Source organism: Moschus berezovskii, chromosome 8 (assembly GCF_049115385.1).
Source record: "Moschus berezovskii isolate FMDL1 chromosome 8, NW_MosBer_1.0, whole genome shotgun sequence".
In the NCBI taxonomy this organism is placed as follows: Eukaryota; Metazoa; Chordata; class Mammalia; order Artiodactyla; family Moschidae; genus Moschus; species Moschus berezovskii.
This window is the reverse complement of record NC_142467.1, coordinates 81815484-81947473: the sequence shown is the minus strand read 5'-3', so window position 1 is coordinate 81947473 and position 131990 is coordinate 81815484. Positions and strand designations below refer to the sequence as shown.

Sequence of the window (131990 nt, the reverse complement as noted above, 5' to 3'; positions counted from 1 at the left end):
AGGCTACACTCATCTCAGAGTCTACCGGGCTGCAGGAGCCACTGACAAAGTGGTTCACTCACATGCCTTGAAAGTTAACGTTAATTGTTGGCAGGAGGCCTCAGCTCCTGGCCACTCGGACCTCTCCCTAGTGACAGAGGCTTTCTCCAAAGAAAAAAATCTGAAAGAGCTCAGGGTGAAGACTACATCTACCCTAAGAATTTGCACTTCATCATTTCTGCAATATCCTGCTGCTTACAAAGGTTAGCCTATTCAGTGTAGGAGGGACTATATAATGGCTTGAGTCTCAGGTGGCAAGAATTAATTGGGGCTCTTGTGGAGGTTAGCTGCCATGTAACTGTGAGCAGAGAAAAGAATTCTATCATGTTATGGATTAAAATATTTTGGTGTACTTGCACTATGAATATTATGTTGTACTTATTAGGATTTCTGGGTTAAGGTAATGAATTAAACATACATAATTAACTTCACTGCTTCTTCTAGCCCCAGTAAAGCTAAAAGGAATTTCTCCTTAAAAAAATAAATAAAGATAGGAAAAGCAGAAGAGGGAACTACAAAAAGATTTTTATAAACTAGAACGCAGATGAATGAGAAGCAACCATTCTGGTAAACAAGAAAAAGCCAAATTTAAGCCAGTGGTGAGAAAGCGGAAAATCAACCTGATTTACACAGGACAATACCCAAAAGGCTCAGTGAGAGGGGACAGAGAAGATACACCTCATCTAGAATGGGAACTAGGTTGGCTCGAAGGAAGACTGAGTGAAAGTTGAGTGGGAAGATACTTCAATCCCCTCTTCCACATTGGCATAATTCCAGAGGATATTTCCTGGAGAGAGAGAGTAAAAAAGAGAGTCTTTACATTGGAAAATGACTTGCCCACCTGAGGGCGTGGGAATTTTCATCAAAAAATAGTTGAGGCCTGGGGGCACGTGATCATACACATGTTGAATGAAGAGTATTAAAACCTCATAGAGGCTGGCAGCTATACCTTTACCTTCCAGGCAAGAAAGTGGAAGATATTCTCTGGGAAATATGATGAGCCCAAGAGAAGAAAACTCTAGAAACACCAACATTGAAAATTCCCTACAAACACCCCAATGAGGTCACTCTTCAGTGATTTTCAGATTTGATAGGTGTGGCCAACATGGCAGAGTAGGAAGAGCTTGAGCTCAGCTCCTCCCACAGGCACACATAAAACTAAAGACTATTTACAAGAAATTATTGATTAGAATGATCTGAAGATAGTGGAGAAGACCTTCCACAGCTAAAAGTATAAAGACAGACCCACAACGAGACCTTGTAGAGGGGGCAGAGTGTTGCTTCAGTCAAGACCCACCTTCCTGGAGTAGCAACAACACAAATGGAAGGATCATTACAACTGGAGAGGTTCTCCCCTAGGAGTGAGGGGTGCAAGCCCCACACCAGGCCTCCCAGCCTGGAGATCCTACACTGGGAAGACAGGTACTCAGAACACTGGCTACAAAGACCAGTGGGGCTTACGTATGGGAGCCACAGGGCTGTGGGAAACACAGACCCTCCTTAAAGAGCACATGCAAGTTCTCACACGCTCCAAGTCCCAGCACAGAGGTAACGATCTGAAAGGAGGCTTAGACACTCCTCCTGATTTTGGAGGACCTGATACACAGTACCATTCTGGGGAGCTCATTTCTACCACGGGGGCACTGATGTTGGCAAGCACCATTTTGGAATCTTCCCTCTAGCCTACCAACACCAGGGGCTTACCCACCCAGGAGCAGGTCAACACCAGTCCTAAGCAGTCAGCCCCACTGGGACACAGCCCTACCCAACAACAGGCTGGCGGCCTTCATATGAGGCAGGACCTGATAGCCAGCTAGATCGGGTGCGTAACATACAGTTTTTGTCAGTTATACCTGAATAAACCTGGAAAAACATTTTTCATTTGACAGAGCTTCCAATCAGCTTCAGTTCCCACTGCTAATCTTGAGAAGATATCCAAAAACTAACAAATATCTGAAGAAAGCAGCTAACAAGCAAGAGAGATAAAAACAAAAAATTAATTTTGAGGAAACAGAAACAAGGAGGAAAAAAGAAACTTTAAAAAATGAAACTAATATCCTCAGAGAGATACAGGAAGACATTGCATCTGTGAAATAAGAAGCTACTCAAATCCAATTAGAAAATGAGGGTAAACTCACAAAGTAGAACAAAGTGACAGATGCAAAATAAGAAAATAAACATCATCAGTCGAGAACACCCAATATCCAAATAATGAGTCTTCCAGAAAGAGAAGAGAGAATATAGAAGGGAGGAAATCATGAGCGAAATAACTCAAGAAAATGCCCAGAACTGAATTTTGTGTTTCCAGATTGAAAGCACTCACACAGGATGAAAACAGATGTATACTACAGCAAATCTGCATGAGATTTAGAACACTGAAGGAAAAGAATGACATCTTACATTCTGGAAAGGGGTAGGGGTGAAGGGACAATTCATATACAAAAGATCTGAAAGCAGAATGGCTTTGGAATTCTCAACAGCAACACTGCAAGTTAAAGACAAGGAAGCAATGTCTTCAGAATTCTAGAGAAAATGATTTCCAATGTATGGCCACTTAAATTATGAAGGATGAAGGCAAAATAAAGTCTCAAAAGTAAGTTTCTATGCATCATTTTCAAGAACTGTATATCTACCCAAATGAAGGAATATATCAAGAAAGAGGAATATGAGTTATAGAGAATAGGAAACCAGGGGGATAAGCAAAGGGAATCTTTAGGATCCTCTGTACAACAGGCAAAGAAAGATAGCCAGTACAGACCAAAGCAGTCTGACTCAAGAGGTGGACACTGTGAGAGCTGTTTTCATAATACTTTCTGCCGTACCTTCTTTTTAACTGAAGGAACTACAGGAGAACATGCTATTCCAACACAAGGGAATAAATCAAGAAGGAGGAAAGCATGAACCCAGGATATAGGAAATGGATCCCAAGAGAAAGGTACAGGCAATTCCAAAGTTCGGGTCAAATCCAGAGATACAACATGCTCAGAGAGCATCAGTTTAGAGAAAACCGAAATCCTCAGGAGAGTAAGCCCTAGGGAAAGCAATTGGAATGGTTGAATTACTTGATCCGAGTGGTCTTGTGGGAAATGTACTGTAGGAAGACGTGGAAAAAACTGTCAATAGATTAAAAAAAAAAAAAAGCACCAGTCAAAAAAAATAAAAAACAAAAACAAGATATGTTCTACATCAAGAAAAACAACAACCAAAAAACCCTGTAAAGTCATTGAAGAAAAGGAAAGTCTAAGAAACCGTTACAACCAAGAGTAACAGGAGACATGACAACTAAATGTAATGTGCTATCTTGCATGAAATCTTAGAAAAAAGACATTAGGCAAAAACAAAGGCAATCTGAATAAACTATGGTCTCCAATTAATAATGGGCTTCTCAGGTGGCTCAGGGGTAAAGAATTGCCTGCCAATGCAAGAGACGCAGGAGACGGGTTCTATCCCTGGGTTGGGAAGATTCCCTGGAGGAAATGTAACCCACTCCAGTATTCTTGCCTGCAAAACCCAATGAACTGAGGAGCCTGGAGGATACAGGCCATGGGGTCTCATAGTTGGACACGACAGCATGCATACACACTAGTTAATAGTAATATAACTATATTGGTTCATTATTTGTAACAAATGTACTGCACTAACATGTTGATAATGAGAAGCAAGGTATACAGTATATAACTCTATGTGTACTACCTTCAGTTTTTCATAGTTATATACTGTATACCTTGCTTCTCATTATCAACATGTTAGTGCAGTACATTTGCTACAAATAATGAACCAATATAGTTATATTACTATTAACTGGAAAAGAGTCTGATGCTAGGAGGGATTGGGGGTGGGAGGGGACGGGGACGACAGAGAATAAGATGGCTGGATGGCATCACCGACTCGATGGACATGAGTTTGACTGAACTCTGGGAGTTGGTGATGGACAGGGAGGCCTGGCGTGCTGTGATTCATGGGGTCGGCAAAGAGTCGGACACGACTGAGCGACTGAACTGAACTGAGCATTGTTCTAAAAGTTTTTTTTTCTTTTTAAGGAAGACAATCATGACTAAATATATGAAAACTTTCAGCAATGAACAATATTTGTAAGGCATTAAAAATGAAAATACTGAATACTGATTTAACCGAAAACTTTAACTGCACTGGAAGTGGGAGATGTTTATGAAGCAGATGGATGGTAGTGTAAAAGAAAAACTCTCATTTGCCATAAAAAAGATGTGGATGATGCCTAAAACTGATGATTCAAATGACAGCAGGATATGCATTCTACTTAGAAATGTGAAGGTATTTAAATGGCAGAAGAAACAGCTTAGAAAGAGGTTATCTTTGAGGAAAAGGACCAGGGAAATCGCGGTTTGTGGGGCAGAGAACCACTGTGTTTTATTAGTGTTTCCGATGCTAGTTTTCAGACTGTGTACATGGAGTGATTTGAAAGTCAATTTTTATCTGCTGACATGCAAAAAGCTTTCACTACTTTAGCAAACCAAAAAGTAAATTTGAAGAACCCACAGAAATACCCTTTGTCACACTATGACCTCTATGCAGCTGTCATATTGAAGTTATTCTTTTAAAAATGTGGCAATACACTAATTAATGTCATTTCTTAAATGTAGGTTTCCTCCTTTGACTGCTTTCTTGACTCCTGTTTCCTCTTACCAGAAAAATCCTTTCACCTCGTCATAGCTACATTCCCTAATCTGTGCCTGTCACCTCACTTACCTTCATCTTTTTGGTCTTTTAAATAATTCAAAATCCCTCCCCTCTTGGCTTTCTTACATACACCAACAATTCCTAATCTTGAATAAATCAAACTTTGTCTTGCTTTCTCCAGGCTGAAAAAAACGGATACTTTGGTTGACTTCACTTTAAATTCATGATTTCCAAACTTACTTGAAAGTGGGTACTCATCCATAGCTCTGACTCTTCTCGATTTCTGTTTTCTAGACATCTACCACTTTCCTGTGGCTCCCCGTTTTCTTTGACTTTTCTGCTGGTATTCCCTGATGATGGTTTTCTATTTCACTGAGAAAATAAAAGCTTTCAGGCATTATTTCCAAATAACAGAAATGCCTTCTTTCCCTTCCTTTTTGTCCAGAGGAAGAAACTTTTTTTTTTTTTTTCCTGAGGCTCTTTGCACTTACCTGACTTATTCACCTCCATTCTTCCCTTAGATGTTACTTGTATGTGATATTTTGTCCTCAGCAGGCTGAGTCACATTTGTTCTCTGAGAAGGCATTCATTAATAATCATGGTTTTAAGGAACAGAGCATGTTCACATTCTAACTTGATGACACATCTAGTCCTGACTTATGTTTTCAACTATTTTCATCTTCGATGCAAAAAGGTACATCAGAAACATGGTGGGTGGGGTGGTGGGTGGGAGAGGGATGGATTGGGAGCTTGAGGTTAGCAGATGCAAACTATTACATGCAGAATGGATAAACAGTCCTACTGATGTACAGCACAGGGAACTGTATCAATATCCTGTGATAAACTATGATGGAAGCAATGTAACATGTCTAGTACTCTCTCACACTATCCCAGTTATTCAAAGCAGAAGTAGCCTAAGTCATCAAAGCCAGAAGTCAGGGCATCATTCTAGACAACCTTCTTGTTCTTCCCTGATAATCAATCCATTACTCCAGTGCCTGACACAGCAGAGACCAGGCAAATACGAGTGAGTGAATAAGTGATGCTGACCTCTTCTTATCATCCCCCTAACTATCTCCCTTTTGGCTACCACTGCAGTGTCATGCCCTCACCACCAGTTGTCTGTATGATTACTGTTCCATCAATTGCTGTCAAGATCTTTTTATTTTCCCTTTTTTCTTCCATTGATTACTACTTCCCTTAATCTACAACATATTCAAGGTTCTTCTATGTGTTTCTGAGTGGAAACAAACTTTCCCTAAGCAATTACCCCATTTCTCTCTCATCCTTCTTTCATTTGTCCCCAAGCTTCTTTAAAAGTCTCTGGTTTCCTGACAAGACTCATTTAACTTGTCATCTTTGGAGTGAGGGTAGATCTAAGCTTTTGCTGGCTGAAAAAAACAAAACAAAACAAAAAAGCAGATTTTGTCTGCAAGCCTTCTTCCCCTTCATCCCTGATCCTCAGCCTCAGGGCTCTAAGAGCAGATCTTAGGGACAGATTGTTCTGAGAAGGACCCCGTTGGGTAAGCCCATTTAGATCCTAGTCAAGTGTATACCCATTGTTTTATTTTTTATTTATTTTTTTATTCAGCGTGCAGGTTCTATCCCAGGCTAATTTATACACTTCTGGAAGAAACGGCCTCTTAAATCCACAGAGTGTTGAGGTGGGGAGCCCCCAACCACGTCAGATTCGTTTCACATATGATAATATACATGTTTCAATCCATTCTCCCAAATCATCCCACCCTCGCCCTCTCCCACTGAGTCCAAAAGACTGCTCCACACATCCAAGTCTCTGCTGTTGTCTCGTATACAGGGTTATCGTTATCCTCTTGCTATATTCCATATATGTGTGTGAATATACTGTATTGGTGTTTTTGTTTCTGGCTTACTTCGCTTTGTATAATAGGTGAAAAGACAGCCTTCAGAATGGGAGAAAATAATAGCAAATGAAGCAACTGATAAAGGATTAATCTCAAAAATATACAAGCAACTCCTGCAGCTCAATTCCAGAAAAATAAACGACCCAATCAAAAAATGGGACAAAGAACTAAACAGACATTTCTCCAAAGAAGACATACAGATGGCTAACAAACACATGAAAAGATGCTCAACATCACTCAAAATCAGAGAAATGCAAATCAAAATCACGCCAGTCAGAATGGCTGCTATCCAAAAGTCTACAAACAATAAATGCTGGAGAGGGTGTGGAGAAAAGGGAACCCTCTTACACTGTTGGTGGGAATGCAAACTAGTACAGCGACTATGGAGAACAGTGTGGAGATTCCTTTAAAAACTGGAAATAGAACTGCCATACGACCCAGCAATCCCACTCCTGGGCATACACACAGAGGAAACCAGAATTGAAAGAGACACATGTACTCCAATGTTCATCGCAGCACTGTTTATAACAGCCAGGACATGGAAGCAACCTAGATGTCCATCCGCAGACGAATGGATAAGAAAGCTGTGGTACATTTACACAATGGAGTACTACTCAGCGATTAAAAAGAATACATTTGAATTAGTTCTAAGGAGGTGGACGGAACTGGAGCCTACTATACACCCATTGTTTTAAAGAAGCAGTAAAGACTGGCATGGAACAACAGACTGGTTCCAAATAGGAAAAGGAGTACGTCAAGGCTGTATATTGTCACCTTGCTTATTTAACTTATATGCAGAGTACATCATGAGGAACGCTGGGCTGGAAGCAGCACAAGCTGGAATCAAGATTGCTGGGAGAAATATCAATAATCTCAGATATGCAGATGACACTACCCTTATGGCAGAAAGTGAAAAACTCAAAAGCCTCTTGATGAAAGTGAAAGAGGAGAGTGAAAAGGTTGGCTTGAAGCTCAACATTCAGAAAACAAAGATCATGGCCTCTGGTCCTATCACTTCATGGGAAATAGATGGAAAAACAGTGGAAACAGTGTCAGACTTTATTTTTTTGGGTTCCAAAATCACTGAGGATGCTGATTGCAGCCATGAAATTAAAAGACGCTTACTCCTTGGAAGGAAAGTTATGACCAACCTTGATAATATATTAAAAAGCAGAGACATTACTTTGCCAACAAAGGTCCGTCTAGTCAAGGCTATGGTTTTTCCCGTGGTCATGTATGGATGTGAGAGTTGGACTGTGAAGAAAGCTGATCGCCGAAGAATCGATGCTTTTGAACTGTGGTGTTGGAGAAGACTCTTGAGAGTCCCTTGTACTGCAAGGAGATCCAACCAGTCCATTCTAAAGGAGATCAATCCTGGGTGTTCATTGGAAGGACTGATGCTAAAGCTGAAACTGCAATACTTTGGCCACCTCATGCGACGAGTTGACTCACTGGAAAAGACTCTGATGCTGGGAAAGGTTGGGGGTGGGAGGAGAAGGGGACGACAGAGAATGAGATGGCTGGATGGCATCACTGACTCTGTGGACATGAGTTTGAGTGAACTCCGGAAGTTGGTGATGGACAGGGAGGCCTGGCGTGCTGTGGTTCATGGGGTCGTGGAGAGTTGGACACGACTGAGCGACTGAACTGAACTGAACTGAAAGACTGGCAAAATAATTAAAATGCAGGTTATTTTGTTCAGACTGAGATTAAATATTCAGTAAACATTTATTGGATGAATAACAGCTAATATTTATTAAGTACATGCTATTGATGAGAAAGTCACATCAATTACCTTAACCCCCTGAAGGAGCAGGTACCCCTGAACAGGTACTATTATTAGTTTCCATTTTACAAATAAGGAAACTTTTTAAGTTTTAGAGAAAAATAACTTTCTCTAGGTCAATGACGTGAGACGCCGGCTTCAGTGGCGCAGACGCGAGACGCCGGCTCAGGTGGCGCAACCGACCAGGCGCAGAAGCGTGGCCGAGAGGAGCTACCCCACGTCCAAGGTAAGTTACAGCGGCTGCGCTTTGCTGGAGCAGCTGTGATGATATTCCACTACCAAGGTAAGAACAACCCAAATAAGATGGTAGGTATTGCGAGGGGGTATCAGCGGGCAGACACACTGAAATCATAATCACAGAAAACTAGTTGATCTGATCACATGGATCACAGCCCTAACTCAGTGAAACTAAGCCATGCTGTGTGGGGCCACCCAAGACAGCCAGGTCATGGTGGAGAGGTCTGACAGAATGTGGTCCACTGGAGAAGGGAATGGCAAACCACTTCAGTATACTTGCCTTGAGAACCCCATGAACAGTATCAAAAGGCAAAATGATAGGATACTGAATGAGGATTCCCCAGGTCGGTAGGTGCCTAGTATGATACTGGAGATTAGTGGAGAAATAACTCCAGAAAGAATGAAGGGATGGAGCCAAAGCAAAACCAATACCCAGTTGTGGATGTGACTGGTGATAGAAGCAAGGTCTGATGCTGTAAAGAGCAATATTGCATAGGAACCTGGAATTTTAGGTCCATGAATCAAGGCAAATTGGAAGTGGTCAAACAGGAGATGACAAGAGTGAACGTAGACATTCTAGGAATCAGTGAACTAAAATGGACTGGAATGGGTGAATTTAACTCAGATGACCATTATATCTACTACTGTGGGCAGGAATCCCTTAGAAGAAATGGAGTAGCCATCATGGTAAACAAGAGTCTGAAATGCAGTACCTGGATGCAATCTTAAAAATGACAATGATTTCTGTTCGTTTCCAAGGCAAACCATTCAATATTACAGTAATCCAGGCCTAGGCCCCAACCAGTAACGCTGAAGAAGCCGAAGTTGAATGGTTCTATGAAGACCTACAAGACCTTTTAGAACTAACACCCAAAAAAGATGTCCTTTTCATTATAGGGGACTGGAATGCAAAAGTAGGAAGTCAAGAAACACCTGGAGTAACAGGCAAATTTGGCCTTGGAGCACGAAATGAAGCAGGGAAAGGCTAATAGAGTTTTGCCAAGAGAACGCACTGGTCATAGCAAACACCCTCTTCCAACAACACGAGAGAAGACTCTACACATGGACATCACCAGATGGTCAACACCGAAATCAGATTGATTATATTCTTTGCAGCCAAAGATGGAGAAGTCCTATACAGTCAGCAAAAAAAAAAGATTGGGAGCTGACTGTAGCTCAGATCATGAACTCCTTATTGCCAAATTCAGACTGAAATTGAAGAAAGTAGGGAAAACCACTAGACCATTCAGATATGACCTAAATCAAATCCCTTATGATTATACAGTGGAAGTAAGAAACAGACTTAAGGGACTAGATCTGATAGAGTGCCTGATGAACTCTGGATGGAGGTTCGTGACATTGTACAGGAGACAGGGACCAAGACCATCCCCATGGAAAAGAAATGCAAAAAAGCAAAATGGCTGTCTGAGGAGGCCTTACAAATAGCTGTGAAAAGAAGAGAAGCGAAAAGCAAAGGAGAAAAGGAAAGATACAAGCATCTGAATGCAGAGTTCCAAAGAATAGCAAGGAGAGAGAAGAAAGCCTTCCTCAGCGATCAATGCAAAGAAATAGAGGAAAACAACAGAATAGGAAAAACAAGAGATCTCTTCAAGAAAATTAGAGATATCAAGGGAATATTTTATGCAAAGATGGGCTTGATAGAGGACAGAAATGGTATGGACCTAACAGAAGCAGAAGATATTAAGAAGAGGGGGCAAGAATACACCAAAGAACTGTACAAAAAAGATCTTCACGACCAAGGTAATCACGATGGCGAGATCACTCACCGGGAGCCAGACATCTTGGAATGTGAAGTCAAGTGGGCCTTTGAAAGCATCACTATGAATAAAGCTAGTGGAGGTGATGGAATTCCAGTTGAGCTATTTCAAATCCTGAAAGAGATGCTGTAAGTGCTGCACTCAATATGCCAGCAAATTTGGAAAACTCAGCAGTGGCCACAGAACTGGAAAAGGGTCTTCATTCCAATCCCAAAGAAAAGGTTCTTTATTCCAATCCCAAAGAAAGGCAATGCCAAAGAATGTTCAAACTACTGCACAATCGCACTCATCTCACACGCTAGTAAAATCATGCTCAAAATTCTCCAAGCCAGGCTTCAGCAATATGTGAACCATGAACTTCCAGATGTTCAAGCAGGTTTTAGAAAAGGCAGAGGCACCAGAGATCAAATTGCCAACATTCGCTGGATCATGGAGAAAGCAAGAGTTCCAGAAAAACATCTATTTCTGCTTCATTGACTATGCCAAAGCCTTTGACTGTGTGGATCACAATAAACTGTGGAAAATTCTGAAAGAGATAGGAATACCAGACCACCTGACCTGCCTCTTGAGAAACCTGTATGCAGGTCAGGAAGCAACAGTTAGAACTGGACATGGAACAACAGACTGGTTCCAAATAGGAAAAGGAGTACTCAAGGTTGTACATTGTCACCCTGCTTATTTAACTTATATGCAGAGTACATCATGAGGAACGCTGGGCTGGAAGAAGCACAAACTGGAATCAAGATTGCCAGGAGAAATATCAATAACCTCAGATATGCAGATGACACCACCCTTATGGCAGAAAGAGAAGAGGAACTAAAAAGCCTCTTGATAAAGTGAAAGAGGAGAGTGAAAAGGTTTGCTTGAAGCTCAACATTCAGAAAACAAAGATCATGGCATCTGGTCCCATCACTTCATGGGAAATAGATGGAAAAACAGTGTCAGACTTTATTTTTTTGGGTCCCAAAATCACTGCAGATGCTGACTGCAGCCAGGAAATTAAAAGACGCTTACTCCTGGGAAGGAAAGTTATGACCAACCTAGACAGCATAGTAAAAAGCAGAGACATTACTTTGCCAACAAAGGTCCGTCTAGTCAAGGCTATGGTTTTTCCCGTGGTCATGTATGGATGTGAGAGTTGGACTGTGAAGAAAGCTGATCGCTGAAGAATTGATGCTTTTGAAGTGTGGTGCTGGAGAAGACTCTTGAGAGTCCTTTGGACTTCAAGGAGATCCAATCAGTCCATTCTAAAGGAGATCAATCTGGGTGTTCATTGGAAGGACTGATGCTAAAGCTGAAACTCCAATACTTTGGCCACCTCATGCGAAGAGTTGACTCACTGGAAAAGACTGATGCCGGGAGGAATTGGGGGCAGGAGGAGACAGGGACAACAGAGAATGAGATGGCTAGACAGCATCACCGACTCGATGGACGTGAGTCTGAGTGAACCCTGGGAGTTGGTGTTGGACAGGGAGGCCTGGTGTGCTGTGATTCATGGGGTCGCAAGGAGTCGGACATGACTGAGTGACTGAACTGAACTGAAGTTAATGATGTAGATTCTTAAACCAGGGCTCAAACAGGCACGCTGGATGCATAATTGTATTTCTCATCACCCCATTACACTCCCTTGATTGTACCATACTAGGTTCTAGAAGACATAAAAAGAACACAGTTGTTGCTCAAGCAGCATACAGACTACTCAAAGTAGAAAGACTGCTATAATGCAAGGTAAACATCAGTAAAGACAATCTGAAAGGTGCAAAATGTTACCAGAGTCCTGCTAAGAGATCCAGAAGTTCTTTGCTTCCTTCTAGTTAGAAGACTAAAAAGCATATATGGAGGACGTGGACTTCTTAAAAGACTGAATAGGATTTAATGAGTTGTTGGTAAAGGGGAAAAAGTTAACTTAGACAAGGCAACATCAACAGCATTGCCCCATAAAAGGATAGTGCATTCTCACAAGACTGGGGCATCATTTGATTAAAGCAAAAGGTGGGTGAAAGCACGGAGTAAGATCAAGACAGGAAAAGTGGTTTGAAACCAGGTTCTGGATAATTTGGACTTTATCAAGGTCACAAGATCTTGTGAGGAGAATGAGAAGAAATGACAAGGGAACAGATTTTAGAAATAGAATCAACTCAAACTGGTCTTGGCAAAAAAAAAAATCTCAGCTATGTAAATTAAAACATAAGCATTTTGTGTCTCAGTTGCAAGAAGATAAGAAGCACTTTTAAATGAAATTCAGCAGCAAGGGTTGGTTAAAACGCCTCCTCTCATGCAACCACATGCACACTCATGTCCACACACACGTCTACACACACTTATACACACATGTACTGAGAGCCACCTGAAATAGAGATCTAGGAAATAAATATAGGTTAAAATCAAGATAACTCAAGACTTGATTATGGAAGCAGCAAGAAGGAATTTATTGTTCAGTTTTGTTAGATTCTGTCTGATTTTAGTTTTATTAAACAGTTACATATATAAATTTAAAATAGAATTTTTTTCCTCAAAGCAGTCCCTTAAATCAGTTTAATCCCATTAACTGATGTTAATTAAAAAAAAAATTCTGTGCATTAACAAGCGGGCAGCTTCACCTTAATTGTCTTTAATTACAAAGTTTCCATTTGGCTCAGTTTATTAAGAAAAATACTTAAAATTATTCAATTTCTTGAGAATTAAAGTATGTGACAAGAGGAAGGAAGATGAGGATTTTTAATTTCTTCATGTGCATTAAAAGATCAGATAGCAAGTCACAACTTTCCTGTTTTGTACCATTTTCTATTCTTGGCCACTTCTGAAGTAACAGTTTGAAGAAATAAATTCTTTGTGTACCAAAGGACTATCTAGAATTCTATGTTAATGATTAGAAGAAGAATCGCTAATGTATCTCTTTCCATACATTTTCAAGGAAGAATGCTTACCTTCAAAAGATTTACGAAAAATCAGTTCAATTATAATGATTTAGATTCTGGGTTTGCTTATCTGTAAAATAAGGAAGTTATACTAGAGTTTCTAATTTTCCATCAGGAAATAAAGTGCTACCACTTACTGAGTGGTATGAGTGCTCACTACTTGCAAAGCACTGTGCCACAAACTCTTATACCTGAATTGTATTTGATTTTGAGAGCAACACCAACAAGTCCCTTTTATTTAGCTTTTAACACTTCACTGGATTTGGAGTGGTAAACAAAAAAGTCGCTGTTGGACGTAACTCTCCTTTTCCAGTTCCATGCAATTATCTAAATCTGAACTGTCCAGAGTCACAGCCACCAGCCACATGTGACAACCGATCACTTTACATGTGGCTAGTCTGAATGCATATACAAAGTTTGAAATACATAGGGGATATCGAACACTTAGTACAAAAAACAGAATGTAAAACATCACAGTAATTTTAAATATACTGGATTGCATGCTAAAATATTTTAGAGCTACTCAGTTAAAAATTAACTTTACCTGTTTCATTTACCCTTTAAAATATGGGTATAGAAAACTGAAAATTATGTATGTGGCTCACACTGTATTTCTATTGGTCTGTAACACTAAGGACCTCATCCACAGATCACTGTGACCTCTCCCAATGGCCTTGATTACAAAGGTGGAGTAATCAACAATTTTGATACCACTGGCCAATCGTTTATCTTCATTATTACTTGAAACCATATCCTTCACTGTGAGGATTAGAAATGAAACCTGTTTGATTCTGGATTTTATTCTTTTTTTCAATACTTTGAAACAGATTATATCACAGATATGATAACATACACATTTCCTGCCAGTGGATATGGAAATGCATCCAAAGATCTCAAGTCGGTGACTGCGCTTCCTTTTCACAGCTGTTGTCTTCCCTCCTACCAGCCACCTTCCTTCCTCTAGAACAGGATGACGCCTGCTCCTTCTACACCTCATAGTTAGTCACATGACTGCCCATGCAGGGAGCCATAACAAGAAAGTGAAGTAGACATTTGGCTTTATAACTAGTCACATGCTATAGGACAGAAAAACGAAAATCTCTATAACTTCCTTAGACATCAAGAAGTATTTTTTTTTAAAGGATTATAATCTTCCGTTTTTACTCATCTGACTTCCCTCCTTTAAAGAAACCTGATTTGTTAAGAGACTGACTTTATATTTAAAAGCCACTTATGAAACAATCTACACAAGAAATTCGTAAAACTTTGCTATATCTGAATAATAAAAAGGTTAGACAGCCAACAATGAAACAAGGGTATGAGATTAATATAAATATATATATATGTATATGTATAAAAAAGAAGATGGATAGTTGAAATTACTCATCAAAAATACAATAAAAAACTTATCTTATGTTTTAGAAATTATATTTTTATACATATTTATTTTGGTTTAGCCTTGCTTTTACTTTATTCATAGAAGGTGATTTTGATTAGAATTTGACTCTCTAATAGAATAATATTTATGCTAAAGCTTGGTATACAACATATTTTAAAGTAGAAAGGCACTTTAGGAGTCAGTTTTATACCCTTGTTTTATAGATGGGTCACACAGCTGCTGAGTGATAAAAGACTGAATACAAATATGTTGACTCCAAGCTCAGTTTGTTCCACTGTATTATGCTGCTTGAGTCCTTCTTTAACTTTTATCTGGTTAAAGAAAAAAACAATTAAACTCGTATGTTTATAACTAAAAGATTATATTAACTGTACTATTAATGCTCTTGCTGTTCTATTTACTTGGATTAAAAGTATTTTAGTAAGAGGAGTAAGAGATGTGAAGACTGATGGCTAAAGATGAATGTAGTGCTGAAGAAATTAAATCCTGTATCAGAGGCTCACATAATTTATTTGAAATTTCCAATACTCTCTTTATCTTTTAATAAAAAGACTGTTAAGGGGAATGAAATCTGGAATGGACTCAGGTCTGTTACTCTCTTCAGCTTAAGTCTGAAAATATTTATTATTTTATTTGGTGGTCCTGAAGGTTGTTATAAATATATCACAGCAGAATTGAAGATTTCTGCTTGAATAACTAAGTTACTATCCTATGTGCAAACCGAATCTTCGGAAGTAACAAAACTATATACCTAATACTAAAACATCATTATAGTGAAACTGTTCCCAGTAAGCCTATATTTTGCTCAATATTAACGAGACAACAAGATAGGATCTGTTATATATTAATATGAATTACTCATTTCTTAAAAATATCTAAGTCGCCTCCAAGAGAAGCAACAACAGAAGATTGTACTATTTCCGATTCAGTTTCTCCTTGTTCTTAAGATGGCAAACATTATTTTGCATCGTCCAGGATTTTTTTTTCTGTTCAATTCATCAAGTCTTTATTATTAACCTGTAAGTGTCAGGTATTCTTCTAGGTTCCAGGATTATAAATATGAACAATACCTACAGGAGGCTAAAAATTTCAACTAAAATAAGTGGAAGCAAACATAGCCTGAGGATACTCTGCTATGTTAACTGTGTCCAGTAAGCTGTTAGAAAAGACTCAGTTACACATACATCTTACCCTTCCAGAAGGGAGATACAATTGTTAAGCCTGAGAAGAGGAGCATCTTTAAGAAAAGTCTGATGCTAGTCACAACTTAGATTTTCATCAACATTAAGGATTATATAACTGCCATGTAAACATGATACAAAAATAGGTGAGATGGTTGCCAAAGACAAATTTCACTTTACTTCAAATTTTCTTTGTACTATCATTGGCTATTCCTCAAACCACTGGGTATTTCAGCACAGCACTTTTCTCTGTCAATGATGACCACAGATGATCTTTTAGCTTAAAACAAAAAACAAAGGCAAGGTAAGGAATAAATTAAATATATGCAAAGTCTTAGACTTTGAAGATAATAGAAGATGAGCAAAATCCATAGGACCTGTAACAGAAACAGATAAATATTTTTTTAATTGTTAAATTGGGCACTTATAATAGGAAAGGATAAAAAACAAGCAAAGACAACTATTTACTCCTTTACTCAAGACAAAAGCATCAAAGTTGAACCAAGAGATAAATGTTCTTTGGTTTACGATGATTTTGCAAAAACAAAACTTAATTAACCTTCATTTAGTGACTTAGTAATGAAAGAGTTCAGCTTTTTTGGTCAGTTAAAAAATTAATGATCACAGCATCACCTAAATACATCTAAAAGTTTTCTTTGTATTAAAATGCTTCAGAAGATCTCTAATATGTTTACATACCCAAATAATTTGTTACTAATACTTCACAAGGAATATCATTTTATTACTGTAATCACAAAATCATAATTTCTGTACAGGAATGTATAAGTGAACATTAATCAATGCATTGATAATTCACTTCATAAAGAGGGTGAACACACTACAGAACATACTGTAAAGAAAAAATATTGTAAAATTTTCTGGCCTTGCAGTGCACTTTTTAGTGCAAGTATTTAAGACACAATAGTGTTCAATTCAGCAAAGTATTGCAGAATGTCATGCCACAGTCCACTTAATTCAAAGAGGGTCAGGACATGCAGCTTGTAATAAAATGTCAGAATATATATTTATAAAAAAACCACATGTAATTCATAAAATATATAGTGGTTTATTTAGATGGTTTTTAATGATTTCACTATGGAATTCTGCATAACTGGAACAAGCATCCAAGATCTTCTTAACAGGAATAATCTTCTTGCTAGGCAATGGCTTTGGCCTCAGGTAGGAATGCCTCCCAGTATTTTATCAGCTGTGGATGATAATAAAAGATAGTCTTATAATCTGTCATATATAATATATCCCATGAAGCATTAAAAAAATCTAGCTAAAAATAAATAACATTTACTGAAGTCTGATTCTTAAACGGACCATCTAAATTCCCTTATACGGCTTGTCAATATAGTTTATAAATTATTTAAAAATATTGACTATTCATGGCTAATCTCAATTTTTGTAATAAAAAACACCTAAAAATTTAAGATTCATTTATGCAAAATTGTATATATAAAAAGTTTTGCTAGTATAAACTATATAAGATTACCTTAAATAATAAAACTGCAATAGCTTTTCCAATATAAAGTGATAACATTTCCTAATTCAGAGAATATTCACATTTTATGTTATTGCCAGCCAAAAAGAATGATAAAGAAGGAAGAAAAGAAAACATCCAAGCAAGAAAGGGAAAAAGAGACTAGAAAGAATTAGCTGTTGGTCTTTCCTGTATAGTCCAGAAAATAGTACAGATTGACATAAAAAGTAACATGAAGTTTGAAACAATTCTTTTAAAAACAAGCTTATATAACCTAATTTTTCTATTTAAAAAAATCTGACTTTATGAACTAAGTACTTAAAATATTAAAAAAAAATTGAAGCTACAATGTCATCACCTAATTTAATCTATTATATAGTTTTAAAAGAACTGGGGGAAGAAATCCTTCTGTCCGTCTGATATTAATAATTTGATATATTACTCAAAGTTACATTAAAATACAAAGGGAAAAAAAACCTCTATTATCTTGTTACAGATTTTTCTTTAATATAACGAAAACCCATGGTTTTCTCTATTTAAGGAGACAAATGCCACTTGTGGTATATACAATCAACATGAAACCCACACAAACTAAAGCAAAAATCAAAACAGTATTTTTTAAAAAACCTTCAAAATTTAGTTTTTAGTTTAAGTTCTAGCTGGTATGAAAGAGAACTTACTATAAGAATGTATTTAAACAGCTGTGATCAATAGAGAAATAAAACTTGGAAGACAGAAGAAAGGAAAAAACAGTACAGCATGTTTCTCAAAAGTCTAAAATTGAGAAACCTATCTCTCTCCTAGGGGTTAGGAGTAGAGGCAAAAAGAACTTCAAAGTGAAAGTGTTAAGTTGCTCAGTCACGCCCCACTCTTTGCGACCCCATGGTCTGTCCATGCAATTCTCCAGGGGAATGGATTGCCATTTCCTTCTCCAGGGGATCTTCCCGACTCAGGAATTGAACCTGGATCTCCTGCATTGCAGATTGTTTACCACCTGAGCTACCAGGGAAGCCTCAAAAAGGACTTGAGGATTTCCAGTTACTTTTACTATACCATTTTATTTTCCCTTTGCTAGCTTTGGTTTTTTCTACTCCATTTATTGCTTCTCAAGTTTAAAAGCTCATTTCATTGGTTATCATCTTTAAAATAAAAAAGTATATCCAAAACAAGTTCTAGAAGTTTGTAAGTTATAAAAAAAATTTACCTTACCTGTTGCTGTGTTTGTACTAATGATTCTAAGTACTTGATAATAACAGTTTTAAAATCTTTCACTCGTTCTTTCTGTTAAAATATAATAAATGGGGAAAAAAGCTCCATTAGTACAAAACTAACTTTGATTTTACCACAGTATCACAGCAAAATGTGACCACATCGTTAAGAAGAGTGTAAAATTATTATACTTGCCTCAAATCTTCCCACTTCTTTTCGAATTGTTTTAGAGATCTGTTCAAAATCTCTTTCTCCTTGTTGTACTTTTGCCTCCCACTGACAAAAACAAAAGGTACAAATTTTTAAATCTTGCCTGGGAAGAATCATTAGAACTAGCTGTCATGACCACTCATTTAATTTATAACACAATGCCTAAAAATCCTGAAAGCTCACCATTGGCAAGACCCAGTTTGGCATCACTCAAACTTGTATCTAACCTTCCAGTAGTGGAAGTGCATTATCAGCTTAATTTCCATTAATATTTTACTGTCAGATATACTCAAGATCAGGATATTATAGTGCTTAATGAATTATAATCTCCACATCTTAATTTAGATGAAAAGATTTCAAATATAAAGTTCACCATTAAATAATTCAGCAGTCCTAAGAGTATAATCCTCTCATTTCTTTATACAGCTATAAATTATTTCAAAATATATCAATAATATTTGCCTAATTTCAAGAATACATGTTCATCACAATTTATATGCCCATGGAAATAATTAGAAAAAGTATATGACATACATTTAGAAAACATTTTTGTAATGGTGTAATGTCCAGATTTTTTTAAAAAATTATGCAATTATGGTCTACTGAAGAGCTATTAGTAAACATTAAACTCACTACAGAAACAATGAATGTTGTGATTAGTGACCAATGGAACAGCTAAAAATAAAATAAATAAAGATTTAAGCAATGGAATGATATTTTCCCACTATGTAACCGAAACATTGGTACATACTCTTCAAAGAGCAGGTACATTTACTTTAAGTAATATAAAGGTTGTCCTACCTCTTCAATTTCCTTATTGAAGCATGGCAAAAGAAGTGTATAAATTATAATAAACTTATACAAATTTACTAAAATACCATATATAATACATATATATGGGGGATAATATATAAGTAATTATCTGAAATCAAATTATCTCAAAACAAAGGTTAATTTAAATGTTTTCCTTGTATGCTTCTTTATCCATTCCATAATTATATGAAAGTAACAAAGGCTGCTGGATATTTTTACGATGATCAAAATGTTAAAAGTAATTCTAAAACAGTTTATAAATTATGAAAAGAATTGCTAAGTGTTGAATGGTTCAGAAAAAAATTTATGAAAAACTATGCATATATGAATGACTTATGGAAAACTTGGGTAAAAGAGATAAATAAAAACATTTTGTATTAATCACCTCTCTTATTTCATTTTTAGCTTGCTGTATTTTATCTGGTTTGTTAGCAACCATCATTTTTGCTTCAGTTTCACGTTTTTTGAGCAAAGTAATTTGGGCATCTTCCCATTTCTGCCAGCATTTCACTCGATGGTCAAATACACCCTATAAGTGAACAACATAATAATTATTAACTGGGAGCTAATACTGAAATTCTTTCAAAATACCAGAAGTGCTACATACTGAAAACAATAAAACCAAGTATTTATATTATATTCTTTATACTAAGACACTGAAAATAAACATGCTAATATCAAAGGAAGTAGCTTTCCATACTGATTTACATAAAAACCCACCCATAACTGAATGAAATATACAAAATCCATTTCACTAGCCTTTAGGGTTTAAAATGTGGCCTATAACAAGGTTTCTAACAGAGCTTTATGCTTTGAAGAAAGACCTTTTAATAGGGAAATGCTGGTATCATATCTACAATTGAAAGTTTTCCCACTAAAATATCAAAAGCAGATTTAAGTTTTGGAAATATTCAGAAATTGAAAATAGTAAACTGGAAAAGCTGTAAGATAACAAAGTAAAGTAAAAATGTGGTGGAAGAGATTATCAATAGCAAATAAAAGCCAAACAATTTAAAGGTATAACAAAATGGGGGATGGGGGAAAGAGAGAGAGTCTTACACAAGATGAAAAGGGCAAATGGATGGACGTATCTAGTATGCAGAACCTAATGAAGAAATAGACAAAAAAAAAAGAACAGAAAAATACAACCAACTCCATGACTTCTTTCAAGGGGTTTGGCAGAGCAAGAACAAGTTAATAGAAATAAGACAGTAATTAGAAATTTCTTTAAAAAAACAGAAAACAAAAAACTGATGGACGGGATGGAATACAACAGTAATCCCTTTTCTAACTCGATGTTGAGGATATATTCATATTTTTTTAGTATTTATTAATTGAATAAATGAATCAAGCATTAATAAGTGAAACAGTTATTTTCATTTATTCCAACTAAAGTGTTCTGGATCAAGAAACAGTAAATGTTCTTATAAGAACTTGATGAAGAAGAAAGCACCTAGATTGTATATTTTCAAAATGTAGGCTTTGAAAAAAAATCAAATTTGGATTTAGATACTAGTTTTGTCACTTAAAACTTTGGGTAAATTCATTTAATTTCTATAATCCACAGTTCTCTCAAATATAAAAGAGGAAAATGAGATCTAGATTTATGCACTGGAAATAAAATGAAAAAAGTGTATAACATGCACAGTGACTTAACCTACCGGATGTTTAATAATTAGAAGATACTATTACGGCTTACATGTAAGTAACATACACACATAAATGTAGTTGATTAACTAGATTTCTACTAGAAGTGCACATAATAACAACTTAGTAGGAAAAAATAATTGGACTGTATTCAGAAAAATACTAGTTCTGTATTTGTATATTATAAAAATGTGGGCAATAATATTAAAAATTCCAAGTCAACAGATAGTTCTTAAAGACAATACACATTTTAATTAACCAGGACAAGAGACATCCTAGACAAACTGGTAAGTTAAAAAAAACACTCTATCTATAGGCATTGAAATCCATTTTACTAGATTTGTCATCTCATATCATTTCTCTTCTCTCAGTAGGGAGTCTTAGTGTCCTCTTTGCTTTCCTTGTTTAAAAGACCATATTTGCCTTGAAACATTTCTCACTATGAATTAATTTTGCTTCAGCCAAATGAAAGTGGGCCAAAATCACAAAAGTAACAAATCTAACACAAATACATTCCAAAAGTCACTATAATTTCAAAGAAGCAATCCCTGTGCCTCACCATATACACAAAATTTAAAAGTAATTTAAGATTTTTAGGCCTAGTTTTCCTTTAAACGGACAGAGCCGTATCAGTTCTTTATTTATAAATTCCTCTGTTCAATAACTAAATTTATTATTTAAAATATTTACCAATACAGGGCAGAAGCGAACTAAAAAGACCTTTAATTTTAATATTTGCTTAAGTTCTTAACATATATCAATGGGCCTTTTCAATGACATACTAACTGAAACTAATTTGGTCTCTGCCCAGTTTATTTCATAATATTCCAGAACCATCACATGTTTACTGTGGTACAGATACAGGAACCATGATAAAGGCAAAACGATCGAAGTCTGATTATGTTATAAAAAAAAATTAATCTTAACTCCATAAAAATTAACTTTTTCTTCATTTGTATTTCCACCCTTGTAACACTAGAATATAAAAAGAAAATCAGAACCACACTTAATCTTCCAAAAATGTGATCTTAAAAATCAAATTATTGTTGAGGTTTGACAGAAAACAACAAAATTCTGTAAAGTAATTATCCTTCAATAAAAAAATATATTAAAAAAAATCAAATTATAACTTAATGTATGCCTCTGCATGGCAAGATACTAATCTACTCTGGTACAACCAGTTTCATCTGTAAGGGGGAAACATTTAGATTGGTGATTCCCTTTAGACTCCACACCCCTGGCGATTTTGTGGTACCTATCTGTATGGAAGTTAGTCTAAGTTAGATAAGGTTGCAGTTGTGGAGCACTTTTCCTAGCCAACCAGGAAATTTGAGGCTGTAATTTTAATTTTTTCTCATTGTAATTTAATTAATACCATATTCTAATTCAGTGAATCCAAAAATATGTGGCCCAGATTCCTGGAGTCCTGAAAGAATGTTGATTATACAAGCAATGAAGATGCTAAACTCCTTGGGGAATCCATCTATTGGTTTTTTAAAAACTTACATTTTATATATTTTATACATTTACCTTCAGAGTAAGAATTCCTTATAAAGAATTCTAGTGCTGAAAACACTGAAAACTACTACCTCAATTCCTGACCCTACTCTAGAGGTTCACAGGAGGCCAACATATGAGAATGTATGTAACGAGTTTACCATTTAATACATGTCAGTTAACAGTACTATCCAAAATGTGGGGTCTCAGATATCAGAGGCTGTACAAAAGAGGAAAACAGGAATTTTCTGGCTTCAAGGCCAGAACTGGGGAGTATCTTGAGCAGATGAACTTTTATCTTTTTCTTTAAGACCCCAATTTCTCTTGTTCTCAGCACCCTCACTTTAAGCTAGTTCTCAAAGTACTTTAGCTTCAAAATTACCATCATTTTGAAAAATACTCTCCATATGGATAGAACAAAGGGCTAAGTAGTATTAAACAGCTATTAGAAATCAGTAAGACAAAAAAATAAAAGAAAATGGGCAAAGGACATAAACAGTTCATAGGAAAAAGAAATGCAAAAGGCTTACCATTTGTAAAAATGCTTTCATTAACAATAACTAAAGAAATTAAAACTTATACCTCTTTAGAGAGTAACATGGCAGTGTCCATGGATATTTAAAATTCATATATCCACTGGTCAAGTAATTCTACTTCTAGGGATTTTATGCCCAAAGAGTTATTATCAAAATACTTAATATTTAATATTAGACTGATCAAATAATTCAAGGTCTATCTATATGCTAAATGATAGAATATGATTAACCATTTAAAAGATTACAACATATATTTACATAAACTGATAAAAAGATCTCTTAAAAATGGAGTGGGTAAAAAAAACAGGCAAAGAACTGTGCATATAGTATGCTCCTTTTTGAAGAAGGAAGAGATGAATGGAGAAAAAAAGGTGGTTGAGAAAAAGAGATAGAAAGAAGGAAAAAAAAGAAAATTAGTTTCATACACTGCTGCTGCTAAGTCACTTTGGTCGTGTCCGACTCTGTGTGACCCCATAGATGGAAGCCCACCAGGCTCCCCCATCCCTGGGATTCTCCAGGCAAGAACACTGGAGTGGGTTGCCATTTCCTTCTCCATGCATGGCTAATTCTGTAAAGACACCTCACAGTATCTGAGGGAAGAGAGATTAGAGGTCTTAGGTAGAAAAGAAATTTACCTTTTAGGGCTGCTAGAATTATTCTATGCATGTATTACTTATTCAAATACAAATGAATTAGTCTAAATTTAAAAACAAAAAATAAAGACCATAAAAATTACCAAAAAAATTATGTCATTCATAATTTCTCACCTCCTTTATGAAATTGAGTGGGGCTAGATTTCAGTAGAAAATCAATCTGAAACAGCTTAATGCATCTTAACGTATAACTTGACCACAGACCGTATTAATTTAGTATTTCCCAAAGGGTGTTCCGTATATGTGCAAGGACATTAAATGTAAAAGAGACTTCTTCTTCATATGAATTTGGCAGCCTCTGAATTAAACAAAGCTAAATGTTTATTTCATTTTTTTACTACTGGATAGTCCTGAGCTTTTTAAATGTACACTGAATCCACAAGACAGGGATATCACAAACAAATCAAAGACTTATTTGACTGTGGTACATTTTTCGGTGTCAGTGTTCTGTAGGAAACATTCTGGGATGTGAATATAACTGTAACTTCATGAGATGCAAAAATACAGTAAGAAGGTATAGGCAGTATGAGAAAAGCTGGTTTTGAAGGATGAGCATCCATCACACAGGAAGACGAACACTGAGAGGGAGTCTTCTCTCAGGTTAGCTCTTCTCAGCATGTACTACCTCTCAGACAGTGCCAAGTGTCCCTTTTTGAACCCACAGGTTTTTTTCTGGAGGTGTTATTCTTTTTAACAACAGCTCTCATGCTAGTGGGAGTTTTGGAATGAAGTGAAAGTAGGTGGCAGAGAAACAGGAACCATGATCTATAAACTGGATTTCTGTGTATCACAAGTTGCCTATTTAAAATGAAGTATACTCTGATAACTATCTATATGAACATCTTTAAATAACTGAAAATAAAAATTAACCACCAGGAATATAAAGAGTGACATCTAAGAGTAAATACAAACAAAATTGGTAATTTAGCGAAACCTAAACCTAAGAAGGAACCTCTATGAAGTGCTAAGAACCCTCTAGCAATAACTGTCATTAGCCTGAGAATAGAATTATCTAAAAGATGCAATGCATCCATGTTCTGATTATAGTGAATATCAATTTGATCAGACTTAAGCTGAAAAAATTCTGTGTAAGAAAGCAAGGAACAAGGTTGCATTAACTTTCTAGATGTCTGAATTCAAAGTAAACTTCCAGTTCCCCTTATCCGTGAAAACTAATGTTCATAACAATACTTCAAAGACACTGTAAGATCTTAAAAAGTATAGTCCAAAACATGTAACAGACAAAATAACAGTTCAATTATCTGAATATTGGAGATATCTGTAAAAGACTAATTGTTATTAGTTAACAGGATTACTTTCTCAATTATTCAGAAACTTAAGACTGCTCATCCTCAAACATTACAACTTGAAAACACAGTTCTTTCCTTAATCTAGTCCCATGTCATCTATAAATACATGACCACTCAAAATGTTTTCTGATAGTCTAAATTCATGCTAAAGTCACCGTTAAATATTTTCATGCAACAGTCAGTCAGTTCTGGTTTTGTCTGATTTACTATAACTTTACTAATGAGAACAGTCCAGTGGGTAGTTTCAGCTCAAGCTATTAAGAGCAAACTAATGTGATCAGTTAGTTGCAAACTTCTATATGTAAAATATGTAAGTAAGTATGTACTGGTTTTACCGTACTTGGCATCCTTGGATCCCTTAAAAAACATCAATTCTGTCTATGGTATTAAGTCATGGGGAACAGAATATTAAGTTATGAATAATCATCTTGAAATCATTTTATACATACTAGTATAGCATTTAATTTACATATTTAAATGCATGCCTAATAGGAAACCATATTCTTCTTATAAGCAAAACAGTGAAGTATGAAAAATTCAAGGAAGATTACAAAATAAGGCTTACTTTCACTGCAGCAATAAGACGAATGTAGTCACTAAGTAGTTCTGAAAACATATAAAAGTCAGCAAAAGCTTGTTCTTGATGTAACTGGTCTATCTTCTCCTCAACCTCTGCAAGCTGAGACAAAGCTCTAGATAGAGCAGTATGATCTTCAGAATTACCTAACATGGCAGCACTTTTAGCAAAGGCAGCTGTGTTGGCTGAAAGTTCTGAAATAGAAAAGCATTCACTTTTAGTGCTCACTAGTGATGTTCCTAAATATTGCATTGATATTTTACACTCTCTTTAAATTTTATCTATTTACAAGCTGCTCAAATATTTTAAAATAACACTGTAAAGCAATATGCTCCAATTAAAAAATAAAAAAATATTTAAAAATAATAACATGAAAAAAAGTCATTAACATGCCTTGGGCATATAAATGTCAACTGTTCAGAGCTCTACTGAAAATTCAGAAGTACACTGCCTATACTCCTAGGTATAAACGATGTTTAAAAATTTAATATAATACCCTCCCTTCCCATTCTCCTAAGTGCTTCTCTGTCTACTTCTAAAAAAAGACAAAAAACTAAATGTTCTTATATGGAAAGCACTGGGAACGCTCACAACTGATTTGTATTACATTATCTGGCCTTTAAACATGTATTTATCATTGAAAATAACAATTTTTATGAGGTTATTATTTAGCACACAGGAAGAAAACAAGGCAAAACTGTATATATAATTCACATAAATCTTATTCTTTTTTTTGTGTGTGCAACACCAATGCTTAGTGAAATATTAGGAATTTTTGAATGTGATCATTTTAAACACATAAAACAGGAAAACAGATGTCAAGAACTAATGATTACTTTGCCTGGATTTGCTCTGTTGCTCTGCATTTCGTAAAGTTCTCTTAAAGAACCATAAAATGCTCCCTAAGAGAGAATATAAATAGCAAAAACTGTTATAAACCACTTTCAATAAGAAATATATTAGTAGATTTTTGTAATTACGTTTTTTTTGCAATGTATTACCGATAATGGCACTTACAAGTAATAAATTATTTACTAAGTGGTTTAGAAAGTGTTCTAGAAAGATAATCACTTACTAAGTGTTTCAGAAAGGTAGTTCTAGAAGTCATGTATTCTTTAAAAATAAAATAAAACCAAAAACACCTCACAATGGAATAAAAAATTAGAACTCAATTTTTTAAATGAATTTTAAACACTCCCCTTTCTGGGTTTTTAAATACTGTGGTTGAAAAATAAAGCAAATGCTTCACAGTTCTTTAGGAAATACAGGCACAAAACTACATTTTAAAGACAAATTTCAAATATCAATTTTTGAATTTCATTCTTTATTAAGAGTTACCAATAAGACATCTTCATTCATTCTGTATATGCTTAACAAAGAGTTAATTATCAAGCAGTTTTAGTCTAAGATTCAAAATCTACTTTTACAAACCTAAGATTTTTTTCCTTCTAAACTAGAAGATTAAAGTACAACAAAAATATTAAGCAACAAAGTTGAAACAGAAAACATCCTCTTAAAACTATTCATTTCACAACTTTAAAATAATCATTTTTAATAAAATTTAATAAAATATCTGAATTAACTTACAGTGTTAAACATATAAATAACAAGACAAACAAACCTTTTCTATGACAGACCAAGGCTTCAACACTGGCATGAAGTTTCCTAAGTTGCTGATCCAGATTTTCAAATTGCTGCTGCTTTTCTTCAAACCACTAAGAAAAAAATGAAAAATGGGGCTAATTTAGCCAGAACAAACCAGTGTAAATTAGGTTACCAATAGCAAGCTACATTCCTTGTTTTAAAGCAACGAATTAACCATGTATAACCACGGTGGTCAACTGATGTGCTGAGAACTACACTCAATAAACAAATTAATATCCTATTTTCTACTTGTACAGCTTTAAAATGCAATTGTTGGGCTCATTAATTCATCTCATTATTCAAGTCGAAAAATCAGCTCTTACTGCATCCGATTCATTCATCTTGATTGTCATTTTGTTGACAGCGTCGGCAGCCTTGTTCACCATCCTCAATATTCCTGCTCCACTCAGAGCCTGAGTATTAACTGCTCTAGGCAGCTGGAATTGAATGACAAATAAGGGCAAACAAACCGGTTAAAAGCCTAGAGGTTTAACTGGCCACAAAAGGGACTGCCCCCACATAACACCCCCGAAAAAAGAAGAGAAGAAAAAAAAAGGAGGTTGTATTTTCTTCACCCTCATACATTTCAATAGTGAGATCTAATTTCTCAAATACACTACTTGTACATTCTCAAAGGAAAACCTAAAAAATAGACTTTCCATTTGTTTTTCTTCTGCACGTTTACATTTAGATGGAACAACACTCTGTTTGTCAAAATATATTAAGAAATTGCCAAGTACCTTAACACTGGCCACCTGTTTGCTAGCAGATATAAACTGTTTAAAAGGAAAAAAGGAGAAAATCTTGAGAAAAATCTCCTTATGCTTAGTCAGGGCTGTGCAATTTGGAATTTTTTTTTTAAACAATTCTGGAGTTCAAGTAGATTAAAAAAAAATCTCATACGGTAACAATTAGAGGATAAAATGTGCCAAATATAAAGATCAGCATGGTTATAATTAAAGTTCTTTCAAATCACACATTTCCATTTCAAAACCTTAATAACGCTATTAGAATGTAGACATACAAACCCACATTCAACTATCTCTAAAATGAGGTCTGAATAAACTTATTTCAACACAATGCCTAAGCAATAACTTAGGGTATTCAGAATTAGACTATTTGTAAGCTATTCTTTTAAATCTGGCTTTAATATATTTCAAGAAAGGGAATAATCATACTACAACTATTGATACAAAGAAGATATTTTGCTATGAATTAATTAAAGCACTAAGAAAAAAAACACAACACATTGTTTTATTCCATTTATTAACGCAGCTGTTTACTGAACACCTATACTTATATAAATTACTACAATGATAGTCATAAATGAGAACATTTACATATAAAAATTTAAAGTATAAATAGTACCTCCGAACTTTCTAAGAACTGCCTTAAATCAGGATCCTGTAGTAAAGTTGGATGCTTTACTGTTCTTTGAAGATACCTAGATTTAACAATAAAATGCTCCTTTATTTATCAGTAGCATCTTATTTTAAATCTTATTTCAACAAAAGAATATTTAAAAATTTTAAAAAGGTGACTTGTTTGCTTCCTATCAGTTTGCTTTCACTTTAATTATGTAGAATTTTACAGTAATTTAATAATTTAAAAGCTTTGCATTCATCTTTTGAAAATTAATAATTATGTAAAAAGAGGCATGGTTGGGGTGTAGGGGTAGGAATGGAGAGAGGCTAAATTACTTACCAAACTTCTCACTGCAAAATATTAGAGTTAGGGTACACATGTAAGTTTGTCAAACAACTCTATCCTTTAGCAGGTCAGAATGTCCCCAGTCATTATTACATATATTCTAGTAATATATATAATACTAATTAGCCCAAACTATTTTTTTTAATTGCCATCATTACCAAAATGGAGAACAGCCTACCAATTTTCCCCTCCTTGGCAGTAGATTTAAATTATCAAATCAGTTTTGATCCTCATTTGACAAGGACTAAATTTTTTTTCAGTATTTCGATTTCCAAGGTTTTGCTATTTTTGATGTTTTCCTTATACAACATCACATAAAATAAAAAGTAAAGAGAAACATCACTATTAAATCACTATCAGCTTACTTTAGTAATTTTCCTTTACGAGAAAAGGTCAAACCCTGACATTCACAATAAATTACCAATCCTTCTTTCATAAGAAAAAAAATTCTACTATTTGAATCACTGCTACTTATCTAATCCCATTTTTAAAAAATTGCTCTTTCCCCAGATTAATAATCACATGCAGTTATGTTTCAATTATAATAATCTGCCTAACAGTTAACATGCCTTTATTCTATTTATGCAGAACAGATTATAAAATATGTCTAAGAGTTTCTGGGAAAAAAAAAAGTTCAAACGTTAACTTCTGTTTTTATATATTTAAATAAAATACTTACCATATTAAACTTCATTTTAAGTCATCAGCTCACGTAAGAGGTCATTATAATAGAAGTGGTTATTTAATAGATATGTACAATATAATCTACACTGTGGTTTTAAAAATATTTATTTGCTGCTTAGCTTATGAAACTAAAAAAAAGTACAGTAGGAACACTAATGCTGTAAGTTTGAGAAATGTTGATATTTTTCCACTGGAATTTTACTTAAACAATTTTAACACTGAAGTTTTCCAGTACTACTCTAGCTGAGTTATTAAGGTGTTTAGGACTGTGTACTGTTTAAAAGCAGTTTGCATAAGTTGTTCATCTGAGTGCACACAACAGCTGGTAAATAGCAAGCACTTAAGACATTCATAAAATGAACAAGCAAGGAAGACAAAACATCCAGTACACAACGTTTAAGAAAAATTGCAGTACTTCAAACCTAAATGGAGATAGCTAATACTACTTATATTCTAAAATAACTTTTTAAAGTGAGTTCTAGTGAGAAATTTTGAGGGAGTTCTATTAAGTGAGAATACTAGTCTCATGTAATAGTCCAAGAAAAAGAATGTTTCTATAACCAAGAAAGTCTGAAATATTCCTTTAAGATTCATAGTGAATAGCAGCATATTAAATGCTGTGAGAAGTACTGCAGGAAAAAGATCTGGTTTAACTTTGTTAAAGTCTACATTAATAAACCTCAACTGACAGTAGATTTCTTTTTTTCACCTTAAAACATACTAGCATTTTGAGGAATCAATGCTAAAAAATTATGTTCTAGAAAAAGACAATAAAATTCCTAAGAGTTACATGGAAATAAAGAGTAATTAACCACTTTAAAGGTATTAAACTTACATAATGTTAAAATTAAGAAAAGAAACAAAAAACGGATTTTTAATTGATTAACTATTTGTAACTGTACACCGATTCAGAATTAAGGTCAGAGAAGGTTATAGATACGTAGAAGAAAGATAAAAAACAAAAACAAATGTAGGAAGAACACACTGAAAATACAATGGAAAGAGGTATTGGGGAGAAGAACAAACACTGGAGGAAGACATAACTGAAAGACGCTTGGAACTGATGAAAAGTAAGCACCAGACTCTGCAAGAAGTGGTCAGCAGTTGGTTCTGAAGGTTTGTGCTAAGGAAAGGTTATCAGTAAATTTACAATTACTAGGGGCTTTCAACTGCTTCCCTGGTGGCTGAGATGGTAAAGAATCTACCTGCAATGCAGGAGACCTGGGTTTGATGCCTGGGTCTGGAAGATCCCGGGGAGGAGGAAATGGCAACCCACTCCAGCATTCTTGCCTAGACAATTCCATGGACAGAGGAGCCTGGAGGGCTATAGTCCATGGGGTTGCTTTCAAATTTCTACTTACTTACCAAAACAAAATAAAGCAGGTTACACAAAATGCTTGATAGAAACAGAGTTAAAGATGTTTCTCTTGCTTTAGACTCAAACATGTGCTAACAGAGAGAGACCAAGAAGGCAAAAAGAACCTGGGTCTCTGATGACATTCATTTGTTCATTCAACAAACATATCCTGAGCATTTACTACACATCAGTTACTGTTCTGAGTACTCAGAATGGATCAATGAACAAAAGAGAACAAGATTCCTTTCCTACTGAAGCCCATATTAGAAAAAGAAGACAGACAACAAATCATCATAAAAATTATGTAGTATAAGGTAAGATGGCAAATGCTGTGGAGAAATGAAAGGACAAGTAAATGGGATCTGTGAAAGTGAAAGTTGCTCAGTCCTGTCTGACTCTTTGTGACCCCATGGACTATACAGTCCATGGAATTCTCCAGGCCAGAATACTGGAGTGGGTAGCCTATCCCTTCTCCAGGGGATCTTCCCCACCCAGGAATCGAACAGGGGTCTCCTGCATGGCAGGCAGATTCTTTACCAACTGAGCTACTAGGGAAGCCCAATGAGATCAGTGGTTGAAGTCAATTTAAATAGAATAGGTCAGAAAAGGTGATACCTGAATGCCTGAATTTTAAACAGGTAATGGAATTAGCCATGCGGATACCCCAGGAGCAAAAGCTTTATAGGCAGTGCCACAGAGGGTAGGGGAGTGAAAACCCAGGTGAGAAAATGCCTGGGATCTTTGAGGAGCAGCAAAAAGGTGAGTGTGGCCTAGAGCAAAGTGATTGAGGAAGATACGAGATCAAGTATGCAACAAAGTGAGCAGTGCATGTCATGGACGATTTTATAGTTCATTATAAGGATTATGGCTTTTACTGAGTGAAATTAGGTGCGTGTATGAGTGGGGATGATTCATGTTTTAAACGGATGACACTGGTGGTTATATTTAAAAAAAAGAGTAGAGGTACGAGGATGGATACAGGGAGATCAACGTGGAGTCTACTGAGGTTAATTCAGACATTTCAACTAGTAGTGAACAGATGAAAACACTGTTGTCCGGATATCAAAAGGAAACAGGATTTCCTGATGAATTTGATAACATTAAACATCTGCCTACCTCCAAACCTTCTGATATGAGTGGGTTAATCAATCTACACTAACTGCTGAGGCTTTGCAGGTACTTATTATGATACACTTACATTTTTAGAGAAAAGGAACAATGAATTTAGGTTAAATAACTGGTCCAAGACCTCACAGATAGTGTGCAGTGCATAATGGAGTGCAGGTTTCAACAGAGAAAGGGTTCTAAAACCCTATACACTACTTCATGCTACATTTCTCAGTTCATATTTACAGAAGTGTATTCTTTCTACAAAACAAACTCAATATGCTCGTAAGGTAACACATGAAGCACTCATAAGAAAATCAAGTGAGCTATCTTTAGGATACTTAGGAGACGTAGTTTCTGCTTACTGAGTGTGCCACAGGAGGAATGTTTGGGTTCTTAACCACTCCCTTTCTATTCTCATATTTTAATACCAGATATTAATCCTTTTGCTCAAGACAGTCATCTGGATTCTCAAAGTTCAACAAATAACTATGGAAATGACTACTAGAGCATGTACGAAGAAATACATCCTTGACCTGCCAAATCCGACTAGGTTGTGTATCCCACAGAAATGCCTAAATGTTTAAATTTTAAGAAATGCCGCAGAAAACTCACAATAAAAATCATTCCACTTCCTCTGCTTCTGTACCTTTACACCTGTTTTTCTTTAGTTATCTTTTCTAATGTAGAATGAACTCATAATATGCTTTATCACTACTGCAAATTCTACTAAGGTACTGATAGTATTTAACAAATTAATATTTACTAGTAAAGAAACTATCTTCACAAATACACTAAGTCAAGCTTCAATACTTCCTTGAAACTCTCCTCAGTGTTACATAGTGAATGAAGGTACGGTTTAAGTACTATGCAATGCATTCAAGTTAAAAGAAAAGGTGAGTGGAGAATCAAATATGTCCTTGGTACAATAAATCTTCATTAAGTTTCTTATCAAGGATGTCATCCAAAATATTTCAAATTTACTCACAGAAAAACAGGACTGGAAAGGCTTCTCAAAAGGTCATGGTTATACTTTCAGGAAGAACTAAGTGAAATCAAGGCAGTACATTATCTTTATTCTTAAACATACTCAGTCTATGACTTCTTTCACAACAGAATCAATTCTAATGCCTAAATTAAACTTCTATTGATGCAATTTAAATCTTTTTTCCAGAGTGACTGCTAGTCTCACAGATATAATCTCCTCTTTTAAGTCTTCTCTAACGTAAGATTTTAAGTTGCACACTAGCTTTTCTTATTATGAATTGTTCAAACCTGACTTTACTGTGGCATTTTCTTAAAATTGAAATAGTTTATTACTAAAATCCAGAAATATGTTGTCTCAAAAGAGTTTTAAAAACTAATTTATACCTAGTGGATATATATGCTATTTCCTAAAAACTGTCCTTATCTACTCTAACCACTAATTTTAAGCCAAGAGAGAAAATAAAACAAATAAGCAAATTTGATTAAAATTAAAAACAACAACAAAGAAAACTATGAAAGTAGCAAGTATTTTAAATCTAGGTAATTACCAACTATAAGTTGAACTTTATGATAGTTTTGAACTTGTTTTCTCACATTTTCAGCATAGAAAGGAAGAAATGTTAAGATTCTGGGAGTAGATTCCTCCCATCCATTTCTCTTCAAGTTGGCCACAATGAACACAAGTCTTCAAAGCCATAGGAAATGTGTCAGGTCAAGAAGTATAAAAGACGGTATAGCTATATATCTATCAGCCTTTAACTATACAGTCAGTTCAAGAACTGACTAACACTTTTGTACTCTCAAGTCACAATCAACTATAAAGAACTAAAGGAGGGAGCACAAATCTAATTTTTCATTGCATTTAATAATATTTCAATATCACTAACTATTCAAAAGAAAAATTAATGTAGATGAAAACAAGTATCACTCTGAGAATTAATAGAAATGGAACAAGAATACAGTACCATATTTTTTAATGAACCAATTTTCTTTAAAAAAGTTTATAGCACTCTTAAGAATAACAGAATTTTCATACTTAATAATATACTTGTGCCACTTAGTGGAATCAGACTTATATTACTGAAGTAAAAACATAAGAGTAATAAACATAGCTGATTAGAATTACCTTTCAAGAGCTGCTCTCCGTTTTTCTACAAATTCTGTGGATGATGAATCTTCTTTACCCACCTTGACCTTGGTCATGCCTTTGAAAAAATTGAATGTGATTCATGATTTTCTACTACTGAGAAACATTCTTTTAAAATAATTTCTGCATAATTTGGCTTCCCTGGTGGCTTAGAGATGGTAAAGAATCTACCTGCAATGCAGGAGACCCAGGTTCAATCCCTAGGCTGGGAAGGTCCCCTAGAGAAGGGAATGGCTACCCATGCCAGTATTCTTGTCTGGAGAATTCCATGGAAAGAGGAGTCTGGAAGGCTACACAGCTCATGGGTTCACAGAGTCAGACACAACTGAGTAATTAACACTTTCACTTTCTGAATAATTTAAAATATATTTGAACTTGACAAAAAAGTGCCAAAAATTATAACTAGTATCATATGTTTGACAGATTAATATATATGCTTGGCAAGTACTTTTAATGTAAACTATAAAAGAGTTTGGAATCCTTATTTTGCTTGATATATATTATACTCCTGGTAAATTAAAATGTGTTTGCATTGCAACATGCATCAGTTCAGTTCAGTTCAGTCGCTCAGTCGTGTCTGATTCTTTGCGACCCTATGAATCACAGCACGCCAGGCCTCCCTGTCCTCACCAACTCCCATAATGGAGTTCAAATTCATGAGTTTAAGCTTACTTGATATTTTTATCTCTTACAAGCAATAATTAAGTCTTTTACTTTTGGTACTAGAAAAATAAGTGTAATCTGTGAATGTGCTAAGTATTTCCTCTGCCACAGATTTTAAGAACATGACTTGTTTATTTATCGTATCTGGCCTTGTAACAGGTGAAATAATGAGCTCTTTCACAGAACCTCTTTGAATTTAAAAAATAAAGTCATGTGCAAATTTTTTCTTAGTTAATGTACTCATTTTTAAAAACTGATGGACAACATGAAATTTTAAAAATGACTACTTTTCTACTTGATTATCTGCCAAGAACTTTACAGAACAACTTGTTATCCACCTTTAATAATTGCTCAGACTTTACGCACACATTTAGAGGAAACTAACTTGACTTTATCTTTTATTTAACTACATTTATTTTTCCTGCTAATCTCTTTACTTATATCTTTTTTTAAGCTGCATTTTATATGGTTGCCTCAAATTCTTCCAATCTTTTCAATCCTTTTAATCTAATAATTGATGGAAGGTTGAAGATTATTAGTGGAAAATATTAGTTTGAAACACAATAAACTTGCCATGAAAACTGAGTTTTTAAATTTTTTTCCCTCCGGCTCAGTGTTTAAAGACTAGTGTATCTAGTCACCAAAATGAGAAAAAATATTTTGCTTTTCCTCTTTTGATATATTAAAGACAGTTGTACAACTTAAAGCTAAGAAAAAAGGATATTAATAATAAATAATTTATGATAAATGAAACAAGTTCACTACACAGATAATGGGAGGCCAAAGGATACCACTGCAACAGCTTAGAGAAATAAAATTATTAACTAGACTAGCAGTTTGCAAAGCATGGTTAGAATATCTAGAAGCATTCTGAGTCCTTTTTGAGGAGTGGCAGGGGATGTGTACAAAAATCTATCTTCATAATACAACATGCTATTTTTTTTATATTTTTTACTCTCATTCTTTCACGGGAACTCAGTGGAGCTTTCCTAAAGTTATATGAAGTGTTGTATTACAAAACATAGAGTGCAGAAGCAGATGTGAAAATAAAGCTATTTTCTGTGAAGCCAGAAACTAAAGAGATTTTGCAAAATTGTAAAAAACAAAAAAGGCAAGCCATTCTTATCATTATTTTTTTTGTCTTACAAAAATAATTCTTCACAAAAACCTTGTTAATAAAGGTTATGAGTTTATTATTTTTAAGTCAATTAATAAACACAATTTAAAAATTCTCACATGTAAGTATTAAGAGATATAGCTCCAAAAGCAAAAGCTCTTTAAGGCCCTTCAATAAATCTGAATACACAAGGGGTCTTGAGACCAAAAAGCTGAAGAACTATACTAGATCTTCGAATTTTAAAAAAGAGGAAGAATATAAAAATGCTTTTGACCATATCAAGGTTTCAAAATCATAAATGATACAGATAAAGCTGCTTTTCAAATCAAATGTTTAAAGAGGTAAAAACAGTAACTTAGAATAAAACTTATTTCAAATATATTTCAGAATAACAATCTAATGGATATAAAAAATTGATTTAAATAAAAACCTATGACTGGGAAATTGGTTCAAGATGATGGAGAAGGAGGATGTGCACTCAACTTCTCCTGAGAGAACACCAAAAATCCATGACTGAAAAGAAAGAGTGGAAAAAATACTACAAAATTTTAATGGTGGGACAATAGAGGTTTTCCTCTTTTGTAATATTCTGCATATTCTTAACTAAGTAAGGCTTTATTACCTGTAAAAGTGAAATGTTTTTAGATGTTAAATTGAGTTATGTAATATTAGTAGCTCCTGTGTGAACAAGGCTAGATCAAATCTTTTTGTACAATGTATAGCTGAGCATGGAACATCTCCAAGTCCTCAGAAAAATGTTAATATGCTAATAATATTAAATATTCTCTAAATGTTACTCAGTAATAAGGTACTCTAATAACCCTAAAAGGGTTTTTAATTGCTTTCATCTTGCTAAATTCCAACTTGATATTTAACATCATATTGTAAATAAAAATACTTAGGTATCAGAAAATAAAATTTTTAGCTATATACTCTTCAGTTGACAAATGACTATCACAGAGAATATTTAAATTCAGTATCTCTTAAGACATTGATATGTCATGATAGTGAGTGATCATGGAATACACATATCCATACAATTAAAATTGAACTAGTACCAGTAACAAAAATCAATTTTTAAAGATTCATACTTACCTACTATACTCTTTTCTGGAGCTGGTGGCACAATATAACCGACATGTAAATACTTGCTTGCTAACTTGCTATGCAAACCGAGAAAGTCACTAAATCTTCTTTTAACTGAAAATTCACTTTTACTGAACATGGAAAGAGAAGTCTACAAGTGAAGAAGAGGTATTTCAAATTTTGAATACAGAACAATTATTTAAAAATTAATGTAAGGCATAATTGTGAATAAGCATACACACACACACACACAGAGGTCTATAATTGCAAAAAAAAAAAGTAGAGTAGCTAACGAATGTGAAACTAATATTTCTAACAACTGAAAAAACCCCAAATCATAGTTGTTGCTGTTTTTTCTTTTTTACAGAAGACACCTGCTTTATTCTACACTTAACTCATCTCACCAACTCTACCTATATTTACGCTAATGATTCTTACCTCTGATCTTTACCTCTAGCCTAGATCTCCACTGAGCTTCAGTCTGACACATTGTCCAAGGGAAAACCTCCATTTAAATTGCACTGCCACCTCAATTTCACCATATTTTCCCCTGCTGGAAAAGTGAAGGGAACTTCTCTGTATTGTTTACTATTATATTCTAGCTTTTGAAAGACCTTCTGACTCCAAGATATATAAATAAGTATCTGTTTAATGAATTAACAAATTTCACTCCATATTATGTTCCTCCCTTTGTACTGCCTTTGCTCCAGGATCATTCCAACAACCAGAGTTCCTCTAGACAAAGACTCAGGTTTCCCTCCTTCCTCACTTCTTACATCCAAGCTCTACTGATCACACCTCCTATATAACTCAAGAAACCATTTTCTTCACTCATCCCCAGAACCAACTTAGTATCAAGTATCCTTAGTATCAAGTATCACTTCTCACAGTAGGACTGCTGCAGACCCCCTGTCTTTAAGATTTGAAGGTCTACAATCCCTTTAAGAATTGCAACTGCCTCAACTAGACATCCTGACCTTTCTTTTTATTTTGGCCGCACTGTGCAGCACGTGGAATCTTAGTTCCCTGACAAGGGATTGAACTCATACACTCCTCAGCAGTGGAAGCACAGAGTCTTAACTAGTGGACCACCAGGGAAGTTCCCTGACACTTTTATCCTCCCAATCCAAACTGAGTCAGAGAGAGCTTTCTAGAACAAAAATCTCATTGTATCACACTCTTGTCTGAACTTCAATGGTTCTCTATCATCATACAGTTCCTAATTTGGCTGTTCATAATAAAGGCAGGCTTACTGCCAAACAATTTAATCTGGCACCACTTCCGGCAGGTCCTAGAAAACACAATGCTTTCTTATTTCTGGCTTTTACACAAGCAAATCCCTTTGCCCCCTCTCTCACCCGCAACACTCCTACTTTGCCTAGATTAGACCCCTTCCTGAACAGAACACTCTACCTACCAAGCCACTCACGACTCACTGTGACTATTTACATGCAACTTTTACTGGATGATAACCTTGTAAAGACAGTGATCGCGTACACTTTAATCACTGGAGTATCCTCATACTACACAGTGAGTGCTCAGTATTTTTTAGAGGAGCAAAAGGCTTACCTTTGTTGTTACTCTATAAGCCATGTAAGCATTCATGCCATCACCTATAAGAAAAGCCAAGCTATTAAAAATCATAGGCTTAACACACAAGGTAACTATGTGAGGTAATATATTGACTGTGGTAATCATTTCATAAAATATTAAGCTATCACATTATGATAACTGTGATGTGTGTACATCCTAAATACACACAATTTTCATTTGTCAATTATTTCTCAATAAAGCTGGGGGAAAAAAACAAACCACCAAGCTGCTACAAGTTTAAAAATTAGAAGCACCATTTTAATATTGTAACAATGCATGTAGTTAAGAAAAACAGCACATTAACAACCAAGTTAATTATCAAAAAGAATCAAGTACAAAATATAATAAATGTTGACTCACCGACTTTCTCTGGATCTGATACACCAATTTCTATATCAAAAACATCTCCATTTGCTTCTTCTTCAATCTAGAAAAAGTTTTTTTGGTATTAAAGATTCCAATTTGTATTATTGTCATAATACTAATAATTTTTACCATCTATCTTTTATTAGGATCACGTGAACAATTTGAGAGTCACTCAGCACTCCATTTCTGAAAATCAATAAAAGCTTTTACATTTCCCGTCTATGGGAAAAAAACACACATACACACAAAGACAATAGGAAAAGGATGATTGGGAGAAGTAACAGAAAATCTTGTGTTCCTCTAACTACTCAGATGTAAGAAAACTTCTGGAGGAATACTGTGGAATATTTTTGTTCAATCTTCAGATGCAGATTATGAAAATAATTCCTTAATTATTTTTAATATTACTATTTTTCAAAGCTATATCTCTCCTTTTTAAAACCAGTTAGTAGCCATTACTTTTGCCAGTAGAATCCTACATACTTGCAGAAATTATTATAAAAAACTTGAGCATCATGATTTCTCTAATTACCTAGTAAACACACGTTCTTCCAGAAGCCAATAAAAGCACTGCAAAGCTCACTGAGAAAAGAAGTAGGAAAAATGATAAACCTATGAGACTACAGAGAAGCACTTTTTATGCCATTATAAGTAAGCAATCCCTATTAACAGTAGTTCTGAGGGAAAGGTTTGTTATTATCAAGAAGAAAACACAGGAACTGTTAAATTTTTCAAAATTTAAAAGCAATATTAATATTCTAAGACTTCAGAAAAGCATGTTTTTCTAATGACAATTTCTTTCAAAGTTGCCCTACTGCACAGATTTTTGAAAAGTAAGCCTTATCTGAACTGTAACCATACATAAAATATACAAATCCTGGGCAAAAAGCTCAGTAACAAAAGTAGACACATCTCTGTAACCAGAACTGAGATCAAGAAAAAACGACATCATTGCACCCTAGAAGGCTCTCATGCTTCCTCTCCACTCACAACACATCCCCTGCTCTGCCCACACATCAGTCGCTCAGTCCTGTCTGACTCTTTGCGACCACATGAACTGTGGCCGGCCAGGTGCCTAAGTCCATGGAACTATTACGCTAAGATCACAAAGGACAAACTGCCTGACTTGCAGAGGAAAGTGACGTATTCAAGTTATTTGATTAAAAAGTGTGGGGATAAATTCAGAAGCCAAATCACCCAACCTCTTTAGTTTAGTGTTCTTTTTAGAAATGTCTAAAAGGCTTTGATTACAAATGATGGACAGGAGAGAAATGCTGGGTGGGGAACAAAAAAAAAAGTATTATTTACATATTACTTTAGAATATAAACATTTTTCCATACCTCATCCCTGGATCTATCAAAGATCACAGGAGCAGACATACTCTTTGATTCAATTCTGGGAGCAATGAGTGTTGTGGGGGTCACAGGTGTGACTGCAGGAGAAGGTTCTGAGGAGAGCATAGGTTCCCTTTCTGGACTGTCCAGAGAAACTTCTTCTGTAGCTTCTAGATACAAATTAAACAAGTTAGTTGAGGATATTGGTAACAAGTAGAGCAGGCAACAAATTATGAAACATTTTTATATGACCCATAATATCAAAATATTATTTTAAAGTAATTGTTGTAAATAACTTATGAATCCTTCCTTAGTGGTTTATTTAAAACTTTAAAACCAACAGTGACTTTGTTGATTTTAGGAAGAATTCCAGTAAGTCAACATAGTGATCTATACTAGTGGTAGGGATAAAGCTAGTAGGAAAGCAATGATGTGAATAATTCCACATTCATTTGTGTTTGGATCTATAATATATCTAATACTTGTGGTAACCGCCCTTCCAAAATCTTGTATTCAAGCTAACATTGTGATTCTTTTATACACATGAACACAAACTTTACAGCGGAAAGCTGCTCAGAACTATCCCAACTGGCATTAAAAATTTGTTATGGAAAGTCCACAAAGTTAGTAATCTAAAGCAATTAACTGCTAAAGATTACTGGATATTAGCTGAATACACAAATTACACAAAGCAATAGGTGTTTAGGTTTTCAATTAAAGTGCTTGTTCACTTGAAAAATCTAAAACTAAATATATTTAAAAACAAACAAATCAATAAATTGAGTGTCTAAAAGCTATGTAACATTGTGCTAAATGCAATGAAGAAACACAAAAAAATGTAAAGTATCATACCTGCCCTCAGGGAGTTTATAATCTAGTTGGGAAAACAAGACATAAGCATGTGGAATGTTAAATAATAAAAGACAAATAATAGCCAAGAGAACAATATAAAGAGCATAACAAAATGTTTAACTGCTATATGAACTATAAAACAAACTATAATTTGAGTTAAAATGGGCCAGAATAATCTAGGTTGGGGAAAATAGGGAATATTTTATGAAACTGAATTGAAAAGATCTGAATGGATTTAGAGAAAAAATGAGGGAAGCATTCCACAAAAATGAAACACAGTTGACCCTTGAACAACATGGGTGTTAGGGCCACCAACCCTCTACACAGTCAAAACTCTGAGTACAATTTATATTTGGGCTTTCCATACACATGGCTCCTCTGTTTTAGAGGTTCTACATTCCTGGATTCAATCAACCTCCGAACAAGCTGTACTGTAGTATTAACTAATTTTAAAAAATGCTTATTAGTGGACCTGAGCATTTCAAACCCATATTGTTCAGGAATCAATCATAACTGAGTAAGTTAAAAGCAAAGCCAGAAAAGTAAAACTTATAATCAGTGGCCAACATAAAAACCACAGTTTTGCTGGTTTATAGAACTGATACCAAGAAAAGGCAGGCAGGACTGTAAATGAAACAGGATTAGATCAGTGGTTTCTAACCTGAGGTTCTTAGATTCCTCAAAGTTTGAGAAGGTAGTAACAATAGACAGTGAGCCATTTTAATACCTCAAAAAGTATATCAGTAATAACATATATGTTATTTACTTGAAGCGGTAAGATACCTCTTGAATTTTTAAGGCATTAAAAATGTCTACCTCTTTGAATTAAGAGCTACAAACTACTATGCATAAAATAAATAATCTACAAGGATATACTGTACATCACAGGGAATACAGCCCACATTTAAAAACTATAAATGGAGTATAAACGTAACAAACTGTAAGTCACTCTACTGTGCACCTGAAACTTATACTGTGTATCAACTATACCTCAATAAAAAAATAAGTCAAAGTTTTTCTTTTTTTACAGAAAAAGGTCCCATATATACTGAGTATAAAGATTAACATTTCCTTAAAAGAGACACTTTGAAGGTTAAGTGTAAGTTGATTATGTCAATGTCAGCTATAACATTTCACTCATAGCAAAGACACCTGAGAATTTTTCAAACAAAGGAATACTTGTTAAACTTTGGATTTGGTATAATCTGCTGAAAAGCTTAAGTGAAATACACTAACTAGCCTGGCAGAAACAAGTTCTAAAAGTCTACGACAATTTCAACACTGGCAACTTGCTCACCCTCACTTATTCCTCTAGGACAGTTTCCTAACATCTGTTCAGTGAAGCTCAGCGCAGGATGGTACTGATGGTGGAAAGGGGCTCTCTATTACCCATGTTTGGTGAACATCCTGTAAGTAAGCTAATAACAGTAACAAAAGTCATGCTTGAACCTTTTCTGATGCCACTTCTGACATAATAGTATTTGAAATGCTACCCAAAGTATATTGGCATACATACCAATTACAATCTAATCTCATTATAGTTTTAAAACCAGAATGGCTAAGTCACTAGAGCAATACCTATAGTTTCTTCTTTTATACAGGTCTTAGGAAACCTAATGATGTCATTATGAAATGTAGCTGAGTTTAAGATAAAAGATAAAGCATAAAAAGTGTCTGCAGATAACAAAAGAAACAGGTGACTATTTTTATTACTTCATCTCTGTTTCTCCTTAAAAATAAACAAAAGCACTGACATTGACCATGGATCAATCACTATGTTTAGCATACTCTGCACTAGGTACACTAACACAAAAAAGATTTTTCTAGTTGAGCTTCGTGGGCAAATATCACTGCACAGCCCTGATGTGGCAAACTGTTTGATAAGCAGGGCACACTGTAAACAAGAAAACCATCTTTCCTATGCATACATACAGAGTTCTGCTTTTAGAGTTTCAGCACACTCATTAACATAGAATTCTGAGACTTAAAAACTCTTTAATAAAATGGATAATTCAAGTGTTCTATGTATGACCCTCTACTATTAGAGGAATAACCACAATTTTAGATTAGCAGCTACTTTTCTCATCTTTCAGGTTAAAACATAAATGCCATGAAGAAACTTCTAAGGATCTCCTGGGGAAAAGTCAATGAAAGAAAAGAAAAAGGAGTATTACAATTTTGGTTAACTGTCATTATACTCTAAGTTGTTAGGTAGTGACAGAAAAGCGGGGGGAGGCTGGGAAAATGATTATTGAAGACAATTTTAATTTTCTGACATGAATTCATAAAAACATGAATTCATCTGCAGTGAAAACTTTTCATACATTAAACAGGAAATTCTATGGACCTCTGTCATAGAGGACTGTATTTTTAAATATACTTGTATTAAAAAAATACAGGATGGTTTCAATATTCAACTACTATAAAAGCTTAAGGAGGATACATTACCAAGTTTCAACTCAAAGAAAGCCAGTTTAGATAAATTAAGTTCTTAAACACACAAAGATTTACTATTGCAATTATTTGTGCCATTAATTCTAAGGAAGATGCTACTTTTTAATATCCAAACATTAATTTGTATCTAAGTTTTAATCTTAAAGAAGATAACTGTTTTGAAGAGGGTCCAATTTTTGAAAGGTAGAAACAGACTACACCAAATCCTGCCCCCATATCAAAAATAAATTCCTGAAGCATCAATTTATTCACTTAAAATGGAATCAAAATGGAACCCATCGTAAATACTGAAACATTTTATTGAAACAGATTTCAAACATATATAGATTATAAATAAAGTAATTCTTAAGTTCAGAGTTTAATTTTGCTTTGTGAAAAATTGTTAAGTAGTAAGAAAGAGTATAATCATTGCTATTTCTCAAAGTCTGAATGCCACAACCATTAATTTGTGTCCAAGTACTGCTCGAAATAATCAAATTATTAGTGTGACTTATTTCCAAACGCTTAAAACCAGAAAGGATCACATTCGTGCTTTTTGCAGCAGTCTTTATTTTTCACAAAGCAACTAAAATTTCCTATCCTCCTAAGTTGTTAACAAGAGAAGCCATCAATAATACTTCACAGAAAATGTTAGTTTTAAGAGAATATTTTCTGATAGGATATATGCTACAATTGACAATTACTTAAAAAAAAATAAAGGTATTTAAAATTACCTGCAAAAAGATCTTCTCTGTCATCATCTAGCACAACTTCTGCAGGTTTTGGACCATTGGAGTTTGTACTAATATCTTCTGCAAGAAAGCTAGCTGGATCCGGAGATGATGGACTTGACTGTGAAAAAAATAATTGATAATGGATTGCCATGTTTGTCTGCTATAACTATGTCTCCAGATACTACAGAAACAGAACACGCGCCTGATAAGCAGAGGAGAAAGAGTAAAAACAGGTATTTACAGTTCCTCCTCTAAGGGGAAGAAATCCTCACCTTCCTTCTTAACAAGAAGTTACTTAGGGTTTAAAACAGAAAATCTTTTCCAGTCACCCAGTCAGATACACTAATCTGTCAAGTTTAGTTATAATTAACAAAAAAAAATTTTAATGTTTTAATATCATATAATAGTATATAATATCATATAATAGTAAAAATCGGACCTTGCAAATATGTTGCATGAATAAGAAGTTCAAATTAATACTTTAAGAAAAAGGTTTAGCAGTAGTTGACTTAAGACTACAATTATTCTAATATTTCTGTATTTTCAAACTAAAAAATTTCCAATTATTTACATTTCAACTAAGCTAAAGGAATATTTTTGTTATTTCTGAAAGAAAAATCAGCAAAATGGAATCAACACTGTAAAGCTTTTAGATTTATCAGTTTTCTTATAATAAAGTAAAACCAGTACTTAAAAAAAACACATAACACAAAAAGGAAGTTGTATATATCAAAAGTGCACAGCTATATATTTTCAAAACCCAACACACCTGTGTAATCAGCACCCCGATCAAGAAAGAGAACATTATCAAATCGAAAAGCTCCATTCATGTTCCCTCCCATTCTTTACCCTCTCCCAACCTAGGCTTCCACCAACAAGGATTAGTTTTTCCTGTTTTTGCTCTTCACAGAACTAGAATCATCCAAAACACATTTTTTTTTCTGTTTTTTGACCTTAATGCTATGTATACAACTCTTTTATATTGGTGCATGTAATAATAGAACACTCATCTTTGTTGATGTAAATATTCCACTGTGTAAATACACAACTGATCCATTCTGCTGTTGACGAGCATCTAGGTTTTCAAATTTCATTACCGGTTTTTACCACTACCAGTAGCGCTGTATGAACTGTCCAGCACATATATCTTTTAGCAAACAGTGACCAAATTTCTGTTTGGTATGTACCTAGGAGTGGAATACCTGAATCACAGGACAGGTAAATGTTCTGCTTTAGAAGATATCACTAAAAATCTTCTAAGCAGTTATATAACTTACACTCTCCCCAGTAATACAGGACTTCCCTGCAGCTCAACGGTAAAGAATCTGCCTGCAATACAGGAGACCAGGGTTCGATCCCTGGGTCAGGAAGATCCTCTGGAGAAGGGAATGGCAATGCACTCCAGTATTCTTGCTTGTAGAATCCAATGGAAAGAGAAAGCCAGCGGGCTACAGTCCATGGGGTTAGAGTTGGACACGACCGCGTGACTAACACACACACACCCGTAATATACAGAACTTCCAGCTTCTTCATATCCTTGTCAACACTTAAATATTTTCATGCTTTCACTTAAGCTATTATGGAGAGTATAGAGTACACCTTACTGTGATCTGAATTGGCATTTTCCTGATGAGTAGTGACGGTGAGCAGTTTTTCAAATGTTTAAGACATTTGGATATCTTCTTTTGTGAAGGGTCTCTTCAAGTATTTTCTCTATTTTTCTATTGTTCTTATTGATTTGCAGGAGTTGTTTACATAGTCTAGATACAATTTCTAGATATGTATCACATATGTATGGAGAAAAAAATCTTCTCCCAGTTTGTACTGTTGCCTTTCCACTTACTTAATGGTACATATTAATGACTAAAATTATTAATTCAGTTCAGTTGCTCAGTCGTGTCCGACTCTTTGCGAGCCCATGAACCACAGCATGCCAGGCCTCCCTGTCCATCACCAACTCCTGGAGTCCACCCAAACTCATGCCCATTGAGTCAATGATGCCATCCAACTATCTCATCCTCTGTCGTCCCCTTTTCCTCCCACCCTCAATTGTTCCCAGCATCAGGGTCTTTACAAATGAGTCAGCTCTTCGCATCAGGTGGCCAAAGTATTGGAGTTTCAGCTTCAGCATCAGTCCTACCAATGAACACCCAGGACTGATCTCCTTTAGGACGGACTGGTTGTATCTCCCTGCAGTCCAAGGGACTCTCAAGAGTCTTCTAACACCACAGTTCCAAAGCATCAATTCTTTGGTGCTCAGCTTTCTTTATAGTCCAACTCTCACATCCATACATGACCACGGGAAAATCCATAGCCTTGACTAGACAGACTTTTGTTGACAAAGTAATGTCTCTACTTTTTAACATGCTGCCTAGGTTGGTCATAACTTTCCTTCCAAGGAGTAAGCGTCTTTTTTTTTTTTTAAATTTTATGGCTGCAATCATCATCCGCAGTGATTTTGGAGCCCCCCAAAATAAAGTCTGACTGTGTTTCCACTGTTTCCCCAACTATTTGCCATGAAGTGATGGGACCTGATGCCAAGATCTTAGTTTTCTGAATGCTGCACTTTAAGACAACTTTTTCACTCTCCTCTTTCACTTTCATCAAGAGGCTCTTTAGTTCTTCTTCACTTTCTGCCATAAGTTATTAATTAGTAAGGGTAAATTATCAATTTAAGTCCATTTCTAATTGATAAGATTTGTCTAATCAGTTTTTTTGAGTAAACTATCCCTTATGGCATAAGGACATTTCTTTACAGCTTTTAAAAACAGTTTAAATTCCTTATGGGAAAATTTTAAAAAGCAGTTTTCTTTTCTCTCAGGAGCTCATTATCATGTCCAAACTCTCACAAAGGTAGGCGTCTACTCACCTTAGCATGTTTTTCTTGAAGGAACTTAAATAAGTTTTCCTATAAGCTTTTTCCAGAAGATGTTCCTGACAACCTCCTCTCTAATTGAGTATGGTTAGGTGAGTGGTATATATGCTTCCAATGCATATCTGTTTGGAGAAGGCGATGGCACCCCACTCCAGAACTCTTGCCTGGAAAATTCCATGGGTGGAGGAGCCTGGTAGGCTGCAGTCCATGGGGTCGCAAAGAGTCGGACACGACTGAGCGACTTCCCTTTCACTTTTCACTTTCATTCATTGGAGAAGGAAATGGCAACCCACTCCAGTGTTCTTTGCCTGGAGAATCCCAGGGACGGGGGAGCCTGGGGGGGCTGCCATCTATGGGGTCGCATAGAGTTGGACACGACTGAAGCGACTTAGCAGCAGCAGCAGCATATCTGTTTCTTTTGTCATAAAACTCTGTATGGAAACAAGAATGTCTTATTTTATTTTTTTTTACCAGGTTCCTGGCAGTAAACACTCAATGACTACCTGTTAACGCAACTCTAAGAAAATAACTATGAATATGTGTAAGATATGGCAGTAAGTCTGTCAACCAGACTGTCTACAATAAAGTCTGAAATACCCTTAAGTACATATTCATAAAAATGCAGCAGAGTGGCTCTAACACCCATTCATGGAAATACAGAAGAATTGCTGCAATTTGAGGAATAGCTAAAAAAAATCTACCCCTAACATTACATTTAATGAAAAACTAAGAGCTTTCTCACTTAGAGCAAGAACAAGGCAAGGATGTCTGCTGTCATTACTGCTTGTCAACATTACACTACAAGTCCAAGCTAATGCAATAAAGACAAAAAATGAAATAAAATCCAGAAGAACTGACAAAAAAGGCTTCCAGAACTAATAAACAATTATAGCAAAGTTGCAGGATACCTACAGAAGCTAATTACTTCCATATACCATCAACAAATAGAATGTGAAATTTAAAAAGAAAAAAATACCATTTACATCAGCACCCAAAACAACTAAAGACTTAGGAAGAAATCTAACAAAACATGCACAAAATCCCTATAAGGAAAACTAAAAAACTCTAATGAACAAAATTAAAGAAGAGCTAAATAAATGGAGAGATATTCCATATTCATGAATAGGAAGACTCAATACTGTCAAGATGTCAGTTCTTCCTGACTTTGATCCACATGTTCAATGCAATACCAATCAAAAATCCAGCAAGCTAACTTGTGGTTACCTATAGAATGATGATAAAGTTTACAGGGAGAAGCAAAAAACCCAGAAGAGACAGTACATTACTGAAGGAGAAGAATATAGTGGGAGGACTGCGGCTACCTGACTTTGAGACTGACCATAAGGCTACAATAACTTACACAGTATGGTACAGGGAAAAGAATGAATAGACCAGTGGAACAGAATAGAGAACCTAGAAACAGATTCACTCAATATAAGCAAGTCCTTCATGGACAGCAGTCTTGTGGCAAAGGGGCTTGTGTAACTCAATGACACTATGAGCCATGCCATGCAGGGCCACCCAAGAAGGACAGGTCACAGTGGAGAGTTCTGACAAAACATGGTCCACTGGAGAAGGGAATGGCAAACCATTCCAATATTCTTGTCTTGAGAACTCTGTGGACATTATAAAAAGTCAAAAAGATACGACACTGGAAGATGAGCCCTTCGGTTCAGAGGGTGTCATATGCTACTGGGGAAGAGCGGAGAAATAGCTCCAAAAAGAAGGAAGAGGCTGGGCCAAAGTGGAAACAATGCTCAGTTGTGGGTGTATCTGGTGTTGAAAGGAAAGTCTGATGCTGTAAAGAACAATAAAGTATAGGACCTGGAATGTTAAGTACATGAATTAAGGTGAACTAGACATGGTCAAACATGAGACGGCAAGAGTGAACATTGACAACTTAGAAACCAGTGAACTAAAATGGATGGGGATGGGTGAATTTAATTCAGATGACCATCATGTTTACTTCGGTGGGCAAGAATCCCTTAGAAGAAATGGAGTAGCCCTCATTATCAAGAAAAGAGTCTGAAATGCAGTACTTGGGTACAATCTCAATGACAGAATGATCTGTTTCCAAGGCAAACCACTGAACATCACAGTAATTCAAGTCTATGCCCCAACCTCTAATGCTGAAGAAGCTGAACGGTTCTATAAAGACCTACAAGAACTTCTAGAACTAACACCAAAGAGTCATACCTTTTTCATCATAGGGGATTGGAATGCAAAAGTAGGAAGTCAAGAGATACCTGGAATTAAGAGGCAAGTTCGGTCTTGAGTACAAAATGAAAAAGGGCAAAGGCTAACAGAGTTTTGTCAAGACAGCACACCTGTCATAGCAAATGCCCTCTTCCAAAAACAGAAGTGACAACTCTAGACAAGGACATCACCAGAGGGTCAATACTGAAATCAGTCTGATTATAATCTTTGCAGCTGAAGATGAAGAAGCTCTCTACAGTCAGCAAAAACAAGACCTGGAGCTGACTGTGGCTCAGATCATGAGTTCCGTATTGCAAAATTCAGACTTTTATCAAAGAAAGTAGGGAAAATCACTAGGGAGTTTAGGCACAATCTTAATTAAACCCTTTTGATTGTACAGTGGAGGTGACGAATAATTCAAGGGATTCGATCTGATACACAGAGTGCCTGAAAAACTATGAATGGAGGTCAATAACTCTACATAGAAACTAGTGACCAAAAACCAGCCGAAAGAAAAAGAAATACAAGAAGGCAAAGTGGTTGTCTAAGGAGACTTTACAAATAGCAGAGGAAAGAAGAGAAGTGAAAGGCAAGGGAAAAAGGGAACGATATAACCAACTGAATGCAGACTTCCACAGATAGCAAGGAGAGATAAGAAAGCCTTTATAAGTGAACAATGCAAAGTACTCGAGGAAAGCAACAGAATGGAAGAGACGAGATCTCTTTAAGAAAACTGGAGATATCAAGGGAACATTCCATGCAAGGATGGGAAGGACAAAGGGCAGAAATGGTAAGGACCTAACAGAAGCAGAAGAGATTAAGAAGACACGGCAAGAATACACAGAAGAACTGTAGGAAAAAAGTCTTAATGACTCAGATAACCACAATGGTGTGGTCACTCACAGAGAGCCAGAAATGGAGTGTGAACTCAAGTGGGCCTTAGGAAGCATTCGGTTCAGTTGCTTAGTCATGTATAACTTTTTTGTGACCCCATGGACTGCAGCACGCCAGGCTTCCTTATCTATGACCAACTCCCAGAGCTTACTCAAACTCATCTCCATTGAGTCGGTGATGCCATCCAACCATCTCATCCTCTGTTGTTCCCTTCTCCTCCTGCCTTCAATCTTTCCAAGCATCAGGGTCTTTTCAAATGAGTCAGTTCTCATCAGGTGGCCAAAGTATTGGAGTTTCAGCTTCAGCATCAGTCCTTCCAATGAATATTCAGGACTGATTTCCTCTATCACGAACTGATTGGATGTCCTTATAGTCCACAGGACTCTCAAGAGTCTTTTCCAACACCACAGTTCAAAAGCATCAATTCTTTGGTGTTCAGCTTTCTTAATAGTCCAACTCTCACATCCATACATGACCACGGGTAAAACCATAGCTGACTAGATGGATCTTTGATGGCAAAGTAATGTCTCTGTTTTTTAATATGCTGTCTAGGTTGGTCGTAACTTTCCTTCCAAGGAGCAAGCATCTTTAATTTCAAGGCTGCAGTCACCATCTTGCAGTGATTTTGGAGCCTCCAAAAATAAAGTCTGTCACTGTTTCCATTATTTTCCCATCTATTTGCCATTAAATGATGGGACCAGAGGCCATTATCTTTGTTTTCTGAATGCTGAGCTTCAAGCCAACCTTTTCACTCTCCTCTTTCACTTTCATCAAGAGGCTATTTAGTTCTTCGCTTTCTGCCATAAGGGTGGTGTCATCTGCATATCTGAGGTTATTGATATTTCTCCCGGCAATCTTGATTCCAGCTTGTGATTCTTCCAGCCCAGCGTTCCTCATGATGTACTCTGCATATAAGTTGAATAAGCAGGGTGATAATATACAGCCTTGAAGTACTCCTTTCCTGATTTGGAATCAATCTGTTATTCCATGTCCAGTTCTAACAGTTGCCTCTTGACCTAAATACAGATTTCTCAGAAGGCAGGTCAGGTAGTCTGGTATTCCCATCTCTTTAGGAATTTTCAGTTTGCTGTGATCCACACAGTCAAAGGCTTTGGTGAAGTCAATAAAGCAAAAATAGAAGTTTTTCTGGAACTCTCTTGCTTTTTCGATGATCCAGCGGATGTTGGCCATTTGACCTCTGGTTCCTCTGCCCCTTCTAAAACTAGCTTGAATATCTGGAAGTTCACGGTTCACATACTTTTGAAGCTTGGCTTGGAGAATTTTGGGCATTACTTTGCTAGCATGAGATGAGTGCATTGTGCAGGTAGTTTGAGCATTCCTTGGCATTACCCTTCTTTGGGGGTGGGAATGAAAACTGACCTTTTCCAGTCTTGTGGCCACTGCTGAGTTTTCCAAATTTGCTGGCATATTGAGTGCAGCATTTTCACAGAATCATCTTTTAGGATTTGAAACAGTTCAACTGGAATTCCACCACCTCCACTAGCTTTGTTCGTAGTGATGCTTCCTAAGGCCCACTTGAATTCACATTCCAGGATGTCTGGCTCTAGGTGAGTGATCACACCATCATGGTTATCTGGGTCCTGAAGATCTTTTTTGTACAGTTCTTCTGTGTATTCTTGCCACCTCTTAATATCGTCTGCTTCTGTTACATCCATACCATTTCTGTCCTTTATTGTGCCCATCTTTGCATGAAATGTTCCCTTTGTATCTCTGATTTTCTTGAAGAGATCTCTGCTGCTGCTACTGCTGCTAAGTCACTTCAGTTGTGTCCGACTCTTTAAGACCTCATCAACGGCAGCCCACCAGGCTCCCCAGTCCCTGGGGTTCTCCAGGCAAGAACACTGGAGTGGGTTGCCATTCTCTAGTCTTTCCCATTCTGTTGTTTTCTTCTATTTCTTTGCACTGATCACTGAGGAAGGCTTTCTTATCTCTCCTCAATATCCTTTGGAACTGAATTCAAATGGGTATATCTTTCCTTTCCTCCTTTGTCTTTAGCTTCTCTTCTTTTCTCAGCTATTTGTAAGGCCTCCTCAGACAACCATTTTGTTGTTTTGAATTTCTTTTTCTTGGGGATGGTCTTGATCACTGCCTTCTGTACAATGTCACAAACCTCTGTCCATAGTTCTTCAGGCACTCTAACAGATCTAATCCCTTGAATCTATTTGTCACTTCCACTGTATACTTGTAAGGGATTTTATTTAGGTCATACCTGAATGGTCTAGTGGTTTTCCCTACTTTCTTCAATTTAAGTCTGAATTTGGCAATAAGCAGTTCACGACACGAGCCACAGTCAGCTCCCAGTCTTGTTTTTGCTTCTTGTATAGAGCTTCTCCATCTTTGGCTGCAAAGAATATAATCAATCTAATTTCTGTACTGACCTGGTAATGTCCATGTGTAGAGTCTTCTCTTATGTTGTTGGAAGAGGGTGTTTGCTATGACCAGTGTGTTCTCTTGGCAAAACTCTGTTAGCCTTTGGCCTGCTTTGTTTTGGACTCCAAGGCCAAATCTTCCTGTTACTCCAGGTATCTCTTGACTTCCTACTTTTGCATTCCAGTCCCCTATAATGAAAAGGACATCTTTTTTGGGTGTTAGTTCTAGAAGGTCTTATAGGTTTTCATAGAACTGTTCAACTTTAGCTTCTTCAGCATACTGGCTGGGGCACAGATTTGTATTACTGTGATATTGAAAGGAAGCGTTACTACTATGAAAGTTAGTGGAGATGATGGAATTCTAGTTGAGCTACTTAAAATCCTGAAGGATAATGCTGTTAAAGTGCTGCACTCCATATGCCAGTAAATTTGGAAAACAAAGCAGTGGCCACAGGACTGGAAAAAGTCAGTTTTCATTTCAATCTCAAAGAAGATCAATGCCAAACAATGTTCAAACTACCACCCAATTGGGCTCATTTCACATGCTAGCAAGGTAATGCTCAAAATCCTTCAAGCTGGGCTTCAGCATTTCATGAACCAAGAAATTCCAGATGTATAAGCTGTATGTACAAAAGGCAGAGGAACCAGACATCAAATTAGCAACATTCACTGTCTCACAGAGAAAGCATGGCAATTCCAGAAGAACATCTACTTTGGCTTCATTGACTATGCCAAAGTGTTTGACTGTGTGGATCACACAACAAATTGTGGAAAATTGTTAAAGAAATGGGAATACCAGACCACCTTAACTGTCTCCTGAGAAGCCTATACGCGAGTCAGGAGCTGCAGTTAGAACTAGACATGGAACAACAAATTAGTTCAAAATTGGAAAAGGAGTGCATCAAGGCTGTATATTGTCACCTTGCTTATTTAACTTATATACAGAGTACATTATGTGAAATGCTGGGCTGGAAGAAGCACAAGCTGGAATCAAGATTGATAGGAGAAATATCAACAACCTCAGATATGCTGATGGTACCACTCTTGTCAGAGAGCGAAAAGAAATTAAAGAGCCTCTGGAAGAGGGTTAAAGGGGAGAGTGAAAAGGCTGGCTTAAAACTCAACATGTAAAAAACTAAGATCATGGCGTTTGGCCCCATCACTTCATGGCAAATAGAAAGGGAAAAAGTGGAAAAAGTGACAGTTTATTTTCTCAGCCTCCAAAATCACTGTGGATGGTGATTGCAGCCAAAAAGTTAAAAGACACTTGCTCCTTGGAAGGAAAGCTATGACATATATAGACAGCATATTAAACAGCACAGACATCACTTTGCTGACAAAGATCCATATAGTCAATGCTACGGTTTTCCAGTAGTAATGTACAGATGTGAGAGCTGGGCAATAAATAACACTGAGCATCAAACAATTGATGTTTTTGAGTTGTGGTGTTGAAGACGACTATTGAGAGTCCTTTGGACTGCAAGGAGATCAAATCACTCAGTTCTAAAGGAAATCAACCCTGATCATACACTGAATGGACTAATGGTCATTCGACTCATTGGAAAAGACCCTGATGCTGGGAAAGACTGACGGTAGGAGGAGAAAGGGGCAAGAGAGCATGAGATGGTTGGATGGCAACACCAACTCAATGGACGGGAGTTTGAACAAACTCTGGAAGATAGTGAAGAACACAGAAGCGTGGCATATTGCAGTCTATGAGATTGCAAAGAGCCAGACATGACTTAGTGACTGAAAAACAACAAAATAGCCAAACGATTCTCAACAAATGAGCAAAGGCAACACAATGTGGAAAAATTAATCTCTTCAACAAACAGTGCTGCAACAACTGAAAATCTCCATGTAAGAAAAGCATCTAGAAACAGACCTTACAGCCGTCACAAAAACCAACTGAAATGGGATCACTGACCTAAAGATCGGAGAAGGCAATGGCAAACCACTCCAGTACTCTTGCCTAGAAAATTCCATGGACGGAGGAGCCTGGTAGGCTGCAGTCCATGGGGTCGCTACAAGTCAGACATGACTGAGCAACTTCACTTTCACTTTTCACTTTCACACATTGGAGAAGGAAACGCCAACCCACTCCAGTGTTCTTGCCTGGAGAATCCCAGGGACGGGGGATCCTGGTGGGCTTCCGTCTATGGGGTCGCACAGAGTCGGACACGACTGAAGTGACTTAGCAGCAGCAGCAGCAGCAAAAGATAACTCAAGAGTAAATCTAGATGACCTCATGTTTCATAATAAGTTTTTAGATACAACAGAGGCACAATCCATGAAAAAAACATTCAATAAGACAGACTTCACTAAAATTAAAATAAAAACTACTCTGCAAACAACTATGTCAAGAAAATGGAAAAACAAGCTGCAGATTGGGAGAAAATATTTTCAAAAGACACAGCTGATAAAGCCTTGTTATCCAAAGTATACAAAGAACTCTTAAAACTCAACAATTAGAAAATGAACAACCCAATTTAATAATAGGCCAAAGACCTTAACAGATACTTCACCAAAAATAAACACATGGCAGATAACCATATGAAAAGATGTCCCACATCATATGTTATCAGAGAAATGCAAATTAAAACAACAGTGAGACACACTATACCTCATAGTGGATTCACTCCAGATACCTATTAAAGTGATCAAAATTTTGAACACTGATACCACCAGATGCTGATAAGGATGTGAAGCAACAGGAACTCTCATTCACTGCTGCTGGGAGTGCAAAGTGGTACAACCACTATGGAAGACCATTTTGGCAGTACATTTGTAAGATAAGCATACTCTTATGTGTTCCAGCAACTGTGATCTTTAGTAGTCATCCAGGGGAGTTGAAAACTTATACCCACACAAAAACACGCACATAATGTTAACAGCAGCTTTAAAAGTAAGTGCTAAAATTTGGAAGCATGAAGATGTTCTTCAGCAGGTGACTGGGTAAGCAAACTACAGTACATCCAGACAAAGGAGTATTATTCAGACCAAAAGGAAATGAAGCATCTAACCATGAAAAGACATAGAGGAAACTTAAATGTGAAAGAAGGCAGTCTGAAAGACCTACATATTATATATTTACAACTATATTGCACTGTTGAAAAGGCAAAACTATGGAGATAGTAAAGACTAGTGGATTGGAGGAAGTGTGGGATGAACAAGCAGAGCAGAGAGGAATTTCAGGACAGTGAAACTACTCTGTAATATATTATAACAGTGGACACATGTCATTATACATTTGCCCGAATCCAGAGAATGTACAACACCAAGGGTGAACCCTAATGTAAACTATGGATTTTGGATGATTGTGATTTGTCAGTGTAGTTTTACCAACTGCAACAAAGGTACCACTATGGTGGAGGATATTGATAATGAAGAATGCATGTGTAGGCACATTATATGGGAAATCTCTATACTTTCCACTCAATTTTGCTATGAACTTAGAACTGCTCTAAAAGGTAAAGTCTATTTTTCAAAAGACATAGCAGCAGAGTGGCATATTCGAATATGCCACTCTATAAAAGAAATAGTTACCTATGAGTACGATCAAATTTCCTGACAGTACTCATGAAAATAAATGCTGCTGGGCTTCCCTGGGGTCTCCAGGATAAAGAATCTATCTGCCAATGCAGGCAATGGCACCCCACTCCAGTATTCTTGCCTGGGAAATCCCATGGACGGAGGAGCCTGGTAGGCTACAGTCCATGGGGTCGCTAAGAGTCGGACACAACTGAGCGACTTCACTTTCACTTTTCACTTTCATGCCCTGGAGAAGGAAATGGCAACCCACTCCAGTGTTCTTGCCTGGAGAATCCCACGGACGGGGGAGCCTGGTGGGCTGCCGTCTATGGGGTCGCAAAGAGTCGGACATGACTGAAGCGACTTAGCAGTAGCAGCAGCAGCCAATGGAGGAGACATGGGTTCAGTCCCTGATCCAGGAAGATCCCATATGCCGCATGCAACTAACGCTGTGCACCAAAACTATTGAGCCTGTGCTCTAGAGTCTAGGAGCAGCAGTTACTGAGCCCACGTGCCACAACTAATGAAGCCTGCGTGCCCTAGAGCCCATGAATGCCCAGCACAGTAATAAACAAAAATTATAAACAAAAGAATAAACACATACTCTTTAAAAACCAATCGATACACAAATAAATATTGCTTTTTGCAGCTGGTCCTCTCTTTGTGGGAGTCCCAACAGATTCAATCAACTGCAGATTGAAAACATTTTTTTAAATTCCAGAAAGATTCAATAAAATGGATCTTGCCACACACCAGCTTGTGGCTCAGCTGGTAAAGACCCTGCCTGCAATGTGGGAGACCTGGGTTTGATCCCTTGGTTGGCAAGATCCCCTGGAGAAGAGAAAGGCTAAGTATTCTGGCCTGGAGAATTCCACAGACTGTACAGTCCATGGGGCCGCAAAGAGTCAGACACGACTGAGCAATCTTCAAGGATTTCCTGATAGCTCAGTTGGTAAAGAATCTGCCTGCAATGCAGGAGACCCCGATTTACTTCCTGGGTCGGAAAGATCCTCTGGAGAAGGGATAGGCTACCCACTCCAGTATTCTTGGGCTTCCCTGGTGGCTCAGCTGGTAAAGAATCCACGTACAATGGGGGAGACCTGGATTCGATCTCTGGGTTGGGAAAATCCCCTGGAGAAGGGAAGGGTTACCCACTCCAGTATTCTGGCCTGGAGAATTCCATGGACTGTATAGTCCATGGGGTCATAAAGAGTCAGACACTGGTGAGCAACTTTCACTTCAGCAACCAATTGCACAGCTGTTGCCGCTGATGCTAAGTCACATCAGTCATGTCCAACTCTGAGCGACCCCATAGATGGCAGCCCACCAGGCTCCCGTCCCTGGCATTCTCCAGGCAAGAATACTGGAGTGGGCTGCCATTGCATTTACATTGTATTTACTATTTATAAGCATTTACCAAACTACCACACTATTGCACTCATCTCACACGCTAGTAAAGTCATGCTCAAAATTCTCCAAGCCAGGCTTCAGCAATACGTGAACCATTAACTTCCAGATGTTCAAGCTGGTTTTAGAAAAGGCAGAGGAACCAGAGATCAAATTGCCAACATCTGCTGGATCAAGGAAAAAGCAAGAGAGTTCCAGAAAAACATCTATTTCTGCTTTATTGACTATGCCAAAGCCTTTGACTGTGTGGATCACAATAAACGGTGGAAAATTCTGAAAGAGATGGGAATACCAGACCACCTGACCTGCCTCCTGAGAAACCTGTATGGAGGTCAGGAAGCAACAGTTAGAACTAGACATTTAACAACAGACTGGTTCCAAATAGGAAAAGGAGTACGTCAAGGTTGCATAGTGGCACCCTGCTTATTTAACTTACATGCAGAGTACATCATGAGGAACACTGGGCTGGAAGAAGCACAAGCTGAAATCAAGATTGCCGGGAGAAATATCAATAACCTCAGATATGCAGATGACACCACCCTTATGGCAGAAAGTGAAGAGGAACTCAAAAGCCTCTTGATGAAAGGGAAGGAGGAGAGTGAAAAAGTTGGTTTGAAGCTCAACATTCAGAAAACGAAGATCATGGCATCTGGTCCCATCACTTCATGGGAAATAGCTGAGGAAACAGTGGAAACAGTGTCAGACTTTATTTTTTTGGGCTCCAAAATCACTGCAGATGCTGATTTCAGCCATGAAATTAAAAGATGCTTACTCCTTGCAAGGAAAATTATGACCAACCTAGATAGCATATTAAAAAGCAGAGACATTACTTTGCCAACAAAGGTCCGTCTAGTCAAGGCTATGGTTTTTCCCGTGGTCATGTTACAGATGTGAGAGTTGGACTGTGAAGAAAGCTGAACGCCGAAGAACTGATGCTTTTGAACTGTGGTGCTGGAGAAGACTCTTGAGAGTCCCTTGTACTGCAAGGAGATCCAACCAGTCCATTCTAAAGGAGATCAGTCCTGGGTGTTCATTGGAAGGACTGATGCTGAAGCTGAAACTCCAATACTTTGGCCACCTCATGCGATGAGCTGACTCACTGGAAAAGACTCTGCTGCTGGGAGGGATTGGGGGCAGGAGAAGGGGACGACAGAGAATGAGATGGCTGGATGGCATCACTGACTCGATGGACATGAGTTTGAGTGAACTCCGGGAGTTGGTGATGGACAGGGAGGCCTGGAGTGCTGTGATTCATGGGGTCGCAGAGTCGGACATGATTGAGCGACTGAACTGAACTGAAGCATTTACACTGACATAGGTATTACAAGAAATTCTGAGATGATTTTAAAGTATATGGGAGGATGTGTATTGGTTATATGGAACACTATGCCACTTTAAATAAGAGACTTCCTAAAGGGATTTTGGTGTCTGTAGTGTGTCCTTAAACCAATGCCATATGGATACTGAGGGAGATTATACTTGCTTTGAATAAGAAACAGGCATTAAGGACCTATATATAATAGACCTGTGCACTCAACTTATTAACAGATTTTTATTTTTAAAATGTCAAAATTTCCTGGGGATCAAAAGTTCTGGATTTTAGTTCTGCCTGCACACTAACTTGTCTATGGTTACATAAATTTCCTTGCTATTGTTTTTCAGTCACTAAGTCGTGTCCAACTCTTTGCAACCCCACGAACTACAGCACACCAGGCCACCCTGTCTTTCACTATCTCCCAGAATTTGTTCAAACTCATGAGAAGTACATCAGATTTGCTATAATGGTGCTTTTTTCCGCCATTTTTTTGACTACCCACTTCACTCTTTTACAATTTCTAAACCTAGAGTCATCTAACTTGATTTCACTTTGCACTTCTTAACTTTGCAAAACACCAAAATTTGTAAAAATTACATGTAATCTTAAAAATAGTCAATTTCAACTCAAGGCTATTATTTAGTGCTTGTGTAAAAGGAGATCAATCCTGGGTGTTCAATGGAAGGACTGATGCTACAGCTGAAACTCCAATACTTTGGCCACCTCATGTGACGAGTTGACTCACTGGAAAAGACTCTGATGCTGGGAAGGATTGGGGGTGGGAGGAGAAGGGGACGACAGAGAATGAGATGGCTGGATGGCATCACCGACTTGATGGACATGAGTTTGAGTGAACTCCGAGAGTTGGTGACAGACAGGGAGGCCTGGCGTGCTGTGATTCATGGGGTCGCAAAGAATGGGACATGACTGAGTGACTGAACTGAACTGAACTGAGTGACCCTGTGATCAAATCTCAAGAGAAAAGACAATCAACAGATCCTAACCCCAAAACAGTCAGATATTGTAATATTAGCCAAGAAAACTTTTACAAGGTTTCGAGCTATGCTACATGAAGTGAATGAAAAGCTATATTTGAAGTGAATGAAAAGATGAATGTTTGCAGCAAAGAAATAGAACCTACCAGAAAAAAAAAAAGAGAGAAAAGAAAAAAAAGGAAAACTCCAGAACTAAAATCAAAGTATCTAAAAAAGTTCACATACTGGGTTCAATAAAAGAATGAAGAGGACACAGAAAAGTTGTCAGTGAACTTGAAAATAAATCCATATGAAGTATCAAATCTGAATAATCATAGGAAAAAAAGTTGAAAAAAATGAACAAGACCTCAGACATCTGCGAGATATTAGAAGGTCTAACATTTATGTCACTGAAGTCACTGGAGAGATGAAAATTTTCTGCAGAAATATATACAGAAAAAAACTGTTGAAAATTCCTGAAGCTGAAGGATATAAATGTATAGGAGCAAACTTCAAAGAGAATAAAACCAGAGAAAACTATGACTACAACGTATTATCACATCGTTAAAAATAAAACTATTAGGGGAAAAAAACGAAAGTCATGAGAGGAAAAAACCCACCATTTTCACAGGGACATACCAATTTTAATGACTGTAGATTTCTCATCAGAAATCCTAAAACAGTCTAAGAACAGTTTCTAAGTGATGGAAAAAAAACTTTCTACTCAAAGATCTATAAACAGAAAAAAATATCTTTCAGGAATAAAGGTAAAATAGTTTTCAGATGAAGTACAAATAAGATAATTTATCATCAATAGACCTGGTCTAAAAAAAAAATGCTAAAAGAAATTCTTTAAGCTTAAGAAAAATTATACAAAAGGAACAATGAAAGAAGGAAACAACAGAAATGCTAAATATCTGAATAACAAAAACTACTTTTTCCATCTTCAAGTCGTTAAAATAGATACGACAATTCAAAGTAAAAACTGTAATACAGGATACAGTTATAACACATGCAGACTATTAATAACCTATGATGTCCTCTTATCATAAAGGTTCTTCATACTATGCTAATATCTTGGAGATTCATAGTTCTTTGACATCAAAGTCACAGAGGAAGAAAAACTAGAATGTTTATGTAACAGAAAGGACTCTTTCATATCATAGATTAGTGCCTGGGAGTGGAGAACAAGATGGGAATGGTGTGGACCATGAAGAACTCCAGTGATGGCTGAGGTGGCAGCAGTCACCCACTGTGGGAGGCTACGAGGTATGCACTTTATATCAGTGCCCATCCATCAGCAACACAGTGCCCTGCTCCTCTGCTCACTGAGCAGTCACTCAGAAAATGCTCTCAGGACTCACTCACCTCTGCCTCTGCCTCTCCATGTCTCTCTTAGTTTCCAAGTGGGTGCAGGAAGAGCTATTCTCAACCGGACAGAAAGGAGTGTGGAGAGAGTGGCCACAGAATGAGGAAGTGATGGTGGAAGAGCAGTGTGACCGCTTCTGGGTGAGCAGAATTATCCAAGACAGGTGACTCAATGCAGGCATTGAGGACTCATAGCTAACCTCTTTCCCCCCAAAAGATTAGGTCTGTTTAATACCCAGTATAATAAAGACAAGGCTTCCCTGGTGGCTTGGTGGGAAAGAATCCATCTGCAATGCAGGAGCTGCACATTTGATCCCTAGGTTGGGAAGATCCCTTGGAGAAGGAAATGGCAACCGACTGCAGTATTCTTGCCTTGGAAACCCCATGGACAGTGGAGTCTAGCAGGCTACAGTCCGCTGGGGTCATAAAAAAGTCAGACATAGCTTGGCAACTAAATAACAACAATAAAGATAGTGTATTTTCTAGAGCAAAGAACAGGCAGACATTGTCAATTATAAATGATTTAGGTTCTGTAAACTCAAGTTTCTCAGCTATGACACAAACCAAAGGCTGATGCAACGCTGGTCTGGGCCCCTCTGTTTTGTCATGCTGGAAAGAGAAGGGCAAGGGAAAGCGTCACAAAGACACTCATGCTGTTTGCGATGCGCTGAGTATAAAATCCTTTATTATGTCAACTTCTAGCAGCCATAAAAGAAATTAATCTGTCAGATTACCAGGGAAGTAAAATTTACCTTTTACAGTTCTTAAAAAGAAAAAGTCAGTCATCTTGAAAATAAGTCTTAGGAAATATTCAATCTGAGTAATAGAGAAGGAAAAAGAAATGAAGAAAATGAACAAAATTCTAAGGATCTGTGAAACAATATAAAAAAGTTTAACAATCACATTACTGAAGCCCCCAAAAAGAGCAGCACAGAAAATTTTTTCAAGAAGTTATGGCTAATTCTCCAAATCTGGTGAAAGTGAAAGTGAAGTCACTCAATCGTATCTGACTCTCTGCAACCCCATGAACTGCAGCCTACCAGGGTCCTCTGTCCATGGGATTTTCCAGGCAAGAATACTGGAGTGGGTTACCATTTCCTTCTCCGGGGTATCTTCCCAACCCAGGGATGAAACACCGGGTCTCCGGCATTACGGGCAGACACTTTACCATCTGAGCCACCAGGGAAGCCCAAGACATTAATTTACAGATCCAGCAACATGAGGACTCCAAACAGGACTACTTCAGAAGATGCAGTCTCATCATTAAAAATGGCTGAAACCTAAACATTAAAAAACTAAAAACTTGAAACAGCTAAGGAAAAACAAACAAAAATTACACTTACAGAAACAGAAGAACTGAATATTTCTCATCAGAAATCAGAGACCAAAAACAGTAGCACAAAATCTTTAAAGTGCTGAAAGAAGTGCCAATGCAGAATTCTATATCCAGCAAAAACACCCTTCAGGAATGACGGTGCAATAAAGTTATTCTCAGATTAAAGAAAATTATAGGAATCTGCCATCACTAGATCAGCTTTTTTATAAAAAAGTGCTAAGTTTTTTTGGCCTGAAGATACATGATACAAAAAATGTAAATACACAGTTATAATATAGAGGTGGCCAGACTGTGTATAAAAGTAACAATTCACAACAATACGCTGCCTACAAAGTCCTACTTTAAAGATATAAATAAGTTAAAACTGAAAGAATGGAAAAAACATGCTATGCTACCAAAGAAAAGCTGGAGTGTTACATTAACAGTAAATAAGCTTAAGAATACCATCAGCAGTAAAGAGGGGTTTGTTGTTGTTGTTTAGTCGCTAAAGGCTCCGCTGTCCGTGATATTTCCTGCAGCAAGAATACTAGAGTGGGTTGCCATTTCCTTCTCCAGGGGATCTTCCCAACCCAGTGATTGAACCCGTGTCTCCTGCTTGGCAGGTGTATTCTTTACCTCTGAGCCACCTGTGAAGCCCAATAAAGGAGCGGTATCATATGATAAAAGGATCAATGTACCAAGAAATTGCAATAATACTAAATTGCAGTAATTGATACAATAAATACATATAATAAGAGAAGATAGAGAAGACCTGGAAAATACTATCAGTCAACTGGACTTTTAGAGAATACTTCAACAGTAACATCAGACTATATATGTTTTTCAAGTACACACAGACTATTCTCTATAAGAGGACACATTCCGGGCCATCAGACAAACCATAAAAAAACTGAAATCATAAAACATTCTCTGACAATAATCAAATAAACAGCTATCAGTACAGAAAGCTATCTAGAAAATCCTCAAATTTTGGAAATTAACACTTCTAAATAACCTGTAAGTAAAAAAAAGAATGTCACAAGGGAAACTAGAAAACAGTTTAAACTGAATGAAGACAAAAACAATATTAAAATTTGTGGGAGACAGCTAAAGCAGTGCTTCAGAGAAATACATAACTAAACACTAGTACTCAAAAAAGCCTTTTATCAATAATCAAAGCTTTTATTTGACAAAACAGAAAAGCAAACCAAACAGCAAGCAGAAGACATTAATAAAATTAAAAAAGAAAACAAAAAACAGAAATCAAGAAACCAAAAACTGATTCTTTGAAAAAGAAAAAAATCCCAATGACAAAACTTTAACAAGATTAAAACAAAACAAAAAAAAGTAAACAAAGAGATGGCATAAATTACCAATATAAGGAATAGAAAGGGAGGGGCATCACCCATAGACTCCATGGATACGGTAGTAAGTATGGAGTATTACGAAAAACTTCTGCCCATAAATTTCACAACTTACACTGAAAGGACAAATTCCTTTAAAGTCATATACCACCAAAGTTCATCAAGAAGAAATAATCAGAGACACTGAATTTGTAGTTAAAAATCTTCTAACAAACAAAACTCTATGTTCAAATAATTTCACTAGCAAGTTCTGCCAACAATTAAGGCAAACATAAGACTAATTCCACACAAAGTCTTCAAGAATACAAAAGAGGAGAAAACACTCTCCAATTCATTTAATGAGGTAAGCATTTCTGATACCCCAAATCAGACATTACAAGTAAAATAAAACAACACCCAAGTATCTGTCACAAACACGGACACTACAGCAACAAAACACTAGCAAACTGAGTGCAGCAATATATAAAAAAAGATAGATGCATTATGACTGTGTGGGACTTGAAGGAATTCAAGGTTTAATCAACATTGGAAAATCAATCAATACCACTTTATCAATAAACTAAAGAAGAGAATCACATGAATATATTAGGTGCAGAAAAAGCATTTGCCAAAATCAATATCCATTCATAGATACAAAACTCAGAACACTAGGAATAGAAGGGAAATTCTTTAACCCAATAAAAGCCATCTACCAAAACAATACTCTAGAAAGAAAAAAATGAGCATTTTCCTCCTATGAGCATGAATAGGGAAAAGATACCCACAATCACCACTTCTATTTAATATTACACTGGTGGATTCAGCCAGTGCATTAAGGCAGGAAAAAGACATAAAGATTGGAAAGAAATAAAACTCATATCACAGACAACATGACTGTCTACATAGAACATTTCAGACTCTAAAACTCTACTAGAACTAGTATCTAGCAACAGTTGCAGAAAACAGAGAAAATGTGCCATTAAGGAGTGAATATAAAAGATATAAAAGCACCAAAAAGCCATAAAATAGGTATAAAGTAATAAAATGTGCACTAGATCTGTATGCTGAAAAGTTGAAACATGAATGAAAAAAACCAAGGCAGACCTAAAAGAAAAAAGAGAGAGAGAGAAATAGTATACTTACGGCTTAAAGGCTCTCAATAGTATTAATATGCTAATTCTCCCCCAAACTAATCAATTGGGTTCATCGTTATCTCAACTAAAACCTCAGCAGGAATTTCTGATAGAAATCAATAAATAGATTCAAGAGTTGGACACGACTGAGCGACTGAACCGAACTGAAAGTTATATGGGCAGGCAAAAGAATAAGAATAGTCAAAAAACAATTTTGAAAAGAACAAAGTCACTGGATTCACACTACTTGATTTCAAGACTCAGTTAATCAAGACAACATACAACTGGCAGAAAGACAGTCAAAAGACCAACTACACAGAATCCAGAAATAGACCCACACATAAATGTTCTATTGATTTTTTGATACAGTCAAAGAAAACTCAAGGAAGAATTTTTTTTTTAAGTCCAGCTTCTTTCAGTTCAGTTCAGTCGCTCAGTCGTGTCCGACTCTTTGCGACCCCATGAATCACAGCACGCCAGGCCTCCCTGTCCATCACCAACTCCTGGAGTTCACTCAAACTCATGTCCATCGAGTCGGTGATGCCATCCAGCCATCTCATTCTCTGTCGTCCCCATCTCCTCCCACCCCCAATCCCTCCCAGCATCAGACTCTTTTCCAGTGAGTCAACTCGTCGCATGAGGTGGCCAAAGTATTGTAGTTTCAGCTTTAGCATCAGTCCTTCCAATGAACACCCAGGATTGATCTCCTCTAGAATGGACTGGTTGGATCTCCTTGCAGTCCAAGGGACTCGCAAGAGTCTTCTCCAACACCACAGTTCAAAAGCATCGATTCTTCAGCGATCAGCTTTCTTCACAGTCCAACTCTCACATCCATACATGACCACGGGAAAAACCATAGCCTTGACTAGATGGACCTTGGTTGGCAAAGTAATGTCTCTGCTTTTTAATATGCTATCTAGGTTGGTCATAACTTTCCTTCCAAGGAGTAAGCATCTTTTAATTTCCTGGCTGCAATCAGCATCTGCAGTGATTTTGGAGCCCAAAAAAATAAAGTCTGACACTGTTTCCCCATCTATTTCCCATGAAGTGATGGGACCAGATGCCATGATCTTCGTTTTCTGAATGTTGAGCTTCAAGCCAACCTTTTCACTCTCCTCTTTCACTTTCATCAAGAGGCTTTTGAGTTCCTCTTCACTTTCTGCCATAAGGGTTGTGTCATCTGCATATCTGAGGTTATTGATATTTCTCCCAACAATCTTGATTCCAGCTTATGCTTCTTCCAGCCCAGCGTTCCTCATGATGTACTCTGCATATAAGTCAAATAAGCAGGGTGACAACATACAACCTTGACGTACTCCTTTTCCTATTTGGAACCAGTCCATTGTTCCATGTCCAATTCTAACTGTTGCTTCCTGACCTGCATACAGGTTTCTCAAGAGGCAGGTCAGGTGGTCTGGTATTCCCATCTCTTTCAGAATGTTCCAGTTTATTGTGATCCACAAGTCAAAGGCTTTGGTATAGTCAATGAAGCAGAAATAGATGTTTTTCTGGAACTCTCTTGCTTTCTCCATGATCCAGCGGATGTTGGCTATTTGATCTCTGGTTCCTCTGCCTTTTCTAAAACCTGCTTGAACATCTGGAAGTTCACGGTTCACATATTGCTGAAGCCTGTCTTGGAGAATTTTAAGCATGACTTTACTAGCATGTGAGATGAGTGCAATTGTGCGGTAGTTTGAGCATTCTTTGGCATTCCCTTTCTTTGGGATTGGAATGAAGACTGACCTTTTCCCAGAGCCCAACTTTACCTTAATACAAATCTTAAATCTACTGATGCTGTTTCATGTACTGAGAAATACAGTCAACTAACAGGATTTATAGAGCATTCTGCTTAATATCAAACTAAATATATTCTTTTCAAGTACACACATAATGTTTACCACAAAAGACCATATTCTGAGCCATAAAGCAAACTGTAACATGACTATCTTTCAATAATTGAAATGAGATTTTATATGCAAAAAAATGAACCTCAATTCATAAGCAAATTAACTCAAAATCAATCAAGTCTAAATATAAATAAGCTAAAACTTTAAAACTTACAGAATAAACATAGGAAAAACTTTTGTGACTTTGGGCAATGTTACCCAAGGATTTCATATGCAACATATAAGGCATTATCAATCAAAAAAGGATAAAACAAGCCAGACTGGGAAAAAAAATATCTACAAAACATATCTGATGAAGCATTTGTATTTAGAACACATGAAAAAACTCTCAAAACTCAATAAGGAAACCTAGGAAAATGATATGAAAGAACACTAAAGACAACTCTCAGATGGTGAATACGGAGGCAAAAAAGTACTCACCGTCATTAATCATTAGGGAATGTATAGTAAAATTACAATGAGATAACACTACATATCTCTCAGAGTGATTAAAAAGCAGTGATATGCTGGTATATATTTAGCAATCAGGTCTTTGCAAAAGACGACCCTGAATTTTAGCTTTCACTGATTTCTGTGGCATAAACAATTCTCTCTGTGGCCAATTACTCCTTACTGAAAATGGAGCTAGTAAGACACTTTACACCACACAGATACAATAAACACATTAATTCAGAACCACAGAAACTAGTAAAACACAGTAAAGAAATAAACAAGTGACAAGTTGTAAATATTTACTGACTTTTAAAATATAATTTATGTTTATGTAACTTTTAACAATGGTTGTTTACTAACCAGCTTACAAAATTCCTGAAAACTTAACGATCAGTTCTTTCAAGCCAGCATAAGTCAGACATGCGGATCACAACAAACTGTGGAAAACTCTTAAAAAGATGGGAATACCAGACCACCTTACCCATCTCCTGAGAAACCTGTATGCAGGTGAAGAGGCAACAGTTAGAACTGGACATGGAAAAACAGACTGGTTCCAAATTGGAAAAGAAGTACATCAAGTCTGTATACTGCCACCCTGCTTATTTAACTTACATGCAGAGTACATCATCTGAAATGCTGGGTTGGGTGACTCACAAGCTGTAATCAAGATTGCTGGGAGAAATAGCAACAATCTCAGATATGCAGATGATACCACTTTAATAGCAGAAAGTGAAGAGGAACTAGACAGCCTCTTGATGAAGGTGAAACAGGAGACTGAAAAAGCTGGCTTAAAACTCAACATTCAAAAAACAAAAATAATGGGATCAGTACCATCAGCTGATGGCAAATAGATGGGGAAAAAGTGGAAACAGTGACAATTTATTTTCTTGGGCTCCAAAATCACTGCAGATGGTGACTACAGCCATTAAATTAAAAGATGCCTCCATGTTCCTTGGAAGAAAAGCTATGACAAACCTAGACAGTATATTAAAAAGCAGAGACATCACTTTGCCGACAGAGACATCACTTTGAAATACAGTCAAAGCTACAGTTTTTCCAGTAGTCGTGTACAGATGTGACAGTTGGACCAAAAAGAAGGTTGAGTGCCAAAGAACTGATGCTTTTGAACTGTGGTGCTGGGAGACTCTCAAGAATCCCTCTGACAGCAAGAAGATCAAACCAGTCAATCCTAAAAGAAATCAACCCTGAATACTCATTGGAAGGACTGATGCTGAAGCTGAAACGCCAAAACTCTGGTCACGTGGTGCGAAGAGCGGACACACTGGAAAAGATCCTGATGTTGGGAAAAACTGAGGGCAAGAGAAAGGGGACGAAAGAGGATGAGATGGTTGGATGGCATCAATGACTCAATGGACATGTGTTTGGGCAAACTCCGGGAGATGGTGAAGGACAAGGAAGCCTAGTGTGCTGCAGTCCATGTGGTTTTAAAGAGTTGGACAAGACTTAGCAACTGAACAACAAACAAAGCATGCCACTGCCTGAAACAACTGATACTAACAAATAGTGACAAGGATGTGGAACAACTGAATTCTCAACCTTTGAAGGGACTTTCCTGGTGGACCAGTGGCTAAGATTCAAGCTGCTAATGCAGGGGACCCATGTTTGATCTCTGATCTGGGAACTAGATACCATATGCTGCAACTAACAGTTTGCATGTCATATTAAAGATCCCGCATGCTACAACAAAGATCGAAGATCCTAAGCACCTCAACTGAGACTCACTGCAGCCAAATAAATATTTTTTAAAAATGGCTCGAAACACCATTGAAAACTGTCTCTTTTTCTTCTTTCTCAGAATGTTTTATAATGTTATTCGATTTCAGAGATAAAATGAATGAAAACCTGACCAGATACTAAAACAGGCAAAACCACCTGCACCTAAGGTTCCTTCAGGCAATACTTCAGGATTCAAACACTCAATACATATATACAAAGCTCTCTAAGTAGGAATAAGATTTCAATATTAAAGCAACTTTTATGATGGGAGGAACATACCATTGCATGCTTCTGTCTTTAAGAATCATGCTTTTATCAGTTTTTTAAAAAATAATTTTATTTATTTATTTTTGGCTGTGCTGAGTCTTCCCTGCCATGCAGGCTTTTCTCCTGTTGCTGTGCTTGGCTTCTCTCATTGCAGAGCACAGGTTCTAGGGCACCTGTGCTTCAGCAGCTGTGGCATATGGGCTCAATAGCTGTGGCACATAGGATTAGTTGCTCCAGAGCATATCATGATTTTGTTTTAGTAAAACCATATATTATTAGTTCTCAGATTGGAGAACTCTATCTTAATGGACATGGTCTTGAGTTATATTGAGCTGGCCAAAAAGTTCACTCACTTTTTTCAAATGAACATTTTGGCCAACCCAATATTACTACTACAGATACCTATTATAATTTGAGTGATATTATTAAAGAGCCATCAACCTGCAAGACTAAAAGTAAATAACTTCATCTCCCTTTGCCTTATCCCCCACCCCAAACATTTCTGGCAGAAAGTTTGGCAGTTTCTTAGAAAGTTAAACATGTATTTACCACAAAACCAGCCATCCTACTTCTAAGTATTGTCCCAAAGGAGAAGAAAACTGTGTTCATACAAATATCTGTACATATATGTTTATGTCATCTCTATTTATTAATGTCCCAAAACTGTAAACAACAGAAACGTTCAACAACAAAAAACTGTGATGCATAATACAATGAAATACTAGATTCAGCAATAAAAATGAATAATTTTTGATACATGCAACATCCATAAATATCAGATACTTTGAAGTGAAGTCACTCAGTTGTGTCCGACTCTTTGTGACCCTGTGGACTGTAGCCCACCAGGCTCCCTCGCCCATGGGATTCTCCAGGCAAGAATACTGGAGTGGGTTGCCATTTCCTTCTCCAGGGGATCTTCCTGACCCAGGAATCGAACCCAGGTCTCCCACATTGAAGGAGACACTTTAACCTCTGAGCCACCAAGGAAGCCTTCAGATACTTTAGGTTAAGTTAAAGAAGCCTCATTCAGAAAATTTCACACAGTTTTATTTGTACAAAATATGATTCCATTTATATGAAATTCTGGAAAAGACAAAACTATAGGCAAATACAGATCAGTGAGTGCCAGAGGCTGGGAGTGGGTGGAATTAACTACATGAGAGAATTTTTAGAAGGTGATAGAAATGTCATGTATCTTCAATGAGGTGGTAGTGAACTTGACTCAGGTCAATTTTATCACAACTAAAAAATATCATCACAGGGAAAAAACACAAGAGTTCAATTTTATAGAAGAGTGGGCATTCGAAAATTAACATTAAAGACAAATTTTAGGAGTTCCCTGGTCGGCCAATAGTTAGGACTCCATGTTTTCACTGCCAAGGGCCTGGGTTCAATCCCTGGTCGGGGAACTAAGATCCTACAAGCCACGTAGCATGGCAAAGGAAAAAAAAAGAAAAAAAATTATTTCAGGGAAAAAAATGAAAAAAATTGAGCTCCTCTGCCTCAAGCAACTACAGAGTAACATTTTTTTTATAGGCACTAAAAGTAGTTCAGTCCTTATATTTAATAGTTTCCAGGGCAAGTGGTCAACTAGTTATACCCTGTCATAAATCTCTTTCTAGTATTTCCCATGCAGTGGTCTTTAAATACCTGGTCACAAAATGTCTTTCCTCTGAAACAGGTAATTCATAATGAAATTAAAAAAAAAAATTAAAGATGGATGCCAACCTAAAGATTAGAAGACAGAATTAAGAAAACAAGATACACGCTTCTACTACCTGTTGTGTTGAAACAATAGACACTAAACTTCAGTTCTTTACCAAAAGACTTGAGTCTTTCTCTACTTACTCTCTGTTGATGTCATCTGCTTTTCAAGGTTTCAAAAACCACTTCTACACAGTTAAGTCACTCCAGGTTTCTATACTGTCTCTGCTGTTGTTCTTTGCTATGTCGTGTCTTCCTCTTTGTGACCCCACGGACTGAAGTGATAGTGGCAGTCCTTCTGGAGTTCGCTCAAATTCATGTCCACAGAGTCAGTAATGCTATCCAACCAGCTCATCCTCACAGTGCATGGTGCTATTTCTGTACCATGTACATATCTCAGTTACACACATTATCACCCGGCATTGCAGGTGTTTTTCCACAAAGCTGTGTTTATTATTCTGACTCCTGTTCATTCATATACTCCATGAGGACAAGGACTAGATTTCCACAGTTCAACTTAGTGTCACCATTCAATAAACTGTATTGAATCTATATCTCTACTCCATCCAGGATTTCTAGCTGTCTGATAGTCTCTTCATTGATGTAACTTATTCCCAAATGAAATTCCCCGAGACAGTCAAAGCGTTAAGATCGCCATCTTTTAATCTTGTTATTGCATCATCTTCCTTCTCTGAAAGGAGATGATAGTGGGAGTACAAAGATTAACTAGATATCAGCAGATCTTTGAGGCAAGAAAATTGCACTATTCCTCTTGAGGTCTTTAACTTTAGACTTAAAATAACCTCCAGCTCATCAACCTACCAGTGATACCGCCTACAAATTTATCCCCCAAACTGCCAGAATATTAAGCTTCCAAGGCAATCATATTCAGTTCAGTTCAGTTCAGTCGCTCAGTCATGTCCGACTCTCCGCGACCCCATGAATCACAGCACGCCAGGCCTCCCTGTCCATCACCAACTCCCGGAGTTCACTCAAACTCATATCCATCGAGTCAGTGATGCCATCCAGCCATCTCATTCTCCATCGTCCCCTTCTCCTCCCGCCCCCAACCTTTCCCAGCATCAGAGTCTTTTCCAGTGAGTCAACTCGTCGCATGAGGTGGCCAAAGTATTGCAGTTTCAGCTTTAGCATCAGTCCCTCCAATGAACATCCAGGATTGATCTCCCTTAGAATGGACTGGTTGGATCTCCTTGCAGTATAAGGGACTTCTCAAGAGTCTTCTCCAACACCACAGTTCAAAAGCATCGATTCTTCGGCGATCAGCCTTCTTCACAGTCCCCTGAAAATCTTGTAGGGCTCTCATGCACCTATGTAACAAATTTCAAAGCTCTGCATAGCCTCACCACATAAACCTGTAACATCCTATACAAAGCCACTCAAAATTATTTATGGTTCCTTAGAATATGGACTGAACCGAAAGTGACATTTGCTGTTTTCCCACATTGAAAATTTCATTCCACCCTTTAAAGTCTCTCTTAATTATTACCATCTCAGTGGCTGTTCCTAGCCAGTAGAAACATTTATGTTCATCTACAAAGTGTCAGGAATGCTGATAGGAGTTAACAATCTCCCCCAGTTCACTGGTACTTTCAGTGAAAACTGGTGTGTTTTCAGAACATTGTCACAATCTCTTGGTTCTGAGTTTTCTATACTTCTCTTTCTTCTTCACCAGAGATTTTCTTGCCTCAAAGATCTGCTGATATCTAGTTAATCTTTGCACTCCCACTATCATCTAAAAAGTACAGCAGAGAGTAAACAGTCAAGTATTTACTGAAATCAACCAAGTACAGCAGTATCTTCTGAGCAGGCATGGGGTTACATGGTGGGGAAGGAATTCTAAGACCTGTGAACCTCCCATTTGGAAATTTCATTTGAAATATTCTATAAACTCTATCACGTGACAATGTTAGGGAAACTGTGGTACTCAGCTTAACTTCAGTTGACCTTAAGACAAGAGGCTAGTACAAGAACCAAGTGTAAACATCTATAGTCAACCAATTTTCAGAAAGTGTCAAGACCATTCAATGGACAAACAGTCTTTGCAACAAATGGTGCTGTGACAACTGGACTGCCACAAGCAAAAAAAAAAAAAGTTTCTCTTATACCATATACAAATGTTAACTCAAAACAAATCAAAACTAAAACTATAAAAGTCTTAGAGGAAACCTCTATGATCTTGAATTCGGCAGGGGATTCTTACATATGATGCTGAAAGCATGAGCAACAAAATAAAAAGTAGATGAACTGAACTTCATCAAATTTTTTAAAACTCTGTGCTACAGAGGACACCATTAAGAAATGAAAAGACAATTCATGGAATGGGAGAACATTTGCAAATCATGTATCTGACAAAGAACTTGTATATCTAGAATACACAAAAAAATTCTTATAAATAAAAAGACAACCCAACTACAAAATGAGCAAAGGCTCTGAACAGATACTTCTTCATAATGTACAAATGCCCAACAAGAACATGAAAAGAAAATACAACCTTTAAGAAAGTCTTAAAATAGTCTTAAGTCTCAAGAAAGACTTAACTTAATCTTTAAGAAAATATAATCAATCTTACTGCTGATGTATATATGTTCTGGTATACAGATGTCATTTTTGTTGTCACAGCACTACAGTGAAATACACAAACAAAAACTTAAATTCATAAAAAAAGAAAATATAATCAAAACCATACTAAGATACCATTTCTCAAGCATTATGATGGATAGATTAAAAAAGTCAAATAACAAGTATTGGTGAGGATGTGGAAAAAGTGGTTCCTTCATACATGGCCGGTGGGAATGTAAAATGGTGTGGACATTTTGAGAAATTACTCCAGCAATTTCTCAACTGATTAAAAGCAGAGTCACCATATGATCTAGCAGTAATAATACGCAAAATGTGGAAACAATGCAAATGTCCAACAAATGACAAAATGGATAAACAAAATATGGTATAGCCACACAAGGGAATGTTATTCGGGCATGAAAAGGAATACATACATAGACTCTGAAAACATCAGGTTAAGTGAAAAAAGTCAGTCACAAAAGACCACATATTACACGATTTCATTCATATGAGGTCCAGAATAGGGAATACATAGATAGAAAGTAAATTAGGAGTTGTCTAAGGTTGAGGGCAGATGGGTTTAGGGAATGGGGATGGGGTGATAGTTAAAGGGTACAGGGTTTCTTTCTGAGGTGATAAAAATGTTGCAACATCTGTGAATACCAAAGTCCACAAAACTGTACATATTACATGGGTGAACTGTATGGTCTATGAACTAAAAAATGAACAACACTACAAATCAACTATTAATTTACTCCAACAAAAATTAAAAAAAGAAAAAAAAAAAGGGAACAGGGCTTCCCTGGTGGCTCAGTGGATAAGAATCACCTGCCAATGCAGGAGACATGGGTTCAATCCCTGATCCAGGAAGATTCCACATGCTGTGGAGCAACTAAGCCTGTGTGCCATAACCATGAGACCTGTGCTCGAGAGCCTGGGAGCCGCAACTACTGAAGCCCGCGCATGGAGAAATTACTACCTAGAGAGGAGCCCCTGCTTCTCACAACTAGAGAATGCCCTCGCATAGCAACAAAGGTATGCAATACATAAACTTCCTGACTTTTCAAAGGTATAGCCTTACTACTTCATGCTACTTTAGGGCAAGCACCTCTTAACCTTGGACTATATCATTTTTTTTTTAAGGCAGCACTGCAAAACCATCTAAAGCCTCTCAGGTACCAAAAAAGAACAAGCTTTTGCCAGATTTTTTTCCCTTCTCATTTATTTCCCAGCCCTTCACCACTTTGTTTCATAGTCACAACAGAAACATACAACTAGATGTTTCAAATATGCTTTAACTACTGAACATGGCTTTATGGGCTTTATGTGACTGTTCTTCATTTTGAAAAGAAAGGATTTTAATACTGCAATTAATATATACTCACAGCATACATATACACTAAGTTGTACAGTCATTACAAGGTTAACAATTATGATAGTGAAGCTGTGTATAATTTAATTTTTACTTATATGGATTTCAATTGATTTTTTTACTCTCAATGCCCTCAAAAGAGAAATGTTCCTACGTGAACATTTTTAAAACTCTTTTTAAAAAATAGATGTTAATTTTTATGTCTATTATAATTTATAGCTTCGGTAATAACTATTCAAAGCAGATGACCTGCATCAGAATCACCTGGAGCTTTGCAGCTCATCCTTGTCTATGGACTAGAAGCAATGTCACAATGAGAGTTTGTTAAAGATGCAGAACACTGGCTTATCCCAGCCCTACAGAATCAAAATTTGCACTTTTAACAAGATCTCCAGGTAACTAACTTACGAAGTTTGAAAAGCAATGATAGAGAACACTCAGAAAACATCCAGATTCTAGTGAGGCAAAGGTATCTGCATTTTAAACAAGAATCTTATAGTTTCTCCTCCACACTTAAGTTTGAGAAGCACTATTCTATTCAAAAAAGTGACATGCTGAAAAAATATTCCTTTAGAGCAGCTTTGGTATACTACTAAGTACTGCTATGTAGCCTTCCCAAAATAGCTTGAAAAGCAAAAAATAATAATAATTCCGAATTTATAAGCCTCACAGTTATACTACTTTAAAGTATCCTGAATCTCATGAAATAAAGGGTTTAGATGAATAATCAAAACCAACTTTTTAGAAAGCTTTCATAATGCACTAACCACAATACATTTATTCATACTCAGAACTCTATAGACTTTAACTGGGGGGGGGGGGGGGGAAACACACAACCTTATTAAACAGTCCCATCCAAATGTGAAACAGAAACTGTAGTTCCTTTAACTCAACTTTAAAAAGACCTCAATTAAACAGAATGCTTAGTGTTCACAATATTCTAGTTTACACTATGTTAAGTTTATTTTGACCCTTCTTGGTGGAAAATCTTTGTAGCCCCACAGGGAATCCAGGTCTTACAATCCTGCATAGACATTACCTTTCAAAACATGTTAAATAGCTGTAAAGTATAAAGGACTACCGGAGAAGGCAATGGCAAGCCACTCCAGTACTATTGCCTAGAAAATCCCATGGATGGAGGAGCCTGGTAGGCTGCAGTCCGTGGGGTCGCTAAGGGTCGGACACGACTGAGCGACTTCACTTTCACTTTCCACTTTCACACACTGGAGAAGGAAATGGCAACCCACTCCAGTGTTCTTGCCTGGAGAATCCCAGGGATAGGGGGAGCCTGATGGGCTGCCGTCTATGGGGTCACACAGAGTCGGACACGACTGAAGTGACTTAGCAGCAGCAGCAGCATAAAGGACTACAAGGACACTACCCCCAAAAGGTAATTTGCTGTGCAAGATAATTTTTATTAAATCTTAGGAGACGCTGGTTTTGACAATTCATTCAACAAATATTTGCAAAATGCAAATGTTCATAATTTTGTGAGGACCACAAAGATGATCAAGGTACTACCCCTAGCCCCAAGAAGCCTATAAGGAGAGGTGAGGTTTGGCCAGGAACATGCATATACAATTGGCAGAATACACTCAGTACTGAAAACGGTCAGGGAAGTTAGCAGTTCCACGTAACTGAAAGCTAAATAAAGGATATTCTACAATAATTTTCAATTAATTTGGTGCAGAGTGGATCAAGCTAAGGAAGCTTATAAAAAAAAGCACTTTATAAGGAAGTACAGTCTAAGGTAAACAATTCTTTGGGAAATTTGCTTATATTTTAATACACATACACACACTTAAAGTTCGGCTATCAGGTGTGTGTGCTCTCATCAAAGGCAAAGCAACTGAAACATGAACTACATTCAGGAGGCCCAATACAGCTAAGTTCATAGAGGGCGTTTCCTTTGACAAAAACAGGAACACGTAGCTTCAGAGATCGCTGATCTTGCGAGAAAAGAGGAAAAAGAAGTGAGGATCTGTTATTTCTCCCCTGGTAACTTAAAAAAAAAAACCTCTGCCACTGCCTAGCAGTTTCCTGGACTACTCCCTCCCTTCAACTTTGTATTTTATAAACACTATGATCCTTAAAAGACTTAGAAACTAAAGACAAGCAAAACAGGCCAAATTAATTTACCTATTTAACAGTCTAAAACAGAGGTGTCTCCCTCAAGGGGAACTAGCAGTCCTTGAAGGTTCAGGACCGGGAAAAGTGCATCCACACGGTGCCTCCAGCGCCCCGGCCACTCAGCGCGCTCTCTTCACTGCTCTCCCTTTTCAGAGGCACACCCTCCCTTGGGAAGCGAAAAGCAAGCACCTCTTGAAAGAGGCTGCGGAGGTTGCCCGGCAGCGCGAGGAGGTGTGCTGAGACCCAAGGCAAGACCTTCAGAGCTCTGGAAGAAGAGGCGCAAGTGACACCGAGGAGGGCCAGCTGAGCGGGGACAGGACTCGATGCTCTGTCCGGTCCCGGCCCTCAGGGGCTCAGGTCGGCCCCCGGCCCCGCAGTCCGCTCTCCTAAGCAGGCCTGGCCGCCCAGGCCAACTCCAGCCCAATGACAGGTCCGCGAGGTGGGGCCCGTGTCACAGGTGTCGCCCCAACCAGGTCCTCGCAAACCTGGGGGTGGGGGGGTGGGGGGGACGCGGAGGGTCAAGTCGAGGCAGGGCAAGCACCAAAAGGTGAGACGCGCGGCAGCAGCGGGGCGCAGCACCCATGGCGACGCGGTCTCACCTCTAGGGTGGAGACAGTGCTGGTGAACAGGTCCTCTCCGTCCTCCAGCTCTTCAAAGTCGCTGGGTTTCCCGTCCCCTAGCGGAGGAGGCTCCCTCTCGGCCGCCATCTTCGCTCGCCCAGACGACTGCGCGAGCGGGACCTCGCGGACCCGTCACGTGAGCACGCACGGCTAGGCTAGCGCGCCGGCCGCCGGGCTGCCCCTCCTCCCCGGCCCGCCGCGCGCGGCCCCGCCCCGCGGCGCGCGGCCCCGCCCCCGGCCTCGAGCAGGCGTCAGTCCCGAGCGCGCTGCGCTCGCCCCGCCCCTTTGCCTGGCCTTCCACCCCCGCGTCTGGTCCCGGCTACGTTTTACCGCCCACTTGCTCTGCTGACTGTTGTGGAAGAATCTTGGCGTTCTATGACCGTGTCCCCTTCTTAGCGGGACTAGGCCAAACGACTCTTGCTGTCGTTACCAGTTTTACATCTTCTTTAGAAAGTGGAAGAGCCTGGGGACCAATCTTTGGGTTTGGGTTATGCACAAACTGAGTTTTAAATCTTCTTTAGGAAGTGGAAGAGCCTTGGGTTTGTGTTATGCACAGACTGAGGGCAAGATTGAGGATTGGCAGGAGAGAGAGACATCTCTCTTAGATCTGTGGGCTGTCCTGTAGAACTTTCTGACATGATGGAAATGTTCTGTCTTAGTACTGTCCACCAGGGCTTCCCTCGTGGCTCAGCGGTAAAAGAATCCGCATGCAATGTAGGTGTAGTAGGTTCTATCCCTGGGTGGAGAAGATTCCCTGGAGAAGGAAATGGCAACCCATTCCAATATTCTTGCCTGGGAAATCCCATGGACGAAGGAGCCTGGCGGCCTTCAGTCCATGTGGTTGCAAGAGTTGGACACAACGTAACGACTAAACCACCACTGCCACTGTCCACTAGAGTAACCGATGGGCATTGCAGATAGCAACCTGAGGTTAGTATTTTGCTGGAGAAGAAACCTTCACAGGGATTCTTTACAAATTAAGCATATAGAAGCTTTCAGCCCTCAATGGCCAGGGAGTGTTAGAAGTCCTGGGTTTTACTAGCTATGAACAAGACTTACGTAGCATCACTGTAATTATTATTATCTTTTGAAGTGCATTGAGCAGAAGGTTTTTCTAGTCGCTAGGATTTCTTCCACCCCTATTTCTTAATTTTTATGATCACTGTCAAGAAGCATCAACCCAAACCACAACTAATTTAAATAAGTATATCAAGGTCCAAATGTTGCTTGGGTGAGCTGGATGCATGGGCCAGTTGTCACTGCCATGCCACATCATCACCACTGCCGCCGGCCTGTCTGGAATAATCAGCTGTTGAGGCACATTCCCCTTCCTGCATTCCACCACCTATAGACAGTCTGTGGTCTGTCACAGATCAGAAACTTTAATCTCTTTTGAAAGTTCACAGTCTGGCTTGAAGTGATTTTTCTCTGAATCCTGTTTATCTGTGCCTCTGTTTATTACTTACTACTTTCTGTCTTATGCTATGGTCATTTATATTCCCAGCATATCTTTTTTACTGGATATCTGAATTAGTTGAAAGGTAGGTCCTGTCACTTGTAACAGAGAACCACATTAAAAGAGGCTTTTTAAAAACTGTAGTTTAATTATTCCTCATGTAGGATGACAAAGGATCCATGACATCATCCAGGGATTACATCCCCTTGTTGTTCTGTTGTTCTGCCCTCCCTAGGAATAGAATGTCTTCCTTATGGTTCACGTTGGCTCACAACCACAACCATATTCGAGCAGACAGAAAAGGAATAAAGGGAACTGGAATGACATCCCATTCCCTAAGAACATGGTCCAGAAATGGCACACACGCCACTTCTGTCCATATCCCTTTGATCAGCTTATTCGTTGCATGGCCATTCCTAGCTGCAGGAGACTAGTAAATACTATCATTATGTGCTTTCCCCCACCCTGAAAAACTAGGGGTTCTCTTACTCTGGAAGAAATGAACACTAGGAAACCAGCAGTCTCTGCTATAAAGCATCCATTCAATCTTCTCATGGTAGCAAACCTGAATTTCCTTCTGCGTAATCATTCTTTCCCACTCTCAGTTAGAAGTCTCCTCCAACTCAGGACTGGAGTATATGACCTAGGCTTAAGTCAAACCTAGCATTGACTCTCTTGGCCCTAGTGATTGGTAGGAGGTCAGATTTGGTGACATTTCCCCAAACTCTTAGCAGCTTTGATTGTCTTACTTTCTCTGTCCAACCTAAACTCCACTGGGACTATAAGAATTGTCTTGCTCTTTTTCTTCCTAAGTCTGTTTTGTCTTCTCTGAGATGCCAAATCCAATCATTGACTTCTGCAGTCTTATATCCATATTGCCAAGAACATTTAAAAAAAGTAACCCCCAGTCTCAACTGGAGATTCTGCAAGTCCATGATTCTTAACCCAACTCCTCACTGCCTAGATATCATCCCTGGCTTTTTTTCTAAATCTTTCAAGTATTCTTTCCAGTAGAGATTCTAAAAATTCATTTTCTCCTCAGGGATTCAATCACCATTTCCCCTCATTTTGATCAAATGACTTAGCCTGCTCATTCAATGACAAAAATAAAATCTGCCAGTTAAAACCTTCAATCTTCAAGTAGGATGGAAATTCTCTTCTCTCTGTGCTCCCATCACTCACTGTGTATGTTTCTATACACCTATTATACTGTAGTGTGATCATGGCCAATTTTCTATCACCCTTGATAGTCTGCAGGATTGTTGCCTGTCAGGGCTCTTTCTTATTTGACTTTGAATCTTGGGTAGTCCTCTTGTTGTTGAGTCACTCTTCGTGTCTGACTCTGGAACCCCATGGAGTGTAGCATGAGGCTTCCCTGTCCTTCACCATCTCCTGGAGCTTGCTCAAACTCATGTCCATTGAGTCAGTGATACCATCCAGTCATCTCATCCTCTGTTGTCTCCTTCTCCTCCTGCCTTCAGTCTTTCCCAGCATCAGGGTCTTTTCCAATAAGTCGGCTCTTCATGTCATGTAGCCAAAGTATTGGAGCTTCAGCTTTAGTCCTTCCAATGAATATTCCTTTCCTTTAGGGTTGATTTCCTTTAGGATTGACTGGTTTGATCTCCCTGCTGTCCGAGGGATTCTCAGGAGTCTAATCCAGCACCAAGGTTCAAAAGCATCAAATTTTTGGCACTCAGCCTTCCTTATTGTCCAACTCTCACATCCATACATGCCTACTGAAAAAACCATAGCTTTGACTAGACAGACCTTTATCAGCAAAGTCATGTTTCTGCTTTTTAATATACTGTCTAGGTCTGTCATTACTTTTCTTCCAAGGAGCAAGTGTCTTAATTTCATGGGGGCAGTCATCATCCACAGTTATTTGGAGCCCAACAGTCTATCACTGTTTCCAATGTTTCCCCATCTATTTGCCACAAAGTAATGACTGAATGCCATGATCTTTGCTTTTTGAGTGTTGAGTTTTAAGCCAACTTTTTCACTCTCCTCTTTCACCTTCATCAAGAGGCGCTTTAGTTCTTCTTTGCTTTCTGCCATTAGGATGGTGTCATCTGCATATCTGAGGTTGCTGATATTTCTCCCGGCAATGTTGATTCCAGCTTTTGCTTCGTCTAGCCTGGCATTTCTTGTGATGTACTCTGCATATAAGTAAAATAAGCTGGGTGACAATATACAGGGTAGTCCTCTGCTAGTCATAATCTCTGTAAACCAAATTATACCAAACTCAGCAGCCTAAAATCACAAATATTTATTTTCTCATAATTTCTGTGGGTCAAAAATCCAGGTGCAACTTAGCTGAGTGCTTCTGACTCAGGGTCTCTCGCAGGACTGCAGTAAAGTTATCTAGCAGAGTGGCAATCAATGCAAGCAAGGCTCAATTGGGAGAGGACCTGCTTCCACGCTCACTCATGTGACTGGTCCCTGCTGGCTGTTGTCTGGAGACAGTTCCTTTGCATACAAGTGTCTACATAAAGCTTTTGTTTTGTTTTTATTTTATTTATTTTTAATTGAGGATAATTGTTTTACAATATTATTTTGGTTTCTGCCATACATCAGTATGAATCAGCCATAGGTGTACATATGTCCCCTCCCTCTTGAACCTCCCTCCCACTTTCCACCCCATCCCACCCCTCTGGGTTGTCACGGAGCACCAGATTTGAGCTCCCTGCCTCATACAGCAAATTCCCACGGACTATCTAAACCATAAGGTTTCTGAAACAGCATGTCAGCTTGCTTCCCCTACATGAGGACTCTAAGAAAGACAGAGTGAGCCAGGAAAGGACAGGAGAAGGTGAACAAGACAGAAGCCAGAGTCTTTTTGTAACCTAATCTCAGAAGTGGCATCTCATCACTTTTGCTGTGTTCTGTTGTTTAGAAGCTCACATTACAGGGAAGGGATTAAATGGGGGATATGATTAACAGGAGGCAGGGGTCTTGGGGGTCATTTTAGAGGTTGCCACACACCCCCATAGTGTTTAGTGCTCAATAAAATATATATTATGATGTTAATACCTTCAGTGAATAAATGAATGAATATATGAAACTCAGAAGAGACGGCTAAATGGAAGATATAAATTTGGTAGTCAATACCACTGGGTATATGATATGACCCAGGTAGTCTGGGAAGCACAACCCTCAGGATCATTAAAGAAGCAGGTTAAGGAAGAGGTGGCATAAAGAAAACTAAAAAGCAGCAAATAGATAGGAAGCAAGGTAGGAAGGAGGCAAAAGGAAGTAAAAGAACAAAAGAAAAGAGAGTGCTTGGCAGTATCCATTGCCTTGGGTATATTAATAAGGTGGTAACTGAAAAGGTGAATGATTAATGAGTACAAAAAATGAAGACAGTAAGTTGTGATTGCTAATTTTATGTGTTCCTTTGGCTGGACCATGGTGCCCAAATATTTGGTGAAGTATTACACGGATGTTTCTGTGAAAGTGTTTTTGGGATGAGATGAACATGTAAATCAGTGGCCTTTTAGTAACATATTTCTCACTGTTATGTGGGTGGGCCTCATCCAATCAGGTAAGGCCTTAATAGACCCAAGACCTCCCCCAAGCAAGAAGCAATTTTGCCAACAGACCTCTGCCTTTGGGGTTGAACTGCAACTCTTCGCTGAGTCTCCAGCCCACTGACTTACCTTATTAGATTTTGGACTCACTAAAGGCTTCCCTACTTTTGCATTCCAGTCCCCTATAATGAAAAGGACATCTTTTTTGGGTGTTAATTCTAAAAGGTCTTGTAGGTCTTCATAGAACCGATTAACTTCGGCTTCTTTGGCATTACTGGTTGGGGCATAGGCTTGGATTACTGTAATATTGAATGGTTTGCCTTGGAAACGAACAGAAATCATCCTGTCATTTTTAAGATTGCATCCAAGTACTGCATTTCGGACTCTTTTGTTGACCATGATGGCTACTCCATTTCTTCTAAGGGATTCCTGCCCACAGTAGTAGATATAATGGTCATCCGAGTTAAATTCACCCATTCCAGTCCATTTTAATTCACTGATTCCTAGAATGTCGACGTTCACTCTTGCCATCTCCTGTTTGACCACTTCCAATTTGCCTTGATTCATGGACCTAACATTGGCTAAAGAGCCTATGCAATATTGCTCTTTACAGCACCGGACCTTGCTTCCATCACTGGTCACATCCACAACTGGGTATTGGTTTTGCTTTTGCTCCATCCCTTTATTCCTTCTATAGTTACTTTAATGCAAAAGTAGGAAGTCAAGAAACACCTGGAGTAACTGGCAAATTTGGCCTTGGAGCATGGAATGAAGCAGGGTAAAGGCTAATAGAGTTTTGTCAAGAGAATGCACTGGTCATAGCAAACACCCTCTTCCAACAACACAAGAGAAGACTCTACACATGGACATCACCAGATGGTCAACACCGAAATCAGATTGATTATATTCTTTGCAACCAAAGATGGAGAAGCTGTATACAGTTAGCGAAAACAAGACCAGGAGCTGACTGTGGCTCAGATCATGAACTCCTTATTGCGAAGTTCAGACTTAAATTGAAGAAAGTAGGGAAAACCACTAGACCATTCAGATATGACCTCAATCAAATCCCTTATGATTATACAGTGGAAGTAAGAAATAGATTTAAGGGACTAGATCTGATTGATAGAGTGCCTGATGAACTCTGGACGGAGGTTCGTGACATTGTACAGGAGACAGGGACCAAGACCATCCCCATGGAAAAGAAATGCAAAAGAGCGAAATGGCTGTCTGAGGAGGCCTTACAAATAGCTGTGAAAAGAAGAGAGGCGAAAAGCAAAGGAGAAAAGGAAAGATATAAGCATCTGAATGTAGAGTTCCAAAGAATAGCAAGGAGAGATAAGAAAGACTTCCTCAGTGATCAATGCAAAGAAATAGAGGAAAACAACAGAATAGGAAAAACAAGAGACCTCTTCAAGAAAATTAGAGATACCAAGGGAACATTTCATGCAAAGATGGGCTTGATAAAGGACAGAAATGGTATGGACCTAACAGAAGCAGAGGATATTAAGAAGAGGTGGCAGGAATACACAGAAGAACTGTACAAAAAAGATCTTCACGACCAAGATAGTCACGATAATGTGATCACTGACCTAGAGCCAGACATCTTGGAATGTGAAGTCAAGTGGGCCTTAGAAAGCATCACTACTAACAAAGCTAGTGGAGGTGAGGGAATTCCAGTTGAGCTATTTCAAGTCTTGAGAGATGGTGCTGTGAAAGTGCTGCACTCAATATGCCAGCAGATTTGGAAAACTCAGCAGTGGCCACAGGACTGGAAGAGGTCAGTCTTCATTCCAATCCCAAAGAAAGGCAATGCCAAAGAATGCTCAAACTACCGGACAATGGCACTCATCTCACACGCTAGTAAAGTCATGCTCAAAATTCTCCAAGCCAGGCTTCAGCAGTATGTGAACCGTGAACTCCCAGATGTTCAAGCAGGTTTTAGAAAAGGCAGAGGCACCAGAGATCAAATTGCCAACATCCGCTGGATCATGGAGAAAGCAAGAGAGTTTCAGAAAAACATCTATTTCTGCTTCATTGACTATGCCAAAGCCTTTGACTGTGTCGATCACAATAAACTGTGAAACATTCTGAAAGAGATGGGAATCCCAGACCACCTGACCTGCCTCTTGAGAAACCTGTATGCAGGTCAGGAAGCAACTGTTAGAACTGGACATGGAACAACAGACTGGTTCCAAATAGGAAAAGGTGTACGTCAAGGTTGTATATTGTCACCTTGCTTATTTAACTTATATGCAGAGTACATCATGAGGAACGCTGGGCTGGAAGAAGCACAAGCTGGAATCAAGATTGCTGGGAGAAATATCAATAACCTCAGATATGCAGATGACACTACCCTTATGGCAGAAAGTGAAGAGGAACTCAAAAGCCTCTTGATGAAAGTGAAAGAGGAGAGTGAAAAGGTTGGTTTGAAGCTCAACATTCAGAAAACAAAGATCATGGCATCTGGTCCCATCACTTCATGGGAAATAGATGGAAAAACAGTGGAAACAGTGTCAGACTTTGTTTTTTTGGGCTCCAAAATCACTGCAGATGCTGATTGCAGCCATGAAATTAAAAGACGCTTGCTCCTTGGAAGGAAAGTTATGACCAACCTTGATAGTATATTAAAAAGCAGAGACATTACTTTGCCAACCAAGGTCTGTCTAGTCAAGGCAATGGTTTTTCCCGTGGTCATGTATGGATGTGAGAGTTGGACTGTGAAGAAGGCTGATCGCCGAAGAATCGATGCTTTTGAACTGTGGTGTTGGAGAAGACTCTTGAGAGTCCCTTGGACTGCAAGGAGATCCAACCAGTCCATTCTAAAGGAGATCAATCCTGGATGTTCATTGGAGGGACTGATGCTAAAGCTGAAACTACAATACTTTGGCCACCTCATGCGGTGAGTTGACTCACTGGAAAAGACTGTGATGCTGGGAAAGGTTGGGGGCGGGAGAAGGGGACGACGGAGAATGAGATGGCTGGATGGCATCACCGACTCTGTGGACATGAGTTTGAGTGTACTCCGGGAGTTGGTGATGGACAGGGAGGCCTGGCGTGCTGTGATTCATGGGGTCGCGGAGAGTCGGACACGACTGAGCGACTGAACTGAACTGAACTGAACTGAAAGGCTTCCCTTAGTGGTGAAATGGCTAAAGGACATCACTGATGCAATGAACATGAACTTGTCAAACTCCAGGAGATGGTAAGGGACAGGAAGGCCTGGCCTGCTGCAGTCCATGGGGTCACAAAGAGTTTGTGTGACTGGGCAACTGAACAGCAACAACAAAGGGCTTCCCAGTTGGCGCTAGTAGTAAAGAACTCACCTGCCAGTGCAGGAGACATAGAGACCTGGGTTCCATCCTTGTGTTGGAAAGATTCCCTGGAGGAGGGCATGGCAACCCACTCTAGTTTCCTTGCCTGGAGAACCCCAAGGACAGAAGAGCCTGGCAGGCTACAGTTCATGGGTTGCAAAGAGTCAGATATGACTGAAGCAACTTAGCATGCATGCATGCCAGCCTCTACAATTGCATAAGTCGGTTCCTTAAAATAAATCTCTCTATATATGTAACACATCCTGTTGGTTCTGTTTCTATGGCAAATCCAGACAAATACACAAGTATAGACTATTCTTTTAAAATATATAAATAATAGCATAGGTCAGTAACTTGCTGAAGACACAGGCTTACTTTTTTGTGTGTTTGTTTTATTTTAATTAGATTTAAACATGTTTAAATATTATGGAAAGAGTTGAAAAGACAACACTAAGATGAGAATATAATAATAGAGAAATAATTGGAATGGTTGAGATCTGAAAGCTTACACGCAGGAATAGGATAAAAGCAAGTAGAAGAATATGCCTTAAGAAAGAGAAGGTTTACTTCATCCTTTTGTATGGAGAAAGAGACATTTAGAGCCTGTATTAGCTTTTGTGCATAACAAATCATTCCAAATCTTAGTCACTGAAAACAACAACCATTTCTTATTTCTCATGAGTCTGCAGGTCTACAACTTAGTTCTGCTAGATCAGATGTGGTGAATCTTATCATAAGGTTTGTTCATTTATCTGTGGTTAGTTGAGGGATAAGTCTAGGGGCTGGCTGACAGGCTGGGATAGGACAGTTTAGCTCTGCTCCATGTGCTCTCATACTCTTAGACTGGGCTTCTTTTCTCTTTTATTTCTGTCACTCTCTCTCTCTCTTTTTTTTTTTTTTTGTTTTGTATTTTTAGTCTGGGCTTCTTTGCAAGGCTATGATAGGATTCCAAAAAAGAAGAGACATACAGGTACTTTGCAGTCCTTCACAATGGAAAGTCACATAGCCAAGCCTAGTATCAGAATGAGAAGTGACTACAAATTTATAGGGCAAAGCGTGTGGAAAAAGGAAGTCATTAATTTGGTTCATTAATACAATCAGTTTACCACAAAGTGGATGCAGTTACAGACTTGTTAGTAGAGGGGAAGGAAATGAAAAAGTCCACACCCAAATTTATTTATAAGACTAGAGATCTCTTCAAGAAAATTAGAGATACCAAGGGAACATTTCATGCAAAGATGGGCACAATACAGGACAGAAAGGGTATGGATCTAACAGAGGCAGAAGATATTAAGAAGAGGTGGCAAAAATACACAGAAGAACAATACAAAAAAGATCTTCATGACCCAGATAACTATGATGGTGTGATCACTCACCTAGAGCCAGACATCCTGGAATGTGAAATCAAGTGGGCCTTAGGAAGCATTGCTACAAACAAAGCTAGTGGAGGTGATGGAATTCCAGTTGAGCTATTTCAAATCCTGAAAGATGATGCTGTGAAAGTGCTGCACTCAATATGCCAGCAAATTTGGAAAACTCAGCAGTGGCCACAGGACTGCAAAAGGTCAGTTTTCATTCCAATCCCAAAGAAAGGAAATGCCGAAGAATGTTCAAACTATTGCACAGTTATACTCATCTCACATGCTAGCAAAGTAATGTTCAAAATTCTCCAAGCCAGGCTTCAACAGTTTGTGAACCATGAACTTCCAGATGTTTAAACTGGATTTAGGAAAAGCAGAGGAACCAGAGATCAAATTGCCAACATGTGCTGGATCATCAAAAAAGCAAGAGAGTTCCAGAAAAACACATGCTTCTGCTTCTTTGACTATACCAAAATCTTTGACTATGTGGATCACAACAAACTGTGGAAAATTCTGCAAGAGATGGGAATACCAGACCACCTGACCTGCTTCCTGAGAAATCTGTATGCAGGTCAAGAAGCAACAGTTAGAACTGGACATGGAACAGCAGACATGTTCCAAATCGGGAAGGAGTACATCAAGGCTGTATATTGTTACCCTGCTTATTTAACTTACATGCAGAGTACATCATGAAAAATGTGGGGCTGGAAGAAGCACAAGCTGGAATCAAGATGGCTGGGAGAAATATCAAAAACCTCATATATGCAGATGACACCACCCTTATGGCAGAAAGTGAAGAGGAACTCAAAGGCCTCTTGATGAAAGTGAAAGAGGAGAGTGAAAAAGTCAGCTTAAACCTCAACATTCAGAAAACTAAGATCATGGCATCTGGTCCCATCACTTCATGGCAAACTGATGGGGAAACAGTGGAAATAGTGACTGACTTTCTTTTTGGGGGCTCCAAAATCACTGCGGATGCTGATTGCAGCCATGAAATTAAAAGACGCTTACTCTTTGGAAGGAAAGTTATGATCAACCTGCTGCCACTGCTGCTAAGTCACTTCAGTCGTGTCCGACTCTGTGTGACCCCATAGATGGAAGCCCACCAGGCTTCCCTGTCCCTGGGATTCTCCAGGCAAGAACACTGGAGTGGGTTGCCATTGCCTTCTCCAATGTGTGAAAGTGAAAAGTGAAAGTGAAGTCGCTCAGTCGTGTCTGACCCTTAGCGACCCCACGGACTGCAGCCTACCAGGCTCCTATATCCATGGGATTTTCCAGGCAAGAGTATTGGAGTGGCTTGCCATTGCCTTCTCCGATGACCAACCTCAGTTCAGTTCAGTTCAGTTCAGTCGCTCAGTCGTGTCCGACTCTCCGCGACCCCATGAATCACAGCACGCCAGGCTTCCCTGTCCATCACCAACTCCCGGAGTACACTCAAACTCATGTCCACAGAGTCGGTGATGCCATCCAGCCATGTCATTCTCCGTCGTCCCCTTCTCCTCCCACCCCCAACCTTTCCCAGCATCAGAGTCTTTTCCAGTGAGTCAACTCGTCGCATGAGGTGGCCAAAGTATTGCAGTTTCAGCTTTAGCATCAGTCCCTCCAATGAACATCCAGGATTGATCTCCTCCAGAATGGACTAGTTGGATCTCCTTGCAGTATAAGGGACTCTCAAGAGTCTTCTCCAACACCACAGTTCAAAAGCATCGATTCTTCGGCGATCAGCCTTCTTCACAGTCCAACTCTCACATCCATACATGACCACGGGAAAAACCATTGCCTTGACTAGACAGACCTTGGTTGGCAAAGTAATGTCTCTGCTTTTTAATATACTATCAAGGTTGGTCATAACTTTCCTTCCAAGGAGCAAGCGTCTTTTAATTTCATGGCTGCAATCAGCATCTGCAGTGATTTTGGAGCCCAAAAAAATAAAGTCTGACACTGTTTCCACTGTTTTTCCATCTATTTCCCATGAAGTGATGGGACCAGATGCCATGATCTTTGTTTTCTGAATGTTGAGCTTCAAGCCAACCTTTTCACTCTCCTCTTTCACTTTCATCAAGAGGCTTTTGAGTTCCTCTTCACTTTTTGCCATAAGGGTAGTGTCATCTGCATGTCTGAGGTTATTGATATTTCTCCCAGCAATCTTGATTCCAGCTTGTGCTTCTTCCAGCCCAGCGTTCCTCATGATGTACTCTGCATATAAGTTAAATAAGCAAGGTGACAATATACAACCTTGACGTACACCTTTTCCTATTTGGAACCAGTCTGTTGTTCCATGTCCAGTTCTAACAGTTGCTTCCTGACCTGCATACAGGTTTCTCAAGAGGCAGGTCAGGTGGTCTGGGATTCCCATCTCTTTCAGAATGTTTCACAGTTTATTGTGATCGACACAGTCAAAGGCTTTGGCATAGTCAATGAAGCAGAAATAGATGTTTTTCTGAAACTCTCTTGCTTTCTCCATGATCCAGCGGATGTTGGCAATTTGATCTCTGGTGCCTCTGCCTTTTCTAAAACCTGCTTGAACATCTGGGAGTTCACGGTTCACATACTGCTGAAGCCTGGCTTGGAGAATTTTGAGCATGACTTTACTAGCGTGTGAGATGAGTGCCATTGTCCGGTAGTTTGAGCATTCTTTGGCATTGCCTTTCTTTGGGATTGGAATGAAGACTGACCTCTTCCAGTCCTGTGGCCACTGCTGAGTTTTCCAAATTTGCTGGCATATTGAGTGCAGCACTTTCACAGCACCATCTCTCAAGACTTGAAATAGCTCAACTGGAATTCCCTCACCTCCACTAGCTTTGTTAGTAGTGATGCTTTCTAAGGCCCACTTGACTTCACATTCCAAGATGTCTGGCTCTAGGTCAGTGATCACATTATCGTGACTATCTTGGTCGTGAAGATCTTTTTTGTACAGTTCTTCTGTGTATTCCTGCCACCTCTTCTTAATATCCTCTGCTTCTGTTAGGTCCATACCATTTCTGTCCTTTATCAAGCCCATCTTTGCATGAAATGTTCCCTTGGAATCTCTAATTTTCTTAAAGAGGTCTCTTGTTTTTCCTATTCTGCTGTTTTCCTCTATTTCTTTGCATTGATCACTGAGGAAGTCTTTCTTATCTCTCCTTGCTATTCTTTGGAACTCTGCATTCAGATGCTTATATCTTTCCTTTTCTCCTTTGCTTTTCGCCTCTCTTCTTTTCACAGCTATTTGTAAGGCCTTCTCAGACAGCCATTTCACTCTTTTGCATTTCTTTTCCATGGGGATGGTCTTGGTCCCTGTCTCCTGTACAATGTCACGAACCTCCGTCCAGAGTTCATCAGGCACTCTATCAATCACATCTAGATGACCAACCTAGACAGCATATTAAAAAGCAGAGACATTACTTTGCCAACAAAGGTCAGTCTAGGCAAAGCTATGGTTTTCCCAGTAGCCATGTATGGATGTGAGATTTGGACTATAAACAAAACTGAGTGTTGAAGAATTGATGCTTTTGAACTGTGGTGTTGGAGAAGACTTTTGAGAGTCCCTTGGACTGCAAGGAGATCAAACCAGTCCATCCTAGAGGGAAATCAGTCCTGAATATTCATTGGAAGGACTGATGCTGAAGCTGAAACTCCAATACTTTGGCCACCTGATGCGAAGAACTGACTCATTTGAAAAGGCCCTGATGCTGGGAAAGATTGAAGGCAGGAGAAGGGGCCAACAGAGGATGAGATAGTTGGATGGCATCACTGATTCGATGGACATGAGTTTGAGTAAGCTCTGGGAATTGGTGATGGACAGGGAGGCCTGATGTGCTGCCGTCCATGGGGTCACAAAGAGTTGGACACGACTGAGCGACTGAACTGATGAAAGTGCAATTACTCAGTCGTGTCTTACTCTTTGCGATCCCATGGACTGTATAGTTCTCCAGGCCAGAATACTGGAGTGGGTAACCTTTCCCTTCTCTAGGGTATCTTCCCAGCCCAGGGATTGAACCCAGGTCTCCTGCATTGCAGGCAGATTCTTTACCAGCTGAGCCACAAGGGAAGCCCAAGAATACTGGAGTGGGTAATCTATCCCTTCTCCAGCAGATCTTACTGACCCAGGAATCGAACTGAGATCTCCAGAATTGCAGGTGGATTCTTTACCAAATGAGCTTTGAGGGAAGCCCACGTATATAAATATATTTATACTTATTTATTGGGATAGGAAAGGTTAATATATAAGCAAAAAGAAGTCAGTACCAGCATAGATGGCAATTCCAAATATTTTCAGTAGATCTTGAGTGAACTCCGGGAGTTGGTGATGGACAGGGAGGCCTGGCGTGCTGTGATTCATGGGGTCGCAGAGAGTCGGACACGACTGAGCGACTGAACTGAACTGAACTGTGAAGATTTGATGAGGACATTCACCAGGGACATACGGGGAACTGGTGAATACTACTAGAAGCCTATTGAGGTGGAGGCTGTATGTTTCTGGCAGCAATAATCCCAACACTTCTGTGATTTTCTCCTATAGTCTGGCCCTGGAGGTGAAGGAGTGAGGTGGATGATAGGGCTGACGCAAGGCTAGATATTTTGGGGATGAGCTTGGTGGGGAGAAAAGGCAGCTAAGGATTTTGAGACTCCCTCAACAGAGAGGAGTGACCAGAATCAGATGGTTTCCAATGACAAGAAGGGATAGCAAGTTGCATGAATCTCCAAGAAGAGACTTTTTCCAGAGGGGATTAAAAATTGATAGTATTAAAGTGATATTTAGGTCTTCCCTGGTGGTTCAGCGGTAAAGAATCTGCCTGCAATACAGGAGCGACAGGAGACCTGGGTTCAGTCCCCGCAATGGGAAGATCCCCTGCAGGAGGGCATGGCAACCCACTCCAGTTTTCCTACCTGGAGAATCCCATGGACAGAGGAGCCTAGCTGGCTACAGTCCTTAGGGTTGCAAAGAGTTGGACACGACACGACTGAAGTGACTTAGCACATACATAAAGTGATATTTAGAACCTATATGAACTATATTTTTGGTGAAAAGTGACATATTACTCCAGGTAAGGAGGCTGAAGGAGCTTTCTGGGCAGAGATTGATGATGTAAGAGCATTTGGATGGGGATTGGGGGTCTAGGAGGCATAGAGAAAAGAGTGAAGACAATAGGCAGCCAAGGATGGACAAGTGTGTAGGAGGTAATGGGGAACAAGTTGAGAAGACCTAAACTGACCTTGTCCTTGAATGTAGCTTCTGGTGAGTGAAGTGGCATACAGGGTAGCAGTTATGAAGAAACAAGATTCATTATGATCTTCTTTGCAATTGTATTGGGAAAGTAATCATTTGGTTGCTTAACTTTAATGATAATTAAGTAAAAATACTTAAACTTCTTACTGGAGGATAATGAAAGACTTCACATTTGTTAAAGGAAGAAAGGAAGTCAGTGAAGTATTGTATTTTCTTTATCACAGGTCATCAATGCCAACAAACTGCCATGACTCTGAAAATTTTAGCAATCCCCTAAATAGAGAGATTGCTACTAACTCTAAAATGATTATATAGTTATGACCCCCATATCTCTCACTCCCTGAATGGCACAGACTCCTACAGAATAAAACAACCTTTCAAAATAACTATTTCTTCATTTCTATTTCTTCTTTTTAAAAATAATTAATTTTAAATTTTAATTCAAGTATAGTTGATTTATAGTGTTTTAGGTATGCAGCAAAGTTACACATATATACATGGATATGTATTTTTTTCAGATTCATTCCCATTATAGGCTATTATAAGATATTAAATATATTTCCCTGTGCTATATAGTAGGTTCTTATTATTTATGTTTTATGTACAGTACATATACATACATGTAGGCATAGAGAGCATATTAAAAAAGCAGAGACATTACTTTGCCAACAAAGGTCAGTCTAGTCAGAGCTATGGTTTTCCCAGTAGTCATGTATGGATGTGAGAGTTGGACTATAAACACAACTGAGTGTCGAAGAATTGATGCTTTTGAACTGTGGTGTTGGAGGAGACTCCTGAGAGTCCCTTGGACTTCAAGGAGATCCAACCAGTCCATCTTAAAGGAAATGAGTCCTGAATATTCATTGGAAGGACTGATGCTGAAGCTGAAACTCCAATACTTTGGCCACCTGATGCAAAGAACTGACTCATTGGAAAAGACCCTGATGCTGGGAAGGATTGAAGGCAGGAGGAGAAGGGGCCAACAGAGGATGAGATAGTTGGATGGCATCACCGACTCAATGGACATGAGTTTGAGTGAACTCTGGGAGTTGGTGATGGACAGGGAGGCCTGGTGTGCTGAAGTCCATGGGGTCGCAAAGAGTTGGACCTGACTGAGTGACTGAATTGAACTGAACTGATGTACATGTCAATCCCAAATTCCAAATTTATCCCTTCTCTACTTTCCCCTTTGGTGACCATAAATTTTCCTCTGTCTGTGAGTCTATTTCTGTTTTGTAAATAAGTTCATTTGTATCATTATTTTCAATTTCACCTGTAAGTGATGCAATATGATATTTGTCTTTCTCTGTCTGAGTTAGCTTCACTTAGTATGATTATCTCTAGGTCTATCCTCTTCACTTCTATTTTCTTTTTCCTTTGTTTTTCAGTTCTATTTCTTGAACACCCTAAAGGGAGACATGAAGATTATAACACTCCAAGCAAGAACTCTTCAACCTTTCCATTCCTTCCCTTTTCTCATACTATAAATGACCTCTGTACTTCTCTCACCCCAAAATGCCCCTGAAAAAAATACCTCATCCCATGTCTCTGGACCATGTTTTGCTTCTACCAGCCTTCCAGCAACTTTTCTGGCTTTGAGTGTCCACAGGTCCACAACCACAGTCATGACCAACTTCATGGCCCTGAGAGCTATGTAGCCAGTGTAGCATCCTGCACTCAGAAGCACCTCATGCTTAGTTTAATGCTTTGCCATCAATGTCTTGAAATTCTTTACAAGTCTAAACTGCGGGCCCTGCAAATTATATAGCAGGTCCTGACTCCAGTCTGCCAGTTATGATAGCACCAGAGGACAGTGGGAGGATTGGGCATCCTGGGTCTTCCAGGGCAGGGGAAGATGCTCAAGTCAAGAGAACTGCCTGAGTGGTACTGGTGGCTTTATCCCTGTCTCTCACCTACTGGGAGGAGCAGTAGTGAATGTTGTAGATGCTTACATATTAATCATATTAATAAGTTTTGTCCTATCACACATTCTTCTCAGGATAAAAAGTCAAGTTCCGATATAAATTATATCATACAGGTGTATATGGTTAAACTTAGAAGGATGAGCATGTAAAGAAAGGCTTAAAGCAATTTTTCAGTAGAATAGAACACTAGCAACAAAATAAGGAAGATAGTATTTGATATTTCTAAGAGATGCATTGATAAATACATACTTTAAGGGATGGAATTATTTGCTTGGTTGAACTGAAGTGGGAATGGAAACTATTAAACGTGGGGAAAAGATCTAGCAAACAAGATACGGTGTTGGGGGTCAGGTAAAGAAACTGGGCCAAAACCAAAAGGAAATAAAACTAAAAATGAGTTACTGCAACTTCTTTTTAAAGAAGTTCTAGTCATGAACCCTGTCTCCTACATCAGAGACTGCCTTGTTCCAATGAAAGATTACATCTTTTTGTCTTTCATCGCCCTTAACATGGGACCATACACATTGTACTCCTCAGTCAATATGTTGTTTAACTGAAAATAAAGCTAAAAAAGAAACAAAACCAGTTCTTTTAGACCAAAGGAAGCAAACTTTCAGTCTGAGACCTTGGCACGGATGGGTTTTATTTGGCTCACACCATTTTTAAAAAATATTTTAACCAACTGGTAATTAAAAATCAAGAAATTTCACATAAAAATCCAGTGTCCTGGCTTCTCTTTAAAAATTAAAAGATCTGGCTACATTTGGCCCAGACCTTTATGGATGTGTGCTGTACTTTTCTTCATAGTCCTGAGTTCACCACGCTGTCCTCTCAGCATGGATGAACCCCCACTCCAGGCCCACTCTGGGCAGAGACTGTGTGCTGATCCCCTAAATCCAAATTTAATCGTACCCTATTCTTCCTTCATAATAAGCATCAGGCTTCAGCAAACATCATGGTAATTCAGAATAAAGAGAACTTTTCCTCCTTCCTAGTAGCCTTGGGTGGCCATGTAACTAAGTTCAGGCCATCCTATATAACGTAAGACTTCCCTGGTGGCTCAGACAGCAAAGCATCTGCCTACAATGTGGGAGACCCATATAATGTAAACAGTTTTATGTACAACTTCTTTATTTAAAAAAAGGAGATATGCCCTTCCCCCACCTACTACTACTGCAGGCTGTAGAAGTAGTAAGTAATCAAATATAATCGCTGGCACTCCAACAGCCATTTGGGACCATAAAGTAAGCTTGGGACTGGTAGAGCAATCAAGTAGAGGGGGCCTGAATCCCTGATTCAGAATCTGCTCTATCAGCTCCAGGCTTTTACATCAGACAGAAACCAACTCCTGCTGTGTTTAAGCCATCATTGTTTGGGAATTTTTGTCACACACAGCCAAACCTAATCCTAAATAATACAATTACAAAATCATCTCAGATAGCAGGATTTTTCTTCTTTATCATGACTACTATTACTGTAAGGTAAATATTATGAAAAATCATAGTCTTTGGAAAGAAGGATCTGTGCAGTAGATTCCATAATTTGGGAGCGATACTTGTACATTTCATGAATACAAACTGGTTGAGGCTCCTCTGTCTCTGCTAATATTGTGTAGTAGTGAAGCATGCAGGCTTTGGAGTTTCTGAGTAAAAATAGGAACTTCCTTAATGGCTTTTTACAAAGATCAGATGAGATAAAGCAGTGTGTAGTATTAGTCACTCAGTTGTGTCTGACTCTTTGCGACCCCGTGGACTGTAGCCCACCAGGCTCCTCTGTCCGTGGAATTCGCCAGGCAAGAATACTGGAGTGGGTAGCTATTCCCTTCTAAACGGGATCTTCCCAACCCAGGGATTGAACTTGTGTCTCCAGCACTACAGGCAGATTCTTTACCATCTGAGCCATTTACTTAATGACTTTTTGGAAAGATTAGATGAGATAAAGCACATAATCAAATGGAAAAGTCTCATTCCTTAAATTCTAGACAGATGAGACAGAATGATGGCCTGGGGGTGGCAAGGCATATGGAGCCAAAGAGAGGCACATTTCACTTCCTGTTCACTCTACTCTCCTGACATTAAGTATTAAAGATGGTGGGATGGTGGGACTGATAGTGAAAAGTTTTCATCTGACCATGAAAGAGCTCAGTGTATTGTTACTTCAAGCCAGCATATATATGATCTATTTAAAGTTAAGACCAATGAGGAAATCTCAGATACTAATGTTTTTATATCACACTTAAATCATTCCTAATAGTGGGGAATCATTTGAGTGGGAATTATATTTTCTTAATCAAAGCATCATTATTAGACGAGTATTAATAAACTCTTAAAAGAGTCTTGAGTTTACCAAGAAACTTAATTCCTGCTGTTGGAGTGAGCTCCTGGTCAGAATACTTCTCATGAACTCAGAACAATGTCCATACCGAACACAGACAACTCTCCTAACAACAGAGCAATTTGCATGTATTTACATAATATCTATGTATTTTTGGAAACCAAACCAGTAAACCAGAATCAGAAGAAATTCCATCCATTTGGGAGTTTTTATAAAATTAAATTTTTTCTTGTTTCAATATCTAACTCTTTTCTAAAATAATATCCAGTGAAGCCTGAGACTTCAAAAATATCTTTAGTTAAAAGTAAATGTACAGCTTAGAAGAAATAAAGAAGGTGGTGCCATTTTAAGGAAGTAATTTAAAAGTGGTTTTATCTTGGCACATAGAGTATAAATGGAAAATATTTGCATAGATAGAAAAAGAATACTATTCATAGAGTCAATATGTTATTTACATAGAGTTGGACTGTGACAGTTTTGTTCATTACTCATAAAAGTGTCCACAGTGAAAACATCTTATTCTTCAGTGTATTTTATATTAAAGTTGTCCTTTTACCAGTGGAGAAGCAGTCTTTACATATCATTCCCTTGTCCTCTATGTTTAAAGGTATATTCTAATTTAAAAATGCTAAATATTCTTTGTATTTAATTGTGATATAGTGATTAATGAATTAGTTATACAAGATGGCCCTAAAAAGGATCTGAGAAACCATATTGTAACTGGGAGAGATTATACTAATAATTTTTTCCAATGATTTTTAAAACCTCTATGAAGATGTAATTGTGGGGATATTTTTAAAAAATTATAGTTGTCAGTTGGATTTTGTGAGAATTTCCTAGGATAATCCTTTAGGATGGGACCAAGACCCTCCAGGTCAGCACCAATTATAATGAGGCTTTCTATCTTTGATGTCAGATTCTCAAAATATTTGAAACCTTTAGATTAATCTTTAGATTAATTTAAATCTAAAGATTTAAGTCTAGATGGTCTTTAGATTTAAAATAGGCTGATGTAATACAATTAAATACAGCAGTTTAAGTTGAGGTACCAAAGTTCTATCTGAATTTTAGTGTGTAATTGGCTTTGGAATATATGTTTTCAAAGACTTGGAGTGCCCCTTTCACCTGGCAGCCCCATCCCTAGATGCCTGGCTTCCCTTGATGTGACTGAACCGTCCTGTCCCTGTTTCCGTCAATAAGAGGACACATCCAGCCAGCCCAGTGGGAGGCAGGGAATGATAACATCTCTTGGGACAGCATAATGCAACAGAGCACACACCCAGATCATGCTGCCAGTGTCACAGCTGCTTGCTAATTTAACTTGACCTTGTTTATTGGGGCAAAGTCAGACTCAATTTCCTTGAAGACTTGTTGGCTGTCTTAATGCCTCCATCCACCCATCTCCTCCACTTGCCTAAATGGCTCGAGAAACTAACTCTTGGCTACAAACCATGAAAGCTCATTTCCTTTCTCCCCCATCTGGTCATGAGACCATGGTGAGATGACAATCTGTTTATGCTTTTTTCACACTCTGTGGGACTATGCCCTTCTGTTAAAGTTGACTTACAGAAAGCAGTGATTCTCAGGTTCTAGTGTGCCTCAGAATCCTCTGGAAGGCTTGACAAAACAGATTTATGGGCTTCACCCTCAGCATCTCTGAATCGAAGGGTCTGAGGTGGGACCAAGAATTTGTTTTTCTAAACAGTTCTCCATAAAGCTAATGCTGCTGCTGCTGCTGCTGCTAAGTCACTTCAGTCGTGTCCGACTCTGTGTGACCCCATAGACGGAAGCCCACCAGGCTCCCCCGTCCCTGGGATTCTCCAGGCAAGAACACTGGAGTGGGTCGCCATTTCCTTCTCCAGTGTGTGAAAGTGAAAAGTGAAAGTGAAGTCACTCGGTCATGTCTGACTCGTAGCGACCCCATGGACTGCAGCCTACCAGGCTCCTCCATCCATGGGATTTTCTAGGCAAGAGTACTGGAGTGGCTTGCCATTGCCTTCTCTGCTATTGGTTGGAATATCAGACTTTGAGACTCACTGATCTAGAGAATAAAACCCTTTGGTTCTGGCTCTGGAACAAGAAAGTTAGTTCTTTAATCAACTGAAATGTAGCTTTATGTCTATCAGATATTTCAGTATTTAAGTGTATTTCCATATACATCCTGTGTACATGCTAAGTCACTTCAGTCGTGTCTGATTTTTTGTAACCCCATGGACTGTAGCCTGCCAGGCTCCTCTGTCCATGGGATTATCCAGGCAAGAATACTGGAGTGGGTTACAATGCCCTCCTCCAGGGGATCTTCCTGACCCAGGGATCAAATCCTCATCTCTTACGTCACCTGCATTTGCAGGCAGGTTCTTTCCATATACATCTTAGGGATTTTTATTGTGTTCTTCAACTAAGTGGTCTTTGATGATGTTCAAAACCTAAGGCTGTTGATAGAGACCCGAGTTTACACAGAGGGGGAACAAACAGGCTTTTTCATGATTTGCCTCCTTTTTCACTTGGTTCTCATTTGATTCTTCAGCCAGTGTGACCTGAAATTTCTACAGTCACTTTCTAGTTTAAATAATGAATGTCAGAACACTGTCTCCAGAATGATATGGTTAAAAAGAAAGGAAGCAAGAAAAAAGAAAAGGACGGATGACAGGAGGAAAGCAAAGAAGGAAGGAGTGGGCGAGGGAGATAAGAAAGGAAGAAAGAAAGCTTCAATCATTTTTTGTTTGTTTTACCTACTTAAAAAATTTATTTTAATTGGAGGCTAATCAGTTTACAATATTGTGGTGGGTTTTTCCATACATTCATATGAATCAGCCATGGGTGTAGGGTGTACATGTGTTAAAACACATTTTTAAGATGATACATTTAGAGAATGTCTGGAAGGAACTATATTGACTTAATAATAATTAAAATAATAATGGCAACTAAAATTTTTATCCAGTGCTTACTCACAACAAGTAACTGCTAATTATACGTTGTATCATTTCATTTTACAAAAGTCCCATAAAGGCTGCTATCTCCACTGAAAATGCTTTAAGTGATGTTGAATCACATTTAGAACCAGATTTTAATGAAAAAAATTTAATGTATTAAATCACAGGGTAAGGAATGTTTACATTTCATATAAGCTGAATACCCAGAACCGTAACACTAAACAATAGCTTGTTTCCTGGTCTTGCTTTTCTCTTGCAGTGTTTTCACTCCTGCTTTGAACACCTTTTCCATTCCTTTCCCCCAGAGCTGAAATTCTGCCCACTCTCCTGGTCAAATTCAAACGACACCTCCTCTGTGTTTTCTGTTCTCACTTCATTTTCTTTTGAACAGTCACATATAATGAAGAGGTGAATGTGTTTGGATATGAAATAGCAGGTGTTCATTTTTATTTTTGTCACATATTGGCTTTGGAATTTTGAGCAATTAATATCTCTGTTTCTCTGCTTGAAAAGTGGGATGAATAATATACTAGTATGTTGTTGTCCAGTCGCTAAGCCGTGTCCAGCTCTTTTTGACCTCATGGACTGCAGCACACCAGGCTCCCCTGTCCTTCACAATCTCCCGGAGTTTGCTCAAATTCATGTCGATAATGCCATCTAACCATCTCATCCTCTGCCGCCCTCTTTTCCTTTGCCTTCAGTCTTTCCCAACATCAGGATCTTTTCCAATGAGTTGGCTTTAGAATCAGGTGGTCACAATATTGGAGCTTCAGCATCAGTCCTTCCTATGAGTATTCAGAGTTGATTTCCTTTAGGGTTGACTCTCAAGAGTCTTCTCCAGCACCACAGTTCTAGTATACTGCACCCCAATATTAGTATACTGGCCTGTTTTTATCTTATGAATTTATGAATCAGTAATTAATTGAGTGTTCTCTGTATTATCTTCTAGAAAGCTCAGGGATTAATTGGCAAGCCCTCTCTAGGAAATGTACTGGATCTCATGGCATTTTGTCTCTGTACTACTACTTTCTATCATTTTCCTTTAGACTTTCCTGAAAATAATAACTTAAAAATTAATTTACAAAGGTAATTTAACACTGTGCATACAAATTAGAAGATAGAGCATCTCCACCTCCACTCATTGAGGAATACTAACTTCTAATATACACAGTTTCATTCATATCCTTCTATCATCTGCCTATCTGTACCAGTTTAAAATAGTATTCTACTATGCATAAAACGTGAACACTATGCATAGAATGCAAAGAACTGACACATTGGAATAGACTGTAATGCTGGGAAAGATTGAGGGCAGGAGGAAAAGGGTTAACAGGGGATGAGATGGCTGGATGGCATCATCGACTCAATGGACATGAGTTTGAGCAAACTCTGGGGGATAGTAAAGGACAGGTTTTGAACTGTGGTGCTGGAGAAGACTCTTGAGGGTCACCTGGACTGCAAGGAGGTCAAACCAGTCCATTCTAAAGGAGATCAATCCTGGGTGTTCATTGGAAGGACTGATGCTAAAGCTGAAACTGCAATACTTTGGCCACCTCATGCGACGAGTTGACTCACTGGAAAAGAGTCTGATGCTGGGAGGGATTAGGGGTGGGAGGAGACGGGGACGACAGAGAATGAGATGGCTGGATGGCATCACCGACTCGATGGACATGAGTTTGCGTGAGCTCCAGGAGTTGGTGATGGACAGAGAGGCCTGGCGTGCTGTGATTCATGGGGTTGCAAAGAGTTGGACACGACTGAGCGACTGAACTGAACTGAAAGGACAGGTAAGTCTGGTGCGCTGCAGTCCATGGGGTCACAAAGAGTCAGACATGACTGAGTGACTGACATGCATATTGTTGTATCGACTGATTTTTTAAATTTAGGAATATATTGTGAACATTTTGCCACGTCAATGGGAAATGTGAATATTCACATGAATATTTATTACTTATGGAGTTTTCCACCCTAGGCCTCCACCGTGATTACTTAAAATTTGAGCAGGTGAAAGGAGATGGAACCCAACTCAGAGAAGGACTGACTTTAGGTAGGGGAAGAAACATTCTTCCCATTTTAATGGGAAGAAAGGGCATATGCAGATAAAGGTAGATTATATAAATATATAATTTATATTATATGGGCTTCCCTGGTGGCCCATATGGTAAAGAATCTCCCTGCAATGGGGGGAGACCTGAATTTGATCCCGGGGTCAGAAAGATCCCCTGGAGAAGGGAACAGCAACCCACTCCAGTATTCTTGCCTGGAGACTCCCATGGACAGAGGAGCCTGAAAATGTACAGTATATAATACGTATAAATAGGTCTATCTAGTAAAAGCTATGGTTTTTTCAGTAGTCATGTATGGATGTGTGAAAGTTGGACTATAAAGAAAGCTGAGTGCCGAAGAACAGATGCTTTTGAACTCTGGTGTTGGAGAAGACTCTTGAAGTCCCTTGGACTGCAAGACGATCAAACCAGTCAATCCTAGAGGAGATCAGTCCTGAATATTCGCTGGAAGGACTGATGCTAAAGCTGAGACTCCAATACTTTGGCCACCTGATGCGAAGAACTGACTCGTTGGAAAAGACCCTGATGGCTGAGAAGGCTTGAAGGCGGGAGGAGAAGGGGGCAACAGAGGATGAGATAGTTGGATGGCATCACTGACTCAATGGACATGAATTTGAGTAAACTCCAGGAGTTGGTGACGGACAGGGAGACCTGGTGTGCTGCAGTTCATAGGGTTACAAAGAGTCAGATAGGACTGAGCAACTGATCTTAATTATATATATATATAGTTTTCCCCCTTAGACGATATAGTAAGAAGAAGCATGGATATGGTAACCTGAAAGCAGAAGGCAATAAAATCTCTACTGCCAGAGTTCAAAGAAAAAAAATGCCAGCAACTTGAAGAAAATTTTGTGGCAAGAGAACTGCTTGGCCTCCTTATGCCCAGGTCTTCAGGGCTCATGCTTGTCCCTTACTATTCCCCATTGGGGAAACTCACCTTAAACACCTACTACCCAGCTTTCTGTGTTATTCTTGTCATACATTTCATGGGAACTGGGCCTGATCTACCTGTTTCACATGACGTATTTTTGCACTGACTTCTCTGGCTCTCTGTGACCTTCCAGTATCCTCACTGCAAACCCCTGAAGGCATGCCTCTTATCTGCTCCTAGATCAGACCCTTTGCTCCCTACCTTTCCATTAGCTTCCCAATTATCTGCCTACCTTGAGGTCTCTCCAGCCACTCCCAAACCACTACAGGACATTTTCCTAAAAGACCATGAGACTCTGTCTAACTTGCTAGCAAAAACTGTTGTTGTTTAGTCACTAAGTTGTATCTCCCTCTTTGTGACCCCATGGACTGTATCATGCCGGGATCCTCTGTCCTTCACTATCTCCCGGAGTCTGCTCAAATTCATGTTCGTTGAGTCAGCAATGCTATCTAACCTGTTCATGGATCACAGCCTTGTTGTGGCCAAGGGGCTTGCATAACTCAGTGAAGCCAGGAGCCATGTTGTAAGGGGCCACCCAAGACAGACAGGTCATACATGGTGAAGAGTTCTGACAAAATGTGGTCCACTGGAGAAGGAAATGGTAACCCACTCCAGTATTCTTGCCTGGCAAACCGCATGAGCAGTATGAAAAGGCAAAAAGATATAATGCCAGAAGATGAGCCCCCCAGGTCAGAAGGTGTCCAGTATGCTACTAGGGAAGAGTGGAGGGTAATTACTAATAGCTTCAGTAAGAATGAAGCAGTTGGGCTGGCACAAATATGAAGTAGGAAATAATCCCTGGAGCATAAACCTAGAAACTCACCAGTAGAAAGAAGAAAACATGATACATATCAGATTAGTGAAGTTCACACAACAAACAGAAGCCACTATGGTCACTTTTTACCAGGAAATATATTCAGAAGCACTAAAAACAGTACAGTGATGTATGAAACACAATGTTGTTGAGTTGATTCAGAAATGAAGAAACTGTTTACATTTATGCAAAATACAGTTTATTCAGGTTAATATTTAAACAACAAAAAAATTTCTAGCTGAGTGACTGAAATCTGCCATAAAAAAATGTAGTCACCTTCTGTTTCTGTAACAGCCTGTGTTCTAGGTGAATTCTTTCTGTAGATAACATCTACATTATTTGCTTATTTGACTTTACAATGGCTAGCTCTCAAGTGTAAACATGTGAGATAAACAATCACATGGTTAAGAGATCTGAACAATTTAATCCTCTAATGCCAATAGGTTTGTGAAATGTTATAATAAAAAAATCAAAATCAACTAACAGATAGATATTGATGCAAAAAGTCAAAGTTTCTGTGTTTGTATGTGCCAGTCCTTAACTAAATGAGTTTATTTCCTTACAAAAGGTTTATTTTTGATATGTAGAAATGTGTAGAAAGCTCATCAGCTTAATGAGATAAAGGCTTGTCCAGGAAGGTTTGGGGAGAAAAAATGATAGGAGAGGGATGGGGGAAGGAGTCAGCAAAAGCCTTAAGGGTGACAGAGGGAAAAATGATAGTCATAAACTCACATTAGCAGTAAAGGACACTAGCTAAGTAGGCAAAAGCAAGTTAATATGTATTCATCTGAGTCACCAGACCCGGGGGTTGGGTTTATATCTAAGTGGGAATGAGAATTTTAAAAGAGCCCAAAGGTCAAGTGGCAAGACCAAAGAAGGATCACAGCCCTTCTGTGGTATTCTCTAGTATCCAGAAAACATGGGACATTTCTCCGAATGTCACTACTTCATTAAGTTCAGTAACCAAGTCAATGTTGGCAGTATGACTATGACGGATAAGACTGTTCAAGGAAAATTTTATAATGGTTATGTTGATGGTGTGATTTTGGAGTTAAAAAAGGAAGCACAAATTTCAGTTAGTACCCATTGTCCCACGCTATTTCTAAGGAGAAAGAGTGGGCAAAAGGCAAGTGGACAACGTAGCCATCAATATGTGTACTGTGTGCTTCTCAGTGGACCTCTTATAGGCAATGAAGGAAGAAAAGGGCAGCACATTCTTCCTGGATGGTCTCAGGTAAGGAATAATTTCACCTCCCACTCATTTCTTACTGTGAGACCTTGATAGATCAAACTGGGAATCTGACCCTAAGTCATGTTTGTCCTGTTCCTCCAGATTGCGCAGAGGAGGTTGGAACTGTGCACCCTATTATCTTAGTACAAGGCAATTTCCCCTCCCTGTCTCTTTTTCGATTCCCTTTTATGGTCAGGGTCAGGGAGAAGTATCTTATATGTGAATGTGTGCTCAGTTGTTTAGCTGTGTCCTACCCTTTGTGACCCCATGGACTGTAGCCTGCCAGGCTCCTCTGTCCTTGGGGGTTCTCCAGGCAAGAATGCTGGAGTGGGTTGCCTTGCCTTCCTCCAGGGGATCATCCCAACCCAGGGATCGAACCCAGGTCTCTTGCATTGCAGGTGGATTCTTTACTGTCTGAACCACCAGGGATGCCCAAAGCACAGTATAAGAGACTAAAATTAACTACATGAATGCGTAGATGGTGCAGTTGCAAATAATGAGATACAAACAGGCTACAAAGCAAATGCCATTCTTGAGGTGGATGGAGGGTACTGTGCATGATCTTTGCACACAGCACCGCCAAGGGGGTGGGGAGGCCACTGAAGCCACCGCCTCCCCCCAGCCTCTCTCCATTTAAGGAACCAGCCCGCCCTCCTCAGAGAGTGAGCAAGAGTATATCTTTCTTGGTTTTGATCTCGTGGTGCAGCATTAAAGTACCAATAAAGCCTTGCTTAAATGCCTTGTCTGGCCTCTTATCAATTTCTACTGATTAAAGAGTCCAAGGATCTGAGTTGGTAACAGCATAGTAGCAATATACTTCACTTCCACTGGTCACATGCCATTGGTCAGAACTAAGTACATGTCCCAAGTTACATGTGAAGGGGCTTTGAGACAAGGTCCTGGGTTGAAGTGAAGTCTCTGACTCCTTCCTCTCAGACCCTGGGAGCATCCTGGGTAATCTCTCCTTAAAATTCTATTCGATTGGGCTTCCCTGGTGGCTCAGTGGTAAAGAACCCACCTGCCAGTGCAGGAGATGCGTGTTCGATCCTTGATCCAGGAAGAGTCCCACATGCCTCGGAGCAGCTACGTCTCTGCGCTACAATGTTGAGCCTGGGCGCCACAACTACTGAGCCCACCTACTCAACTACTGAAGCCCGCATGCCATAGAGCCTATGTTCCATAACAAGAGAAGCCACCACAACGAGAACCACACGTGCAGCAGTTTAAGAGTAGCCCCTGCTCACCCCAACTAAAGAAGAGCCCGTGCCACAATGAAGACCCAGCACAGCCAGAAATAAATAAAAAAAATTTTTAAAACGTTTTCATTAAAAAAAATTCATCAGGTTTTGGCTGAACTGGGCCTCATACAAATTTTACGTGCCCCGTATAGCATTGGTTAGGAAAATATAGGGCCAGAGGAGGTGGCTCAGACGGTAAAGAATCTGCCTGCGATGCAGGAGACCCAGGTTGGATCCCTGAGTTGGGAAGATCCCCTGGAGAAGGGAAGGCAACCCATTCAATATCCTTGCCTGGAGAATTCCATGGACAGAGGAGCCTGGCAGGCTGTAGCCCATGGGGTTGCAAAGAGTCGGATGCAACTGAGTAACATTTTCACTTTCAGGACTATATAGAGACCTTTTCAGTTAGTTATCTATATTAAAAAGTCTACATCTTGGGTTTTTCTTAAAAGAGTCAGATTCTCCGGTGAAGCTAGGCCTACTGTTATGCATGGTAACATATGACTAGAGCTCGATCCTGTCTACATTCCAGTTTGCTTCTGTCCCCTTTAACAATTCCATTTAGCCCTTCCAGGTAGTTTCACTGCTTTGGATTACTTGCTTTGGCACTGCTGGCATTTGAACTTGTGTTTCTGGAGCAGAAACACAAATTATGGTGTGGTTTGGCCAGAGGTGGAGGAGAGCGTCTTGTTTTGCAATGGCAACCCTCTCCAGTACTCTTGCCTGGAAAATCCCACGGGCAGAGGAGCCATGGGGTCGCTAAGAGTCAGATACGACTGAGTGACTTCACTTTCACTTTTCACTTTCATGCATTGGAGAAGGAAATGGCAACCCACTCCAGTGTTCTTGCCTGGAGAATCCCAGGGATGGGGGAGCCTTGTGGGCTGCCATCTGTGGGGTCACACAGAATCAGACACGACTTAAGTGACTTAACAGCAGCAACAGCAGTAGTTTGCTAGCACTATTGTAGCAAAGTACCAAAAACTGGGTGACTTAAACAACAGAGATGCAATGTCTCAGTTCTGGAGGCTGGAAGTTTCATATCAAGGTGTTGGCAGGGTTTTTTCTTTCTGGGCTATGAGGGAAAAAACTGTTCTAGGCCTATGTCCCTGGCTTGTAGATGGTCATCTTCATTTTCACATGGTGTTTTCCCTGTATGTGGATCCCTGGGTCCAAATTTCCTCTTCTTATGAGGACATCAATCATATTGAATTAGGGCCTGCCTACCTTAATGAGCTCACTTTAACTTGATTACCTCTGCAAGGATCCTGTCTTCACACAAGGTCACATTCTGAGGAACTGGGAGTAAATACTTCAACATATGAGTTTGGACAGCACACAATTCAACTCGTAATACTGTATTCACTCACCTGGCTTCATGTGCATTTCATGATTACGTAAAGAAAGGAAAGGGACTTCTTCCCTGGTGGCCCAGTAATTAAGAATCCACCTTGAAATGCAGGGGACATGGGCTCGAGGCCTGGTGGGGGAACTAAGATCCGACTGCCGAGGAGCAACTAAGCTGTGTGCTACTAGAGAGTCTGAGTGCCATGATGATAGGTCCCGAACGACATGAAGATTCCACGTGCTGCAACCAAGATCCAGACCTGATGCGGCCAAATGAATTAACTTAAAAAAAAAAACAAAACAGAGGAAAAAAATTCTCAAAATAATCTCAGCTAGAAAACTGATCATGTTATACCACTGTGTTGAAAAAAATAAAAGGGCATATTTTACAGAAGAGTTGAGATGTAATATCAAAAGTAATCTCTATTCTGTGCCAAGAATATCACATATTTGGTTTTCATGGTGCAGCTGACATGGTCTATTCTGAGGCCCAGAAGAATCCTTCCATCCCATGGGGAAAGGCTTTTTCTCATGGGAAGGGGTAGTGCAAAGGCTGCTGTTGTGAATTAAAAAGGTTACCTCCCACATCAGTAAACAAAGGCTGTTTCAGCCACTAAGCCAGCAGCCCTGGAAGCCACCCCCAACCGTGTACTGGAGATTCAGGGTGGAGAAAAGCAGGATACTGAGTCTAGACCATTAAGATGCATATTAAAGGAATGACTTCAGTGAGCCCCGATTCTTGCATCTCCCATACACAGAAAACCACTAAAACACATTAACTTGAGATGTCCGGTTTTCTTTAATTAATAGTCATCTTTTGATGGGACTTCCCAGATGGCACTAGTGGTAAAGAACTCTCCTGTCAATTCAGGAGACATAAGAGACGCGGGTTCGATCCCTGGCTTGGGAAGATCCCCTGGAGAAGGGAATGGCAACCCACTCCAATATTCTTGCTTGGAAAGTCCTATGGACAGAGGAGCCTGGTGGACTGTAGTTCATGGGATTGCAGAGTTGGACACAACTGAAGCAACTTAGCACAGCACAATCTTTTGATGTTCTGACTACCTGGTTTTGTTGCAAAAACTCCCTTACCTCTTCAGAGCAATCCCTCAGAGCTATCTGAGAGGCTGACTTCTGGGCTTGAATCCTCAGAAAGTCTGCCAAGTAAAACATAATTCTTAACTTTGAGGTTGTGCTTTTTCTTTTTTTTTTTCGGTTGACACCATGTTCCTTGACAAAAGAATAGCTCTGCTCAATCTTGCATGAACTTTTCTTCTCTCCCAGGCAGAAAAATATGTTCCTTTTCATGTAATTGTCCACCCACATCTGCTATCTGCAAAGCAGTTGTGAAGCTACCACACAGATCCAGTGGGCTGACAAGTCTTTCAGTAACAGAAAGCCCCCCACAGAGCAAGCTATGAAATGTCGCCAAAGTTCAGCCGTGGTAAATCAAACTGTTTACTGAGGTGCAGAGGAAGAGTGCCTAACTGCCACTTGCATTCTTTCAACTTCTTTCACCAAAACATTCACTGACTTCTCTGAGGGGGTGTGGGGGCCTTTGTGGGGGAGATAGCTGCCTGTGTCATCCAGGACGGGCCATGGTGGCTTGAATGAAAGAACTCCCAGCAGCTGGGTGCCACAGCACAAAGCACAGTACCCTTTGCTAATAAAACACAGTGAAGGGAAGTGTGTTGTTGTTCAGTCACTAAGTAGTGTCTGACTCTCTGCAACCCCATCAACTGCAGCATGCCTGGTTTTCTTGTACGCCACCATCTCCCAAAGTTTGATCAAGTTCATGTCCGTCAATTTGGTGATGCCATACAGCCTCTCTTCCTCTGCCACCCTCTTCTCCTTTTACCTTCAATCTTTCCCAGAAAGGAGGTATGGTAGCACTGAGTTCTCAAAACTCTGTTGATGATACACTTGGGAACTCAAAGAGCCAAACCCAAGTGAACTGATATAAAGGGCTACTGAATCATCATTAGAAGTGGGAAAAATGCCCAGTGTTTGAGTTTTCAAGAAGACAAGTAGTCTGCTTAAATGTGTGTGTGTTTGAATTTTTTGTTTTTATGTTAGTCAATGACTTGACTCACTTCAAACAGATCAGCTGTTTGGAGACACATAAACACAGTCCCACATAAAAGACTATTTAAAAACCTTTAGGGATAGTTAGGGAGTTTGGGATGGACATGAACACACTGCTACATTTAAAATGGATGACCAGCAAGGACCTACTTTAGAGCACATGGAACTCTGTTCAATGTTACGTGGCAACCTGGATGGGATGAGAGTTTGGGGTAGAGTGGATATGTGTTTACGTATGGCTGTGTCGCCTTGCTGTCCACCCAAAACTATCACAACTTTGCTAATCAGCTTATACTCCAATATAATAATAAAAAGTTAAAAAAATAAAATTTCTACAGTCAAATCAGAGGGTTATGAAGATAAACAAACAACCCCAAAGAAAATATTAGCAAAGGAGACCTACTTAGAAAAGTCAAGATTCAGAATTCTTGGAGTTACTGAGACAGTTCAAGAACACTTGGTGCCTTAGCACTCATGATTCACTTCCTTCCTCGTGATATGAGAATATGAGAGGCTGACACTTTCTTCCATTAGCATTGGTTGAAAAAGAGGATCGGGGACGTCCTCTCCGGCTGCAGAGGTGCTGAGTAGCTGAATGTAAATGTAGAATTCTGTAACTCTGCACAAATGAGATAGTCTATGATTTGATCCTAGGAACAATGACAGGAAATAACTCATCATCTCTTCTCTGCAGAAGAGTTTTCCTTAAAAACCCATGTGACTACATCCTTCTTTAACCTAAACCTCTGCTGCCTGGTAATTCCCTAACCTTCAGTCCTTCTGGAATCACCCTTTTCTTTAATAATCAAATAGCATGCCCAAGCCCCCATCCCACTCCCTGCAGCCTGGTGTCCTAAAGATTCCCTAATACACCCTCCTGAAGAGAGGAATGCCCAGGCTACTTCTGCATTCACTACCGCTGCTGTCTCTCCCTACAGAGCCAACTGCATCCTTACATTACTCTTGGCTATTTGCTGCACATTACTTTGCCAACCAAGGTCCGTCTAGTCAAGGCTATGGTTTTTCCCGTGGTCATGTATGGATGTGAGAGTTGGACTGTGAAGAAAGCTGATCGCCGAAGAATTGATGCTTTTGAACTGTGGTGTTGGAGAAGACTCTTGACAGTCCCTTATACTGCAAGGAGATCCAACCAGTCTATTCTAAAGGAGATCAATCCTGGATGTTCATTGGAGGGACTGATGCTAAAGCTGAAACTGCAATACTTTGGCCACCTCATGCGACGAGTTGACTCACTGGAAAAGACTCTGATGCTGGGAAAGGTTGGGGGCGGGAGGAGAAGGGGATGACCGAGAATGAGATGGCTGGATGGCATCACCGACTCTGTAGACGTGGGTTTAAGTGAACTCCGGGAGTTGGTGATGGACAGGGAGGCCTGGCGTGCTGTGATTCATGGGGTCGCGGAGAGTCGGACACGACTGAGCGACTGAACTGAACTGAACTGATTTGCTGTCATATGTGTATGTTTCAAATATAAGACAATTGGGCTTCCGCTGAAGCTGGGACGCAACAGAGGGTAATTGCACCTCAGGGTATTAGACAGTCCTGTCCTAAAATTTGTCAGCTGCTTTCCCTACATAAAAATGTCTTCTCCAATAACTTTCTCTCCCACTATACAGCTTGGGTCCCTCTTTCTTTCAGATTATCCCAATCTTCCTTCCTTCAGCTGCTACTAAGTCACCAATACCCAAGTCTCTTGATATAGAGTCTATAAAAGTAGGCTTAGCTTATTGCTCAAGGTTATGAGAAAAGTTGTTTTGAGTGTCTCTTATTCTACCTCTCAAACCCTGGCCAGAATCTTTTGTTGATATGCAACTTCACCTAGCAGAAAAAAATATTTCCCCAAACTTGCTCTACAAGAGCAAATCACAAATTATATTACAATTTCTGTTTAGTGGGCAGATGTATTTCTATCTCTGGGAAAATTTGGAATTCAATATGCAAGCGATGAAGTAGATAATCCATATTATTAGTATATTTTTCTAAAGGAATAATATATCTTCAGATATTTATGTTATTTTAGACAATTTGGCCTGTTAAAAGGGTTCCATCATTCCAATTTAAAGTGAGTAATTGAATAACTGTTTTACATTTGTGATATTGAGTTAAAATCTAAGTTTATAACAAACAAACACATGAAAAGATGTTCAATATCATCATTATTAGAGAAATGCAAATCAAAACTACAATGAGGTATTACTTTACATTGGTCAGAATGGCCATCATCAAAAAATCTACAAACAATAAATGCTGGAGAGGGTGTGGAAAAAAGGGAGCCCTCTTGCACTGTTGGTGGGAATGTAGATTGATACAGCCACTAGGGAGAACAGTATGGAGAATACTTAAAAAACTACAAATAAAACTACCATGTGCTGTGCTGTGCTGTGCTGAGTCGGTTCAGTCATGTCTGACTCTTTGCGACCCCATGGACTGTAGACCACCAGGCTCCTCTGTCCATGGGATTCTCCAGGCAAGAATACTGGAGTGGGTTGCCATGCCCTCCTCCAGGGATCCTCCTGTCCCAGGTATCGAACCCTTGTCTCCTGCATTACAGGCAGATTCTTTACCACTGAGCCACCAAGGAATCCCCTTAAACTACCATATGACCCAGCAATCCCACTAGTGGACACCTTCCCTAAGAAAACCATAATTCAAAAGGACATACACACCCCAGTGGTCACTGCAGCACTATTTACAATAGTCAGAACATGGAAGCAACCTAAATGTCCATCGACAGTTGAATGGATAACGATGTGATACACATATACAATGCAATACTCTCAGTCATAAAAAGAACAAAATTGGGTCATTTGTAGTCATGTATATGAACCTAGAGCCTGTCAGATAGAGTGAAGTATATCAGAGAGAGAAAAACAAATATTGTATATTAACACATATATATGGAATCTAGAAAAATGGTACTGATGAACCTATTTGTAGGGCAGGAATAGAGATGCAGATGACTCTTTGTGGCCCCATGGACTGTAGCCCGCCAGGCTCTTCTGCCCATGGAGTTTCCCAGGCAAGAATACTGGAGTGGGTTGCCATTTCCTTCTCCAGGGGATCTTCCTGACCTAGGGATCAATACCGCATCTCTTGCGTCTCCTGCACTGGCAGACAGGTTCTTTACCACTAGGCTTTCCTGGTGGCTCAGGCAGTAAAGAATCTGCTTGTAGTATGGGAGACTGGGTTCAATCCTTGGGTCAGGAAGATAACCCGGAGAAGCGATTGGCAATCCACTCCAGTATTCTTGCCAGGAAAGTCCCATGGACAGAGAAGCCTGGTGGGCTGCAGTCCGAGGGTTGCAAAGAGTCAGACACAACTGAAGCGACTGAGCCCACCCACATTCACATGTGTAAAACAGATAGCAAGTGGGAAGCTGCTGTATAGCACTGGGAGCTCAGCTCGGGGCTCTGTGATGACCTACAGGGGTGGGATGGGTGGATGGGAGAGAGGTTCAGGATGGAGGGAAATATATGTATACTATAGTCAATTCACTTTGATGTACAGCAGAAACAGAAAAAACATTGTAAAACAATAGACTCCAATTAAAAAACATGTTTATAAACCATACGATTAGAACAATTAAGAGAATTTATGATTTATCTGACCTATACATTTAACTTATTTGATTTATAAGAATCGCTAGATTAAGGAGGTTTCTTTATGGCTTGATGGAAATAGTCTAAGGTTGATTATGATGGTGGTTGTACAGCTCTGTGGATACACTGAACTGTACACTTTAAACTGTATATTTCTTGTACTCTTTAAATGGGTGAACTGTATGGCATATGACTTATATCTAGTAAGGCTGTTAAGAAAAGAATCATTTGACTTCTTGAGAACGTGAGTCCATTGTAATACTGAAAAAATACGGGACACTTATAAATTCAGTATCAGAATTTTTTTCCTGGTTTATACATCAGAGTATTTAAAAGTGTTAGATTAAATTATAAAAGCTTCCTTAGGGCTTCCCTGGTGGCTCAGTGGTAAGGAATCCACCTGCCAAACCAAGAAACGTGGATTCAATCCTTGGGTCAGGAAGGAGAAGGAAATGGCAACCTACTCCAGTATTCTTGCCTGGGAAATCCCATGGAACAAGGAGCCCAGTGGGATATATATAGTCCATAGGGTTGTAAAAGAGTTGGACATGACTTAGTGACTGAACAGCAACAAAAGCTTCCTTAAAACTGATTGTGAAAATTTGCCAAATAAAATAAGAGGATTTATAAATTATAAATAAAGTTTAAGGCAAAAATAGGTTTTTAAAATTTAATCTTAATAAATTGAATACTAATAAAAATAGAATATATTATGCATGTTTAGGACTTCCTTATGGAGCAAAGGGGATGAGACTTATACAATATAGTTAGTCATTACAATATAAATTATCAGTCTTGAGATCCCTGACTGACGGAGTAACAAAAATTCCTATGAAATTGAGCTTGAAAAACCTAGTTATTCTGAAATTAGAGTTAACACCTTTAACTGGTACCGGCTCTGGCTGGTTATATTTTAGAGAATGAAAGTTGATGAAAGGACAGCTTTATCTGTTTTCTTCACTGTGAAACAGAGAAAGAAAACTACCTACCTCCTATGACTGTTGTGAGGATTAACTAAAGTAGTACATGTAAATGGCTGAGTTATTGGCACAGAGAAGGTGCTGCATAAATGTTACCTGCTGTTATTAGCTGGTCAGTATCAGAACATTCTAGGTAAATGCACAGTGTAGATATCTGATGCTTTGTTGTTATATTTGGCCAGCTAGTGTCCATTCTCCCTTTCCAAGTCTTGATTTTCTTTTTGAGAAGTTATCCATTTCTGAATGTGCCTTGTCCCTGGTGGAACTACCTAGGCGCTTGTCTTCTTGGGCTGGCAGATAATCCAAGTTAGACTGACTGGAGCCCCAAGCTCAGCATCTGGGGAATTTGATTCTTGAGTGAAGTGGTGCATGAAGGGAAAATGCCTTCACGGTGTAGTTCACAGTCACACAGTGTGTGGTGAGCCAGGGGCCATGCTTGGTCAGCGAGGCCGACAGACAGCGGAGCAGGACACAGCACGAAGGCCAGCGAGGACGAGCTAGGACCTGCCATGTGCCTCTGCATTTGTCCATCACTGCGTCTGACAACCTCCCTAGAGGTTCTTCTTTGCTCAGCTTTAACTTGGAACAGTACAGAGAAGGGGATTCTGAGAAAGAGAGCTCCTAATAAATCAAGTTGACGTTCCAGCATAGTTCTTAAGGAAATAAATGGAGATGATATACATGAACATGTCAGTGCAGGGCCTGGCCCACAGTTGGTGTTTACTAAAAGCTCATTTATTTGTCACTGTGTTGGTAAATCAACCTGTGCTAATATTATTGAGACTTGACGTCATTGTTTATGACCATTTTAAACATGTGAAAAGCTGACACACCTGATGTTAGGGTGAATAGCATTGCTGGTACCCTGTATCTCTTCATATGAACATATTTGCAAACTGTTTATATGGATAAGATGACTAAATTTGGTTAAATCTCAAAAACAGTAAATAAAAGTTGTGTGTTTCCTGTGATTAGATTTATTTTCACTAGCCTTGTATCTTTAGTTTTAAGAATAATGATCTTTTCCTCATTTTCCTATCAAATGTGTGATTTGTATTTGTTAGAGTAAGACCTTTTTATTATGCTATGCTTCCTTCATCCTAATTTTTTTCTTTCAGCTTACCAGCATAGACTTCATTATTTATTAAACTGTTCCAATTTACTGCCTGTTTTCTTCTTGCCTGAACTTTTCTTACAAAGAGAGATAGCTAATTAGCTCTTAGATAAGAATCTCCATAAGTGTAATTGTATCTGAAGGGTTCTATTAGGAAACAGAAAGCATGCTTAGCTGGGATTTAGGAGAGAATTTATTGAAGGAGCCATTTACAGAGGTGAAGATAGGGCTACAGGAATGAAAGAGAAATGTCAAAGCACCCAGGAACCAGCCACCTTTGAAAGCTACTATGACTGCCCCAAAGGGATCAGGAAAGGAAATGGCTTGGCAGATGCTGGAACCAAGCCAGAGAAGTTGGCCAAGAGGAGCTTAGGGATGAAGCGTCCTCCGGAACTTTCTACTGAAGCAAAGCAGGAGTGCGGGAAGAAACGTCCAACTTTTTCTCCTGTTCACTCATCTCCTGCCAGTGCCCTCCCATTAGCTAAGCCCCATTAGCAGTGAGAGGACGGTGGGGTGTAGGTGGTGCAGTCCGCAGAGGGTGGCTCCCTTCGGGGGCAGAGGACTCACTCATGTGCAATTATGTGTGTAAGCACTAAGTGGGTTCTATGGACACCCCCGGGACAGTGTCTCAGGAACCCCAGAATAGGGAGCGAGAGGCACTTGGACAGGCAGAGGTGAGGTTCTGTCCGCAACAGGCTGAACAGGAAGCTGGTGTAACTGTCACATATCTTAGCCAAGATATTTAACCTCCTTCAAACCCTTTTAAAGCCTGAGGAGAAAATAGCAATGCCTAACTTATAGAGTCGTTGAAAGGATGAAGTGATTGTACAATGTAGGGTTCTGAGTGTACTGGTTGGCATGTGTGAGGCACATCATAAATGGTTGATGCTTTTACAATGAGACCTGAAAATCAGCATTGATAACTGTAATTTCCCCCTTTTTATTTATCAAGTCAGAGTATGTTCAAAAATGAAGACCTGCCCTAGGACCTGTACACACCCTACACTTGTCAGCATCCCCACCCTTTTGAAACTGCAAAAGAAAGCAGAATACAAGACTGTTACTGCCTTGAAAATTATCACGTACGCTTGCCTGATTATATAACCTTTCCTTACTCACCAGGGAGAAGTGTTCCCCCTTTGCTAAAAAAAAAGAAAAAAAGAAAGAAAACCTGGAGAATAGAAGGGGAAAAATCTTCCTCTAAATCATACCACCCAGAGAAAATTACTATTAACACTTCGGTATTATTTGTATTCACGTGTATCAAAACACTGTTATAGTTTCTATATTGCCGTGTGGCCTACTTTTTCATTTTGTGTTCTGTCATGAACATTTTACAAATAAATATTATTTCACACAATTATGTTTACTGGCTGCATACTATTCTAAGTAATAAATAGCATAATTATTTTGAATGATTACTTATATAGACATACAATAATTCCCTCCTAACTAGTTCTCTGATTTTGGACTTTTAGGTTATCTCCAATTTTCTTATTTTATAGACTATTCTGAACTCAGTAGTTCACTTAATAAATGTACCCATGTTTGACTTTTTTGAGGATAAATTTTGAGAAACTGGGCTGTTCTGTCAGAGAGTATAAAAAAAATGTTAATTTACTTTGAAATAGTTACCTAATGTTAAAATGCCTCTCATATGCAATGTATCTCACTAGTAACAGCTTGTAAGTTCTAGGAAAACAAGGATGTAAGTCTATAGTGTTCATAATTGTATCCTAGGTGCGTAGAGCAGTGTGAATGAAAAAAAATTGCTTTTCAGTGAAGGAAACAAAACAATACTGTGAGTCCATGCTAGTGTGAACCAAGGTCAGTGAAATGGTTTTAAAAGATTTCTACTAACAATACAAAAATGTATCGGGGAAAAAAAAAAGAACAAGTGTTATTTATTTTTTAAAGGAGACTACAATATCTTAACTATTCCAGAAGAAGGCATCTGGATGAAATGAGGATTTTTTTATAAAGATGGAAAAAATGGAGTGGCTGTTGGGTAGGCAGCCAACGATGTCTGCTGCACAGCTAAAAACATAGCTTTCCTAAGTCTTGAATTATAATGAACATGTTGAGTTTGTAGCAATGTTCTTGATTGCTGTATTAGAATGTAGCAGGAAAATTATTTTTGAGAGAATTAAGATTTGTAGTCTTCTAAACAGTCACACACACAAACACACACACGCACACACACACACATACTTCTGGCCCATGAAATTTGTGGAGAATCCAGCTGGGTATTTAAGGGGTAGATTCTGGGAGACTTTTGACCTTAAAAAGAGATTCAGGGAAAAAAGGGTCTTTCCTTTTCTCTTCTTTTATGTCTCTAATACTGTATTCATTTCTGAAATGACCCATGGAAGGACTTAGTCTGATGATGAGGCTGATGTGCTGAGAAGGCAAAACAGAAGAATGGAGTTAGGGTCCTTAGACATGATTTTGGGCTGCTAACTTTACCAGTATTGAATTCATCCTATCTTAAGGCTTCCCATCACATGAGAATCAGTTTTCCTATTGTTTCAGACCATTAAGACAAGGTCTTCTGTTCCCAGAAATGGAAAGCATCTAACTATAAAATATATCACAGGTATCATTCCAAATATTTTGGAGTAAGCTATGTGTGTAATACATTTACAGTCATTTGATAATTATTAGAGCATGAGTTTTAATGACAATAGATGTATAAAGCTATATATTTAGCATATATGGTATGCAGTTGGTTATAACATTTATAAAATACTTATAATATGGCAAGCATTAGCCTCAGCTTTGAGAATCCAAGGGAAAGTAAAACAAGGCCCTTTCCCTCTGGGAGGAAAACATGACTATTTCCTAATCATTTTTATTTTTAGCATATGTCTCTAGGAATGAAAAAATGAGCTTTGTTTAATGTAGTTTACCTCTTTTTTAAAGATCTTTAATGTGATCATAAAGAAATTATGCTATTTTAAAACCCTAAAAGAGAACTAAGGACATATGTGTAAGGCTCAAAGACAAATTCTTATTTATGAACTTTGCTATATATGTGTGTGTGTATTTTCTGAAGTTCTGTACACGAATCCTACTTTTGAAAAGTCCTAAGGACACATATTGTTTTGGATTCATAGCACATCCCACTAGAGAGGTAAATCTGTATATTAATGTCCTAATAAATTTTCAGCACATATTTTATGAGAAAGGTGAAATATTATAATATTTTCGACAGCTAATCAATAAGGTAGGCATTTAGTTTTACTACTTTCTGGGTTATTAGGCTGCTGAGTGAAAGCAATATAGCTAGTTAAGGGAGGTATCCATTTCATAAAAGGCATGTAGAATATTAATTGGTCTTTAAGATATATGCCATGTTCCAAGCTGCCCTCTCTGATTTCCTTAGCTTGACATTTAAAAAAATTAAGTTCCAAAGTTCCCCGGTACCTTTCTCCTTCCCTTATTGATCTTCCTTTATATCTGTCACTGACTAAGATTTAAACGTAACACATAAATCATACATATAAAGTTGTAAGGCTAAAAGAGAAATATAACAAGGAATAAGATAAACCTGTAAGACCCTGGTTAAAAACCTTTTTATGTGCAGGAGTTGTTTTCCAGTGACTGGTGCTGTATTATGAGTCTAGTCCATGAATTCACACCCCCTTGCGTTAGGCCGTGAAGCATGCTATCATAAGAACTGAGTCTTTATTTCTCTGCAGCATTTTCATGCCTCCCATCTGGTGGGAAATGTTGGCAACTCTAGGACACCAATCCAACTAACTGACCAATAATATTTTAGAAGGTCTTTCAGGGCCTTGGGTCTTCCCCCCAGCTCAGCGGTAAAGAATCTACCTGCAATCCAGGAGCTTGCTCTTTCTGTTTCTGATCATATCACAAATGACTCTAAGTGGAAGATTCTTGCCTTTCAGGTTGTTTCTGATATGTCTGAGATAATCTCAGGACTCACTGCAGTCATTGCAATTAAACTATGATCCCTTCCACAGATATGGAAGTTCTGTTTGACTGTTCTGAGATAGGTTAGTGGACCCTGCCAGGATCCACTGCGTACATATAGTGTAGAGACCAAGTAGTTTGTGAAAGATAGTTTAGGGGATAAAGAGAGACGCCGGAGAGCCAGTCCCTGCTCTCACTGGGTGACATGAAAGCTTCATGTGCCATTCTGGGTTCATTCCATTTGCTTTCCAACCTGCTGTCTGCCCCAGGAAGCTGACTGGTAGGAATTCCATCCTGTTGTTCCTGGCTCCTGAATGGGGTCAGCTACTGGGCTGTCCTGATAAGAAATTAGAGAAAGGGAGGAGAAAGAGGTCAGGGTATGTATGGCCCTCGTGACCTCCCTATGAAGACACCTTAAGTTGGTTGCTACAGAAAGTCTCAGCTCCTCCCATAGAGGCTCCCTGTTTACAACTCTCTCTCCTTCTTGTATCCACTTCCTCTCTGTTGTTACCGCAGGGACAGCACCCTTAGCTAGCCTGGATTCCTAGACAATCTCGTGGTTTCTCTATATAGTGCCCAGATCCATATAACAAGTTCACTGCAAATTATTCCAGTGTGTGTGTACCTGACATCAGTGTAGTGTTGGGATCCTGTTATCATAGGCTTGTGAGATATACATACAGAAATTCATAAAGAGATCAATTATACAAATGAATGTAATAAGATTCTATAAAAAGGAGCAATTCAAGCTACCATTGGGTGACAGGGGAGTTTTCCTCAAAGAGGGGCCTTTGTACGAGGTGCAGAGGAAAATGAAGCATTGATCTGTTTCTCATGATCATGTTTGAACACAGTTCTCCACCAGCCGTGTACATTTTGAGAAAAGAGTGGAAGATAAGGCAAGATGTTAAAGATAGTTATCAGTAGCAGCCAGGTACATTTATCAAGTGCCTACTTTAATGTGAGAAATCTGGTGATAAGCATTCCTTTTTTACATGAACAAACTCTTATCTTCACCATTCCATATATTACCTGAAAGATGCTAAAAAACACCTTTTTGCTCCTTCACTATTTTCTATAAATTTGCTCTCTGTTCCAAGGGGATAGAGAATGGAAATAAGTTATAGCCCATTAGTTCTTAAGTAGTCTCACTACTATGCAGGTAGTGAATTTATCATCTGTGCCTCTAATGCTCATTTGCTACAGTTAGAAAATCTGTCTGTGGTTCTCCCGTAGACCAATAATCATGATCACAGATCTATTCAGATATTCATCAGAATGCTTACAAAATTCGTTTAGTCAGCAAATATTTACTCAGGGCCTACTACGTGCCAGGAACTCTTCTGGGCTGCAGGCAGAGAACAGTGAACAAACAAAACCCTTGTCAACATGAAGCTCACATTTAAGTGGAGCAAGCCTGACAGTAAGCAAAACAAAAAGTCAAATAGAATGTTAGTGCTTTGAGAAAAATATTGCAGAGGGGAAGGATAATACATGCTGGAGGCTGTACTGGGTGATTTTGGACTGAGTAATCACGGAAAGGGTGGTGGATTTGTAACATGACTCAGCTAGGACCTTTCCTTTCCCTGTATGTTTGTTGTGTAATATTCAGAAGGGAGAAATGAAGCAGCTACCATATTGTTTTTTATGCTTGCAAGGTCCATAACGTGTTATTGTTTTGCTTGAAGTATTGAATAAATGTGTGGCAAAATAGAAAAGAAAATCAGATAGCAAATCTAGACAATGCTCTTGAGGAGTTTTCCTGTCATTAATATTGATTTATAACCACAGTCAAGGTATATTTAAAACACAACCAATCATTTGAATCTTACAGATACTTTCATTAAAGGATCAATGATATTTTCTTTACTTTTTGTTCATATGTATGCCTCTCCTCCTAGCCAACTAGCTCCCAGAGAGAGGAATCTATGTTTTTCTTATCTTCTTTTTCTTACCAAGCATGATGAAAGAAAGAGAAGTTTGTTGAATAATAACTATCTTTCATTAAGTGTTTCTTTGAGTTAAATGATTTGTCTATTTCTATAGAGTTATTGGGAATATTTAAGAGTTCAAGTAGGCATGGTTTTCATATGATCATAGCAGTCACAGAATATATCAGTATCTAGAGATTAGGTGAAAAGTCTGTCCATTTAAAAAATAAATGTTGCTAGTCACAGATGGATAGTGACTCTTTTAAAAGTATTTTATGATTTTTTTAGATCAGAATAACGGAGCAAAAGCATAGTCAGAGAAGAATTCAAAAATTAAAGGAGGAATGCTAGTTTGTATATTCTTTAGGAAAGTAAAATTTTAGAATGACTTATTTATATCTTTAAACTATTTTTATCTTGATATAGGATAGGAAATGTGTATAAGTATTACTTGTAATTCTGACATCTTATTTCCTTAAGCCAAGAAAATTTTAAGAAGTATAAACATAGCTAAATTGTGTTTTTAAAAGTCCGAGGAACCTAGAAAAAGAAGTAATTATTAGAGAAGAGATCCAAATAGCACAAAGTAAACACAAAAATTAAAACGAGGGAAACACTAAGATATTATAGAGCCAAAGAAACACAAATCATGTTGCCTTTATCAATGTAGGTATACCTAACATGTGTGCTAAGTGCTAAGTCATTTCAGTCATGTCCGACTCTTTGTTACCCTATGGACTGCAGCTCACCGGGCTCCACTGTCCGTGGGATTCTCCAGGCAAGAATACTGGAGTGGACTGCCATGCCCTCCTCCAGGGGATCTTCCCGACCCAGGGATCAGCCTGTGTCTCTTATGTCTCCTACACTGAAAGGCGGGTTCTTTACCACTAGCAGCGCCTGGAAAGCCAATATTTATTTTGAGTACTGCAATGCCATGTATTGAGATTGCTATGGCCTGAACTATGTCTCCCCAAAATTTGTTTGTTGAAACCCTAAGTGTTAAAGTGACCGTATTTGGAGACAGGAGCCTTTAACAGATAATTAAGGTTAAATGAGGTCAGAGGGGTCATTCCTTATCTGATGGGATTGTTATTCTGATAAAAGAAGAAGAGATACTGGAGGGTTGTCTGCCATGTGAGGATATGTGAGAAGCTGGCTGTCCCCAAGTCAAGAAGGGAGTCCTCACCAGAAACTGAACCCTGCTGGAACCTTGATTTTAGACTTCCAGCCTCTAGAACTGAGAAAATAATATTCTATTGTTTAAGCCACCCAGAATCAGTACATTTTTATGGCAGCCCAAGCAGACTAAGAGAGGGGTGGTGGTTTAGTCACGAAGTCATGTCTGATTTTTTGTGACCCCATGTACTGTATCCCGCCAGGCTCCTCTGTCCATGGGTTTTCCCAGGCAAGAATACTGGAGTGGGTTGCATTCCCTTCGCCACGGGATCTTCCTGATGCAAGAATCGAACCTGGGTCTCCTAAATTGCAGGCAGATTCTTTACCAAGTGAGCCATCAGGGAAGCCTGGGGACAATAGTTTAAAATAGAAAAGATACAGTACTACTTTTATTAATATATGGAAAAATCCTAGAGCCCTTATGATGGAATACATATATAATGCCAGGTACATTTAGTTTCATTTAATCTTCAAACGAATTCTTTGAGAAAGGAATTGTGATTCCCGTATTAGTACAGCTAGTAAGTGGAGGAGTCAAGCTGCATACTTCCATCATTTGGTATCAAAAGACAGGTTCTTAGCCATTCACTGTATTCATTCTCCAAAAAGTACTTGAGTTTTTACTATGCGGCAGGGACTAAAGTGGATGTAGACATGATTCTGGACCTGTTCCCTCCCCTAGAGGGACTTACAGTTTGAGGAGCTAGGGTCTACACCAGGATGCTATCTATATTTGATATTCTAAAAGCCTAGTTCAGACATGGAGAGGAAAAACCTCTGAGATTGAGACAGAAATATCTGGTGATAAGATTTGAAGTGAAAGGTGAGAATAGAAATTAGAAGCATTCTCATGAATTCTAGAGCAGTACTTCTCAAAATATACCATTCCTATCAATCACCTAGGGATCCTGTCAAAACAGTTTCTGACTCAGTAGATATTGGGTGGGGCCTGAAAGTCAGCCTATGTGACAAGCTGCCAGCCAATACAGAACATTCTGTGGACCACACTGGAAGTATCAAGAGAGAGATGCATTACTGACTGCAGCCCAGAAAAACCCAGCCACTGTTCTTGCTTGAATACACACATTTAGCTCACTAATGGTTTAGGAAACAGGGGCACTTTGGTAAGAAAATATGTACTGTTTTACTTAATTATTCCTTATTGAACACTGTATTTTAATTAAATCAGGATATATGGTGCTACATAATCCCAAGTGATCAGTTTGACAGAATTTTAAATTTCAAAACTAATATATTTTTTATTTTTCATTAGAGGCCTGGGTTTTGATTTCTTTATTTGAAATCACTGTGACATCTCTACGTAGAGGGTATAGAAAGAAATTAAACAAATTCCCTAAACGAAAGCATTATATATACATATATATATGTACATATACACAGTGAAGTGTTTTTATATGTTCTAAACAGTTGGCCATGTAATTAACTTTATTTTAGTTATGGAAACTGAAGCTTGCTACCTTTTTTCTTTCTTTCTTTCTCTCTCCCAGGTTTATTGAGATATAATTGACTACTTCTCCTCTTTTTTAACCACCACTTCCAAAGACATATCACATTTGAACTGATCATCAAGAAGACTCTTTTTCTGATCCATGAATAGCTATGGAATTCTATACTATTTGGGGATAAAATACCACTTTTTACTAGTAAGGTTTTCATAAGACCATTTCTGTGATGATTTGAGTCTGAGGCTTCCATTCCCCTGTACAATATTCTTTTTTTCATGAATTTAGAGTTTTCTAACTGCTAATGTTTCCATTCAGGAAAGGCCCGGAAAGATATAAACATTTTAAATAACCTTCTAAAATGAGCCCTGAGCCCTTTCATTTAAGTTAAGTACAGATATGTTAAAAATATGTGGATTAAAAATAGTTATAAGAAATAAAAGTCTTTCTTAGTCTTTTCTCGTGACACCTGATTTATCACTTGATATTTATGTAGTGGCTTTCTGCAAGTTTCTGAATATGATCAAACACAGAAATACTGTCACGATAATCCTATGAGAAATTTAGATTAAAAAGAAGAGCAAAATCAGCTATTACCTTCTCATCCTGAAAACATGAAAACAAATCTTAAACTGTAAACAGAACAAAACCCTCTGTAGTGGTTAGGGAAATTTGAGTTGAAATGATAAGAAATTTATCATTTCAGGGAGGGGAATTACACAGGAAACAGTGGTGATTAGACAGGAAGCAACTGCAGATTATCCTAGGATGTGGCCACCCACGAGTGCAGGATTTTTCCTTCCTTTCTGGTCTTACTGTCACTCCCCTAGAAGTAATGGTTAGCACCATTACGTCCGCACTTTTGCACCGACTCTGAAATGACTGCCTACCTCTTCCACCCTGCCTTTACCTCCTAGTCCATCTCTTCTCATGCCACAGACATCAAGATAGATCACAGAAGTGTAGAACCACAACTGCAGACCCACCCCATTGTATAACGCAGCTGAAAACACTCCAATCCTTCTTTGGCTACCCCTTAGGTAATGCCATTTGCTGTAATTAACCCCAAATTTCCAGTAGCTTAAAACTGTACAAATTTTTCTAACATACTCAGAAAGTAGTAAAATGAGCTTCCAAAACTATATAAGTTAGTGTTCAGAAATTTTCATTTTTTTTTGCCAGTTTTCTTTTAATCTATCCCACAACTCTTGGTTACTTTTGTTATATTATTTATACACACTTTTATATTTATAATGGATAACTAAGAAGGATCTAATGTGTAGCACAGGATGCTCTGATCAATACTCTGTGATAACCTAAATGTGAAAAGAATTTGAAAAAGAATAGGTATGTGTATATGTATTTTTGCCAACAAAGATCCATATAGTTATGTATGGATGTGAGAGGTGGATTATGAAGAAGGCTGGGCGCCGAAGAACTGGTAACTTTGAATTGTAGTGTTGGAGAAGACTCTTGAGAGTTCCTTGGACAGCAGGGAAATGAAATCAGTCAATCCTAAAGGAAATCAGTCCTGAATATTCATTGGAGGACTGATGCTGAAGCCGAAACTCCAATACTTTGGCCACCTGATGTGAAGAACTGACTCATTTGAAAAGACCGTGATGCTGGGAAATGTTGAAGGCGGGAAGAGAAGGGGACAACAGAGGATGAGATGGTTGGATGGCATCACCAACCTGATGGACATGAGTTTGAGTAAGCTCTGGGTGTTGGTGATGGACAGGGAAGCCTGGTATGATGCAATCTATGGGGTCGCAGAGTCAGACACAACTGAGCGACTGAACTGAACCGAATAATTCAATTTAAAAGTTAAAAAAAAAAAGATACCATAGCATTTCAATTATAAATGCTTTAGCATATAACTAGAAGAAATAAGGGCATATATATATATATACCCACCCACAATACCATTGTCCTATGGAATATGCCTAACAATAATTCTTTAATATCACCTAAACACTCAGTCCTTGAAATTTTCACCACTATGAAAATAGTCTTTTTGTAACTGATTCATTGAAATCACTATCATTTAGTCGTTAACATCTCCTGGTGGTGGTTTAGTCACTAAGCTGTGTCTGACTGCTGCGACCCCATGGACTGTAGCCTGCCAGGCTCCTCTGTCCATGGGATTTTCCAGGCAAGAAAACTGGAGTGGGTTGCTGTTTCCTTCTCCAGGGGATCATCGTGACCCAGGAATCAAACCCCAGTCTCCTGCATTGCAGGCAGATTCTTTACTGACTGAGCTAACATCTCTTAATTCTCTTTTAATCTGTAACTGTCCCCCTACATTATATATTAACTGATGAAATCAAATCTTGTTTTTAGATTGTCCCACATTCTAGAATTGACTAATTGTTTCCTTCCTGTGTTGTTTAATGTGTTCCTCTACCCATTCCTTGGAGAAGGGCATGGCAACCCACTCCAGTATTCTTGCCTGGAGAATCCCACGGACAGAGGAGCCTGGTGGGCTACAGTCCATGGGTTTGCAAAGAGTTGGACATGACTGAAGTGACTCAGCGTGCAGACACCCATTCCTTCAGTTCATTTCAGTTCAGTCCCTCAGTTGTGTCCGACTCTTTGTGACCCCATGGACTGCAGTACACCTGGCCTCCTTGTCCATCACCAAGTCCTGGAGTTTACTCAAACCCATGTCCATCAGGTTGGTGATGCCATCCAACCATCTCATCCTCTGTCGTCCCCATCTCCTCCTGCCTTCAATCTTTTTCACATCAGGGTCTTTTCTAGTGAGTCAGTTCTTCGCATCAGGTGGCCAAAGTATTGGAGTTTCAGCTTCAGCATCAGTCCTTCCAAAGAACATTCAGGACTGATTTCCTTTAGGTTTGATTGTCTTGCAGTCCAAGGGACTCTCAAGAGTCTTCTCCAACACCACAGGACAGTAAAGGCATCAATTCTTTGGTCCTCAGCTTTCTTTATAGTCCAACTCTCACATCCATAAGTGCCCACTGGAAAAACCATAGCTTTGACTAGACTGACCTTTGTTGGCAAAGCAATGTCTCTGCTTTTTAATATGCTGTCTAGGTTGGTCATAACTTTCCTTGCAAGGAGTAAGCGCCTTTTTATTTCATGGCTGCAGTCACCATCTGCAGTGATTTTGGAGCCCCCCAAAAGAAAGTCTGTCACTGTTTCCCCATCAATTTGCCATGAAGTGATGGGACCAGATGCCATGATCTTAGTTTTCTGAATGTTGAGTTTTAAGCCGACTTTTTCACTCTCCTCTTTCCCTTTCATCAAGAGGCTCTTTGGTTCTTCTTCGCTTTCTGCCATAAGGGGGGGTGTCATCTGCATATCTGAGGTTATTGATATTTCTCCTGGCAATCTTGATTCCAGCTTGTGCTTCTTCCAGCCCAGCGTTTTTATGATGTACTCTGCCTATAAGTTAAATAACTAGGGTGACAATATATAGCCTTGATGTACTCCTTTCCCGATTTGGAACCAGTCTTTTGTTCCATGTCCAGCTCTAACTGTTGCTCCCTGACCTGCATACACATTTCTCAAGAGGCAGGTCAGGTGGTCTGGTATGCCCATCTCTTGAAGAATTTTCCACAGTCTGTTGTGATCCACACAGTCAAAGGCTTTGGCATAGTCAATAAAGCAGAAATAGATGTTTTTCTGGAACTCTCTTGCTTTTTTGATGATTCAGCAATGTTGGCAATTTGATCTCTGGTTCCTCTGCCTTTTCTAAATCCAGCTTGAACATGTGAAAATTCACGGTTCATGTACTGCTGAAGCCTGGCTTGGAGAATTTTGAGCATTACTTTACTATCGTGTGAGATGGGTGCAATTGTGTGGTAGTTTGAGCATTCTTTGGCATTGCCTTTCTTTGAGATTAGAATGAAAACTGATCTTTTCCAGTCCTGTGGCCACTGCTGACCTCTTCCTATTTTCTTATATATTAGTAATTGGACCTACACGTTTGATTCGATTCTGGATTGGTTTACAGGAGAAGAGGCAAGAATACTTTAGAGGATTGCTTCCCATTTGTGGTAGTTTACTACCAAGTTGGCCCCTGTTGCCCCTCACTTTCTTGTATTCATGTCCTCATATAGTCAGTTCTCTCCCAAACTGAATAGAACTGACTGGTAAACCAATGGTACATACAGAAATGATGCTCTGTGACATAAAAGGCTTCATAGATTTTCCCTCTCTTTCTCTTGGATCACTCAATCTGGGGGCAGCCAGATGTTCGGGCAGATGCACGCACTCCAGTGGCCCTAGGGAGAAGGCCACATGATGGCTTGAGGCTTCCTGCCAATAGTCATGTGAGTGAACCATTATGGAAGTGGACCCTCCAGCCTCAGGCAGGAACTCAAATGGTTGTTACCTTAGCTGACATCTTGACTGTAACCTCAAGATTCCTTGAACTAGAACTGCCCAGCTAAACCACTGTTGAATTTGTGATCAGAGAAACCATGTGAAAGGATAAATATTTGTTATAAGCCACTAAGCTTTGGAGTGATATGTTACACAGTAATAGAAGAAAAAAATCACTAGTGTATCACAAACTGTTTTCTGGAAATACTTTTAATGATGCAAAGATGGATCAATGGTTTCAGGTGTTGTCAACCTGACCTATCCATTATACAGTTTTCCATGAACATTTCACCTAATGTTGTTAATAACCATTGATGTTTACTGACTACATTTATTATTTTCTTGGGGATTGTATATAATTTCTTCTGTTTTTATTAATTGAGATTCTTAAAAACTTGGAAGTTTTATATAAGCTAAATTAAGAGACATTTAAAAAGTATTATGTCGGTTTTATATCTCCTTCATTGATTGGCCTAAATGAATTAAAAATTAGTGTCTTCAAACTAGAACACTGAAAATTAAAATGACAATGTGGTTAAGGTGAGGGGATCTTTATGATGCTAAATAAACTAAATGATGTTAAATAACTAATCTGCTCTGTTTTTCAAGGATGCAACTGGCTGCTTTGGTGTTAAGTGGTAAATGAGATATGAGATTCAGAGAAAACATTGCTCACTATAGTAGCCAGTGAGTGCTGATATTTACTGGATGAATAGTCTAACATGACTACTAGTATTTTCTGTTCCATTCAGCTTTAAAGAGTCTCCTGGGCTAAGTGTTTTGCAAAGTAGCAAACATTACTGCCTGTGTAGTTCTTATTGTAATCATTTAAACATGATTCTATGTAATCACTTCTGGGCTATAAAATAGTGCAATTCCCAAAGCTATAAGGTCATCTAAAATTATATACAATAACTGCCCACAATTTCAGAAATTATTCCCAGCAAGCTCTAGTTATGAGAATGTATTTCCCTCACTCTTTAAAAATATCACCTGTCACATATTATATTTTCTAAATAAATAAACCTATTATAATGTTTTATTTCTTAGGATTGGGACTAGTTAAATGCCAGTGTTTTGCTTTAAATGGTTTTCAACCATTTCTTCAGGGAAAGCTTTTCTATATGGTAAGATTTTATTTCACATTTTGTGAAAACACACTTTTTGGGGGCAGGAGTCACATTTTAAATGTTCATCTTAGAAGTATGTATAATCTTTACTCACATTAGCTTTGATCAGTTACCACCATCAGTAGCTTACTTTTAGGATTTGCCCTTCATTCAGTTAAGTTCTATTTCCCAGACATTTACTGAATATTTTCTAGAGGCAAAGCTTTATGCTTACAAGATATAAGTTGGTAGAGTTACAAGTGCAAAAGAGTGAAGATACAGTGCCCAGTGTTCATTCAAAATGGTCAGTCATCAAAATGATACCTTCCATGGTCTGGAGAGTCAAAATTGGTGGGGAAATTGCAAATTTTAATTTAAAAATTATGAGAAAATTTAGGAGAAAGGATTATTATTTCTCAATTGCTTCATAGAGGAAATAATTATGAAGAAGCCTTGGAAAAGGGAAATTTAGATAGCAAAGAGTGAAGAGGTGAAGGGGATATTCCAGGTAGTAGAAATTTAGAAGATCAAGTTATAGAGGTAAGCAATCCAGATTAGCTGATTGGTGAGGCTGGAGCAAAGTTTCTGTGGACAATTTTTGTGGGAGATAAAGTTGGAAAGAACATAAACTGACTTAAAAGAGAACCACAATCAGCATCTCACTAGGTATCCAAGTAGTTGGGCTTGATAGTTTACATATTTGTATATCAGACCATACATGCTTATACAACTAAATAATTCTGCTTATTTCAAAAAATATAAACAATACTCATAATGTCTCTTATTAACATGGTATACCAGTACTATCATAGTGAACACAAGGCGGGTCAGTGTACGCTTCCACCCTATCTAGTATCTTCTTTGGGAAACCACTTCCTTCTGCCCAACCTTATTTGTATAGGGAGGACCATTTCCACTTCTCCTGTTCCATTATATTCTGGGATTTAACCTCAGGATGAAGCCAAAACACATGAGGACAGAACTGATATTTGGAGATGAACTGAGCTTATAGAACATTGAGTTTAGTCCTTGGAGCAAGTTATTCCTGAAGCTAGAATAGTTCTTGAGCCTGCAGATGAGTGAACCAACAAATTATTTTTCTTAATTACATTTGAGTTGGATTTTCTATCATTTGCAATGGAAAGAGTCCTATGTGTCCTTATTATCAATAACTTGCTCCCGAAGCTATTTTGATGGGCACCCTCTGGGGAAACAGAGACCAGTCATTCTGTCACCCAGTGAATTTTACATTTTGGTATGATTATAAGCTTCCTCAGTCCTTCTTGGAATGTTTTCATTCACTTTGTTGATGAAGCCGAGTTTCTAATTTCCTTTCTGTTTTATCCAACTTTTCAGTGGACATTGTGTAAATTCTCCTCATTTACTGAAATGGCAATTAGAACACAAAATGGTCAACTAAGACAGCTCACTGAGTGAGCTTGCCCCCCTATTTGAGCAATATTATAAAATTCAAAAGCCGTGTTTATCATTTTAACAAATAGCACCATGTGACACTTTATATTGCACCTGCCATCTCTTCAGATTCCTAGTCAAAGTTTTGGGGGTATCACAAGAATTGAAAGGTGAGAGTCAAAGGCTACTTGGTTCATTTTTTCCTGATGTTGTCCATATTCCACTGATTCTGTTTTTTGATTGGTAGGCCACGGAGTTGCTCTGGGATCTGAAACGGCACTCACTGTTTTCACTCAGGAGAAAAGGATTTTCTTTAAATCATACACATACTGTGGGTTTTAAAAACATCAGATGATCCTCAACAAACAAGGAGGAATGAAGGGAAATTATTTTTCAACCAATTGTCACTTTACTTTGGACATTTGGGGGGAAGATTTACTATGAAATTTACTTTTGAAACAGTTAAGTGATCTCATCCTTGCCTGAAAAACTTTTCTTATCTGGTGCTGTAATGATCAGTGTGTGTGTGTGCACGCCAAGTTGCTTCAGTCATGTCTGATTCTGTGCGACCCTATGGACTGTAGCCCGCCAGGCTCCTCTGTCCATGGGATTCTCCAGGCAAGAATACTGGAGTGGGTTGCCATTTCCTTATCCAGGGGATCTTCCCAACCCAGGGATTGAACCCGCATCTCTTATGTCTCCTGCATTGGTAGGCAGGTTCTTTACCACTAATGCCACCTAGGAAGCCATAATGATCAGTACGGGCTTCCCTGGTGGCTCAGAGGTTAATGTGTCTGCCTCCAATGCGGGAGACCCGGGTTTGATCCCTGGGTCGGGAAGATCCCCTGGAGAAGGAAATGGTAACCCACTCCAGTATTCTTGCCTGGAGAATCCCATGGATAGAGAAGCCTGGTAGGCTACAGTCCACGGGGTTGCAAAGAGTCGGACACGACTGAGCGACTGAACAGAACAGAACAAAGAGTATTAAACAAGCTGATTAAAACAGCTTT

At 38.6% G+C, this 131990-nt stretch overlaps 1 protein-coding gene and 1 pseudogene across 2 annotated transcripts; one reads left to right on the top strand and one right to left on the bottom strand.

Moving 5' to 3' along the window:
- Positions 1 to 12784: 12784 nt before the first annotated feature.
- SNX2 (sorting nexin 2) lies at positions 12785 to 78257 on the bottom strand. Of its 2 annotated transcripts, XM_088838797.1 has the most exons (15): positions 78100 to 78213; positions 52995 to 53174; positions 44631 to 44748; positions 40618 to 40781; positions 39271 to 39337; positions 38887 to 38930; positions 37327 to 37468; positions 34431 to 34509; positions 28828 to 28903; positions 27783 to 27896; positions 27437 to 27530; positions 25804 to 26009; positions 19981 to 20124; positions 18573 to 18848; positions 12785 to 17084 (listed from the first exon to the last, which is right to left on the bottom strand). In XM_088838797.1, the coding sequence occupies exons 4-14, from the start codon at positions 40735 to 40737 to the stop codon at positions 18738 to 18740; spliced, it is 1197 nt and encodes a 398-aa protein (XP_088694923.1). In that variant the 5' UTR covers positions 40738 to 40781; positions 44631 to 44748; positions 52995 to 53174; positions 78100 to 78213; the 3' UTR covers positions 12785 to 17084; positions 18573 to 18737. The 2 variants fall into 2 exon arrangements, with proteins under 2 accessions (XP_088694923.1, XP_088694922.1); XM_088838796.1 differs by lacking the exon at positions 52995 to 53174 and having other exon boundaries at positions 78100 to 78257.
- Positions 78258 to 116207: 37950 nt separating this feature from the next.
- LOC129558873 (PRELI domain containing protein 3B-like) overlaps positions 116208 to 131990 on the top strand; it is a 23220-nt pseudogene continuing 7437 nt past the window's right edge.

Bases quoted from the DNA above. Each gene is read 5' to 3' on its own strand.
- SNX2 (XM_088838796.1), bottom strand. From the start codon at position 78,207: ATGGCGGCCGAGAGGGAGCCTCCTCCGCTAGGGGACGGGAAACCCAGC. The intron at 40,782-44,630 runs GTAATTTTAAAT...ATTTGTATCTAG, and splicing joins CAGAGAAGATCTTTTTGCAG to AAGCTACAGAAGAAGTTTCT. The intron at 27,531-27,782 runs GTAAGAGCTGAT...TTTTTTTCTTAG, and splicing joins AGATGAATGAATCGGATGCA to TGGTTTGAAGAAAAGCAGCA.